This window comes from Bombina bombina, chromosome 2, assembly GCF_027579735.1.
Source record: "Bombina bombina isolate aBomBom1 chromosome 2, aBomBom1.pri, whole genome shotgun sequence".
Lineage (NCBI taxonomy): Eukaryota > Metazoa > Chordata > Amphibia > Anura > Bombinatoridae > Bombina > Bombina bombina.
The window spans coordinates 826479452-826606252 of record NC_069500.1 but is presented as its reverse complement, the minus strand read 5'-3'; the positions used below and the strand labels follow the sequence as shown (position 1 = coordinate 826606252).

Genomic DNA, 126801 nt, shown 5'->3' with positions numbered 1-126801 from the left:
TCTTAGCCAAAAAGATAGAGACGTTGCCGAAGCCTTTTGGCCTCTCCTCTGTCCAGAGTAGACAACAAACAAAGCAGATGTTTGACGAAAATCCTTCGTAGCTTGTAAATAAAACTTTAAAGCACGAACCACATCAAGATTGTGTAAAAGACGTTCCTTCTTTGAGGAAGGATTAGGACATAATGAAGGAACAACAATCTCCTGATTGATGTTCTTATTAGATACTACCTTAGGAAGAAACCCAGGTTTGGTACGCAAAAATACCTTATCTGCATGGAAAACCAGATAAGGGGAATCACACTGTAAAGCAGATAACTCCGAAACTCTTCGAGCCGATTAGATAGCTACTAGAAACAGAACTTTCCAAGATAAAAGTTTAATATCTATGGAATGCAGAGGTTCAAACGGAACCCCTTGAAGAACCTTAAGAACTAAATTTAAACTCCATGGCAGAGCAACAGGTTTAAACACAGGCTTAATTCTAACTAAAGCCTGACAAAACGTCTGAACGTCTGGAACCTTAGCCAGACGTTTGTGTAAAAGGACAGAGCAGAGATCTGTCCCTTTAAGGAACTAGCAGACAATCCTTTCTCCAATCCCTCCTGGAGAAAGGATAATATTCTAGGAATCCTGACTTTACTCCATGAGTAACCCTTGTATTCACAGCAATGTAGATATTTACACCATATCTCATGATAGATTTTCCTGGTGACAGGCTTTCGAGCCTGAATTAAGGTATCAATGACCGACTCGGAAAAACCACGCTTTGATAGAATCAAGCGTTCAATCTCCAAGCAGTCAGACGCAGAGAAATTAGATTTGGATGTTTGAAAGGACCTTGAAGTAGAAGGTCCTGCCTCAGTGGCAGAGTCCATGGTGGAAAGGATGACATGTCCACCAGATCTGCATACCAAGTCCTGCGTGGCCACGCAGGAGCTATCGAAATCACAGAAGCTCTCTCCTGCTTGATCTTGGCAATCAGACGAGGGAGCAGAGGAAACGGTGGAAACACATAAGCCAGGCTGAAGGACCAGGGCGCTGCTAGAGCATCTATCAGCGCTGCCTTGGGAACCCTGGACCCGTAACAAGGAAGCTTGGCGTTCTGACGAGACGCCATGAGATCCAGTTCTGGTTTGCCCCATAGTTGAATCAACTGGGCAAATACCTCCGGATGGAGTTCCCACTCCCCCGGATGAAAAGTCTGCCGACTTAGAAAATCCGCCTCCCAGTTCTCTACTCCTGGGATATGGATAGCTGAGAGATGGCAAGAGTGAACCTCTGCCCATAGAATTATCTTTGAAACCTCCAACATCGCCAGGGGGCTCTTTGTACCTCCCTGATGGTTGATATAGGCTACAGTCGTGATGTTGTCCGACTGAAATCTGATGAACCTGACCGCAGCTAGCTGAGGCCAAGCCTGAAGAGCATTGAATATTGCTCTTAGTTCCAGAATGTTTATCGGAAGGAGGGCTTCCTCCTGAGACCACGAAACCTGAGCCTTCAGGGAGTTCCAGACTGCGCCCCAGCCCAGAAGGCTGGCATCTGTCGTCACTATAGTCCATTCTGGCCTGCGGAAGCTTATTCCCCTGGACAGATGGACCCGAGATAGCCACCAGAGAAGAGAATCTCTGGTCTCTTGATCCAGATTTAGCAGAGGGGACAAATCTGTGTAATCCCCATTCCACTGATTGAGCATGCAAAGTTGCAGTGGTCTGAGATGTAGGCGGGCAAACGGAACTATGTCCATTGCCGCTAGCATTAAGCCAATTACTTCCATACACTGAGCCACTGACGGGTGAGAAATGGAATAAAGAGCACGGCAGGAAGTTAGAAGCTTTGACAACCTGACCTCTATAAGAAAAATCTACATTTCTACTGAATCTATCAGAGTTCCTAGGAAGGAAACTCTTGTGAGAGGGGAGAGAGAGAACTCTTTCCTTCGTTCACCTTCCACCCGTGAGACCTCAGAAAGGCCAGAACAATGTCCGTATGGGACTTGGCGAATTGAAAAGTCGACGCCTGTATCAGAATGTCGTCTAGGTAAGGGGCCACCGCTATGCCTTGTGGCCTTAGAACTGCCAGTAGGGACCCTAGAACCTTCGTAAAGATTCTTGGTGCCGTGGCTAACCCGAAGGGAAGAGCCACAAACTGGTAATGCCTGTCTAGGAAGGCAAACCTGAGAAACCGATGATCTCTGTGTATCGGAATGTGGATAAGCATCCTTTAGATCCACGGTAGTCATATATTGACCCTCCTGGATCAAAGGTAGGATGGTTCGGATAGTCTCCATCTTGAAGGATGGGACCCTGAGAAATTTGTTTAGGATCTTGAGATCCAAGATTGGTCTGAAAGTTCCCTCTTTTTTGGGAACTATAAACAGATTTAGAATAGAATCCTTGCCCCTGTTCCTCCCTTGGAACTGGGTGGATCACTCCCATGACCAGAAGGTCTTTAACACAACGTAAGAATGCCTCTCTCTTTATCTGGTTTGCAGATAATAGTGAGAGATGAAATCTCCCTTTTGGAGATGAGGCTTTGAAATCCAGAAGATATCCCTGGGAAACAATCTCCAGAGCCCAGGGATCCTGGACGTCTCTTGCCCAAGCCTGGGCGAAGAGAGAAAGTCTGCCCCCAACTAGAACCGGTCCCGGATCGGGGGCTACTCCTTCATGCTGTCTTAGAGGCAGCAGCAGGCTTTTTGGCCTGCTTTCCCTTGCTCCAAGCCAGGTTAGGTCTCCAGACTGGCTTGGACTGGGCAGAATTTCCTTCTTGTTCTGTAGTAGAGGAAGTTGAAGCTGCACCACTCTTGAAGTTCCGAAAAGGAACGAAAATTAAACTGTTTGGTCCTTAATTTGTTGGACCTATCCTGGGGAAGGGCGTGGCCATTCCCTCCAGTAATATCAGAAATGATCTCCTTCAGTCCAGGCCCGAATAGGGTCTGCCCCTTGAAGAGAATGTTGAGAAGCTTAGACTTTGAAGTAACGTCAGCTGACCAGGATTTAAGCCATAGCGCCCTACGCGCCTGAATGGCAAAACCTGAATTCTTAGCCGTTAGGTTAGTTAAATGAAACACGGCGTCAGAAATAAATGAATTGGCTAACCTAAGAGCTTTAAGCCTGTCTAGGATATCATCCAACTCTAACCAGAAAGCCGCTGCAGCAGTGACTGGGGCAATGCATGCAAGAGGCTGGAGAATAAAACCTTGTTGTATAAAGGCTGGAGAATAAAACCTTGTTCTTAAGGAAACCCTCTAATTTTTTATCCATTGGATCTAGGAAAGCACAACTGTCCTCGACGGGGATAGTTGTACGCTTAGCTAGGGTAGAGACTGCTCCCTCCACCTTAGGGACCGTCTGCCACGAGTCCCGTGTAGCGGCATCTATGGGAAACATCTTTTTAAAAGCAGGAGGGGGAGAGAACGGTACACCTTGTCTATCCCATTCCTTTGTAACAATTTCTGAAAACCTCTTAGGGATTGGAAAAACATCAGTATAAACAGGCACTGCAAAGTATTTGTCCATTTTACACAATTTCTCTGAGACTACAATGGTGTCACAGTCGTCCAGAGTTGCTAAAACCTCCTTCAGCAACAAGCGGAGGTGTTCAAGCTTAAATTTAAATGCTGTCATTTCAGAGTCAGACTGGAGTAACGCCTTCCCTGAATCAGAAATGTCACCCACAGATAGAAGCTCTCCTGCTTCGGCTTCTGTACATTGTGAGGGTATATCAGACATAGCTACTAAAGCGTCAGAAAGCTCTGTATTTGTTCGAGCCCCAGAGTTGTCTCGCTTTCCTTGTAACCCTGGCAGTTTGGACAATACCTCTGTGAGGGTATGATTCATAACTGTCGCATCACTTGCGCGGGAGATATAGGTTCTGACACGTGGGGAGAGCTAGATGGCATAACCTTCCCCTTTGTCAGTCTGAGAAACCTCTGGTGATAAATCCTTAAAACCCATAATATGGTCTTTATAACTTATAGAAAGGTCAGTGCATTTGGCACACATTCTAAGAGGGGGTTCCACAATGGCTTCTAAACATAATGAACAAGGAGTTTCCTCTATGTCAGACATGTTTAACAGACTAGTAATGAGACCAGCAAGCTTGGAAAACACTTTAATAAATGTGAAAAAGCAATTAAATAAAAACGGTACTGTGCCTTTAAGAGAAAAAAACTACCTCATAAACTGCAAAACAATGATAAAAAGTAGTAAACTCTACGATATTTTTACAGTGTGTATAAGAGACTAAAGCAGCATTGCACCCACTTGCAAATGGATGATTAACCCCTTAGGCTCCAAAACTGATTAGAAAAACGGAAAAAACGTTAAAAAACAGTCAAACAAACTGCCACAGCTCTGCTGTGGCCCTACCTGCCCTTAAACACGATTTTTTTTGCAGGAAAAACACCCTCTATAGTGGTCCTAGATGCCAGAGGACTCCTTCAGGGAAGCTGGATGTCTCAGACTGAAAACGAAAATAGGCCCCTCCCACCATGCACTGAAAGTCAGGGGGCCTTTTTTAGGAGTGATCTAACAAGCCATGTGGAAAATTAGGCCCCAAAATAAAGATTTATCACCCTCAGAGAAAAAACGTTTTTTACTTCTAAAACATGCAAACATTTTTACACTAAGTAATAAGAGTATTAACATGTATATTACCCTTTTTTGCAAGCATGATCCCAGTTGCTGTTAAATCACTTTATCAGGCTTACTTCAAATATACCAGGCACTGTCAGCATTTTCTAGACCTTATCTCTCTAGAAAAAAATATACTGAACATACCTCAAAGCAGGCAATCTGCAGGCCGTCCCCCCAACTGAAGTTTTCTTTCCATACTCTTCAGTTGTGTGAGAACAGCAATGGACCTTAGTTACAAACTGCTAAGATCATCAAACCTCCAGGCAGAATTCTTCTTCCAATTTCTGCCTGAGAGTAAAAACAGTACAACGCCGGTACCGTTTAAAAATAACAAACTTTTGATTGAAGGTAAAAAACTACACTAATTCACCACATCTCTCTTGATACTTCCTTTCTTGTCGAGAGCTGCAAGAGAATGACTGGGGGTGGCAGTTAGGGGAGGAGCTATATAGACAGCTCTGCTGTGGGTGTCCTCTTGCAGCTTCCTGTTGGGAAGGAGAATATCCCACAAGTAATGGAAGAACCCGTGGACTGGATACACCTTTACAAGAGAAATATGTCACGCTGTTGTCAGTCTGCCGTGGCACACCTGAGGATCTCTCACGGCACACTGGTTGAAAAACACTGATCTAAGGAATGCATAGGCTCAAACAGAGCCCCTTGAACAACTTTGAGAACTAAATTAAGACTCCATGGAGGAGTAACTGGTTTGAACACAGGCCTGACAGAACGATTGAACATCTGGAACATCCGTCAGACGTTTGTGTAACAAAACAGATGAAGCCGAGATCTGACCCTTAGGGAACTCGTTGATAAACCCTTCTCCAAACCCTCTTGGAGAAAAGACAAAATTCTAGGAATCCTAACCCTACTCCGTGAGTAACCCTTGGATTCACACCAATAAAAAGGTATTTGCGCCAAATTTTATGGTAAATTTTTCTAGTCACAGGCTTACGAGCCTGAATCATGGTCTCTATGACCGATTCAGAAAACCCCCCGCTTGGATAAAATTAAGCGTTCAATCTCAAAGCAGTCAGCTTCAGAGAAACTAGATTTGGGTGAAGGAATGGTCCTTGAATCAAAAAGGTCCTTCCTCAACGGAAGTCTCCAAGGTGGCAGAGATGACATTTCCACCAGATCTGCATATCAAATCCTGCAAGGCCAAGCCGGAGCAATAAGAATCATCGACGCCCTCTCCTGTTTGATTCGAGCAATGACCCGAGGAAGAAGTACAAACGGAGGAAATAGGTATGCAAGGCTGAAGGACCAAGGAACCCCCAGAGCATCTATCAGTTCCGCCTGGGGGTCCCTGGACCTCGACCCGTATTTCGGGAGCTTGGCATTCTGACGAGATGCCATGAGATCTAACTCCGGCCGACCCCATTTGAGAAACAGGTTGGAGAACGCTTCCGGATGGAGTTCCCACTCTCCCGGGTGAAAAGTCTGCCTGCTCAGAAAGTCCGGCTCCCAGTTGTCCACCCCTGGGATGTAGATCGCCGACAGATAGCAAGAATGGGCCTCCACCCACCGGATTATCTTGGTTACCTCGGTCATCGCTAAGGAACTCCTCGTTCCTCCCTGATTGATGTAAGCCACTGAAGTTATGTTGTCCGACTGGAATCTGATAAACTGGGCTGAGGCTAACTGAGGCCAGGCCAGAAGAGCATTGAAGATCGCTCTTAGTTCCAGGATGTTTAAAGGAAGAACAGACTCCCCCCTGAGTCCACACTCCCTAAACCTTTAGGGAACCCCAGACAGCTCTCCACCCTAGAAGGCTGGCGTCTGTTGTCACAATAACCCAGGACGGTCTGCGAAAGCATGTTCCCTGGGATAGATGATTCAGAGACAACCACCATTGAAGCGAGCCCCTCGTCTCCTGTTCCAAGGTTATTCGAGGAGACAAGTCTGCATAATCTCCATTCCACTGCCTGAGCATGTTTAACTGCAGAGGTATGAGGTGAAAACGAGCAAACGGGATGATGTCCATTGCCACTACCATCAGTCCTATTACTTCCATGCACTGGGCCACTGACGGCCGAGGAGTGGACTGAAGGACTCGACAGGTATCGAGAATCTTTGATTTCCTGACTTCTGTCAGAAAAATCCTCAGATATAGAATCAATTAGAGTTCCCAAGAAAGTCACCTTTGTATTCGAGAATAAAGGGACACTGAAACCAAATTTTTTTCCTTTTGTGATTCAGATAGAACATGCAATTTTAAGCAACTTTCTAACTTACTCCTATTAGACATTTTTCTTCGCTCTCTTGCTATCTTTATTTGAAAAATAAGTCACCTAAGCTTTTTTTTTGGTTCAATACTCTGGACAGCACTTTTTTATTGGTGGATTAATTTATCCACCAATCAGCAACAACCCAGGTTGTTCACCAAAAATGGGCCAGCATCTAAACTTACATTCTTGTATTTCAAATAAAGATATCAAGAGAATGAAGACAATTTGATGATAGGAGTAAATTAGAAAGTTGCTTAAAATTTCATATCTGAATCACAAGAAAAAATTTGGGTTCAGTCCCTTTAAGGAACTCTTTCCCAGATTTACCTTCCACCCGTGGGCTCTCAGGAAGGATAGAACAACCTCGGTATGAGATTTTGCTAGTTGAAAAGATAGTGCCTGCATTAGAATATCGTCCAGATAAGGCGCCACCGCAATGCCTCATGGTTTTAGAACCGCCAGAAGAGACCGCAGAGCCTTTGTGAAAATTCTGGGGGCCGTGGCCAGTCCGAAAGGAAGAGCCACAAACTGGAAGTGTTTGTCTAGAAAAGCAAACCTCAGGAACCTTTGACGATCTCTGTGGATAGGAACATGCACATAAGCATCCTTTAATCCCACTGTCGACATAACTTGACCCTCCTGGATCAATGGTACGAATAGTTTCCATCTTGAATGACGGAACTTTGAGAAACTTGTTTAGACTCTTGAGGTCTAAGATAGGTCTGAAGGTTCTCTCCTTTTTGGGAACCACAGATTTGAATGAAAACCCTGCCCATGTTCCTGTACTGGAACGGGAACAATCACTCCCAGGGAGGTCTCTTACACAATGTAAGAACGCCTCTTTTTTTTTTTTTCATCTGGTCTGCAGATAATCTTGAAAGAAGAAACCTTCCTCTGGGAGAAAAATTTTTGAACTCCAGTTTGTATCCCTGGGACACTATTTCTACTGCCCATGAATCCTGAACGTCCCGAACCCAAGCCTGAACAAAGAAGAAAAGTCTGCTCCCTACCAGATCCGGTCCCGGATCAGGGGCATGTCCTTCATGCTGTCTTGGATTCAAAAGCAGGCTTCTTGGATTGTTTACCCTTGTTCCAAGACTGGTTGGGTCTCCAAGTAGGTTTAGATTGTTCCGGTTTGGAGGAGGAAGAGAAAGAATTTCCCTTGAAATTTCAAAAGGAACGAAAATTACTTTGTCGTCCTTTTTGTTTGTTTCTCTTATCCTGAGGAAGGAGATGACCCTTACCTCCCGTGATATCAGAGATAATTTCCGTCAGGCCAGGTCCAAACAAGGTCTTCCCCTTGTAAGGAATCGCTAGAAGCTTAGACTTGGATGACACATCCGCAGACCAAGGTTTTAACCATAAAGCTCTGCGGGCTAGGATAGAGAACCCCGAACTTTTAGCTGCCAATTTATTAATTTGCAGAGAAGCGTCTGTAATAAAAGCATTAGCTAACTTCAGAGCTTTAATCCTATCTTAGATTTCCTCCAAGGAAGTCTCAGTCCTGAGAGACTCAGACAGAGCATCAAACCAATAAGCTGCCGCACTAGTGACAGTAGCAATGCACGCAGCTGGCTGCAATAGCAGACCCTAGTGAACATAATTTTTTTTTTTAAGTAGACCCTCTAACTTCTTGTCCATGGGATCCTTAAAAGCACAACTATCCTCAATGGGAATAGTAGTTTGCTTGGCTAAAGTGGAAATAGCCCCTTACACCTTAGGAACCGTTTGGCAAGACTCCCTGACAGAGTCAGTTATAGGAAACATCTTTTTGAAAATAGGAGAGGGAGAGAAGGGAATACCTGGTCTCCCCCATTCCTTAGAAACAATCTCCGAAGCTCACTTCGGCACTGGAAAAATATCTGAGTAAGAAGGAACTTCGAAATATCTGTCCAATTTACTCTACTTCACAGGAGCGACCACTACTTTGGAATCACAGTCTAAAGTAACCAAAACCTCCCTGAGTAACAGGCGGAGGTGTTCTAGTTTAGACCTGAAAGATACAACCTCTGAATCAGTCAAAGGCAATGAACTTTCTGAGTCTGAAATTTCGCCTTCCGATGGAACCTCAATACCCTCCATCTCAGTTCCCTCTTACGTTTCCTCTTACGTTTGCTTTGTAGCATAGGAAAAGCAGACAACGCATCAGAAATTGTAAGAAGCGCAACTATGTCTTTTAAGGCAACTCCAGCAGGCGCTAGAGCAGAAGTACAGGGCACTGCTTGTGCGGTCGTTTAAGTTTGGGACGCTTGGGAAAAAAACTGCGGCATACTCTGAATCTCGTCATTAGACTCCTGAGAAGCATCCGCTTTTGAAAAATTATGTTCATGCAAAATCTTTTCCGTATAACATAAAGCCCTCTCAATACATGAGGGACAAAAAGGGATTGGTGGTTACACATTTGCATCCAAACACATGGAGCAAGTAACATTCTGCACGGCTCCTAAGTCCACACTGAAACACAATAAGGTGACAATGTAATAAAAAAATAAAAAAAATTTAATACTAAATTGTTACTGTCCCTTTAAAATATAAAATGAAACTTTACTACATGAAGAAAAAAGTGTTCCAAAAAATTAGAAGATAATCAAATTACTTTATATCTCCAAAAAAATGTAATCACTTAAACCGTTACGGTGTCTTTAAATTTTAAAAAGACAACTATTTTTCTGCAGCAAGAAAAAAAAAACGTACCCAGTTAGTTAAAGAAAAATCAGACACCCAAACACCTCAGCAACTCTGCTGAGGTGCCTATCTGCCAACCGGGGTCACTGCAATGTTCTTAACTATCCGGATAAGGGCTCCAATGACACTAAAACCGCTTGCTCTATATAGTTAAAAACCATGCGGCTATAGTGCGACACTGTTCCGCCGTCCCTCACACCAGACACGGCTGAATATTGCGCAGCTCACAGGAAGCGTGCAAAAATGATAGCCCCGCCCATCGTGGGCGTTACTAAAACACACAGCCCAACCGGCTTCACAGAAAAAATAAAACCGTTAGGGAAATTAACCGTAATGAAAAACAAGCTTAACTCCCAGCCCCAGTGCCTGTACATATGCTGTCCCAAGACTCTCCATACACAGAGAGCATGATGTCCCAACATAAGAGACCCATGACCGAGCCTTATGTTTAAGTATATAATTAAAGTGCCCACTTTCCTCTGAGTTTTGTGTTCCTCCCAGAATAAAAAAAGTCAGCACTTACCTTAATGCTGTCTGACAGCAAGACAGCCCAGCAGGTTTAAGAGGTCCTCTCCCTCCCATAGCCCAGTGAAAAATGATAAAGCCCGAGTAAGATTTCTTAGGCCATCAGGATAAGGGCAGCATAAATGTATGGGAGGCGCAATGAGAATTATGTCCCACAAGTTCCCATTGCTTTAAAGTAACCAAAAGCTCTACTGAAGAGACTGATATAGACTACAGCTACACCCTAGAACAAAGCATCACAATCTTGTACAACTTAGAAAATATTCTTCAATCAAGAGTTTATTATTTTTAAACACCTAACTTTACCTCTTCCTAGCAGTAATGTAGGCAAAGAGAATGACTGGAGTGGGAGGGAAGACAGGAGCAATTTAACAGCTCTGCTGCTCTTTGCCTCCTCCTGCGGACCAGGAGGTGAATATCCCATAAGTAATGAAGATTATCTGTGGACTCATTGTGTCTTTAAAAAGAAATTAGCATATGGACCTCCTAGGTTTAGTTTTCAACCAAGAGTACAAAGCAAAATTGGTGATAAAAGTAAAATTAGAAAGTTGTTTAAAATTAAATGCCCTATTTGAATCATAAAAGTTTTTTTGGACTTGACTGTCCCTTTAAAGACTTATACAAAAGAATTGCATAATCAAATGTATAATAAGACAACACAATACCATTTACTCTGAATTTCAAATGAGCAGATCATCTTCTGACAATTTGAAGTTACTTCCCTCAAAGCAGAATATGCTATGATCTGAAATGTCATCACAAAAAATGCAGCATGGCTGCAGAAAGAACAAGACATGCTGGAACTGTTAGCGCTTTTGCTTTGTAGTGCAGCTCTGACTGTTCTCTTCAAAAAGCACTGTGCAAGGGCAGCCAGAGTGAAGCGCTGTTGGAAGAAAACTGTCAAATACAGAGCAGCGCTGCAAAGCAGCTGCATATTCATTGAGGACTGGCTCTCATGGATATTTTCAACCGCGACACCTAACCTTTGCCAGTCTGCAAAGCTGTGACTTCTGAATGTAAAGCGTTCTTGTGAGCAACGCACCTATAATTATTATGTGATGATAGACCAAGAGCAAAGGAAACAAAATTTATTCAAGATAAACAAAAAAAAAAGTGCAATGCAATGTTCAACTGCTGCAATATATTATAAAATGTTAAACAATGCTTTATCCTCCAGTCAAACACATTGCAACTGTGCTTTAGTGTAATTGCCTAATTTAAAACTGGATTTGTGAAACTGTTTCTGTAGGTCATTTTGAAATAAAATTAAAACAAATATTTGCAGAAAGTGAAATAATGTTCTGCCTCTAGGGTTACTTCTATTTCCCCATAAACTATCATGCAACAGCCATCAGCAAATCAGGCTCATTCACTGAACTTTTGCACATGCTCAGTATAAATAGGTGCCTTAGAAAGTATGCATATAAAAAGAATATGTACAATTGATAATGGAAGTTAGATTTTTTTTTTTTAATTGCATGTTCTATATGCATCATGAAAAATTTGACTTTAGCATCCCTTTAAGTATGGTTTAAATTAAAGCAATGTAAACATGAACATGCTCCCATTGGAGAAGGGGGTGGTGAGGTACTAAAATGTTAATTTTCCACTGTTGTAAGCATTGGTCTTTCAGTAAGTATTGGTTTGAGTATACAGTGAGAAGATAAAGAGGACTGTGTATATATAGATAAGATGGCTGCACTACCTGCAAGCTCAGCCCATTTAAAAGGGTCATTAAACCCCAAACTTTTCTTTCATGATTCAGATAGCGGATATGTTAAAAAGTTTCCAATTTACTGCTATTATCAATTTATTTTCATTCTCATGTTATTCTTTGTTGAAGATACCTAGGTAGCGTGAACATGCCTGAAGCACTACACAACAGGAAATAGTGCTGCCATCTAGTGCCCCTGCTAATGTAAAACATTGTTGCAAAACTGCTGCAGACACGTGCACACTCTTGAGCTTACATTTTTGCTTTTCCACAAAGGATAACAAGAAAACTAAGAATATTTGCTAATAGAAGTAAAATTAGAAAGTTGTTTAAAATGTTATGTTCTATATAAATCATGAAAGAAAAAAAAATTGGGTTTTAGGTCGCTTTAATTGGTTGTTGATTCAGTTAGCAGAAATGTTATTTCATATACAAAAGAAACCGAAATGCATCATTTCAACAACATTTTAAACTCTGCAGCTGGTATAACAAACCACTAAAACACATAAGTGAAAATATTTTTTTACCAGTATACTGTTCCTTTAAAATTTAACCAGTAAGGTGTATTTATACTGGAACTAAGAAACATCACTCTAGATAAGGCCTATTAAAATAAATTAAATAAGCAGTACATAAAGCATCAGACCAGGAACAGTAAATTACTAAATAAATGGAGCAGAGTTTAATATAGGATCAGCACAGCCTTGCACATTGCTGGTATCTGCAGACAAAGGACACAGAGTGGATAGCCAGTTTCTCTAAACTTGTTTACAAAAGCACGTATACATAGAGTTAGAGAAAAAGTTATTCTATGGGGTCTTAATATAGTGTAGCAATGTTGTTAACCTGCTTGTTATGCAGTAAATCATTTCTGCATTTAGGTGTTAAATAACAGCTGTAAGATACAATAGTGTCATACAGATGTCCAAGACTTTACAAAAAAAAAAAAAAAAGTCAGATTAAAAAAAGATTCTAAAAATTCTATCTACTCTTATACTGCCTCACACTATTAACTGAAAATGATTAACCAGGGCATTTATTTTATATATTTTTTGGGGTGTTTTAGAAAAATGGCCTTATGACCCCAAAGGAAATGTTTGGTTTTGTACAAAAGTAAAAAATAATTTAGGGCACAGTCCTAATTCTGTCTTTGGAGCAAGTAACGCCAAGGATCAAGTCAAAGTTGTTTTGTATTTGTTTGGTTTTTTTACTTAAACTAAATCTTTACTTGCAAATTTCAGGTTCCTTAACTATTAAGGGTATCATTTGTCTGCCAAAACCTGAAGTACAGTTAACAGCAATAAATTATATAACATGAGTGTCAACTTTTTAGTCTTGTATCTTGAGAGCTTAACAAAAATACTAATTTTGAGTTTACCTCTAAATTCTGCAGCAGCCCTCTATGCAGAATTTCTATGTACTGTACATTTAATAATATCTGGGGAAGGGTAAGTTGAATATCTCAATTTATAGATGATCAGAATTTGCTACTCGTGCACCCAAAATTGATTTAATACTTTGACTTATGGATAATGTCCAAGCATGCTTTGTCCAGGACAAAGTGGGATAAGTTCATTAGTCATGCATCTCCCCATCCTCCTTTCCAAAGTCCCAAAGTCTCTACAAATCAATGACCTGTATGCAGAACTTGTTATGCTGCTTATAACATTTGGGTGGTCTCTGTTTCAAAAAGATAGAGTCCTGCTGCATTATGTCTTCAGCATATATCCTGCATCAAATGTCTTCTGTAGTTTGATACCTGGTAAAAAAATAAAAAAATAAGTCAGCATGAATATTTGGGAATGTGCCCCAAAAAAAAAAAAAAAAAAAAAAAAAAAGGACATGAAACCAAATCCCCCCCCCTCCCATGATTTAGATATAAGTAAATTGGAAAAAGGAGTCTATCTAATTTGTTTTATTCTCTTGGTATCCTTTTTTGAAGGAGCAACAATACACTACTGGGAGCTAGCTAAAAGGCAATGACAAAAAGGCATATATGTACAGCCACCAGTCAGCAGCTTCCGAGCCTACCTAGGTGTCAGGGTACCTGTGAATAGTATTAAATAAACTACATATGTATCAAATAAATTTTGATATTTTATGTCCGGTAAGATCTCCTCTGACATGAATTGAGTGGGCTATGGCCACAACATACCAAACCCCTTTTCCCGATTACAGAAAATCAGAGAACAAAGGAATTGGTTTCAGATCACCACTGACCCCCTCACTGCTCAAGACATCTAAGAGAGCAAAAGGGAGACATTTGTTTCAATTAGTGAAATTGACGAACCCCTGCAATGAGAGTCTGTCTACAATATTAAAAGGGACATGAAACCCAAATTTTTTCTTTCATGATTTAGAAAGAGCATACAATTATTAACAACTTTCTAATTTACTTCTATTATCTAATTTGCTTCATTCTCTTGATATTCTTTGCTGAAAAGCATATCTAGATATGCTTAGTAGCTGCTGATTGGTAGCTGCACATAGATGCCTCCTGTGATTGGTTCACCGTGTGCATTGCTATTTCTTCATTAAAGTATATCTAAAGAATGAAGCAAATTAGGTAATAGAAGTAAATTGGAATGTTGTTTAAAATTGTATTCTCTACCTTAATCATGAAAGAAAATGTTTGGGTATAGTGTCCCTTTAAACTCTTTTGAAGCTTAAGTGTATGCAGAGAAAAAACAGTTTGACAGGGAAAGTGACCATTCACACTTCAACGCAAATTGGTATATGCTGAGTTTTCAATAAACATCCTCCCCAGACTTGGTGACAACTTAGATTTTAAAATAGCAGAATTTATCGCATAAGATACCTTTAAATCTAAAGTGAATATATAACTGTCTATTTTAAGTGTTTGATCAACTTACTTCAGAACATTGTTTCTTTCATTTCAGACCGAGGAGCAAACAGTAAAATGTCCCATAAATTATATATAAATTGTGTTTAAATGCACTCAAAATAACACTATCAAGAGATGTGGTCTATATTTATATTGAAAAAGGAATGAGACTCCAATAAGCATATTTTAATATAGAATTGATAATATACTCATTTATTTATCTCAAATTGTACATTTTTAATGATATTAGATGTTACCATATGTACTAAACATATAAATATATTAATATCAGAAAATAGTGAGTATATTAAATATACATTTGAAAAGATATAGTAAGCTGTTAACAGTGTCGAAAATGAAACTATTAGTCTGTCTACTGCCCCCAATGGCCTAAATCCAGTATTAAAACCAAAAGCTATTTGGCTGCTCAGGGAGACGTTTCTCAAATAGCCAATGATATGTTCAGCTCCGAGGGCCTATCAAACTCTTGTGGGAATGATTAAAGAAAAGAAGGGAGGGGTTAATCTTGAATAAGAACACACACTAGACAAAAGGGACAGACTCAAAAAAGCATAACCTTTGAAGAGAGAAACACACAGGTTTTGTGCCAAGTATATTCTCTGCCATTTTGGGACACTGAGAATAGAAAGAAAAGTTTTGAGGCCTGTACCCTTGCAATAGTGGACTAAATTCTTCTTAGATGACCCACAAGAAATTCTGAAAGCTGAACACTAATTTGGTTATGTGGTAATGCATATGGTGCTAATTTAATATTGTAAAGCAAATACATTCATTGTGGCTACAGTTTAAAATACCAGCTTCAATTAAAGAGCATATATGGTATTTTAAATTTATTTTCATAGTCCTGTGTAGTTTAGAACTAGTCACATTAATGCTAAATAATTTTGTTTGCTAGTCTTTTGTATTTTATATCTCTAAGTCAGGCTTATTATTGTCAAATTTCATATAAATTGGTTATTGTGGTTAAATCTCTGATTGTTGTAAATTAAGCAGAGTATGCTTGTAATCCATATTGGGCATTAAATTAGCGTTATTGGCTAATTATAGAAGATTCTGGTATTTTAATGTGATTCATTGTAAGTAAGATAAATTTTAAAGATACAGTATATATTTTGTTTATGATCTGTTCTATAGAATATTGTAACGGAATAAGTGTGCATAATTGATTCATAATCTAGTTTCTACATAAATATAATTCAGTGTGTATATAATTTTAACTAATATAAGAATTTAGGAATTCTAATTTTTAATTGTTTTGTATATAAATTTTAATTGGAGGTTATTTTAAAGAATAAATAAATTATATTTATAACCTGGTATATACCTACATAGGTATACTTTCAAAGGATACAAAGAGAACAAAAACAATTAGATCATGTAAATACTTTCGAAAGTATTTGAAAATTGTGTGCTTTATCTGAATCATAAAAAATATATGGGTTTCATGTCCCTTTAACACTCCACGCTCAGTCCAATTATTTCACAATAAAAAGGATCTCAAAATCTCTAGCAAGGGTTGTTTGGTATTTAGGGGGCTATATAAATTAATATATTAACCATTTATTTTTAAAGCATGGAAACGTATCCCTAGAGTAAATTACAGTTGTAAAGCTTTCTCCCTCACTCATGTAGGTCTGCACAGTGGATCCAATAAACTGCCTAGCCAAAATTACTGTGCAATAAGCAGAAACTAGAGACATGAAAACTCATTTTCTATACTTCATGTGTCAACCACAGTAGTGGATATTGTACCTTAGACTTGAGAACAGTAACAGGACATTAAGTGGATGGGGAATGCAACATCAGAATTGATCCTACTCAGATACTATGTGAGCTTTACCTTTCTAATGAAATGTCAATTTGTTTTGTTTATTTAGCTATTAAATCAAACCAATACACATCTTACAAGGAACATGAAACCCAAAATGTTTCTTGCATGATTCAGATAGAAGATACAATTTTAAACAACTTTCTAATGTACTTGTATTATTTAATCCGTTTCATTCTCTTGGTATCATTTGTTGAAGGAGCAGCAATGCCCTAATGGTTTCTAACTGAACACATGGGTGAGCCAATCACAATCGATATATATATGTAATCACCAGCTAGAACCTAGGTTCTCTGTTGCTCCTGAGTTTGCTTAAACCTTTCATCAAAGGATAACAAGAGAAGGAAGCACATTAAATAATAGAAGTAAATTGGAAAGTTGTTAACAATTCTATTCTCTATCTGAATCAAGAAAGAAATTTTTTGGTTTCATGTCCCTTTAACCCCTTAACGACCAAGGATGTGCAGGGTACATGCTAAAAAAAAAAAAAAAAAAGACAGTTAATGCCCGAGGACGTACTCTGCACGTCCTCGGTCTGGAAAGCAGCTGGAAGCGATCCTGCTCGCTTCCAGCTGCTTTCCGGTTATTGCAGTGATGCCTCGATATCGAGGCATTTTGCAGTAACCATTTTTAGCCATCCGATGCAGAGAGGGCCACTCTGTGGCCCTCTCTGCATCGGACATCGATGGCTATGCTCGTTGGTGGGTGGGAGGCGGCCATCGATGGCCCTTGTGATGCGGAGGGGGGCGGGCGCGTGCACTTTGGGTTGTCTACTACACTACATTAAAGCTAAAATTAACCCTACAAGCTCCCTAATTAACCCCTTCACTGCTGGGCATAATACACGTGTGGTGCGCAGCAGTATTTAACGGCCTTCTAATTACCAAAAAGCAACACCAAAGCCATACATGTCTGCTATTTCTGAAGAAAGGGGATCCCAGAGAAGCATTTACAACCATTTGTGCCATAATTGCACAAGCTGTTTGTAAATAATTTCAGTGAGAAACCTAAAATTGTGAAAAATGTAACTTTTTTAATTTGATCGCATTTGGCAGTGAAATGGTGGCATGAAATATGCCAAAATGGGTCTAGATCAATACTTGGGGTTGTCTACTACACTAAAGCTAAAATTAACCCTAGAAGCTCCCTAATTAACCCATTCACTGCTGGGCATAATACACGTGTGGTGCGCAGTGGCATTTAGCAGCCTTCTAATTACCAAAAAGCAAAGCCAAAGCCATATATGTCTGCTATTTATGAACAAAGGGGATCCCAGAGATGCATTTACAACCATTTATGCCATAATTCCAAAAGTTGTTTGTAAATAATTTCGGTGACAAACCTAAAGTTTGTAAAAAAAATTGCGAAAAAAGTGAACAATTTTTTTTTATTTGATCGTATTTGGCGGTGAAATGGTGGCATGAAATATGCCAAAATGGGTCTAGATCAATACTTTGGGATGTCTTCTAAAAAAAAATATATACATGTCAAGGGATATTCAGGGATTCCTGACAAATATCAGTGTTCCAATGTAACTAGCCCTAATTTTGAAAAAAAGTGGTTTGGAAATAGCAAAGTGCTACTTGTATTTATGGCCCTATAACTTGCAAAAAAATCAAAGAACATGTAAACATTGGGTATTTCTAAACTCAGGACAAAATTTAGAAACTATTTAGCATATGTGTTTTTTGGTGGTTGTAGATGTGCAACATATTTTGGCGGTCAAAGATAGAAAAAGTGTGTTTTTTCCATTTTTTCATCATATTTTGTATTTTTTTTTTTTAATAGCAAAATATAAAAGATATGATGAAAATAATGGTAGATTTTGAAAGTCCATTTAATGGCGAGAAAAACGGTATATAATATGTGTGGGTACAGTAAATGAGTAAGAGGGAAATTACAGCTAAACACAAACACTGCAAAAATGTAAAAATAGCCTTGGTCCCAAACGGACAGAAAATGGAAAAGTGCTGTGGTCATTAACCCCTTAACGACCGACGACGTATGCCATACGTCCTCAAAAAAAAAGCACTTAACGACCGAGGACGTATGGCATACGTCGTCGGTTTAACAGAGCACTGGAAGCGATCGAAATCGCTTCCAGCTGCTCTAACAGTATTGCAGGCTTGCCTTGAGGTCTAGGCATCCTGCAATACTGTTCCCGAGTGCCGGGACCGGATTGATCACTCCCCCACGAGTGATCACTTCCGGTTTCGCTCCACGTGGAGCCCGGCAGTGTTTCAGAGCATCGGAAGCGATCGGACACGTTTCCGATGCTCTGCTTGTTTGCTAAGTGCCTCGGTGGGTCGAGGCACTTAGTTAGTTGTAAATTAAAATAAAAAAATAAATAAAAATAAAAACGATTAAAATAAAAAAAACACTAAATAGCCCCCTTCACTAGGCATCCAAGATGGCGATGCCCAGTGCATCATGGGGCCTCTGGGGGTGTCCCTAGCCTGCATCATCATAGGGGCAAGCTAGGGTCACCCAATCTGAGCCTCCCACCCTAAAAAAAATAATAATAATAAAATACCCCATTTGTCTGATCATGTCAATATTTGTAAATATTGACTATGATCAGTGTGGATCTCCCTCCCTCTCCTCACTTGCCATTTTGTTGGAGAGAGAGAGAGACCTGTATTTAGCAGAGAGAGAGATTTATTTCTTTTATTTGTTAAAAAATATAGAACCAAAGGCTCTTTTCAGAGCCATTAACCCCTAGCTTGCCAGTGATCACTATATATCACTGGCAGTAACATAGGTGCACTTTTTTTTGCTGCATTTTGCTGTCTGTGCGTTTTTTGAGGGGTTAATTTTGTTGTTGTAATTTTTTAAAAACCCAAAGGCTCTTTTCAGAAACATTTAGTTAATTTAATTTAATTTTCAGAGCCATTAACCCCTAGCTTGCCAGTGATCGCTATATATCACTGGCAGTAGCAAAGGTGCACTTTTTTTTTTGCTGCATTTTGCTGTCTGTGCATTTTTTTAGGGGTTAATTTTGTTGTTGTAATTTTTTAAAAACCCAAAGGCTCTTTTCAGAAACATTTAGTTAATTTAATTTAATTTTCAGAGCCATTAACCCCTAGCTTGCCAGTGATCGCTATATATCACTGGCAGTAGCAAAGGTGCACTTTTTTTTTTGCTGCATTTTGCTGTCTGTGCATTTGTTTAGGGGTTAATTTTGTTGTTGTAATTTTTTAAAAACCCAAAGGCTCTTTTCAGAAACATTTAGTTAATTTAATTTAATTTTCAGAGCCATTAACCCCTAGCTTGCCAGTGATCGCTATAAATCACTGGCAGTTGCATAGCTGTACTTTTTTGCTGTCTGTGCATTTTTTTTAGGGGTTAATTTTGTTGTTGTAATTTTTTAAAAACCCAAAGGCTCTTTTCAGAAACATTTAGTTAATTTAATTTAATTTTCAGAGCCATTAACCTCTAGCTTGCCAGTGATCGCTATAAATCACTGGCAGTAGCATAGCTGTACTTTTTTGCTAGTTAATTTAGTTAATTAATTTAGTTAATTTAATTTTTTTTAGTAATTGTTTTCTGCGATACAAAAATGTCACAGAAAAGATATAGTGCTGAGGAGGCGTATGCCATCCTTGCGTCAGAGTCAGATGCCTCTATTTCTGACTCAGACCCCAATTTTGACCCTGCCATGTGCTCAGATACATCACTAGATGCAGTCTCAACTGATAGTGATGTATCTGTGGCTGCTAGCCCCCCTGCTAGCCCCCCTGCCAGAAGGAGGCGTGTTGCTGCCATTGCTGCTGAAGAGTGGGTAACGCCTCATCTCCAGAGGCCAGATATCCCACCCTTCACAGCAAATGCTGGCATAAATATAGATGTGGCAGGTTTTAGCCCCCAGCAGTTTCTGGAAGTGTTTCTGGGCGATGATATATTGGGGAACATTGTCGCCCAAACTAATTTATATGCCCATCAGTTCCGTGCTGCAAAGCCTGGAACATATTTGGCAAAGCAGCAATGGGCCCCCATCAATGTGCCAGAATTCAAAAAATTCTGGGCATTGACTATGCTGATGGGCATCATAAAGAAACCCTCCATTCGCTCCTACTGGAGTACTAGCCCCATCTGCTCTACCCCCATTTTCTCCCAGACTATGTCGAGGAAGAGGTATGAAATGATTCTGCATTTCATGCACTTCAGCGACAACAGCCTGTGCCCCCCTAGGGAGCATCCCCAATTTGACAGGCTGTATAAAATCCGCCCCCTGATAACCCACTTTTCTGCCAGGTTTGCAGAGGCTTATACACCTGGAAGGAATATATGCGTTGATGAATCCCTAATGAAGTATAAGGGAAGGCTGGGATTCAAGCAGTATATTCCTTCCAAACGCTCCAGATATGGGGTAAAGGTGTATAAGCTCTGTGACAGCGAGACTGGGTATACTCAGGCCTTCCGGGTGTATGAGGGAAAGGATAGCCACCTTGACCCTCCAGGTTGCCCAGAACATATGGGAACCACTGGCAAGATTGTCTGGGACCTGATATTACCCCTAATGAACAAAGGGTATCACTTGTACTTAGACAATTTTTATACAAGTGTCCTTTTGTTCAAGCTACTGTATTGCAATTAAAAAGAACCGCGCAGGTTTCCCAGGACAGCTTGTACGCACCCGGCTACGAAGGGGGGAGACCTCAGCTCTGCGCCAAGAGGAGCTGTTGGCACTGAAGTACAGAGACAAGAAGGATGTATACCTTCTTACCACCATCCACACAGAGAGGACGGTGGCGGTTTCTGTACGTGGCAGAGCTGAGATCATAAGGAAGCCAGTGTGCATCAAGTCTTATAACCGGCATATGGGTGGGGTTGATCTGGCTGATCAGCTGCTGCAGCCCTACCTAATTATGCGGAAGACAAGGGCCTGGTACAAAAAGGTTGCAATTTACCTAATGCAGATTGCAACCCACAACGCTTTTTTGTTGTTCAAAAAAGCAAACCCCAGAGTTAAAAAGACTTTTTTACAGTTTCAGCTCCAGATTATTACGGGGATTTTGTACCATGATGCACCTGCTCCCCGGGCGGTGATGGGAGAGAGCAGAGTTGGGGCTACCCATTTTATTTTTAAAATCCCCCCTACTGCCACAAAGCAGAAACCACAAAAAAAATGCAGAGTCTGTACCAAGAGGGGGAAGAGAAGGGACACCATATATTACTGTCCTGATTGCCCTGGACAGCCTGCACTCTGCATTGGGGACTGCTTCAAGCGGTACCATACAATGGTCAATTTTTAAAAAACAGAATTTATGTTTACCTGATAAATTACTTTCTCCAACGGTGTGTCCGGTCCACGGCGTCATCCTTACTTGTGGGATATTCTCTTCCCCAACAGGAAATGGCAAAGAGCCCAGCAAAGCTGGTCACATGATCCCTCCTAGGCTCCGCCTACCCCAGTCATTCGACCGACGTTAAGGAGGAATATTTGCATAGGAGAAACCATATGGTACCGTGGTGACTGTAGTTAAAGAAAATAAATTATCAGACCTGATTAAAAAAACCAGGGCGGGCCGTGGACCGGACACACCGTTGGAGAAAGTAATTTATCAGGTAAACATAAATTCTGTTTTCTCCAACATAGGTGTGTCCGGTCCACGGCGTCATCCTTACTTGTGGGAACCAATACCAAAGCTTTAGGACACGGATGAAGGGAGGGAGCAAATCAGGTCACCTAAATGGAAGGCACCAAGGCTTGCAAAACCTTTCTCCCAAAAATAGCCTCAGAAGAAGCAAAAGTATCAAACTTGTAAAATTTGGTAAAAGTGTGCAGTGAAGACCAAGTCGCTGCCCTACATATCTGATCAACAGAAGCCTCGTTCTTGAAGGCCCATGTGGAAGCCACAGCCCTAGTGGAATGAGCTGTGATTCTTTCGGGAGGCTGCCGTCCGGCAGTCTCGTAAGCCAATCTGATGATGCTTTTAATCCAAAAAGAGAGAGAGGTAGAAGTTGCTTTTTGACCTCTCCTTTTACCGGAATAAACAACAAACAAGGAAGATGTTTGTCTAAAATCCTTTGTAGCATCTAAATAGAATTTTAGAGCGCGAACAACATCCAAATTGTGCAACAAACGTTCCTTCTTTGAAACTGGTTTCGGACACAGAGAAGGTACGATAATCTCCTGGTTAATGTTTTTGTTAGAAACAACTTTTGGAAGAAAACCAGGTTTAGTACGTAAAACCACCTTATCTGCATGGAACACCAGATAAGGAGGAGAACACTGCAGAGCAGATAATTCTGAAACTCTTCTAGCAGAAGAAATTGCAACTAAAAACAAAACTTTCCAAGATAATAACTTAATATCAACGGAATGTAAGGGTTCAAACGGAACCCCCTGAAGAACTGAAAGAACTAAATTGAGACTCCAAGGAGGAGTCAAAGGTTTGTAAACAGGCTTAATTCTAACCAGAGCCTGAACAAAGGCTTGAACATCTGGCACAGCGGCCAGCTTTTTGTGAAGTAACACAGACAAGGCAGAAATCTGTCCCTTCAGGGAACTTGCAGATAATCCTTTTTCCAATCCTTCTTGAAGGAAGGATAGAATCCTAGGAATCTTAACCTTGTCCCAAGGGAATCCTTTAGATTCACACCAACAGATATATTTTTTCAAAATTTTGTGGTAAATCTTTCTAGTTACAGGCTTTCTGGCCTGAACAAGAGTATCGATAACAGAATCTGAGAATCCTCGCTTCGATAAGATCAAGCGTTCAATCTCCAAGCAGTCAGCTGGAGTGAAACCAGATTCGGATGTTCGAACGGACCCTGAACAAGAAGGTCTCGTCTCAAAGGTAGCTTCCAAGGAGGAGCCGATGACATATTCACCAGATCTGCGTACCAAGTCCTGCGTGGCCACGCAGGAGCTATCAAGATCACCGACGCCCTCTCCTGATTGATCCTGGCTACCAGCCTGGGGATGAGAGGAAACGGCGGGAACACATAAGCTAGTTTGAAGGTCCAAGGTGCTACTAGTGCATCCACTAGAGCCGCCTTGGGATCCCTGGATCTGGACCCGTAGCAAGGAACTTTGAAGTTCTGACGAGAGGCCATCAGATCCATGTCTGGAATGCCCCACAGCTGAGTGACTTGGGCAAAGATTTCCGGATGGAGTTCCCACTCCCCCGGATGCAATGTCTGACGACTCAGAAAATCCGCTTCCCAATTTTCCACTCCTGGGATGTGGATAGCAGACAGGTGGCAGGAGTGAGACTCCGCCCATAGAATGATTTTGGTCACTTCTTCCATCGCCAGGGAACTCCTTGTTCCCCCCTGATGGTTGATGTACGCAACAGTTGTCATGTTGTCTGATTGAAACCGTATGAACTTGGCCCTCGCTAGCTGAGGCCAAGCCTTGAGAGCATTGAATATCGCTCTCAGTTCCAGAATATTTATCGGTAGAAGAGATTCTTCCCGAGACCAAAGACCCTGAGCTTTCAGGGATCCCCAGACCGCGCCCCAGCCCATCAGACTGGCGTCGGTCGTGACAATGACCCACTCTGGTCTGCGGAATGTCATCCCTCGTGACAGGTTGTCCAGGGACAGCCACCAACGGAGTGAGTCTCTGGTCCTCTGATTTACTTGTATCTTCGGAGACAAGTCTGTATAGTCCCCATTCCACTGACTGAGCATGCACAGTTGTAATGGTCCTAGATGAATGCGTGCAAAAGGAACTATGTCCATTGCCGCTACCATCAACCCGATCACTTCCATGCACTGAGCTATGGAAGGAAGAGGAACGGAATGAAGTATCCGACAAGAGTCTAGAAGTTTTGTTTTTCTGGCCTCTGTCAGAAAAATCCTCATTTCTAAGGAGTCTATTATTGTTCCCAAGAAGGGAACCCTTGTTGACGGAGATAGAGAACTCTTTTCCACGTTCACTTTCCATCCGTGAGATCTGAGAAAGGCCAGGACAATGTCCGTGTGAGCCTTTGCTTGAGGAAGGGACGACGCTTGAATCAGAATGTCGTCCAAGTAAGGTACTACAGCAATGCCCCTTGGTCTTAGCACAGCTAGAAGGGACCCTAGTACCTTTGTGAAAATCCTTGGAGCAGTGGCTAATCCGAAAGGAAGCGCCACGAACTGGTAATGTTTGTCCAGGAATGCGAACCTCAGGAACCGATGATGTTCCTTGTGGATAGGAATATGTAGATACGCATCCTTTAAATCCACCGTGGTCATGAATTGACCTTCCTGGATGGAAGGAAGAATAGTTCGAATGGTTTCCATCTTGAACGATGGAACCTTGAGAAACTTGTTTAAGATCTTGAGATCTAAGATTGGTCTGAACGTTCCCTCTTTTTTGGGAACTATAAACAGATTGGAGTAGAACCCCATCCCTTGTTCTCTTAATGGAACGGGATGAATCACTCCCATTTTTAACAGGTCTTCTACACAATGTAAGAATGCCTGTCTTTTTATGTGGTCTGAAGACAACTGAGACCTGTGGAACCTCCCCCTTGGGGGAAGTCCCTTGAATTCCAGAAGATAACCTTGGGAGACTATTTCTAGCGCCCAAGGATCCAGAACATCTCTTGCCCAAGCCTGAGCGAAGAGAGAGAGTCTGCCCCCCACCAGATCCGGTCCCGGATCGGGGGCCAACATTTCATGCTGTCTTGGTAGCAGTGGCAGGTTTCTTGGCCTGCTTTCCCTTGTTCCAGCCTTGCATTGGTCTCCAAGCTGGCTTGGCTTGAGAAGTATTACCCTCTTGCTTAGAGGACGTAGCACTTTGGGCTGGTCCGTTTCTACGAAAGGGACGAAAATTAGGTTTATTTTTTGCCTTGAAAGGCCGATCCTGAGGAAGGGCGTGGCCCTTACCCCCAGTGATATCCGAGATAATCTCTTTCAAGTCAGGGCCAAACAGCGTTTTCCCCTTGAAAGGAATGTTAAGTAGCTTGTTCTTGGAAGACGCATCAGCCGACCAAGATTTCAACCAAAGCGCTCTGCGCGCCACAATAGCAAACCCAGAATTCTTAGCCGCTAACCTAGCCAATTGCAAAGTGGCGTCTAGGGTGAAAGAATTAGCCAATTTGAGAGCATTGATTCTGTCCATAATCTCCTCATAAGGAGGAGAATCACTGTCGACCGCCTTTATCAGCTCATCGAACCAGAAACATGCGGCTGTAGCGACAGGGACAATGCATGAAATTGGTTGTAGAAGGTAACCCTGCTGAACAAACATCTTTTTAAGCAAACCTTCTAATTTTTTATCCATAGGATCTTTGAAAGCACAACTATCCTCTATGGGTATAGTGGTGCGTTTGTTTAAAGTGGAAACCGCTCCCTCGACCTTGGGGACTGTCTGCCATAAGTCCTTTCTGGGGTCGACCATAGGAAACAATTTTTTAAATATGGGGGGAGGGACGAAAGGAATACCGGGCCTTTCCCATTCTTTATTAACAATGTCCGCCACCCGCTTGGGTATAGGAAAAGCTTCTGGGAGCCCCGGCACCTCTAGGAACTTGTCCATTTTACATAGTTTCTCTGGGATGACCAACTTGTCACAATCATCCAGAGTGGATAATACCTCCTTAAGCAGAATGCGGAGATGTTCCAACTTAAATTTAAATGCAATCACATCAGGTTCAGCTTGTTGAGAAATGTTCCCTGAATCAGTAATTTCTCCCTCAGACAAAACCTCCCTGGCCCCATCAGACTGAGTTAGGGGCCCTTCAGAAATATTAATATCAGCGTCGTCATGCTCTTCAGTATCTAAAACAGAGCAGTCGCGCTTACGCTGATAAGTGTTCATTTTGGCTAAAATGTTTTTGACAGAATTATCCATTACAGCCGTTAATTGTTGCATAGTAAGGAGTATTGGCGCGCTAGATGTACTAGGGGCCTCCTGAGTGGGCAAGACTCGTGTAGACGAAGGAGGGAATGATGCAGTACCATGCTTACTCCCCTCACTTGAGGAATCATCTTGGGCATCATTGTCATTGTCACATAAATCACATTTATTTAAATGAATAGGAATTCTGGCTTCCCCACATTCAGAACACAGTCTATCTGGTAGTTCAGACATGTTAAACAGGCATAAACTTGATAACAAGTACAAAAAACGTTTTAAAATAAAACCGTTACTGTCACTTTAAATTTTAAACTGAACACACTTTATTACTACAAATGCGAAAAAACATGAAGGAATTGTTCAAAATTCACCAAATTTTCACCACAGTGTCTTAAAGCCTTAAAAGTATTGCACACCAAATTTGGAAGCTTTAACCCTTAAAATAACGGAACCGGAGCCGTTTTGAACTTTAACCCCTTTACAGTCCCTGGTATCTGCTTTGCTGAGACCCAACCAAGCCCCAAGGGGAATACGATACCAAATGACGCCTTCAGAAAGTCTTTTCTAAGTATCAGAGCTCCTCTCACATGCGACTGCATGCCATGCCTCTCAAAAACAAGTGCGCAACACCGGCGCGAAAATGAGGCTCTGCCTATGCTTTGGGAAAGCCCCTAAAGAATAAGGTGTCTAAAACAGTGCCTGCCGATATTATTATATCAAAATACCCAGATAAAATGATTCCTCAAGGCTAAATATGTGTTAATAATCAATCGATTTAGCCCAAAAAAAAGTCTACAGTCTTAATAAGCCCTTTTTGAAGCCCTTATTTACAATCGTAATAAACATGGCTTACCGGATCCCAGAGGGAAAATGACAGCTTCCAGCATTACATCGTCTTGTTAGAATGTGTCATACCTCAAGCAGCAAGAGACTGCTCACTGTTCCCCCAACTGAAGTTAATAGCTCTCAACAGTCCTGTGTGGAACAGCCATGGATTTTAGTAACGGTTGCTAAAATCATTTTCCTCATACAAACAGAAATCTTCATCTCTTTTCTGTTTCTGAGTAAATAGTACATACCAGCACTATTTTAAAATAACAAACTCTTGATTGAATAATAAAAACTACAGTTAAACACTAAAAAACTCTAAGCCATCTCCGTGGAGATGTTGCCTGTACAACGGCAAAGAGAATGACTGGGGTAGGCGGAGCCTAGGAGGGATCATGTGACCAGCTTTGCTGGGCTCTTTGCCATTTCCTGTTGGGGAAGAGAATATCCCACAAGTAAGGATGACGCCGTGGACCGGACACACCTATGTTGGAGAAAAATAAATACATTTGCTGTTACATATATCTATATTTTTTTTGGTTATGTTTACAGTTAGATGTTTTTTTGTTTTTTTTACTTTTACTGTGCCAGATTTTTACATTTCACTACTCTATTTTTTTCTAAAATTGGGCCTGTTTTTTTTTAAACAAAACCCCTGTCAAACCTATGCATGGGGGACATAGGTGTTCTCAGGGTGCCTTGCAGAAAACAACCTGAAGTATGTTTTTGTAATAACTTACAACAGTCTCTCCTAAATTATAGTCAAAAAGCAATGTGTCTGTAAAAATGAAAATTGAAAAATTACCACCATACACTTTCTCCAATTTTTTGGGCTAAAACGGTTGCTTCAAAGGCATCAAAGCACACCATATACAATACCTTGGGGTGTCAACATTTAAAAAATATACACTTTGAATGCAATAAATAAAAGTGGGGTATGTGATAGGCCCCAAACTAAAGATAGGCCTATCAGAAGAAATACTCTCATTTTTAATAACTAAAATCACAAGTCATAAAATTGTAACATAACCTTCCCAAAATCCTGGCAAACCTATGCATGGGGGGCATAGGTGTACTCAGGGTGCCTTGCAGAAAACAACCTGAAGTATTCTTTTGCAATAACTTACAACAATCTCTCCTAAATCATAGTCAAAAAGCAATGTGTCTGTAAAAATGAAAATTGAAAAATTACCACCATATACTTTCTCCAATTTTTTGGGCTAAAACGGTTGCTTCAAAGGCATCAAAGCACACCATATACAATACCTTGGGGTGTCAACATTTAAAAAATATACACTTTGAATGCAATAAATAAAAGTGGGGTATGTGATAGGCCCCAAACTAAAGATAGGCCTATCAGAAGAAATACTCTCATTTTTAATAACTAAAATCATGTAACATAACCTTCCCAAAATCCTGGCAAACCTATGCATGGGGGGCATAGGTGTACTCAGGGTGCCTTGCAGAAAACAACCTGAAGTATTCTTTTGCAATAACTTACAACAGTCTCTCCTAAATCATAGTAAAAAAGCAATGTGTCTGTAACAATGAAAATTGAAAAATTACCACCATATACTTTCTCCAATTTTTTGGGCTAAAACGGTTGCATCAAAGTCATCAAACCACTCCATGTATAATACCTTGGGGGGTCAACTTTTTAAATATAATCACATTTATGGAAAACAAATAAATTGGGGTATGTTAAAAGACCCCCAAAAAAAGACGATAGGCAAAGAAAATATGTTAAATGTGAAAAAAAATCACAAACACATGTCAGACATTTGGCATTGCACCGCCCAAACAAGCCACCAAACCTATGCATAGGTGGTATCACTGAATTCAGGAGATGTTGGTGACCACATATTGGTGTCTTCTTTGGTAGTAACACATAACAGGAGCTGTGAATCCATGTCTAAAGTACAATGTATGTGAAAAATAACACAAAGAAATGAATGCCCAATAGTTTGACAAAGACTAGTGGTTGAATTAGTGTATGGAAAGTGTTAAAACACCTGCATTTGAAATACCCTAGGATGTCTACTTTTCAAAAATATATGGTTTTATGGGGGTAAATTACATTGGCCGGCTTCAGAAATGTCTTAAATAGAACATGGGTGCATGGGATGTGAAAATGGGAAGTGTAAAAAATGGAATGCGCTTCCTAAAAATAAGGCCTTCTAGCCCCCAGAGAACCCAACACACCTATACATGGGTGGTATCACTGTACTCAGGAGATGTTGTTGAACACATATTGAGGTGTTTTTTGGCAGTAAACACATAACAGGAACTGAGAATCCATGCCTAAAGTACAATGTGTGTGAAAAATAACACAAAAAAATGACTACCCAAAAGTTTGACAAAGACTGGTGGTTAAATAAGTTCATGGAAAGTGTGAAAATACCAGCATTTCAAATACCCTAGGGGGTCTACTTCTCAAAAATATATGGTTTTATGGGGGTAAATTTCATTGACCGGCTTCAGAAATGTCCCAAATAGGACATGTGTGCATGATGACCGATGTGAAAATTCCAAGTTGAAAAACTGGAATGCGCTTCCTAAAAATAAGGCCTTCTAGCCCCCAGAGAACCCAACACACCTATACATGGGTGGTATCACTGTACTCGGGAGATGTTGTTGAACACATATTGAGGTGTTTTTTGGCAGTAACATATAACAGGAACTGAGAATCCATGCCTAAAGTACAATGTGTGTGAAAAATAACACAAAAAAATGACTACCCAAAAGTTTGACAAAGACTGGTGGTTGAATTAGTGCATGGAAAGTGTTAAAATACAAGCATTTGAAATACCCTAGGGTGTCTACTTTTCAAAAATATATGGTTTGATGGGGGTAAATTCCATTGACCAGCTTCAGAAATGTCCCAAATAGGACATGGGTGCATGATGACCGATGTGAAAATTCCAAGTTGAAAAACTGGAATGCGCTTCCTAAAATTAAGGCCTTTTAGCCCCCAGAGAACCCGACACACCTATACATGGGTGGTATCACTGTACTCAGGAGATGTTGTTGAACACATATTGAGGGTTTTTTTGGTAGTAACACATAACAGGAACTGAGAATCCATGCCTAAAGTACAATGTGTGTGAAAAATAACACAAAATAATGACTACCCAAAAGTTTGACAAAGACTGGTGGTTGAATTAGTGCATGGAAAGTGTTAAAATACAAGCATTTGAAATACCCTAGGGTGTCTACTTTTCAAAAATATATGGTTTGATGGGGGTAAATTCCATTGACCAGCTTCAGAAATGTCCCAAATAGGACATGGGTGCATGATGACCGATGTGAAAATTCCAAGTTGAAAAACTGGAATGCGCTCCCTAAAAATAAGAGCTTTTAGCCCCCCGAGAACCCGACACACCTATACATGGGTGGTATCACTGTACCCAGGAGATGCTGCTGAAGACATATGAGGGTGTTATTTGGCAGTAACCCTTAATATTATCAGTAAATGTATTCTTAAATTGCTATTTTGTAAAAAAATCTAATTATTTTTTTTTCCCCCCCAAACTTTGGCATAGATTGGTAGTAAAATGGTTGCATGAAAAAAGTCAAAATACCCCAAGTTTAATACCTTAGGTTGTCTTCTTTTAAAAAATATATACATTTGAAGGGTTATTCAGGGATTCATGACAGATATTGGTGTTACAATGTAACTATCGCCAATTTTGAAAAAACATGGTTTTGAAATAGCAAAGTGCTACTTGTACTTCTTGCCCTATAACTTGCAAAAAAAGCAAAGAACATGTAAACATTGGGTATTTATAAACTCAGGACAAAATTTAGAAACTGTTTAGCATTGGTATTTTATGGTGGTTGTAGATGTGTAAGAGATTTTGGGGCTCAAAGTTAGAAAAAGTGCATTTTTTTTCATTTTTTCCTCATATTTTATATATTTTTTTATAGTAAATTATAAGATATGATGAAAATAATCATATCTTTAGAAAGTCCATTTAATGGCGAGAAAAACAGTATATAATATGTGTGGGTACAGTAAATGAGTAAGAGGAAAATTACAGTTAAATACAAACATCGCAGAAATGCAAAAATAGCCTTGGTCCCAGATGGTCAACAAATTGAAAAGTGGTCTGGTCACTAAGGGGTTAAAGGGTTAATATACTTATAAAAAAACATTCAGGAGTGGTAGTAGTAAGATTAAAGTAGCCAATCCTAACATAATATTGACACACTGCTTCATTCACAAAGAGCTCCCGGCTTAAAAGAAATTGTCCCATGAACACAACAATGTTCTTTCACAAACCAAAAAAAACTTAACTACTTGCCTTATGAAGCCAAAGAAACGCTTCTGGAACTCTCATGTGACAAACAACTGGAAAAAAGATTAAGACCACAAGTCTGACCAAGTTTTGGATGAAGATGGAGTACAAACAACATTCGCACAAAAAGGCAATCAAGTTTCTTCTCTGTTTTGCAAGAACTTATTTATGTGAAACTGGTTTCTCAGCCAAGACAATTTTAAAAGATAAAACAAAGAAACCGGCTTCATCTTAAGAACGGTTTGAGGCTTGCTGTTACAAACTAGAAACCACAGTTAGACAAATTAGTAAAGAAAAAGTGTCAGCAAAAGGTCATGTTAACGTAATATTAAAAGATTAAACAGGGAACTTTCAGGCGGCGGCCATGATAGGTCGCCAGACTGTCTGCTGCTCCAAATATTTCTTTAATCTGCACACAATCTCCTTGTTAACACTCTGCTGAAAAATAATCAATAACAAATCACTCTCAACTGATATAGCTCTTTTATAGGATATTTTTATTATTTTTGGATTTGGAACCAGATTTAGACTACCGGAGTATAACGAGGGTTGCGGCCCTCTATCTGACCCCCCGGCAGGGTACCCGGGTAGCCCTGTCGTTAGTAAACAGTGACAAACCGCAAAACACTGCTAGCACTCTATACCTTATATGTGCCCGCTTAAGCCATCCTATAGATGACCAACATGGATAGCGAGACTAGTTTCTTGGAAGAGCTACACAGATTACTAGCAGAACATCATGCTGCTTTTGAAGACATGCTATGGACTGCACTTGAGCCCAGAAACACATAACCCCCAACTACCTTCTACATTTGATCCTGTTTTGGCAGAGGACAGTGATGGTGGAGCTTTGGGGCCCCAGTACTCAAAGGCTGGCCCTGTCGGCAACAAAAAAGTTCAGCAATTTCCTCAGGAGGAACACGCAATCAATGCTATTGAAAGCGGTGCTGATTTGGCGTTGATTGGTATGGGCGACATCCCTGTGTACAGACCAGCTATTACATCAGTGCTTGAAGTCAAGCAAAGTCCTCCAAGAAGAATACAAGCAGAAATTTCTCCCAAAAACCAAGGAGGGTCACGATCACAAAAGAATCGCCCCTTACTTACCTGCAAGATTTCAAAGGCTCCTCATGGCGTAGAAGCACCACACTTATGCGGGAGGGTCCTAGCAGCACGTTTGCTTGGAGATCGAGGAGAGATGCAGCCGTGGGCAGGGCACTCTTCACTGGCCTCGGACTGCTCAGCGTGGTCTGCTATACACAGCATTTGTTGCAGCTGAATATTTCACATTTGCCATCTGGCAGACCGACAATGGTAACTGACTGTGTGGACTTGCTCTGGGTAAACAGCGTGTGTGACCAGGTAACAGTGCTTCATGGCATTCTATACTATTGTGATCCGGAGAGACTTACCCTATCTGGGGGGCTATGTCATAAAATAGGAGTAGGCTAACTGCTTAGTATGTGTGAGCCTGCTAAGGAGAACTTGATCATGATATCACCAAAGCTAAAAGCTGTCTAAAGAACTGTAAATATATACCCTTCGACAGCCTTTACAGACTTGTTGTCTCTACCCATACTTAATGTACACATGCAAGCTGTATACCACTGTTAGTCTGTTAGCACTCATTGAGGTTATTTCCTTTCTCTTACTATATAGTACTGCATTGTCTCTATGCAATATCTCCTATGATAACTTATTAGTTTGTACTGCTGTGGCGGTGTTAGAAGACAGGCAGAGCACTTACCTAGAGAGATATCCTATATTATCTACTTTGAGAAGAATATCTAGCTGTACTTTAGGTTAGTAGGATATTGTGGGTCACTTTTGTTCCTTAAAGGGCCATAATAACCAAATGTTGAAACACTTGAAAGTGATGCAGCATAGCTGTAAAAAGCTGACTAGAAAATATCACCTGAGCATCTCTATGTAAAAAAGAAAGATATTTTACCTCAAAAGTTCCTCAGTAGCCACCTCCCATTGTAAAGGATTTCTAAGCAGCATTTTAGTGTGTCTGTCCTGGGACATCTGAAAGGATGAGCCTCGTGAACTCTCATATTATTTCACAAATCAGGTAAAGGAAGCTTACTATGAAATCTCATGAGAGTTAAGTCAAATCTCATGAGATCACAGTAAGAGTTCATGACCTCAGCACTGCTGATGCTGATTGGCTGCTGTTCATTTCTTCATATTTTTTTTTATTTTTACCTGCAGCTGGGAGCAGGTGAAGTATAACTTTTTACACAGAACTTACTCTGCTGAGCTGAGGAGATTGTGAGGTAAAATATCTTCCTTTTTTACATAGAGATGCTCAGGTGATATTTTCCTGTCAGCTTTTTACAGTTATACTGCATCAGTTTCAAGTGATTTAGCATATGAGTATTATGTCCCTTTAATGCACATTATAATCAGTGCCCTTTATATATTTTATAAAATATTGGTTGCCTACAAATGAGCCCAATAGATTCCCACATTCTATTTTAATGAGGGCATCTCTCTAGTTTCCAGTTTCTATCAAACTAACATACTTCATATATTCACTGTTCTGTGTTGCTGGGTTATTTTTGTGCTGTCTTCCCACTTTGCCCTACTTATGGTGGTATTTGGGTTGTTTATCTGAGTTTTATGACAAACACAAAAGTCTGGTATAGTGTTTTGATCCTTATCCCCAAAAGAGTAATCCGGGGCAGCATGACGTTCCCAGTAACTTCTTGTTTAAAAAGTCCCCCTCTATTCTCCAACTGATGGAGTATGTTTGGACTACTATTTCTTACCCAAAGAGTAGCAGTATAATCAACAGTGATCTTTAGGGTTTCATAGCCCACCGCACTAGAGCCCTGGAACAGTTCATATAGCTTTATGAAACTGTGCTCATTACACCATATAAGCATTATATGTTACCAACCTTGGCATATATTTATGTAATTGCTTTAGACTATAGTTATTCCATGTTTGGCCAGTTTAATTTAAATGTGGTTACTTTTGAGTGTGGTACCTTTTGTGATATTATATAAAAATAAAAAAAAACTGAGGTTCACTATTGGGATCTACGAGTGGTCCCCCTTATGAGCATGGCAGTCTTCTGTAACTCTGTCCCTTTTCTAATATTAAGAGACCCAAAATTGGACTCATATTTCATTTAGGAGGCTTATAGTTCCCATGGCAAGCACTATATTCACCATTTAACCCTATTCAATGCTATATGTCCACGTAGTGTGGAACTTTTTGATGTATGTTTGAAAAAGAAAATGTATGCTTACATGATAAATTTGTTTCTTTTTAGACACGATGAGTCCACGGATCATCATCATTACTTAAGGGATATTCACCTCCTGGTCAGCAGAGGAGGCAAAGAGCATTACAGCAGAGCTGTTAAATAGCTCCTCCCTTCCCTCCAACTCCAGTCATTCGACCAAAGTTAGGAAGAGAAAGGAAAATCCAAGGTGCAGAGGTGTCTGAAGTTTACAATAATTAACAACCTGTCTAAAAGAACAGGGCGGGCCATGGACTCGTGTCTAAAAAGAAACAAAATTTATCAGGTAAGAATAAATTTTCTTTTCTTTTTTAAGACACAATGAGTCTTCATAACTTATGGGATACAATACCCAAGCTCACGGGTGTCAAACGCAAGGCCCGCGGGTCGAATCCGGCCCGCCAGACCTCGTCATGTGGCCCGTGTAGCCGCCGGCCTTCACCTTATTCTCGCTTTTTTTTTTTTGACACAAGAAAGCCGCCTCTTCAGCGCATGTGCGGCAGCCTACAAGCCAGAGAACGTCTGCCCTCTAGCGGCGCCGGCCGTTCTACACAGGAAACCTTCACTTTACATGCATTCAGGAAACCTTCACTTGTTTTTATATTGAGCGCATGCCATCCTGTGATGTGACAGATCCAACGGCTGCCTGAACCCTTCTCTCCTGTACTGTAAGTACATATGATGTATGTGGGGGGGGGGGGAGGGGGGGTCTGCTTATTATTCTGCTTAAAAGTCTGAGCGGTAAACTTTGGATATACTGACCACTTCCGTGTCACTTTACAGTGGTATAGGGACCATAAACTACAATCAAATAACCCAAAAATGTCCAAGAAAAGAAAAGTTGATGCAGAGGGAAGGCAATTTCAGGAGAGATGGGAAAGTGAATACATGTTTGTGATTAATGGAGACAAGCCGGTATGTCTTATTTGCTATGAGGCAGTGGCAGTGATGAAGGAATACAATTTACGCCGGCACTTTGAGACCAAACATGGAGCCAAATTTGCTAACCTTAGCCACCAGGAAAAGCAACAAAAGGTCCAAGAATTAAAAGGTAGCCTGCATTCTCAACGGAATATTTTTGCAAAAATGACAGCAAAAAATGATGCAGCAGTGAAAGCCAGCTATCTTGTGTGCTTTTTAGAAGGTGCATTTGTAAAGCGGTGTATGCTGAAGGTATGTGAACAGGTGTGCCCTGAGCAGAGACAGGCTTTAAAAAAAAAAAAAAAAAAAAAAAAATTACTGTCTGTTACCAAAAATCATTTTTCAATAAATTGTACAATTATTGTACATTTGAATATCTACTTGCCATTATTCCGACTATGTTTCTGCTTTCAGAGCTAGTTATTACTTACATTATTACAAAAAACAGTAATAATTTAATGCAGTGACAATAATTTATGATCATAAAGAGTGGACACATAGTCCTACAGATACAACCGGCCCTTTGAGGGTGACCAAACTGCTGAAGCAGCCCCCGATGAATTTGAGTTTGACACCCCTGCCCAAGCTAAAATACACAGATAAGGGAGGGACAAGACAGGGAACGTAAACGGAAGGCACCACTGCTTGAAGAACTTCTCCCAAAAGCAGCCTCAGCCGAGGAAAAAGTATCAAATTTATAGAATTTTGAAAAAGTGTGAAGAGAGGACCAAGTTGCAGCCTTGCAAATCTGTTCCACAGAAGCTTTATTTTTGAATGCCCATGAGGAAGCAACAGCCCTAGTGGAATGAGCCGTAACACTCTCATATGCAAAACGGATGATACTCTTCAGCCAAAAAGAAAGAGGTGTATCCGTAGCTTTCTGACCCTTACGTTTTCCAGAAAAAAATTACAATCAAAGAAGAGGACTGACGAAAGTCCTTAGTCGCTTGTAAGTGAAATTTTAAAGCACGGACCACGTCCAAATTGTGCAGAAGACGTTCTTTCTGAGAAGAAGGATTAGGACACAAAGAAGGAACAACAATCTCCTGATTAATGTTCCTATCTGAAACAACCTTAGGAAGAAAACGTAGTTTAGTACATAAAACTACCTTATCCGAATGGAAAAGAAGGTAAGGAGAAGTGTATTGCAACGCCGAGAGCTCAGACACTCTACGAGCTGAAGAAATGGCAACAAGAAATAAAACTTTCCAAGATAACAAATTAATATCTAAGGAATGCATAGGCTCAAACGGAGCCCCTTGAAGAACTTTGAGAACTAAATTAAGACCCCATGGAGGAGTAACTGGTTTAAACACAGGCCTGATGCTGACCAAGGCCTGACAGAATGATTGAACATCTGGAACATCCCCCAGACGTTTGTGTAAAAAAACAGATAAAAGTCGAGATCTGACATTTTAGGGAACTCGTTGATAAGCCCTTCTCCAAACCCTCTTAGAGAAAAGACAAAAAATTCTAGGAATCCTAACCCTACTCCATGAGTAGCCCTTGGATTTACACCAATAAAAAAAGGTATTTACGCCAAATTTTATGGTAAATTTTTCTAGTCACAGGCTTACGAGCCTGAATCATGGTCTCTATGACCGATTTAGAAAACCCCCGCTTAGATAAAATTAAGCGTTCAAGACTAGATTTGGGTGAAGGAATGGCCCTTGAATCAGAAGGTCCTTCCTCAACGGAAGTCTCCAAGGTGGTAGAGATGACATTTCCACCAGATCTGCATACCAAATATTGCGAGGCCAAGCCGGAGCAATAAGAATCACTGACGCCCTCTCCTGCTTGATTCGAGCAATGACCCGAGGAAGAAGCGCAAACTGAGGAAATAGGTATGCAAGGCTGAAGGACCAAGGAACCGCCAGACCATCTATCAGTTCCGCCTAGGGATCCCTGGACCTCGACCCGTATCTCGGGAGCTCGACATTCTGTCGAGATGCCATGAGATCTAACTCCGGCCGACCCCATTTGAGAATCAGGCTGGAGAACACTTCCAGATGGAGTTCCCACTCTCCCGGATGAAAAGTCTGCCTGCTCAGAAAGCCCGCCTCCCAGATGTCCACCCCTGGGATGTGGATCGCCGACAGATAGCAAAGAATGGGCCTCCACCCACGAAATTATCTTTGTTACCTCGGTCATCGCAAAGGAACTCCTCGTTCCTCCCTGATGATTGATGTAAGCCACTGAAGTTATGTTGTCCGACTGGAATCTGATAAACTGGGCCGAGGCTAACTGAGGCCAGGCCAGGAAAGCATTGAAGATTGCTCTTAGTTCCAGGATGTTTATAGGAAGAACAGTCTCCGCCCGAGTCCACACTCCCTGAGCCTTTAGGGAACCCCAGACAGCTCCCCACCCTAGAAGGCTGGCGTCTGTTGTCACAATCACCCGGGACGGTCTGCAAAAGCAGGTTCCCTGGGATAGATGATCCAGAGACAACCACTATTGAAGTGAGTCCCTCGTCTCCTGTTCCAGGGTTATTTGAAGAGACAAGTCTGCATATTCTCCATTCCACTGCCTGAGCATGTTTAACTGCAGAAGTCTGAGGTGGAACCGAGCAAACGGGATGATGTTCATTGCCGCCACCATCAGTCCGATTACTTCCATGCACTGGACCACTGATGGCCGAGGAGTGCACTGAAGGGCTTGATATAGAATCGATTAGAGTTCTCAAGAAAGTCACCCTTGTATTCGGGATTAAGGAACTCTTTTTCCAGATTAACCTTCCACCCGTGAGCTCTCAGGAAGGATAGAACCACGTCGGTATGAGATCTTGCTTGTTGAAAAGATGGCACCTGGATTAGAATATCGTCCAGATAAGGCGCCACCGCAATGCCCCATGGCCTTAGAACCACCAGTAGAGACCCCAGAACTTTTGTGAATATTCTGGGGGCCGTGGCAAGACCGAAAGGAAGAGCCACAAACTGGAAGTGTTTGTCTAGAAAAGCAAACGTCAGGAACCTGTGATGATCTCTGTGGATAGGAACATGTAGATATGCATCCTTTAAATCCACTGTCATAACTTGACCATCCTGGATCAATGGAAGAATGGTACGAATAGTTTCCATCTTGAATGACGGAACTTTGAGAAACTTGTTTAGACTCTTGAGGTCTAAGATAGGTCTGAAGTTTCCCTCCTTTTTGGGAACCACAAACAGATTTGAATAAAAACCCTGCCCCTGTACTGGAACGGGAACAATCACTCCCAGGGGAGGAGAGGTCTCTTACACAATGTAAAAATGCCTCTTTTTTTATCTGGTCTGCAGATAATCTTGAAAGAAGAAACCTGCCTCTGGGAGGAAAATTTTTGAACTTTAGTTTGTATCCCAGGGACACTATTTCTACTGCCCAGGGATCCTGAACGAAGGAAAGTCTGCCCCCTACAAGATCCGGTCCCAGATCGGGGGCATGCCCTTCATGCTGTTTTAGATTCAACAGCAAGCTTCTTTGATTGTTTACCCTTGTTCCAAGACTGGTTGTGTCGCAATGTGGGTTTAGATTGTTCCTGCTTAGTGGAGGAAAAGGAAGAATTTCCCTTGAAATTCCGAAAGGAACGAAAATTACTCTGTCCTTTTTGTTTGTTTCTCTTATCCTGAGAAAGGAGATGACCCTTACCTCCCGTGATAGAGATAATTTCGGTCAGGCCAGGTCCAAACAAGGTCTTTCCCTTGTAAGAAATCGCTAGAAGCTTAGACTTGGATGACACGTCCGCAGACCAAAGTTTTAACCATAAAGCTCTGCGGGCTAGGATAGAGAACCCCGAACTCTTAGCTGCAAATTTAGTAATTTGCAGAGAAGCGTCCGTAATAAAAGCATTAGCGAACTTCAGAGCTTTAATCCTATCTTGGATCTCCTCTAAGGAAGTCTCAGTCCTGAGAGACTCAGACAGAGCATCAAACCAATATGCTGCCGCACTAGTGACAGTAGCAATGCACGCAGCTGGCTGCAATAGCAGACCCTGGTGAACATAAATCTTTTTAAATAGACCCTCCAAATTCTTGTCCATGGGATCTTTAAAAGCACAACTATTCTCAATGGAAATAGTAGTTCGCTTGTTTAAGGTGGAAATAGCCCCTTCCAGCTTAGGAACCGTTTGCCAAGCCTCCCTGACAGAGTCAGTTATAGGAAACATCTTTTTGAAAATAGGAGAGGGAGAGAAGGGAATACCTGGTCTCCCCCATTCCTTAGAAACGATCTCCGAAGCTCGCTTTGGCACTGGAAAAACATCTGAGTAAGAAGGAACTTAGAAATATCTGTTCAATTTACTTGACTTCGCAGGAGTGACCACTACTGTAGAACCACAGTCGTCTAAAGTAACCAAAACCTCCCTGAGTAACAGACGGAGGTGTTCTAGATTAAACCTGAAAGATACAACCTCTGAATCAGTCAAAGACAATGAACTTTCTGAGTCTGAAATTTTGCCTTCCGATGGAACCTCAATATCCTCCATCTCAGTTCCCTGGGAGGGTACATCCAAGACTGCCACCATTGCATCAGAAACCTCACTGACTGCATGCTTGTCTTTCCTCTTACGTTTGCCTTGTAGCATTGGAAAAGCAGACAACGCATCAGAAATTGTGGAAGACATAAGCGCAGCTGTGTCTTAAGGTAACTAGAGCAGGCGCTAGAGCAGAAGTACAGGGCACTGCTTGCACGGGCGTTAAAGTTTGGGACACTTGGGGAGAAAGCTGCGGCATAGTCTGAATCTTGTCAGACTCCTGAGAAGCATCTGCTTTTGAAAAATTTTGCTCATGAAACATCTTTTCCCTATAACATAAAGCCCTCAATACAGGAGGGACAGAAAGGGATTGGTGGTTCCACATTTGCATCCAAACACATGGAGCAAGTAACATTTTGTACGGCTCCTATGTCCATACTGAAGCACAATAAAATGACAACGTAAGAAAAACTTACTTTAACACAAAAAAGTTTGGTTACAATAAAAAACGTTATGGCCTTTAAAATTTAATAAGAAACTTTACTACATGAGGAAAAATGTGCCCTAAGAAAAAAAATCATAAGTTAATCAAATTACTTTAAATCTCAAAAAAATTTTTTTTATTAACTTAAACCTTTTTTACCGCTTAGGAAAAAAAAAAAAAAAAAAAAAAAAAAAAAAAAAAAAAAAAAACTTACCCCATCAGTTAAACAAATTAAATTTCAGACACCCTTACACCTCAGCAACTCTGCCGAGGTGCCTACCTGCCAACCGGACTCACTCCCTGTTAGATTTTTGGAACAATCCGGATCTTCAGGACCCCAATAGCGCTAATACCACTTGCTCAATTGTGTAAAGAACCATGCGGTTTTAGTGCCACGGTGTGTAGACGTCTATGAGCTGCTAGAATGGCTGAACACTGTGCAGTTTACTTAGGAAGAGCGCGAACCGATAGCCCCGCCCATCATGGGCGTTACAGAAAAACTCATTACCCGATTGGCTTAAATGTTTTACACAAACCGTTACGGAAAATAACCACCATGATAAAAAAAATTAAGCTCAACTCCCAGCCCCAGTGCCTGTACTTATGGCTGTCCAATACCCTCAAATAAGAGAGCTTGATGTCCCAACATAAAGAGCCCCTTGTTTGAGCCTTATATGTTAAACATTGATGAAATGAAAGTGCCCACTTTCCTCTGAGTCTTTCTTCCCCAGAATAAAAAAAAAGTCAGCACTTACCTTTAACTCTGTCCGACAGCAGGACAGTCCAGCAGGTTTAAGAGGTCCTCTCCCTCCCATAGCCCTGTGGAAAATGATAAAGCCTGAGTTAAGTTTGCTTAGGCCATCAGAATAAGGGCAGCATAAATGTATGGGAGGCGTAGTGAGAATTATGTCCCACAAGTTCCCATTGCTCTAAAGCCACCAAAAGCTCTACTGAAGATACTGATATGGACTACGGCTACACCCTAGAACAAAGCAGCACAATCTTGTACTACTTTAAAAATAATAAACTCTTGATTGAAGAATCTTTTCTAACACCTAACTTTACCTCTTCCTAGCACTAACGTAGGCAAAGAGAATGACTGGAGTGGGAGGGAAGGGAGGAGCTATTTAACAGCTCTGCTGTGGTGCTCGTTGCCTCCTCCTGCTGACCAGGAGGTGAATATTCCAAGTAATGAAGATGATCCATGGACTCATTGTGTCTTAAAAAAGAAATAATAATTTTTCCTTTTCAGTTTTGCATAAGCTATACTGAAATGCATTGTTTATATGCCATTAACTGAACCTTAATAAAAATTAAAATTTAGGGGGGAAAAAAATTAAAACAAAAACTGACCAAAAACATCTTACAGAAAACTGTAGGGAAACAGGACATTGTGAATGGATCAACAATCTACCATAACAAAAATTCCCACCATGAATATGCAGCATCACGCTACATAATTAAAAACTATTACTTATTTCTGGATAAATAATCTTTGGCTTAAAATTAATCTTAAAAACAGAAATCTTTAGGGGGGGGGGACCCTAATGTCAGATGTTATCTACTGTCAGCAAAATATTAAAATTACATATAACAAAGTATTAATTTTAAAACTAACTTTTATCCTTCTCAAAAAAAAGTGTTTGCAATAAACTATTTGTTCTATTGCCATGTGTGTTCCCCGAGTTTCAATCTGATGGCATGAGCATTCTCAAAACACAAGTAGGGGGAGAAATAAAAAAATAAAACCACACACACACACACCAAATTTACTAACCTTATACATCTTCTGCCTCTTGCTCTCTTGGATCATCATCTTCCTCCTCATCTTCAATATCTTTATCAACCGGGGCTCCCCCATCCTTGGAAATCTCATCTACATGGGCGAGCATGTCAGCCATGAGAGCCTCTTCCAGTTTCTTCCTGACTTGTTGTACCAACTCTTCTTGCTTCCTGGGAAGAAAAAAAAATCCATGGAGGTCTCAGCTTTTTATCCACCTCACAATTTATTGATAGACATTTTAAACATGGGATTCAGGTTTATAGTAAAAAAAAAAAAAAGGTCCTTCCTATATTTTGGTAAGAATTTATACATAGACATAGATAATAGACACAAAATTAATAAAGTTGGGAGCTAAATATACAGAGTTTTATATGTGGGTTTACCTAATATCCTCATCAGTCACCATAAAGGCCTTGCATAGGGGCTGAGAAGTGTTGAGCCACACTCCTGGATTCTTTTCCACTGCTGCAGACAGCTGGCCAGTGATCGGCATTGTACTGGTGTGCAATGCACTTGCTATGGCAGAGAGGAGAGTCTCATCTGTGCAGCCAGGACCCACTCCTAGGGAGAAAAAAAAAAAAAAAAAAAAGTGAATTAAAGGGATAGTTCACGCATACATTTTCTCCCATTTAAATTGTTCCCAATGATCCATTTTACTTGCTGGAGTCTATTAAAATATTTTTTATTAGTTATTTGTAGAGCGCCAACAGATTCCACAGCGTTAAATTTTTACAAGTAGCGCCTTTATCCCTATTTTGACCTTTAAAATAGCTGATTTAGCTTGTGGTTTTCCAACCTATACTGAAAGTTTTGATACTGGAGTCCCAGCTATTAAATAGTCTAAGTAAACATAGCCAACAGAAGAAATTACTCACAATGGGGTGCAGGAGTTAAAGGGATACTTTCACGATTCAGATAGAGCATTTACTTCTATTATCAATTTTTCTTCGTTCTGTTGCTATCTTTATTTGAAAAAGGAATCTAAACTAAGGAGCCAGCAATTTTTTGATTTAGAACCAAGGACAGCACATTTTTATTGGTGCTGTCCAATTAGCAAAGACAACCCAGGTTGTTTACCAAAATGGGCCGGCATCTAAACTTACATTCTTGCTTTTTAAATAAAGATACCAAGAGAATGAAGAAAATTTGATAATAGGAGTAAATTGGAAAGTTGCATGCTCTATCTGAATCACAAAATAAAAAAATTTGGGTTCAGTGTCCCTTTAAGTAATAAAATTATAATTTTCCATTGTTCTCTATGTATTGAGCTTCAGTTTTCCAAACAAATATAAGATAAGGAAGCAAGTGTGTGTACACAAAGTGATACAGTCCAAAAAGGAGACAGCAGCACTCACCAATTATGCAAAAACTTCCATCTTTATTGGGATATTCAAAGAGAAAGACAACGTTTCGGACCTCTAGTCCTTAGTCATGTCAATACATAAATGCAGGTAACACACCTTAATATAGGGATGGGGGTTAAAAAAACCACACCTACCAATTAACTTAACTGTGAAATCACAAATATTATTTCAGTGTAACCTGGCTGAAAGAGGATGCGCCATCTAGTGACAAGCATACAAAAGTGCATATACATAAAATCAATTATACATTGTTGCAAAATAGCAACAGTACAGAATATCAAATACAGAAAGTCATAGTTCCAAATGCTATACAATTCAAAGAAAAACAGAAAGGTCATATTCTTTATTCATTCTAATGGGAAACAAAATTTCCTGTTTATTAATCCAAAACACCTCCTTCTGTTTTTAAAAAAAGTTCTCTATCTCCTCCCCTTCTTGGTATACTAATGTGATCAATAATTTGAAACCTAAATTGGCATATGCTGTGACCTGCTTGAATAAAATGTTCTGCTACTGGATTTTTTTTTATCTTACTATTCCTAATATCAGACCTATGTTCACATATTCTCTCCCGGACCATCCTAGTGGTCTCTCCGATATAGCTCCGCCCACACGGGCATTTGATCATATATACAGCAAAGGTAGTATTACATGTGAATAAACCACCAAATGTTGTATTTTTTGCCAGTGCGTGGATGGTAAAAATATTTGCCTTTTACCATACTGTTACAACTCGCACAGCCTAAACATGGCTAGCACCCCATAATTTTTTTCTGAAATATAACTCTGTACCTTAGTTTTTAAAGGGCCTATATCAGCCTTAATCAATCTATCCCTGAGGTTCTTACTTCTCTTGTAGGCCGGCATAAAACCTGACTGAAATTCAGTCACAAGGGGATTACATTTACTCACAATGTGCCAGTGTTTCCTGAGAATAGAATTAATATCGTTACTTAATTCATTAAATTTTGTAACAAAAACAACACGGTCCTGCTTGGACTTCAACTTAACTTTAGGTTTTCGATGTCTCAAGCAAACTATTGCGTGGCAATGTTGCTACTTCAATCTCTTTGTCAACTAGCCCTATGGGGTAACCCCTCACTTTAAACTTATCACCCATCTGGTTCAGTCTCTGTCTAACCAGAGCATCATCTTATACAATTCTCCTTACTCTAAGGAGTTGATTACGAGGCAATGACCTCTTAAGTGATTCTGAGTGAAAGCTATCAAAATGAAGCAGGCTATTTTTATCTGTAGATTTTGTATAAAGATATGGTATTACCAGCTACTTCATGTACACAAACCTGAAAATGCAATTTCTCATAAATTTTATACTCTGCAGCTGTTATAACAAGTCATTGAAAATACAATTGTACAGTGTACTGTCCCTTTAAGAACACATTCAGCAAAACAGGACAAATTTAAAAATGGTAAAATTACCTCCCTTAATAAAAAAAGGTCAGTAAAACAAAAATGTATGCTTACCTGATAAATTTCTCTTTCTTGACACAGTGAGTTCACGGGATCATCAATTACGGTTTGGAATATCACTCCTGGCCAGCAGGAGTAGGCAAAGAGCACCACAGCAAAGTTGTTAAAGGGCCAGTAAACCTAAAAAACAAAAAATGTATGCTTACCTGATAAATTACTCTCTCTTACGGTGTATCCAGTCCACAGATTCATCCTTACTTGTGGGATATTCTCATTCCCTACAGGAAGTGGCAAAGAGAGCACACAGCAGATCTGTCCATATAGCTCCCCCTCAGGCTCCGCCCCTCCAGTCATTGGACCGACGGTTAGGAGAAACCATAGGGTGCAGTGGTGACTGTAGTTTAAACGAAAAAAAATTATCCTGACTTAAATGCCAGGGCGGGCTGTGGACTGGATACACCGTAAGAGAAAGTAATTTATCAGGTAAGCATAAATTCTGTTTTCTCTTACAAGGTGTATCCAGTCCACGGATTCATCCTTACTTTTGGGATACCAATACCAAAGCTTTAGGACACGGATGAAGGGAGGGAACAAGTCAGGTAACCACTGCTTGCAAAACCTCTCCCCCAAAAATAGCCTCCGAAGAAGCAAAAGTATCGAATTTGTAAAATTTGGCAAAAGTATGCAGTGAAGACCAAGTCGCTGCCTTACAAATCTGTTCAACAGAAGCCTCATTCTTGAAAGCCCATGTGGAAGCCACAGCTCTGGTGGAATGAGCTGTAATTCGTTCAGGAGGCTGCTGTCCAGCAGTCTTATAAGCCAATCGGATGATGCTTTTCAGCCAGAAGGAAAGAGAGGTAGCAGTCACTTTCTGACCTCTCCTCTTACCAGAATAGACAAACAAGGATGATGTTTGTCTGAAATCTTTAGTTGCTTTTAAATAGAATTTTAAAGCACGAACCACATCAAGATTGTGTAACAGTCGTTCCTTCTTAGAAACTGGATTAGGACACAGAGAAGGAACAATGATTTCCTGGTTAATATTCTTATTAGAAACCACTTTCGGAAGAAAACCAGGTTTGGTACGCAAAACAACCTTATCTGCATGGAACACCAGATAGGGTGAATTACACTGCAAAGCAGACAATTCTGAAACTCTTCGAGCAGAAGAAATAGCTACCAAAAACAAAACTTTCCAAGATAATAACTTAATATCTATGGAATGTAAAGGTTCAAACGGAACCCCTTGAAGAACTGAAAGAACTAAATTAAGACTCCATGGAGGAGCCACCGGTTTATATACAGGCTTAATTCTGACTAAAGCCTGTGCAAAGGCTTGAACGTCTGGTACTTCTGCCAGACGCTTGTGTAACAGGATAGACAGAGCAGATATCTGTCCCTTTAAGGAACTAGCTGACAAACCTTTCTCCAATCCTTCTTGGAGAAAAGACAATATCCTGGGAATCCTAATCTTACTCCACGAGTAACCCTTGGATTCACACCAACAAAGATATTTCCGCCATATCTTATGGTAAATCTTCCTGGTGACAGGCTTTCTAGCCTGGATCAGAGTATCTATAACCGAATCAGAGAACCCACGCTTAGCTAGAATTAAGTGTTCAATCTCCAAGCAGTCAGTTGCAGAGAAACTAGATTTGGATGATTGAATGGACCCTGTATTAGAAGATCCTGCCTCGATGGCAGTGTCCAAGGTGGAACAGATGACATGTCCACTAGGTCTGCATACCAAGTCCTGCGTGGCCACGCAGGCGCTACCAGAATTACCGAAGCCTTCTCCTGTTTGATTCTGGCTACCAGCCGAGGGAGAAGGGGAAACGGTGGAAAGACATAAGCCAGATTGAAGGACCAAGGCGCTACTAGAGCATCTATCAGTGCAGCCTTGGGGTCCCTGGACCTGGATCCGTAAAGAGGAAGTTTGGTGTTCTGACGGGACGCCATCACATCCAATTCTGGAATGCCCCATAGCTGGGTCAGCTGAGCAAAAACCTCCGGGTGGAGTTCCCACTCCCCCGGGTGAAAAGTCTGACGACTTAGAAAATCCGCCTCCCAGTTGTCTACTCCTGGGATGTGAATTGCAGATAGGTGGCAGGAGTGATCCTCCGCCCATTTGATGATCTTGGTTACTTCCTTCATCGCTAGGGAGCTCTTTGTTCCTCCCTGATGATTGATGTACGCTACAGTCGTGATGTTGTCCGACTGAAATCTGATGAATTTGGCCGCCGCTAGTTGAGGCCATGCCTGGAGCGTGTTAAATATCGCTCTCAGTTCCAAAATGTTTATCGGGAGAAGAGACTCTTCCCGAGACCATAGGCCCTGAGCTTTCAGGGAGTCCCAGACCGCATCCCAGCCTAACAAACTGGCATCGGTCGTGACAATGATCCACTCCGGTCTGCGGAAGCACATTCCCTGAGACAGGTGATCCTGAGACAACCACCAGAGAAGAGAATCCCTGGTTTTCTGGTCCAGTTGTATTTGAGGAGACAAATCTGCATAATCCCCATTCCACTGTTTGAGCATGCACAGTTGCAGTGGTCTGAGATGAATTCGGGCAAAAGGGACCACGTCCATTGCCGCAACCATTAATCCGATTACCTCCATGCACTGAGCTACAGAAGGCCGAGGAATGGAATGAAGAACTCTGCAAGTAGTTAAAAGCTTTAACTTCCTGACCTCCGTCAGAAATATTTTCAATTCTACCGAGTCTATTAGTGTTCCCAGGAAGGGAACCCTTGTGAGCGGGGACAGAGAACTTTTTTTTGACGTTCACCTTCCACCCGTGAGACCTTAGAAAGGCCAGAACAATGCCCGTATGAGCCTTGGCTATGTGAAAAGACGACGCCTGTATTAAGATGTCGTCTAGGTAAGGTGCTACTGCAATGCCCCGCGGTCTTAGTACCGCTAGGAGGGACCCTAGCACCTTTGTAAAAATTCTGGGAGCAGTGGCCAACCCGAAAGGAAGGGCCACGAACTGGCAATGCTTGTACAGAAAGGCGAACCTTAGGAACGGATGGTGATCTTTGTGGATAGGAATATGTAGGTACGCATCCTTTAGATCCACGGTAGTCATATATTGATCTTCCTGGATCATCGGCAAAATTGTCCGAATGGTTTCCATTTTGAATGATGGAACTCTGAGGAATTTGTTTAGAATTTTTAGATCCAGGATTGGCCTGAAAGTTCCTTCCTTTTTGGGAACTACAAACAGGTTTGAGTAAAAACCCAGTCCTTGTTCTGCAATTAGAACTGGATATATCACTCCCATCTTTAGTAGATCTTCTACACAGCGTAAGAACGCCTGTTTCTTTGTCTGGTCTGAAGACAAACGAGAAATGTGGAACCTTCCCCTTGGAGGAGAGTCCTTGAATTCTAGAAGATATCCCTGAGCAACAATTTATAATGTCCAGGGATCTGGAACATCTCTTGCCCAAGCCTGAGCAAAGAGAGAGAGTCTGCCCCCTACCAGATCCGGTCCCGGATCGGGGGCCACCGCTTCATGCTGTCTTAGTAGCAGCCACAGGCTTCTTGGCCCGTTTACCTTTGTTCCAGCCCTGCAAGGGTTTCCAGGTTGCTTTGGGCTGTGAAGCGTTACCCTCTTGGTTTGCGTTTGCAGAGGTTGAAGCAGGGCCGCTCCTGAAGTTGCGAAAGGAGCGAAAATTAGCCTTGTTTTTGGCCTTAAACGGTCTATCTTGCGGGAGGGCATGGCCCTTTACCCCAGTGATATCCGAAATAATTTCTTTCAACTCGGGGCCGAAAAGGGTCTTTCCCTTGAAAGGAATATTTAGTAATTTTGTTTTGGACGACACGTCAGCCGACCATGATTTGAGCCAAAGCGCTCTCCGCGCCATAATGGCAAAACCAGAATTTTTCGCCGCTAACTTAGCTAATTGTAAAGCGGCATCTGTGATAAAAGAATTAGCCAACTTTAGGGCATGAATTCTATCCATGACTTCGTCATATGAAGTCTCCCTCTGGAGCGACTCCTCCAGCGCCTCAAACCAAAAAGCCGCCGCAGTAGTTACAGGAATAATGCAGGCAATCGGTTGAAGAAGGAAACCTTGTTGAACAAATATTTTCTTTAGTAAACCTAATTTTTTATCCATAGGATCTTTGAAAGCACAACTGTCTTCTATTGGTTTGGTTGTGCGCTTGGCTAGTGTTGAAACTGCTCCCTCTACCTTAGGGACCGTCTGCCACGCGTCCCGCCTGGGGTCAGTTATGGGGAACATTTTCTTAAAGATAGGGGGGGGGGAAACAAAAGGTACACCTGGTCTCTCCCACTCCCTAGTTACAATATCCGCCATCCTCTTCGGGATCGGAAACGCATCAGTGTATACAGGGACTTCTAGAAACTTGTCCATTTTACACAATTTTTCTGGTACCACCATGGGGTCGCAATCATCCAGCGTAGCTAAAACCTCCTTAAGCAGTATGCGGAGGTGTTCCAGCTTAAATTTAAACGCTAAGGAATCTGATTCTGCTCGCTGAGAAACCTTTCCTGTGTCAGAAATTTCTCCCTCGGACAGCACATCCCTCACGGCCACTTCAGAGTGTTGTGAGGGTACAACAGATAAATCATCCAAAGCTTCCGATTGCTCATCCTCTGTTCTTAAAACTGAGCGATCACGCTTTTTAGGAAAAACTGGCAGTTTGGATAGAAAAGCTGCAAGGGAATTATCCATGACTGCTGCTAATTGTTGTAATGTAATAGGGGCCAATGCGCTAGAGGTACTAGGCATCGCTTGCGCGGGCGTAACTGGTGTCGACACATGGGGAGAGGAAGGTGGACTATCCTCATTACCTTCCGTTAAAGAATCATCTTGTGCAACATTTTTAAGTGTCACTGCATGGTCTTTAAAATGCTTAGATACCTTAGCACACTTTAAACACAAATGTAAAGGGGGTTCCCCCATGGCTATTAAACACATAGAACAACGTCTATCTGTAGGCTCTGACATGTTAAACACACTTAGACAGCACTCAAATACAGAAAAATACAATTTTAGAAAAAACAGTACTGTGCCTTTAAATAATAAAAAGCGCACACTTTTTTACTAAATCTTAAAAAATAACCCAATCTTTATGAAATTTTCACCATATGATCCTAATGCTTTGAAATGATCGCACAGTGAATTTCAAGTTAATTAACCCCTTAATGGCCAAACCGGAGCAAAGTAAAGCTGGCAACCGGTTAGCAAACTACAGCACCATGCCACAGCAATCTGCTGTGGCCCTACCTTCCTTGGGGATTAGTTTTGATTGAAAATAAGCCTCTATGAAGTCCTCAAGTAATCTTTGGACCCTCCACGTGACGCTGCATGAAGCTGTCTGCAATATCAACTGCGCAATTGAGGCGCGAAATTTAGGCCCCCTCCCTCTCCACTCTGGAGTTGTGGGGCCTTCACAAGCCTAAATAGGTGTCTAAATATATGCCATGTGGAATAAACCCCATAAAACGTTCCAAATGTAATAAAAACATCAGATTTTTGTAATAAAATAATCGATTGCCCCTTAACAGTGTCCACCAGTGTTTTGAGCTCTTTTAAATAAGCCTTCCTTCTATACCAAGTCTCAGAATATGGCTTACCTTCCCCACATGGGGATTCTTGTCAGTCTTCTAGCATTACTAAGTCTTGACTAGAAAAAAATGACTGAACATACCTTATAGCAGCTAAGCCTGCAAACTGTTCCCCCCAACTGAAGTTTTCTGGTACTCCCCAGTCCTGTGTGGGAACAGCAATGGATTTTAGTTACAACATGTTAAAATCGTTTTCCTCTCAGCAGAAATCTTCATCACTTTCTGCCACAGAGTAAATAGTACAAACCGGCACTATTTTAAAAATAAACTTTTGATTGAAGAAATAAAAACTACAAATCTAACACCACATTCACTTTACCCTCCCGTGGAGATGCTACTTGTTAGAGCGGCAAAGAGAATGACTGGGGGGGGCGGAGCTATATGGACAGCTCTGCTGTGTGCTCTCTTTGCCACTTCCTGTAGGGAATGAGAATATCCCACAAGTAAGGATGAATCCGTCGCAGATTCACAGGGAAGAATCTCATAACTAGTATTTATATAGTGCCTATTTACCAGTGGGACTCAAAGCGCTTTTTCAGCGCTCGCTCATGGAATTAACCAAGTCGGCAGCTGAATCGATTTGTTAATATTATCGAATTTAATGGCACATTTAACAACCTCGGAAAGATGAAGGGCTGAGTCGGCCCTGCCAGGAGTAGAACCTGTGATCTTGGATCCTTTAACAGGCTTTTATAGTCAGGGCATTTAACAACTGAGCTAACCCACCAGCCTCTCCAGTTCTATCCTCCGAGACAGAGCCATACCCCAGCCCACTATCTGAACATGCATAACCGCAGACTCTCAAATGGAATTAATCAAAGGAATGGTGTCCAAAGACCATTGCCTCCAAACCTTGAGCCACTGGAGGACCAAATAGTAGAGAGCCGAAAGGGGGCAAGAGGAAGAAATCCTCTAATTTCTGACAAAAATATATAGGTAGGGCAACTAATATGGATTCTAAGAACTACCCCTGAAGCTAAGACCAGGGAACTCATTTTCAGATTCACTTCCATCTGTGGAATGAAGGAAACAAGGACTCTGTATTAGAGTTTGCTTGTTGGAAAAATGACGCCTGAATCATTATGCCATCCGGAAAAGGCCAGCAATATAGCCCCTCTTTGCTAGCCATGGCAAGGCCAAAGGGTAGATGGTTTCCATTCGAGAAACTAATTGTTGAGATACTTTAGGTCTATCATATGATGAAATCCTAGACCCTGTTCCTGAACAGGAACAATCCCTCACAAGGAAGAGAAGTCCCAAATACTACAAAAATGTCTCACAGGTATCTGGCCTGCCGATAAACTGATAGATGGAAAACTGCCTCAGGGAGGAAAGACTACCATGTAGTACCCCTGAGCTACTATGTCCACAACCTATCTGGGACATCTTGTATTTATGTTTGAAGACAAACATAACAATACAGCCCCCCACCTGAATTGATCCCGGACTGGGGCAAACTTCATCTCGTCTAAAACAGAAATATTCCTGTCAGATCCGAACCAAACAAGGTTCTATTCTTACAAGGAAACGCCAGAGGTTTGAATGCAGAGGAAAACCCACTGACATGATTATAGCCACAAAGCCCCAAGGGCTAGCACAACGAGATAGATATATTGGCTATCTGCTTGAAGACTAGCATGGTAGCATCAGAAATAAAAGAATTGGCTAGTTTAAAAGCCTTAATTCTGTAGCTTTTGAACAGACAAGGTGTTGCACCAACAAGATGCCTCACTTGACACAGTGGCAAAACCACATGTCCCAGTAAAAAGCCTAGACCAGTAAACCTGAAGAACAACATTCTCTGTACAAATCATAATTCTCTTAGCCAGAGTAGAATTGTCCTACTACTATAGGCACTGTGCATATGATATTTAATGGAGACAAGAACAGGTAACGATCCTATTAAAGCTAGGGAACAGGGAAATTCCAAGAGTAGTCCTGCCATTCCTGTCCAGCACGGTTAGTTATAGGAAAAATTGCCAAAAGGGAATCCTATTATCTATGAAGTTCACTAGATTCCCTAAGGATTGACGACAGGCGTATCGGAGTCGCTCAAATGCAGCCAGACCCTCTTATAAACACACACAAAGGTGTTCAGGCTGAAATCTGAAGATACTACTTCAACATTAGATAAAGGAATTATACTGTCCAATTCTGAGATTTTACCCTCAGAGGCTACTGACATATCCTGCTCATCAGACCTACGAGGAAGGCAATCAGGAGTAGCATCAGACGGAACAGAATCCTTACTATCTGAATCACTAATGTTCCTCCTGCAATATTCCACTAAAATTAGGAAAAGCAGATAACGCCAGAGATATCCAAAAGAAACCTGAGCAGCATTTTGCAGGCAAATAACCCCTACAGGAGATTATGAGGAACCGCAGGGCACCTCCGGTGGCGCCATCGAGGATTGGGACGTGAAAGGAGGAACTGTTGAAATGCCAACACAGCATCATCCTGGAAGACATTGGGTTCAGAGGCAACGAGATATCTCTATCTCAAGAGAACCAGCGAAAACATGAATACACAAAATTGCATATAATATATAGTGTCAAATGTTTAATGTAAAAACGCTTTAGCGTCTGAACACACAAATTGTATATTTGAAAGAAAAAAAAAACCAAGAGTGTACAACATGATGTTTAATGCAAGAAAACGTTTGTGTCTTGAGTTGATCCAGGGACCTCTGAGCCACTGCAGAACTCTTGAAAAGAAAAAAAAAAAACTGACAAGGCAAAATTCAAATTATATTTTAAACACAGGACGGTCACTTTAAATAGTTAATTTAATTAACAGTGTAACAGGCACAGTATAATTAGTGATGTTCGACGCATAACAGAAAAAAATATTCTTGGCTCCCCCAAATAACGTTCTACATATTCAGTATAGGGAACGTTTGACATCTACAAAATAGTTTGCATTGCATAGATTTTAAATATTAACATTGCACTGTTCTATTCTCAGCCGGAGGAGACAGAGGCGGGGTCATGTGACCGGACCCGGCAGAAGACCAAAATGACGCCTTAACTCCTTCACAGTGAAGGAGGCGGAAGCACATTACAGCATGGGAATAAAGCGCACAACATTGTTCTTTAACATCGCGCTTCATTCTACCATGCGACCAAGCCATCAAAAAAGTCAGCTTAACCCTGTGCTAAGCAAGTACAGTATTGGTGAACTATAAGACCGCTCTTATTCACAAGGCAGTGTGCCGATAACTTACGCTAGGAAACCGCCATCAAGCTACGCAGCAGAACAACAGTTTAGTGCACTACACAAAAAAGGCTGACACTGATTACATAAAGCCATGTAGTTAAAATGCAAGACACATAAGATAAAATAATTTAGAGGTATCCTTAACCCCTTAGGTACCTCTAAACTACGCATGAACCCAGAATAATCAGGGGATCTATTTATAAACCCTAGTCTGTCACCATTGCCCGCATCCTGTCTAAAATATCCTCTAAAGGATATATCTGTCCCACATAAAATTGCAGAGAAGGCTCCTTAACCCTCTTAGTGCCAGTCTCCCACCCAGAAGATGAAAAGGCACTTACCTGCAGTCTAGCCGTATGGCAGGAGGACACCCTACCTGATATGAGAGGATGCCACTCCTCACAGAGATCTGTAGAGAAAAAGAGAGTAAACCTACTCAGGCTTTCTATACCATGGGCAGCAACAATGTTAGGAAAATGCAGCAAAGCACACTTTACAAGTTCCTAACTGCTTAAAAGCTACCACAGTCCTACTGAAGAGACTAACGTGGAGTACATCTAAACCCAGCTTGTGATGGAAGATCAGAGCAAGCTTGCTCTGGCTTTAAAATAGAACACAAAAAAAAAAATCTTGATATAAGAATCTCATATAGACACTTATTAATTTCACCTTCTCCTTGCACTGAAAGCAAAGAGAATGACTGGGGTTTGTGGGAAGGGAAGTAACACTTAATAGCTTTGCTGTGGTGCTCTTTGCCTCCTCCTGATGGCCAGGAGTGATTTTCTCAACAGTAATTGATGATCCTGTGGACTCACTGTCATAAGAAAGAAATAACTACAACTATGGAGTATCAATTTACATAGACCAGGTTTATGAAAAATACTGTAAGCAACATAGAAAGGAAGTCGCAACATATTAGCACATTTTGCTTAATCCCCCCCTAAAATATTGATAATTATAAAATTACTGGAATGGGATAATGTTAAAATTGTGCTCTACGGAAAATATTGCTAGTTGGGAGGCATCATGAAGTACCCGGTGGAGGCAGTGTTAAAAACTTTGCAATGTTATAACATTATAAAAGTGTTACTGAAGCTATCCAAATCCATAATTAAACATAAATTGGATGTAATATTTTGCGCCGCAACCACTGAAAATATTTAATATAGGCTCATTTTAGATTCAAATTGGCTTAAATTTTAGCTGGGTACTTCGTAAAGTCATCCAGGTGGTGTGACCATTAAAAAGATCTGGGGAGAGCACTGATTAATACTAAGTTCTAAACACAACTTGTTATTGCTACACACACTGTCACTTGAGGGAGTGAATATTAATAAGGAGATTAAAGGATCAATAATATTATTTACACCACAGCTCCTCAAATTATGTATTTCCCCCCACTGTGGGATTTAAAGCCTCAGGGAATTTCTAGTTGCCAGCAGGACACAGTCAGTGAGCCAATCAACAGTGGCAGTCATACGACCCTGCCAAACAGCAGCTGTGTTTGCTTCGGGAGTTGCAATCCCTGATCAGGGACTTTACCTATGTGTTTAACCCTTTGAAGGGTTAAAATATGAGAGTGAGTAATGCAAAAATGACATTTACTAATAAATTACTATCTGCCGTTTATCAGGAATGTGCCTTAAAGTCAGCAACCCACTATTGATCCTAAACTGAACATGACCTGCGTGTGTGCGTATCAAACAATACCCAGCTGTCTGCAAAAGATGATTAAATTGAATTTCCAGTTCATAGACTAAACTACAAATTGAAAAAATCATCATCATCATCATGCTACACCATTCGTTCAACATTAGATTTCAGGGCTTGCAACACAAAAGTTCTACCAAAGGAGCCCAACTTTGACATCTTATTTGAATCCCTAAAAGGAGTTTACCTAAACCAAAGTTCTACTGGAAGGAGACTATTCAATGTCCAATATCTATTTGTTTCAACATAAAACGTGAGTGGTTCTGATGTGTTTGCCTTTTTGAAATACCATTTTTCATATGCAAAGATTCCCATGGTGTACACACGAGAAAGAAATGGAAGACAATAGTTGTATTTGATAATACAGCAACATAACTAGGAAGAAAGAAAAAAAATGTACACATAAAAGCAATAACTGTCAAATAAATATCAGAACAAAATTAAATGCAAACCTCAAAACACATCTTACCTTGCAGTCCTTTTGGCAGTTCCATTGTTTTCACCAACTCTTCTGCTATGTCAAAAGCATTTAACCCACTAAGCTTCTTCTCCCAAAAAAGCTGCAAGGGGAAAGAAAGAAAAAAAAAAAAAAGTCATTCAATATCAAAAGTAAACTATATACATCAAAATGTTCAGGGGATCAATTTCTTTGACTACCAAACTGTACAAAAAGAGCACTGACTTTAACGAGTTAGTTTCTAACATCCAGTATAAACCCCTGCAATACCATAGCTTCTCACCTGCCGTGGCTGGTCCACTGCCTTCTGTGGATCACTTTTCACCTTGTTGGTGGGGTGGTTTGTCACTTTAGTGACAGGCTGCTTAAAGATGGAAGCTGTCTGTCTGACAGGAAGAGCTGTGTTCAGGTCAGGCTTACCCTGCAAAGAAAGTGGCAGATCATTGTAACCTGCATTTATTCCAACTACTTGGACTTTGTTTTAGCTGCTACACTCAACATTACCTTGGCCTGATTCAATCCATCATATCGCATACGTTGCCGATTCTTGTTGATTTTACTCATTAGCATTTTCCCAGTGCGGAAGTCAAAAGTGCTGAGATCCATCGAGTTCCCCAAATAGCGGGCCAACTGTGGCTTGCTGCGAAACTTCTTTCCACTGGGACTAAAATGAAGGAGGCTGAGCTTAGAGGCAGGACACAGCCCTCCCTTCCCACTCGTAGTGGTTCATGGCTGTCAGAAGTACCTGCTGCACAATGCATTGCAGGAGGTACTAGCAGCCCACGAGTTCAAATGGCAAACAACCAATGATGCACAAGGAATGACTGGGGCAAAGTTAAATACTAAGTGCAATAAAATTGGCAACGGTGGACAAATTCCAAGTAGCCTGCTTACAAACATTTTCTGGCTCCAAAAATACCAATTCTCAAGCTACTATATTTCTAAGAAAACAGCCACCATGTGTTTTAATATCTGTGACTGGCACCTTAGTTACATATCATTTAGTCCACCCTTGCACATAGCTATGCGTAGGCACATAAGCATGCAACCTTTTTTTAGCTATACATGTATATAATTTATTGTCAGAGCAGCACTGACTAAAAGACTACACATTAAAACACGTGAGAAAAGTTACTTTATGTCTCACATTTTTAAATGGGATGGCTGTAAATGCAGACAAAATATGAAGTGCAGCCTATAGGGTTACCACACAGCAAAATTGGCTTGTTTGCCTGCATTGAAGTCAAAAAGGTTTAACCCATACAAATAATGCCAGCATGACCAGGAAATAATGGGAAGGTATAACAGAAGCGTATCAACATTTTGTACAGTTTAAAATGAAAAGGTGAAAATGGATGAGAAAAAAAAAATGGGAGTTTACGTAAACATCTATTACACCCACAAAATATGCATGCAAGTAGATATACATATGTACAAACATCTACATTTGCCTACCCACATATATTGTAAGTTCGAAAGTTCATGTCTGTTTGTGTGCGTTTGGATAGTATGCATACACACAGACAATCTTTAAAAGGGCCATGATACCCTAATGTTGAAACACAAGTGATGCAGCATAGCTGTAAAAAGTTGACTAGAGAATATCACCTGAACATCTCTATGTAAAAAAGGAAGACATTTTACCTCAAAATGTCATAAGTATTCACTCCCCATTGTAAAGGACTTTAAGCAGCAAAACAGTTTGTCTGTCCCAGGACCTGCAAGGGGGTGTGCCTCATGCACACTCATGTTATTTCCCTATTAAGAAATTTTACAATGAAATCTCATGAGATTACAGCAAGAGTTAATGACCTCAGCACTGCTGATGCCGATTGGCTGCTGTTCGTTTTTTCTTTTTTACCTGCAGCTGGGCAGTAACTGAAAGAAAACTTTTTACACAGCACTTACTTTGGTGAGCTAAGGAAGTTGTGAGGTAACATGTCTTCTTTGTTTACAGAGATTTTCAGGTGAGCTTTTTACAGTTATGCTAAATCACTTGAAAGTGATGTAGCATATGAGTATTATGTCCCTTTAATTCCCTTAAAAGAAAGCTTTTAAGGAAGAAAAAAATTAAAAAATAAATAGAAACTCTTTAATTCTCTATAACTTTTCAATACCACCCACCATTAGAAATTTTTGTGTACAGAGTGAACTAATGGCAGGGAGAGGGTTAATAAATGACTAATTGGTGAAAAAGACTAGTAAAATGTACAACTAGTTAAGATTAGATATCTATAAGTGAAAGGATTCCCTTATTCTAATGTTCAACCTTTTTTATGAGGAAATAGGAATCAAGAAAGACATGAATGTTAATGTTCTTATAGTCCTAGTTGTTTACCTGCTCTGCCCTGCCTCTCTGTACAGCCACAAACACAATCGGGAGAAGAACACACAGAAAAAAAAAAAAAAAAAAAAAAAAAAAACACAACAGAAGAGAGAATTGTAGGTTGGAAAAATACATGCAAAAATATACCACATTAATGCCCCATATACCACTACAACTGAATAGTTTAAAAATATGCTCTTAGCGCTAAACACAATCTAAGTTTCTCTGCATTTCTACCCTCTTACTTTTCAATGCACCCCTAAATTATGCAGTTTTTAATTAACCCATTTGCCTCTCTCCTCCTAATTACCATTTGATCACCCATCTTTGTTTGCACATTGCTTGCCGTATGCTTTCTTTACTCCATCTAGCTCCCCTCAAAACCCACCACTCTCTCTCTACATCCAGTCCTCTGCAAACCCATTTCGCCATTGTTTTAAGTTGCTACAGTCTCATGCTCTTGTTTTGACACTATTGGGAGGGGCGGCAGGTTTTTCAACAGCCACATAAGGCTCCTTGTCTTCAGAAGGGTCATACTCCATAACTCATACACTAAGCACTGTAAATGTGTTTAACTCCACTATGTGCAAAGGTGAAAACCGAATTACTAGGAAAAGGAAATGGAACAAAGTTTATGGAATTAAATGAACATGAAAATCAAAATTAAACTTCTATAAATCAGAGACGACAATGTTAAGAGACTTTTCATTTTATTTCTATTTTCAAAATTGCTTTGTTCTATTGTTATCCTTTGTTGAAAAGCATACCTAGAAAGGCTTAGAAAAATCCACACACTACTGGGAGCTAGCTGTTGATTGGTGGCTATACATATATGTCCCTAGTCATAGCTCTAGGTCACAGTGCTGCCTTGAACTGGCTGTAAACATGTGCTTAAACAGGTGTTGCAGGTGTTTAATACAGTTATATACATGCAAAAACACAGCATCATTCTTTTGCACCTCTATGCCTATTTTTATTGAAGAAACATTTTATATACTTCTACGGGAAAGGCTGCAAAAAGTGCCCTAAAGATAACACAGCTCTAGAAACTTAGGGGTCATTTATCAAGCAGCTTTTGCAGGTTTGGGGAATACATAATCAAGGGATTATCTATCTTTTTTTTAAAATAACAAATTACAAGTAGACTGTCCCTTTAAGAAGCAGCATTCTTAAAAGGGACATAAAACCCATAATTTTTATTTAATCAAAAAGAGAATACAATTTTAAACAAATTTCCAAGTTACTTATATTAGCTAATTTGCTTCCTTCTCTTGCTATCCTTTGCTGAAAGGTTTATCAATTAAGCCCAGGAGCAGCAAAGAACTTAGGTTCTACACATACATATATATATATATATATATATATATATATATATCCCGATTGTCATTGGCTCACCCATGTGTTCAGCTAGAAACCCGTAGTGCATTGCTGCTCCATCAACAAATGATACCAAGAGAATGAAAAATTAGAAAGTTGTTTAAATGTGTATTCTCTGTCTGGATCATGAAAGAAGATTTTTGGGTTTCATGTCCCTTTAAGGATGCTGTTTCTTGGACATAATACTCATATGCTAAATCCCTTGAAAGTGATGCAGAATAACTGTAAAAAGCAGACAAGAAAACATCACCTGAGCATTTCTATGTAAAAAAGGAAGATATTATACTTTAAAAAGTGCTTCAGCTCACCAGAGTAAGTTCTTGGTTAACAGTCATACTTTAGCTGCAAGTTGGGAAAAAAAGCACAATAGCCAATCAGCAGTGCTGAGGTAATGCTTTGCCTTTGCTGTGATCTCATAGAACTTGCTTAAACGGAATAGGAAAATAACATGACTGCGCCTGCACATGACAGATGCACACTCCCTAGCAAGTCCTGGGACAGAGTGAAAACAGGAAATTTGAGGTAAAATATCTTCCTTTTTTACATAGTCAAGTGATATTTTCTTGTCAGCTTTTTACAGCTATGCTGCATCACTTTCATGTGCTTCAACATTTGGGTGTCATGTCTCTGCCACTTCAGAGGTGGTGCATTGATAACCCTGTACTAATCTGAACAGGGTGTTTGACAGCACCTCCTCCTACATGGTTGGTTAGGTGTATTTTCTCACAAAATTGTAAATTTTAGACTACTAGTGGTGATCCAATTCCCAGGTGGACAGGTTAACTGGTTGGAAATCGTGTTTGCCCAGAATGTGATAAATGGACACCCCAGGCTTTCAAAACTCATCTGACTTGTTTACTTTTTTCTGTGCTATTCCAGTTTTCCTCTGCATTTTTGCACGTATCATTACACATAAACTGCTATTCTCTCACTACACAAAGTCCATTAAATGTCCCTAACTATTCTTCATTACACATAACCATTCTATCTTCTCTATCTTTACCTACAGTCTTTAGACGCACTCCACATGCATCATATCTCTTAACTAGCTTTAAATTAACTTAAAACATTGTTATATCTTTCTATCTCTACATCCACCTCTTACATTCCCCTACTAGCACAGTTCAAATAGTCCCGCTTTTTCTCTCTCATCTTTTCCTTGTCTTTCTAAAGAACGCCATACCAAGTTACACTGCTGCTCTATTCCACATGTCCCCGCCACATTTGCTATAACTTTTCAAACCCCCTTCTCTATATTATCAGGCACTCCACATTTCCCATTAATGCACCACCCCTTGCCTGCTATTCATTGTCTCCGCTGCTGCCAATCTGCTCCTAATACCCCACTACCTGAGTTTCCCTCGCACTCGCTGTACCCCCATTCACCTATAATAATAGACATCGCTCTTGCCAGCGGACAACCCGGATCTTCGGGTCACCTCCTCTTTCTTCCAGCCCTGCGGCAAAGCCGAGCATTCCCACCGCTTCCTCTCCATTCCTACGCCGGGTACCGAAAATACCTCAAATGTTAAAAAACATATCCCTCCGCTGATTATCAGACACGGTGTTAATTGAATCACTCCGCCGAGCAGAAACTACCCGATAGGATCCCTTCTCCAAGCTGTGATTATTATCATTGGTTGTTAGATTAAGCGTCGATACCTCTGATTGGACCGGGCAAACGTTAAGGCTTTTGTTGTGTTTAGAAAACGTCATGGGTCATTCACGAACAGTGAGTACTAGTAGCCATTTTTACTTTGGGAAACACAAATCTACTTCCATTGTTATTCCTGAATAACTCCAGAAACAAAATCGCAGTTCGAATAGCTGGAGTTTCAGACTATTCCATGTATAAAACTAATTTTGATAGCTTTTCACGAATAATGTCTAGTTAACTGGAAGTCTCCCCTATGTTGGAGTGAGGTATATACAAGATCCCATGAGGTGGCAGTAAACTGCTGGAAAGCCAGAGTAGCTGCAGCTCAATTGCATTGGTGTCATCAGGGATGGATGTAATAAGCTAATATATATATATTATTAGCTTATTACATCCATCCCTGATGACACCAATGCAATTGGTACATACACACAGAATCTCACAAAATTGAGTACACTTAGGGTTGCCACCTCAGCCATGTTTTCCTGGACACTTATAAGTTATACATGCTGCAGGGTGTGCAGACAGGAACATGTATTGTGTTTCTGGACATCACTATCTATATTCACATTCCTCCCTGCACACCCTGCAGCATGTATAACTTATAAGTGTCCAGGAAAACATGGCTGAGGTGGCAACTCTAAGTACACCCCTCACATTTTTGTAAATATTTTATTATATCTTTTCATGTGACAACACTGAAGAAATGGCACTTTGCTACAATGTAAAGTAGTGATTGTACACAGCCTTTATAACAGTGTAAATTTGCTGTCCCCTCAAAATAACTCAACACACAGCCATTAATGTCTAAACCATTGGCAACAAAAGTGAGTACACCCCGAATTGGAAATGTCCAAATTGGGCCCAAAGTGTCAATATTTTGTGTGGCCACCATTATTTTCCAGCACTGCCTTAACCCTTTTGGGCATGGAGTTCACCAGAACTTCACAGGTTGCCACTGGAGTCCTCTTCCACTCCTCCATGACGATATCACGGAGCTGGTGGATGTTAGAGACCTTGCGCTCCCCTACCTTCCATTTGAGGATGCCCCACAGATGCTCAATAGGGTTTAGGTCTAGAGACATGCTTGGCCAGTCCATCACCTTTACCCTCAGCTTCTTTAGCAAGGCAGTGGTCGTCTTGGAGGTGTGTTTGGGGTCGTTATCATGTTGGAGTACTGCCCTGAGGCTCAGTCTCCGAAGGGAGGGGATCATGCTCTGCTTCAGTATGTCACAGTACATGTTGGCATTCATGGTTCGCTCAATGAACTGTAGCTCTGAAGTACCGGCAGCACTCATGCAGGCCCAGACCATGACACTTCCACCACCATGCTTGATTGTAGGTAAGACACACTTTTCTTTTTATTCCTCACCTGGTTGCCGCCACACACGCTTAACACCATCTGAACCAAATAAGTTTATCTTGGTCTCATCGGACCACAGGACATGGTTCCAGTAATCCATGTCCTTAATCTGCTTGTCTTCAGCAAACTGTATACGGACTTTCTTGTGCATCATCTTTAGAAGAAGCTTACTTCTGGGATGACAGCCATGTAGACCAATTTGATGCAGTGTGCAGCGTATGGTCTTAGCACTGACAGGCTGACTCCCCACCCATTAAACCTCTGCAGCAATGCTGGCAGCACTCATACGTCTATTTCCCAAAGACAACCTCTGAATATGACGCTGAGCACATGAACTCAACTTCTTTGGTCGACCATGGCGAGGCCTGTTCTGAGTGGAACCTGTCCTGTGAAAACCGCTATATAGTCTTGCCCACCGTGCTGCAGCTCAGTTTCAGGGTCTTGGCAATTTTCTTATAGCCTAGGCCATCTTTATGTAGAGCAATAATTATTTTTTCAGATCCTCAGAGAGTTCTTTGCCAATTTGGACATTTACACTTAGGGGTGTACTCAATTTTGTTGCCAATGGTTTAGACATTAATGTCTGTGTGTTGAGTTATTTTGAGGGGACAGCAAATTTACACTGTTATACAGGCTGTACACTCACTACTTTACATTGTAGCAAAGTGTCATCTCTTCAGTGTTGTCACATGAAAATATATAATAAAATATTTACAAAAATGTGAGGGGTGTACTCACTTTTGTGAGATACTGTTTACTATATAATATTGCTTCAGACTTGAGGAATAGAGAACACTCAAAAACTTGTCTTTTTTAAATGTATAGTTAGTCCAATAAAAAAGTATACTTGCTTACTGCAATACTCTATTATGTTTATGCTATTTAAGATTTACTGGATCTAAAGTTAAAGAGGTGTAACCTTTCCTAATCCTCTCTAAATTATATTATGGAGCGTAGCTATTCCCATTCACACACTGTGGTCCTAATCTGCCCAGTGCCCCCTATGCATATATTGCTATACTTCGGTTTGATAATTCTGGCAAGATTAATAGGAAGTTACTCATACAATTTTAAAGATTTATATCGCCAACACTAACTAAACCTATTAATCCCTAAACCATTGCCCCCCCCCCCCCCCACATCGCAACAACCTAAATTAAAATATATTAACCCCTGCTAGGGGGCAGAAGCCCAGGACCTGACGGCTTCAGCGTTAAATATTACAAACAATATCTCCATATTATAGCTCCCCAACTAGCCAAATTGTTCAACTCTCTGGAAAATAACGATGGCTTCCCTCCTTCTATGCTTACAGCTTACATCACAGTTTTGCCCAAACCTGGAAAAAAGCCAAACAAACCAGAAAATTTTAGGCCAATATCGCTTTTAAATATTGATGTAAAAATCTTTGCAAAAATTTTGGCCAAACGCTTAAATAACATTCTCCCTAAATTAATCTCACCTGATCAAGTAGGTTTTTTCCCAGTCCGCAAGGCCCGGGATAATACGATAAAAGTCGTTCAACTCATCTCGCACGCAAATGCTAACCAAATACCAATGCTCCTAATTTCAACAGATGCGGAAAAAGCATTTGATAGAGTGGGCTGGGATTATCTCAGGGCCACTCTATCACACATGCAATTTGGCAGCAAATTTGTACACAACATTTTCTCTTTATACACACGGCCATCAGCCCAAGTTAAGGTTAATGGGATACTCTCAGAAACATTCCAAATTAGCAACGGGACTAGGCAGGGGTGCCCCTTATCACCCTTGTTATTTGCTCTATCTGTAGAGGTACTGGCCCAGAAAATCAGGCGCAACCCCCTTATCTCGGGCATAACTATAGCCGAAAAGGAACATAAATTTGCAATGTACGCGGATGATATTCTTTTAACTCTTTCCTCCCCTGCAGTATCAGTACCACACACTCTCAAAGAATTTGAAGATTATAAAAAGGTCTCCAATTTTCAACTAAATCTGACTAAGTCAGAATTATTAAATATTTCAGTACCACATTCTGAGTTATCTCTTATTCTAAAAGATTGCCCCTTAAAAGTACAGCAACATAAATTAAAATACCTAGGCATATTTCTAACACCATCCCCACATAGCTTATTCAAGGTAAATTTTTTGCCTTTACTAGACACTATTGTTATGGATCGGTCTTCATGGAAAACGAAAAATATCTCCTGGTTGGGTCGTATAGGAGTGATAAAAATGAACATACTCCCTAGGATACTGTACTACTTACAAACGTTATTGTGACGGACTTCCCCGCTACCCCGACTGGGTAGCGACATCGACCGGGTCCTTCCTCTGCCTGGAACAAGTGGCTATGTAGCCCAGGAAAGTGATTTCTATGTAGCCCAGGAAAGTGATTTTAGCTGGAGCTCACCCAAATAACTAGACAGACTAGCCTTCAGGTGAACAAGAACTGATTTTATTGAAAACATGCACTCCTTTTATACAGACAGCTCATCTTGATAAGACCCTGGACAATCCCACTATTTTCCCGCCCCTCCAGACAGCCCGGCACCTCCATAGGAGCCACAGTCCCACATGATCCCAATACATATGGGTGGCGGTTTCAGGGTGATCCCGGTGGAGCGGCGGCACTTCCAGGGTGTCATTTTAAAGCTCTCGGTCCCCAGATTTCACAGTTCAAAAATCAGCAGGATTCATTACTGGGGACCGGAGTTACAGTCCGTTGAAGTTATGGGGTTAAGGGTGTCCAAAACACATGGTTGCTGGAGCGACCTGGGTTAAAGTTAACAGGTGCTCTGCTGTCCTGTGGCTGACCGGGAGTTCCAGGAGCCTGGCCAGCCTGAGAGGGATTAGGCGGGTGTCCGTTGTGAGGCGGCCGACCGGGAGTTCCAGGAGCCCGGCCAGCCTAGGAGGGTTTTCCTGGTCATACACCAACTTTTCTCTGAACACAAAAACAAGCCACCACAAAGCAAACAAACAGCTTCCAGAGATGGTGGTTGCTCTGAGGAGCCCAAAACCACTGAGAAACAACAGGGGTGAGGTTTATAGGGGGGGCAAGGGTTCAGCCCCTGCAGCCCAGTATCCGTGACAACTCCCCCCCTCCAGTTTGGCATACCCAGCTAGATCCACACACAGGTCGGCCTGGAGTTGTCCGAGGAGTTTATGCCACTTCAGTCCACCGGGAAAGTCCGTCAGCATTCCCATTGCTCTTTTCCGGTCGGTACTGGATGTCAAAGTTAAATAGCTGCAGGACCACATGGTCCTCCCAGGTCTCGCTATAGATGGCGATGTCATCCAGGTATGCACAGGCATAGTCCTGGAGGCCATCCAACAGGCGGTCTACCATTCTTTGGAAAGTGGCTGGGGCGTTCTTCATTCCAAACGGCATGACCTTAAACTGGTATAAGCCGAAGGGAGTGATGAAGGCAGACTTGGGGACAGACTCAGGGCCGAGGGGGATTTGCCAATAACCCTTGCATAGGTCGAGGGTGGTCAGGAAGTGGCCCCGGGCGATTTGATCTAACAGGTCATCTACTCGGGTCATGGGATAGGCGTCAGTGGTGGTTCTGTCGTTGAGTCTATGGTAGTCAATGCAGAAACGGGTAGTTCCGTCCTTCTTGGGTACTAACACTACCGGGGAGGCCCAGGGACTGTTGGACGGTTCAATGATACCGAGATCCAACATTCCCCGGAGCTCCCAGTGCATACTGTCCCTGACGGCCTCTGGGACCCTGTAGGCAGCCTGTCGCAGGGGTGTCTGTCCTGGGGTCTCCACCCGGTGGATGGCTGTGATGGTAAACCCAGGGACAGTAGAGAAAATGCCACTTCTTTATTCCAAGAGTCACCGGACCTGCCTTTTCTGTCCGGGCTCTAACCTATCATCTAGGGATATGTCATCCACCCCCTGGGGGGTGTCAGTAGGGCCGGGACCTTCTGGCAAACCTCACAGGATTTACAGTATTCCTTAATATCGGCTGTAATGCCTGGCCAGAAGAAGGTTTGAGTCAAGCGGTGGTGGGTCCTTTGCTTTCCCAAGTGGCCGGCTAAGGGGATGTCATGCCCTATGTTCAGTAGGTTGGAGCGAAACTTCTTCGGTACGACCAGCTGGTGTTTGGGCACCGGTCCTTTTCTCCTCTTGGAGATCCGGTACAGGAGCTCTCCCTCCCACTGGAATCGTTAGTCTCCGGGCCCTGGGGGTCAGCACCTACTGGTCTCGGTAAGGGGCTAGGGTCGGGTTGCTCAAGGTTTCTTTGGCAAAGTCAGAGGGGGTTGCCCAGGAGGGTGTATCAGTAAGTTCGGGGTTAGTGGGGGAAAGATAGGTGTTGGGGTGGTAGGTCTTACCTGGGTCCCCGGAGTTGGTGAGGTGGCAGGGAATCTGGCCTGCTGGCGGGTAGTCACTGGGCAGGTATCTGTACAGGCATCCCCCACATAGGCGGACACAAGGTGGCCGAGGTTGTTTCCCAACAGGACCTCGGCAGGGATGTGGTGCATAACCCCCACTTCTACATTGTGGGAGTCGGTTTTCCAGTTCAAATGGACCCAGGCTGTAGGAATCCTGAGGACCTCACCTCCGGCTACCCCCACAGCAAGGGTGCGCCCAGTGCAGCCGGAGGGGGGAACAAGGTGAGGTTGGATCAAAGAAACGGTGGCCCCCGTATCTCTCATTCCTTGAGCCGCCTGCCCGTTGACCCAGACAACTTGCCGGTGTTGTCGGTTGTCTTGGTCCATTGAGCCGACATGGTGCAAGACACCCACTTCTCCTGTCCACTCAGCATAGGGGTCGGAGCTCGCTGTATGGGCACAATGGGCAGCGGCCTGATAGGTGCGGGCTTGAGGAGACCCCCACGAGGCTGAGGCAGGGTTCCTTGGAGGCTGGGCTGGGGGGTTTCGTTGTCTGGCGGGGCAGTCCCATATAATATGTCCGAGGTGTCCACACCCATAACACCCCCGGGGATGGCTGCTCCTGGCCGGGTAAACAGGGGGCGGCCGGGTCTGTGGCTGCCAAAAAAAACGTTGGGGTTCGAGCTGGGGCTGGAGTGGAGCGGGTTGCTGGCCGGGGGTCTGTGGCCGCCTGGCGCCGGGCATCCACATACCCATCAGCCAGGGCGGCGGCTTGGTCAGCTGTTCTGGGTCCCTTGTCTTTTACCTAGTCCCTTATCTCTGCTGGGGTGCGGTTGTAGAACTGCTCCAGGAGTTGAACAGCTTCGTCTAGGGTGGTGATGTGGCACCCAGTAACCCAGGAGTTCAAGGATCTAGCTAAGCGGTGGGCAAACTCGGTATATGGCTGCTCCTGTTGTCTTTGTAGTCCCCTGAAGTTTAGCTGGTGAGCCTCCGGGGTAAGTCCATACCGAGCAAGGATGCGCTCCTTCACCTGGTCATAGTTGACTTGATCTTCGGAGGGGACAATGTGGAAAGCCTCCAAGGCCCTACCGGATAGTTTCCCAATTAAGATAGTAACCCGATCGGCATTAGTGACCCCATGCATCCGGCACTGGGTCTTGAACAGCTGTAGGTAGCGGTCGATATCCTCACTCCCATCATCCTGGAAGGTTCGGAAAGCCCCATGAGGTAGTTTCTTGGACCGGGAAGGGGGGTTCAAGGGTTCCGGCATGACCCCCCCCTATAGACTTCTGAAGCTCCAACATGTGTATAGTGTTGGCGTCAGTCACTATCTGAGTAATGATCTCATCGGGGGGTTAGGTCCATAGAGAGCTAGTTGCCACTGTACCTGCCGCTGTTTGTCGGATGTTGTAGTCCCTGGAGTGGAGGCTGTACTGGGCTGTCCTCCGCTTTGGTCGCTGTCCGACCCACCAGCCTGTTCGCTAGCCCGATCATCCTCCATCAGTTCGGCTACGAGCACTGCCTTTGTTTTGTTGCTGGCGACTTTCCCTCTAGTCTGCAGCAATATTCTCAATTCTTCCTTCCGGAGCCCCTGGTACTGTTCCATCCAGCAAGATCTTCAGTTGGTGGTTTGGACGTTCCAGGTAGACGGAAGCATCCCACCGATGCCAACCAATGTGACGGACTTCCCTGCTACCCCGACTGGGTAGCGCCGTTGACCAGGTCCTTCCTCTGCCTGGAACAAGTGGCTATGTAGCCCAGGAAAGTGATTTCTATGTAGCCCAGGAAAGTGATTTTAGCTGGAGCTCACCCAAATAACTAGACAGACTAGCCTTCAGGTGAACAAGAACTGATTTTATTGAAAACATGCACTCCTTTTATACAGACAGCTCATCTTGATAAGACCCTGGACAATCCCACTATTTTCCCGCCATTCCCGCCGATCCAGACAGCCCGGCACCTCCATAGGAGCCACAGTCCCACATAATCCCAATACATATGGGTGGTGGTTTCAGGGTGATCCCGGTGGAGCAGCGGCACTTCCAGGGTGTCATTTTAAAGCACTCGGTCCCCAGATTTCACAGTTCAAAAATCAGCAGGATTCATTACTGGGGACCGGAGTTACAGTCCGTTGAAGTTATGGGGTTAGGGGTGTCCAAAACCCACGGTTCCCAAAGGAGCTCCCCTCCGGCAATTCCACCACCCCTTGTACTCCCCAGGGGCTACTAATCCCCAAAAGAGCGGAGCTCTGGGGCACATGGTTGCTGGAGCGACCTGGGTTAAAGTTAACGGGTGCTCTGCTGTCCTGTGGCCGACCGGGAGTTCCAGGAGCCTGGCCAGCCTGAGAGGGATTAGGCGGGTGTCCATTGTGAGGCGGCCGACCCCGGCCAGCCTAGGAGGGTTCTCCTGGTCATACACCAACTTTTCTCTGAACAAAAAAACAAGCCACCACAAAGCAAACAAACGGCTTCCAGAGATGGTGGTTGCTCTGAGGAGCCCCAAACCACTGAGAAACAACAGGGGTGAGGTTTATAGGGGGGCCAAGGGTTCAGCCCCTGCAGCCCAGTATCCGTGACAACATCCGTGACAGTTACCAATCACCCTGCACCCCACATTTATTAAAAAGATCCAAACAGCAATAGACAAATATATATGGGGAGATATCAGACCCAGAGTAAGTAGAAATACCGGGTCTGTGGCTGCCGAAAAAACGTTGGGGTTCGAGCTGGGGCTGGAGTGGAGCGGGTTGTTGGCCGGGGGTCTGTTGCCGCCTGGCGATCCACATACCGATCAGCCAGGGCGGCGGCTTGGTCAGCTGTTCTGGGTCCCTTGTCTTTTACCCAGTCCCTTATCTCTGCTGGGGTGCGGTTGTAGAACTGCTCCAGGAGGATGAGTTGAACAGCTTCATCTAGGGTGGTGATGTGGCACCCAGTAACCCAGGAGTTCAAGGATCTAGCTAAGCGGTGGGCAAACTCAGTATACGGCTGCTCCTGTTGTCTTTGTAGTCCCCTGAAGTTTAGCCGGTGAGCCTCCGGTGTAAGTCCATACCGAGCAAGGATGCGCTCCTTCACCCGGTCATAGTTGACTTGATCTTCGGAGGGGACAATGTGGAAAGCCTCCAAGGCCCTACCGGATAGTTTCCCAATTAAGATAGTAACCCGATCGGCATTAGTGACACCATGCATCCGGCACTGGGTCTTGAACAGCTGTAGGTAGCAGTCGATATCCTCACTCCCATCATCCTGGAAGGTTCGGAAAGCCCCATGAGGTAGTTTCTTGGACCGGGAAGGGGGGTTCAAGGGTTCCGGCATGACACCCCCCTATAGACTTCTGAAGCTCCAACATGTGTATAGTGTTGGCATCAGTAACTATCTGAGTAATGATCTCATCGGGGGGTTAGGTCCATAGAGAGCTAGTTGCTACTGTACCTGCCGCTGTTTGTCGGATGATGTAGTCCCTGGAGTGGAGGCTGTACTGGGCTGTCCTCCGCTTTGGTCGCTGTCCGACCCACCAGCCTGTTCGCTAGCCCGATCGTCCTCCATCAGTTCGGCTACGAGCACTGCCTTTGTTTTGTTGCCGGCGACTTTCCCTCTAGTCTGCAGCAATATTCTCAATTCTTCCTTCCGGAGCCCCTGGTACTGCTCCATCCAGCAAGATCTTCAGTTGGTGGTTTGGACATTCCAGGTAGACGGAAGCATCCCACCGATGCCAACCAATGTGACGGACTTCCCCGCTACCCCGACTGGGTAGCGCCGTCGACCAGGTCCTTCCTCTGCCTGGAACAAGTGGCTATGTAGCCCAGGAAAGTGATTTCTATGTAGCCCAGGAAAGTGATTTTAGCTGGAGCTCACTCAAATAACTAGACAGACTAGCCTTCAGGTGAACAAGAACTGATTTTATTGAAAACATGCACTCCTTTTATACAGACAGCTCATCTTGATAAGACCCTGGACAATCCCACTATTTTCCCGCCATTCCCGCCGATCCAGACAGCCCGGCACCTCCATAGGAGCCACAGTCCCACATAATCCCAATACATATGGGTGGCGGTTTCAGGGTGATCCCGGTGGAGCGGCGGCACTTCCAGGGTGTCATTTTAAAGCTCTCGGTCCCCAGATTTCACAGTTCAAAAATCAGCAGGATTCATTACTGGGGACCGGAGTTACAGTCCGTTGAAGTTATGGGGTTAAGGGTGTCCAAAACACATGGTTGCTGGAGCGACCTGGGTTAAAGTTAACAGGTGCTCTGCTGTCCTGTGGCTGACCGGGAGTTCCAGGAGCCTGGCCAGCCTGAGAGGGATTAGGCGGGTGTCCGTTGTGAGGCGGCCGACCGGGAGTTCCAGGAGCCCGGCCAGCCTAGGAGGGTTTTCCTGGTCATACACCAACTTTTCTCTGAACACAAAAACAAGCCACCACAAAGCAAACAAACAGCTTCCAGAGATGGTGGTTGCTCTGAGGAGCCCAAAACCACTGAGAAACAACAGGGGTGAGGTTTATAGGGGGGGCAAGGGTTCAGCCCCTGCAGCCCAGTATCCGTGACAACTCCCCCCCTCCAGTTTGGCATACCCAGCTAGATCCACACACAGGTCGGCCTGGAGTTGTCCGAGGAGTTTATGCCACTTCAGTCCACCGGGAAAGTCCGTCAGCATTCCCATTGCTCTTTTCCGGTCGGTACTGGATGTCAAAGTTAAATAGCTGCAGGACCACATGGTCCTCCCAGGTCTCGCTATAGATGGCGATGTCATCCAGGTATGCACAGGCATAGTCCTGGAGGCCATCCAACAGGCGGTCTACAAATCAGCAGGATTTGTTACTGGGGACCGGAGTTACAGTCCGTTGAAGTTATGGGGTTAGGGTCCAAAACCCACGGTTCCCAAAGGAGCTCCCCTCCGGCAGTTCCACCACCCCTTGTACTCCCCAGGGGCTAGTAATCCACAAAAGAGCGGAGCTCTGGGGCACATGGTTGCTGGAGCGACCTAGGTTAAAGATAACGGGTGCTCTGCTGTCCTGTGGCCGACCGGGAGTTCCAGGAGCCTGGCCAGCCTGAGAGGGATTAGGCGGGTGTCCGTTGTGAGGCGGCCGACTGGGAGTTCCAGGAGCCCGGCCAGCCTAGGAGGGTTCTCCTGGTCATACACCAACTTTTCTCTGAACAAAAAAACAATCCACCACAAAGCAAACAAACGGCTTCCAGAGATGGTGGTTGCTCCGAGGAGCCCAAAACCACTGAGAAACAACAGGGGTGAGGTTTATAGGGGGGGCAAGGGTTCAGCCCCTGCAGCCCAGTATCCGTGACAACATCTGTGACAGTTACCAATCACCCTGCACCCCACATTTATTAAAAAGATCCAAACAGCAATAGACAAATATATATGGGGAGATATCAGACCCAGAGTAAGTAGAAATACTCTACATCTACCCAGGGAAAGGGGGGGCCTAGGCCTCCCAAACATAGACCTATACAAAAAAGCCATCACTTTGCAGCAACAGGCCGAATGGTGTGTGAATTCACCAAATAAATTATGGATACAGATAACCAGAGATATACTACAAGTAGATAATATAGGTACATTGAGTTGGCTACCTCCAAAAGCCAGACCCACTATAATAAAAAAAACTACCCAATTTTAACAGAATTTTATCATCAATGGCATAATATTTTAGCCACTTACCCACATATTTCATCAGAATACTCACCGCTAACACCCTTCATAGGTAATACAGAATTACCAGCACTAATAACTAGCCTACAACGTCAACCCCCTGCACCCGCGAAACCACTAACTATATACCATATATCCACAGGTAACAAAATAAAATCCCTCTCAGCTCTGAATAAAACAGATATACATATAACTTGGTTCACATATGCCCAATTAAAACATCTGGACACCCATACTCAAAAAACTAACTTTTACAGAGAAATTACAACATTTGAAAAGCTTTGCCTATTAAATCAGTTGCCTAAACACATGATCTCACTGACCTACAAGTTATTGTTAAACAAAGGCGACAACTCCTCCCCACCATATGCCATGAAGTGGAACATGGAATTAGATCCTCAAATATCTAATAAAGAGTGGAATACAATTTTTATAATTAATGCAAAATCTTCTGTTTCAGTGAAAGTTCAGGAAATGAACTATAAATACTTATCTAGATGGTATCTTACTCCCCAGAAACTTAAAACGATATATAAAAATTCTGATGGCAAGTGCTGGAGAGGATGTGGGGAGGTTGGCTCCCTATCACACATCTGGTGGGGATGCAGTAGGATACAGGAATTCTGGAAGGGTGTCATAGGCACTATGAGTACCAAGCTAGGTATAATCATTCCTGGGCAGCATCAACTATTACTGCTCCATGGATTACCCAAATTAACTGACAAAAGTAAACAAGACTTGCTCCTACTGATGCTAAATAGTGCAAAATTGTTGATTCCCAAAAACTGGAAATCCACCAAAGTGTCTACTGTGGAAGAATGGAAGAAACAGGTAGATTGGCTTATACAGTTAGAGAGATACAGATATGTTCGTGATGGGAAAGCAGAGATTCACGAATATATACAACAAATGTGGAGAAGTGATTAGGCGCACAATTCTTTCCAATACACAAGGTGCCCTTCCCTTTCCCCCCCCCTTTAACTGCTTCACCCCCCCCCCCGTTATACCCCTCCTTCCGATAATTATCTGAGTAAAATGTATCAGTCGACATAATTTAATACATTTTTTTGCACTGTTATTATCATTTCAAAAATAACTGGACTCTTCTATTACATTTATTATTTGTCTAACTTTGTAAAGAGAGGATAGGAAAAAGAAGAGAAGAAATAAAAAGAGAAAATCTTGAGCTCACTTGATTTTGAGACGTGGAACTTATCAGATCTCAGGGACAAGAGAGAAAAAGAGATCTAAAGCAGTGAACATTATTAAGCTTTCCCTTTAGGATTTATAATAATAGACCACGCAATACGGTTTTCAGAAAAAGTATTTCTTTATTGTCTTTGGTTTCATAAGATATGTATTGTACATTTTCTCAAAGCTCTTTTGGAAAAAAAAAAATATATAAATATATATATATATATATATATATTAACCTCTAAACCTAACACCCCCTAACTTTAACATAATTAAAATAGACCTAAATTAAAGTTACAATTAATAACTACCTATTTAAAAATAAACACAAACTTACCTGTGAAATAAAAATAAAACCTAAGCTTAAACTAATAAAACCTAGCATTACTAAAAATAAAAAAAATAAGATTACTAAAAAAATTAAAACTACAATTACATAAAATACACTAAAATTACAAAAAAATAAATTTTAAAAAAATGAGAGCTGCTTAAATCTTATTGGCTGTTCAAATCAGCCAATAGGATTTAAGCAGCTCTAATTCCTATTGGCTGATTTAAATTTTTCAGCCAATAGGAATGCAACAGTACCCCAATATAAAAGGGGTATCTTGCATTGAATCCTCAGTATGCAGCAGACGATCGCATGAAGAGGACTTCCACTTCGGACTGATGGACCTCTGCCTCTGCGCATCGACAGCTCCGCCTCTGCAGGGATAAAGAAGATGCCGGTCCCGCAATGGATAAAGATGTAGCCGCCTGGATGAAGATCTTTCGCTGGACTTCAGCAAATGTGAGTACCGATTTTGGGGTTAATGTTAGGGTTTTGGTTTTTTTTTTTAGATTAGTGGGCCGTACAAGAGCTGAATGCACTTTTAAGGGCAATGCCCATACAAATGTCCTTTTCAGGGCAATGGGTAGATTAGGGTTTTTTTTTTAGTTTTTTTATTTTGTAGCAAAACTTTAGGGCAATGCCCTACAAAAGGCCCTTTTAAGGGCTATTGGTAGTTTATTATAGATTGGGGAGGTTATTTTGGGGGGTTAAACGGGGTATTAGAATAGGAATAATTTTTTTTATTTTGGATAATTTCGTTTGTTATTTTTTGTAATGGATTTTTTTTTTTTTTTAGATTAGGCATTTTTTATTTTTAATGGGGCAAAAAGAGCTGAATGCCCTTTTAATGGCAATTCCCATACAAATGCCCTTTTCGGGCAAAGGGTAGATTAGGTTTATTTTTATTTTGTGGGTTTGGGGGGTGGGGGTGGGGGGTTGTAATGTTAGGGGGTGTTTGTTTTTATATTTTTTCCAAAAGAGCTGTTAACTTTAGGATAAGGGCCTTTGGTAGTTTATTATAGATTAGGTTTTTTTACTTTGGGGTGTTTGTTTTTGTTTGTTTTTTAAACGGGGTATTAGAATAGGAATAATTTTTATTTTTTTTGATAATTTCGATTATTTTTTGTAATGGTAGTTTTTTATTTTTTTGTAATTTTAGTGTTTATTATTTTTTGTAATTGAAGTTTTAATTTTTTAGTAATCTTATTTTTTTATTTTTTTTTAAGTAATGTTAGGTTTTAGTTTTAGTAATGTTAGGTTTTATTAGTGTAAGCTTAGGTTTTATTTTTATTTCACAGGTAACTTTGTATTTATTTTTACCTAGGTAGTTAGTTAATAATTGTAACTTTAATTTAAGTCTATTCTAATTATGTTAAAGTTAGGGGGTGTAAGGTTTAGGGGTTAATAGTTTAATTTAGATTGTTGCGATGTGGGGGCCGGCGGTTTATGGATTAATAGGTTTATTTAGTGTTGGTGATGTTTGGGAACGGCGGTTTAGGGGTTAATAGGTTTAGTTAGTGTTGGCGATGTTTGGGAACGATGGTTTAGGGGTTAATAGGTTTATTTAGTGTTTCAGTTAGTGTCGGCGATGTCAGGGCACTGCGGTTTAGGGGTTAATAGGTTTAGTTAGTGTTGGCGATGTTTGGGAATGGAGGTTTAGGGGTTAATAGGTTTAGTTAGTGTCGGGGAACTGCGGTTTAGGGGTTAATAGGTTTGGTTAGTGTCGGCAATGTCGAGAAACTGCGGTTTAGGAGTTAATAGGTTTAGTTAGTGTTGGCGATGTTTGGGAACGGCGGTTTAGGAGTTAATAGGTTTATTTAGTGTTTTAGTTAGTGTTGGCAATGTTTGGGAACGACGGTTTAGGGGTAAATAGGTTTAGTTAGTGTTGGCGATGTGGGGGGACGGCGGTTTAGGGGTTAGTAGCTTTTAGTGTCGGCGATGTGGGTGGCGGCGGTTTTAGATAATTTTGTTTCGGCAATCGCCAGCATATTAGTTATGTTAAATTGTTTTTTCAGATCCATTCTTTATTCATATCCATTATTCTATTCTAAACTTTAGAATAGAATAATGCATATGAATAAAGAAAGGATCTGAAAAAACATAAATTATGCTTACCTGATCATTTTATTTCCATCAAGAGAAGGAGAGTCCACGGCTTCATTCATTACTAGTGGGAATTTAGAACCTGGCCACCAGGAGGAGGCAAAGACATCCCAGCCAAAGGCTTAAATACCTCCCCCACTCCCCTCATCCCCCAGTCATTCTGCCGAAGGAACAAGGAACAGTAGGAGAAACATTAGGGTATAAAATGGTGCCAGAAGAGAATATAAAATTTAGGTCCGCCCATCGGAGATACGGGCAGAGGCCGTGGACTCTCCTCCCCTCGATGGAAATAAAATTATTAGATAAGCATAATTTATGTTTTCTATCTAAAGGGGAGGACAGTCCACGGCTTCATTCATTACTAGTGGAAACATATTCCCAAGCTCTAGAGGACACTGATTTCTCCCAAAAACCGCTTCCACAGAAGCAAAAATGTCAAATTTGTAAAACTTAGTGAAGGTATGCAAGGAGGACCAGGTAAGCCGCCTTGCAAATCTGCTCCATAGAAGCCTCATTCTTGAAGGCCCAAGATGAAGCTACCGCTCTAGTGGAATGAGCCGTAATCCTCTAAGGAGGCTTATGACACGCTGTCTCATAGGCCAAACGGATTAGGCTCCTCAGCCAAAAAGACAAGATAAAGATAAAAATTTCAAAGCATGAACCACGTCCAGATTATGAAGTAACATCTCCTTAGGAGAAGAGGTATTAGGACATAAAGAAGGAACAACTATCTCCTGATTGATGTTGCGGTTAGACACCACCTTGGGGAGAAACCCCACACCAGTGCGAAGAACAGCCTTATCCACATGAAACACCAGATAAGGGGGCTCATATTGCAAGGCCGCCAGCTCAGAAACTCTGCATGCTGATGCAATGACCAACAGAAAGTGAACCTTCCATGATAGAATCTTTATGTCAAGAGAATTCATAGGTTCAAACGGAACCTTCTGTAAGACCTTAAGTACCAAGTTTAAGCTCCAAGGGGGAGCAGACTGCTTAAAGACAGGCCTGATTCTAGATAGAGCCTGAACAAAGAATTGTATGTCAGGGAGATCAGTGAGTCTCTGGTGTAACAGAACACATAAAGCCGAAATTTGCCCCTTTATGGAACTAGCGGTGAGACCCTTCTCCAATCCTTCTTGAAGAAAGGACAAAATCCTGAATACCCTCACCCTGTGCCAAGGGTAGCCATGAGTCTCACACCAGGACAAGTAAGTCCTCCACACCTTATGATAGATGCGACGAGTGACCGGCTTTCTTGCCTGAACCAGAGTGTCAATCACATTTTCCACAAAAACCCTCTTTGCTAAGACTAAGCTTTCAATCGCCATTCAGTCAGCCTCAGAGAATAGAGATTTTGATGTTGAAAAGGACCCTGTTTCAGCAGATCCCTGCAACAGGGTAACCTCCACGGCGGAGAGGATGACATCCCCACCAGATCCGCGAATCACGTCCTCCTTGGCCATGAAGGAGCAATCAGAATGGAAGACGCTCTCTCCTGCTTTATATGCACCATGAGGAAGAAGCCGCAATGGAGGGAATATGTATACTAGACTGAACCCCCAAGGCATCGCCAATGCGTCTATTAGCTCCGTCTGGGGGTCCCTCGACCTTGATCCATATCAGAGAAGCTTGCAATTCAATCTGGATGCCATGAGATCGATCTCCGGTGTCCCCCATCTGAGACAGATCTCCGCAAACACCTCAGGGTGAAGAGACCATTCCCCCGGGTGAAAAGTCTGTCTGCTGAGAAAATCTGCCTTCCAGATGTCCACAACCGGGTTGTGGAATGCAGAGAGCGAACAGTTGTGGGTCTCCGCCCACTCCAGTATCCGAGACACCTCCCTCATTGCCAGAGAGCTCCTCGTGCCTCCCTGGTGGTTGATGTAAGCCACCCAGGTGATATTGTCCGTCTGGAACCTGATAAATCTGAAGTCTCTCAGACAAGGCCACGCCTCCAGAGCATTGAAGATCGCTCGAAGCTCCAGAATATTTATTGGAAGAAGGGACTCTAAGTGAGACCACTTCACCTGTGCCATCCTGGCACCCCAGACAGCTCCCCATCCCACCAGAATCGCATCCATGGTCACAATCTCCCAGGACGGTCTCTGGAAGGATGTCCCCATGGACAGGTGATCCGGGCGGATCCACCAGGAGAGGGAAAGCCGAGTCCGCGTGCATTCATGTATATCGGCTGCGACAGATCAGAATGATAGCCGTTACACTGTCTCAACATGCACAATTGAAGAGGTCTGAGATGAAACCTGGCAAATGGAATGATGTCCATGCTGGAGACCATGAGCCCAATCATTTCCATGCACTGAGCTACAGATGGTTTCACTGTAGACTGAAGGGCAAGACAGGTAGACGCCATCTTTGTGTGTCGCTTGTCCAGGAGAAAGATCTTCATGGACACAGAGTCTATGATCATGCCCAAGAACTCCACCCTGGTACTGGGAACCAGAGAACTCTTCTTTAGATTGATCTTCCAACCGTGAGATTGAAGTAACTGCAGCAGGACCCTGGTGTGGGCCTCTGCCAGATGGGATGACGGCGCCTGAACCAGAATGTTGTCCAGGTACAGGACCTTCAAGAAGACTCTCGGGGCCATTACCAGACCGAAGGAAAGAGCTACAAACTGGAAATGTTAATCCAGAAAGGCAAATCTGAGGAACTTGAAATGGTCCCTGTGAATCGGAACATCAAGGTAGGCATCCTTCATGTCTATAGAGGTCATTAGCTGCCCCTCTGGAACTAGGGGCAGAATGGATCTGATCGTTTCCATTTTGAAAGATGGAACGGACAGGAACTTGTTTAAACATTTGAGGTCCAGAATTGGGCGGAACGTGCCCTCCTTCTTTGGGACCACGAACAAATTGGAGTAATACCCTAGACCCCTTTCTGCCTGGAGTACTTGTACCATAACCCCTAGAGCGGAGAGATCCCGCACGCAACCCAGAAAGGTCTCTCTTTTTTCTGGCCTTGAAGACAGGTTTGACAGCAGGAATCTGCCCCTGGGCGGAGAGAACTTGAACCCTATCCTGTAACCCTGGGTGACTATCTCCAGAATCCAGGGGTCTTGAACTTCCTTGCAACCAGGAGTCTAAGAACAGAGACAATTTGCCCCCCACTCGGTACGCAGGCCAGTCAGGGGCTGCCCCTTCATGCGGACTTAGTCTTGGTGGGCTTCTTGTGCTGCTTAGACTTGTTCCAAGCTTGAGCAGGCTTCCAGGCACCCTTGGATTAGTCCGCTTTTGCGGTGGGCTGAGGGCGTTGCGCCTTATCCCCACGAAAGGGACGAAAATTAGCACTCTTAGGCTTTGCCTTCTTATCCTGGGAAAGGAAAGCATCCTTGCCTCCCGTAACCGTGGAAATGACAGAGTCCAGACCCGGACCAAACAGGATCTTGCCCTTGAAAGGCAAAGACAACAGCCTCGTCTTAGAGGTTATGTCCGCCGACCAAGATTTTAGCCACAGAGCTCTGGGTGCTAGAACCGAAAAACCAGACACCTTGGCATTCAGGTGGATAATCTGCATATTAGAGTCACAAATTAAAGAATTGGCCACCTTTAGGGCCTTAATCTTTTCCTGCACCTCTTTGTAAGATGGTTCACCCTCAATCATATCAAATAATGCATCGCACCAATATGACGCAGCTCCAGCAACCGCGGCTACGACCACTGCCGGTTGAAAAACAAACCCTGTGTGTTGAAACATCTTTCGCAACATGTTTTCCAACTTCTTATTCAAAGGCAATTGAACGAAAAACTATCCTCTAAAGGAATCGCTGTGTGCTTAGCGAGCGTGGAGATAGCCCCATCCACCTTGGGAATGGTCCCCCACAACTGTAGCTGGGCCTCCGGGACAGGGAAAAGCTTTTTAAATTGAGGAGCAAAGGAAGAACCTAATCGCTCTCACTCATTCTTAATAATGTTCTCCATCTTTACCGGGAAGGTCTGGGGAACCACCCTGTCCTTGTAAACCTTATCCAACTTAGGAATGGAGGGCTCCTCTGGTAGTTTGGGTTCCGGAACCTCTAAGGTAGCAAGCACTTGTTTTAACAAAAAAAGCAAGTTCTCCATTTTAAACCAAAAACCGGGTTCCTCCGCTGCCGGAGGTTTAGATGACGCGGACTCTGACCCTGAAAGGGCCTCTTCCGACGCATTGGATTGGGGCTCGTCATCGTACCACCCCACTGGGGCGTCCGGCAGACACAACTCATGGGTCGGGCCGCTATGAAAAGCTCTACGCTTGCGCTTAGCAGAATGTGGCAAAGCATGGATCACCTTACCGACTGCCGTTTCAAGCTGATCCGCAAAATCCGGCAGCCAAGCAATTTCCCCCGAAGGGGTAACAGTCGGACCCTGGGGCGCTGTATGTGGTATAAGGGACGCCAATGGGGAATGCACCTTATGGGACGGAGACCCCTCAGAGGTGGACGGCTTAGTAGTGCTAGACATTCTCTTATGTTTGGAAGTCGTTGCCTTCTCAAGGCATGTAGAGCACAGTTGCACAGGCTGGTCTACCAAAACCTCACAATAAACACAGGTATAAGACTTAGCTAAAGAGGGAGTACCCTCTAACGCGTCAGAATCCTCCATAGTTTTTTAGAAAAAAGACTAGAACAGGCACCTTTATAACCACCAATGGCCGGGGCACTCACCACCTGCCGATGAGAAAACGCACCAAAAAAGACTGCGCAAAACTCCCGGAAGAGAACTTGTCAGTTCCACCAAATGCCAGAGCCGCGTCCTAGCACATAACACAGCAATCACATAATAAACTTATCATGTATATATCCCCCCTGCTCAATAATCCCCTCAAGGAATATTAGCCCTTGATTCTATAAAGATAAAGACGCCCTGCTTCTGTGTTATCATTATGTAAAAATGAAACAATCTTACCAGAATCTACGCCGTGGAACAGGAACACGGTCTTTTAAGTGTAACAAGTAGTAGCTGCGCTCTTGACATGGACTTGAGAGAAGAAGAAATCTGTGAAACTCGTCAACGCTGATTGCTAAAGGAGCTGTTAATATGAGTCGGGATGGTGTCGCAAAGGGAAGCTCCCCCTGCATCTCCGGACTCTAACATTCACCCAGGCCCTCAAGTTGAGAAGCTTAAAGGGCTACTTAAACTCCTGTCCCATAGCGAAGGGTAGAACCCCTCATAAGAGACCTCCGATATTCCGGCACCTCTCTGCTACCTCCTGTGATGAAAGGCAAAGAATGATTGGGGGATGAGGGGAGTGGGGGAGGTATTTAAGCCTTTGGCTGGGGTGTCTTTGCCTCCTCCTTGTGGCCAGGTTCTAAATTCCCACTAGTAAAGAATGAAGCCGTGGACTCTCCTCCTCTTTAGATGGAAAACTATTTAACTTAACATAACTAATTTGCCAAAACAATTTTTTTTTAAACTTAACTAAACTAATTTGCCGAAAAAAATTTATTTAAGTAATGAAAACGAAACTATCTTTTTTGTATTGCACATGTCTAGTAACTAACCACAACTGTATACGGCAATAATTAATTCTATAGCACCATACTATTGAACTAGTAACAGTCTATCTTTAGTGATTACTCACTGCAGAGATGTGTTCGGTAACGACTGTAGACAGGGTTTACTGGAATGCGTGAGAGAAAGAAACTTCTTACAGGCGGTCTTATCTTGAAACTTATTCTGTACCCTTGAGAAACAATGTTCTGAATCCAATGATGTTGGATTGAATTGATCCAAACATCTTTGAAAAATCGTAGTCTGCCCCCTACCAGCTGCGCTGGAATGAGGGCCGCACCTTCATGCGGACTTGGGGGCTGATTTTGGTTTTCTAAAAGGCTTGGATTTATTCCAGACTGGAGAAGGCTTCCAATTGGAAACCGTTCCTTTAGGGGAAGGGTCAGGTTTGGGTTCCTTATTCTGACGAAAGGAACGAAAACAGTTAGCAGCCCTAAATTTACCCTTAGATTTTTTATCCTGAGGCAAAAAGGCTCCCTTCCCCCCAGTGACAGTTGAAATTATAGATTCCAACTGAGAACCTAATAATTTATTACCTTGGAAAGAAAGAGATAGCAACGTTGACTTAGAAGTAATATCCGCATTCCAGGATTTAAGCCATAAAGCTCTTCTAAGAAATGACAAGAAGAAAACAGCGCATCCACGAATCACAGCAGCGTTTATTCAGGTAAATGACACACACAGAAAATTGCACACTTACAAGATGACAATAATGTATGAGCAGTAATGCCCTCTGGCTAGTTGTCTTTCGCCTGTAGCAAATCTCAGCGGGAACACCTCAGACGCCGACCAGCAGCACCAAGAGACCCACTTCCTGTCACATACGGCAGGTGCCAAAGAGAAACTCAAAAGAGCAGCAGTCCTAAACACTTTGATGGTAGGAGTTAGTTACCCTACGCGTTTCCTCTGCACACGGGCAGACTTCTTCAGGGGTATATAAAAATACAAGCTAAAGCTCTTCTAGCTAAAATAGCTAAAGCCATATATCTGACATCAATTCTAATGATATCAAAAATGGCATCACAAATGAAATTATTAGCATGTTGAATTAGCTTAACAATGCTATACACATTAGGATCTGGTACTTGTTGCGCTAAAGTTTCCAGCCAAAAAGTTGAAGCCGCAGCAACATCAGCCAAAGAAATAGCAGGCCTAAGAAGATGACCTGAACATAAATAAGCATTCCTTAGATAAGATTCAAGCTTCCTATCTAAAAGATCTTTAAAAGAAGTACTATCTGCCGTAGGAATAGTAGTACTCTTAGCAAGAGTAGAGATAGCCCCATCAACTTTGGGGATCTTTTCCCAAAACTCTTTTTTTTTTTTTTTTATATTCTTTATTTATATATCCAACAGCAAGCATAATTGCATACATATTCACCTTTGTGCACCACGCAGGGTCAGGTGTAAAGAAAACGAGAGGAGATAACATAGGATTTAAACAAAAGATCTCTCCTTAAATACAGCATTTTGTGGAACACAAAAAAAAGAGAGATAACAATATATTCTCATATAATTCATTTGCATATGCTGTTGGAAATTTTTCGCATACGATAAACGGTGGACCCATTCAAACTACCATTCAAACAGAAAACAAAACCAAAAACAAGAACAGAAAAACAAGAACAAGAAAGAAAAGAAAAAAAAAAAAAAAAAAGAAAAGGAAAAAAAAAAAAAAATTCAGCTTTTTTTTTTTTTTAATATTTTTATTGAGGAATTATACAAAATACAAGTCATACATAGTCAAATGTGAAATAAATCTTGCTCATAAAACAGACAATGCATATGAAACATTAATAAAATGCTTAGACATAAAACCTCTTTTTAGTCCCTTTACATAAAAGTTCAGACCACTCTTGGATCTTTTGATGTTAGTGAAGAAAAAAAAAGGGATATAGGGAATGAGAGACCAAAGCCAGATTTGATAATGTAGCGTTAGGTATAAAAGATATTTTTTCTCTGCTCATATACAAATCAAGAGGTAAAGAGAGGGACCTATTTCCCTTGGTAGAAGGAATATTAAGACGCAGAGGCAGCAGGGCAAACCATCTATCCTGGTGGTGTTGGGGTATAGGAGATATAAACCTTATATAGGAGTTTAATTAATTCCCAGCGCTAAATACATTGCTAAACATATAAATTCTAATCAATATAAACAGGGCGTAACAATTAACCCTCATAGGCATCAGAGCTATTGTCGCTTAGATTAGAGCAATCTCATAATCCCAATATAGCAATTTATGTGCGGTTAATCTCTTTTATATAAAACAGTATGATCTAATTACACATTTAGAGACAAACATATCCCTTCCCTCCCGCGGTCCCGGCCGCCGACCACAGGAGAGGAGATTAGTACAGTATTGGGCGGACATTTAAAACTAATAGCTGTTTGTAGAAAACGTTGCATTAACTTAAGGATCATTATCCAACTTACTACTTTGCTTAGAAGTATTTAGCCAGTACATAAAATAAACTATAAACTAAATAACATTTAACAGAACCAGAACTTAACAGCTAACAATATTCTTCCCACATTATTATAACCATGGTCGCAAAAATAGTGGTGAGGAGGGCATATTATGAGAGCGTTGTTAGCCCCAGGACAGCCTGCAGGAAATGTTGAATCTTACTCGTGCTGCAACCGTCTCTCTGGAAAAAGTTTGTATGGCAAGTCCTAGGCAAAAGAGGAATTGTCTCAAAGTCTGTTATAGTCCCTTCTGGCAGACTTGTAAACCGAGTGTAATTATTTCCCAAATAAAGAGCCTCAGTGCGATAGATTTTGTTAATGGAGAAGTCGTCAAAATCATTATTGTAAAGCAGGGAACCTTCTTGTGGTTTGATCGCGGCAATCTGGGAGTCCCCCACTGCCTCCCGTCCAGCCGTGTGTGCGGTCAAGTATTTTCCCATCTGCAAGAGATCTCTCTGTATATCGGCATATTTCTTACTGGCTGTTTTAGTTATATGGCTCCCATTGTCTAATATAAATGTAGAATTGCTGTGTGAGACCTCTAAAGGTGTACCGCCTTCCATTAACATGGGTAATATCACAGGTCTGCTCTCTGAGTAAGAAGATTGTTTCTGCTGAGTATCCAGGTTTATATTCCTCTCCTCCTCTGCAGGTCCTGTCTCTGCAACTGCGGTGCCAATCCGGTTTATCAGATAGTCATAAGGAGCGTTATCTATGAGCCGCTGACATATTTTTTCAAACCTGGTCATGATATGGTTCAGGCTGTCTGCCAGGTCTGGATGCGTTGCGGTAGCCATTTTAGGGTGTAGGAATCTCGTGGTTTTTAGAGTTGACTCTCCTTTCCAAAACTTAGCTCTGCCGCCAATGCCCCCTCTTGTTATAAGGTTATGTGCTCTTGTTATGAGGTTGTGTGCAGAGGATCTGAGCAGGTCTGGCAATCAGCTTTTCTTTCTTTTTATCTCTTCTCTCCCTCCCTCACCTTCTTACTCGGGCGGAAGAGGACTCGTCTTTTTTTTTTTTTCTCCTTTTCCCCTCCTTCCTTCCTTTCTTTTTTCCTTGTCTTTTCCCATTTTATACAATATTCTTTCTATGACTAATTCTTTCCTTATTCTTTTGGTATCTCCTGACTAGTTTTGCCCTTTCTTCCTTATTTTTTTTCCTTCTTCTTTCTTTTCTAACATTTTACTTATCCTACCACCCTTTTTTAACCCAAATTAACTTTCTCCTTCTATAAACTATTCTGTGTCCAATTATCCATGAATGTGGAAAGAGATCCAAGGCTACTAAATCCATGAAAGAGTCTCAGGAGAGAAATGGAGCAAGAATGGCTTTTTGTATAACTGCGGGATATGACTGAATAATTGGTAACCAGCCAACTAAAAAGGATTTTATTCTTCTTTCAGAAGCAGTTTTTAAATGAAATGATTCATAGATAATTTGATTTTGAATCTGTTGTAACATCTGGGTTAATCCCAGAGTTACATTAGATTGCCAATGTTTAACAATCTGCTGCCTAACAGCTAAAATGATGGTTTTTAAGACATTTATTTGAAAACCCTTATTACTAGGAACTTCTAACCATATTATCTCGTTGGGAGACAGAGTAATGGCTGTCTTATATAATACTTTAAACCAGTATTCTAGCTTCCGCCATAGTTGAATAATCTTTGGACAGTACCAGAACATATGTAAAGTATCTGCTTTAGGTTTCTTGCAGCGGGGGCAGACCCCTTCGTTAGTTGGATATAATTTTACCATTCTCAAAAGGGATAAGTAGTAATTATTAATAAGCTTTAAATGGGATTCCCTCCAACTCCGTGGAATTTCACATTTCTTTAAGTTAATCATACTCTGTTTAATTTTCCCAGTATCTAATGCCGGAAAAAAGGGAGTCCAATTTGCGACCAGTTTATCACGAAGGATTAATGTTTGTTTAGAGAGCATAATGTCATACATAAGAGATATAGAGGAATTGCCTAATGTAAATTTTTGTAAACATATATTGAGATCCGACCAAGCGCCAAATCCACTCCTGTCCCATTTTCGAGTATTGATTAGGTGGCGCAACTGAAGATATGCAAAGAAGTTAGATCTGGCTAGATGAAAATGTTGGGAAAGCATTTCAAAGGGAATTATTTGCCCCCCTTGTGAGAGAATCTGACAAACATATTTAAGGTCTTTCTCAGCCCATTCTCTAAATACTGATTGCTTAATAGCCGGTATAAAATGTGGATTTCCAATAATTGGCAAAAATGCAGAAAATGTAAAATCCACTTCAAGTAACGTGCAGCACTTTTGCCAAGCCGCCGCTACGTTACTAATAGATATAAGCGGAGTTATATAATTTGGTAAAGATTGTAGTGGGCAATGCAAAATTGCTTTTAAAGAAAGAGGAGAGACCATATAATTCTCAATCTCTAAAGAAGAAACCAGCTCCTTTTCTACAATCCAATCCACAGCTGTTTTACTTAAACAGACCCAATTATATAACTTGAGATTAGGAAGAGCAAGACCTCCTGCTTCAAATTTCTGCGTAAATTTCTCCAAGGATATACGCGGTCTCCTGCCGCTCCAGATAAATTTGGAGAAGGCGGAATTTAATTTACGCAGATCCTTACTCAGGATAAACAGTGGAAGATTCTGAAGAGGATAAAGTAATCGTGGGAAAATAATTGTCTTAATTAAATTAATACGGGCTGTAATAGAGAGATGAAATACCTTCCATAGTTCCAGTTCAGCTTTAACCTTCTGAAACAAAGGTAAAAAATTAAGTTGATACCAATTCCTCGGGTTTTTGTGTAATATTATGCCGAGATATGTAATTGCTTCAACCTCTTTAAAGGGATGTTCTTTCAGGCTATTTCTTAATTTAATGATCCACATGAGTTCACTTTTATTAAAATTAATTTTATATCCCGCAAAGGAGCTGAACTCATCTAGACATTGTAGTACAGTTGGTATCGAGACCGAGGATTTCTTTAAAAATAATACTAGATCGTCAGCATATAAAAGTGTCCTAAAAGAATAGGAACCCATATTAATTCCTTCTAATATACTTCGTAGACGGATAGCTAAAGGTTCTAGGGCCAGGTTGAACAAGAGGGGCGATAACGGGCACCCTTGTCTTGTTCCCCTCCCCAGGATGATCTTCTGCGAGAGAATACCATTCACGATGAGATATGAGATTGGGTTTCTGTATATTTTTTGAATAAATTGTAGGAATTGGTTCCTAAAACCAAATTCCTCTAGTACTTTAAAAAGATGGTCCCATGCAATGGCATCGAATGCCTTTTCGGCATCCAGTGATAAGATAGCGAAATCCTCAGAGAAATTACTTTTTTTCCCCTCTTTTAGGTAGAAAAAATAATCAATACATGTCACTATCCTGCGAATATTTTTCATAGAGGTCCTAGATTTCATAAAGCCCACTTGATCTGTGTGGATGATATTACCCAAAAATGAAGAAAGTCTGTCTGCTAAGATCGTCATCAATATTTTATAATCTGTGTTCAACACAGATATAGGCCTATAAGAGGCTAGGTCCTCCGGTTTTTTGCCTTTTTTAAGAATTAGCGTAATATTTGCGGCAGAGAAAAAAGAAGAGATGGAATTATCGGCACGGTAATAACTATTGAATAGCTTTTCTAAGATGGGAATAATTTCCGGTGCAAGTAATCTATAAAATTCTGCCGGGAGACAATCTGGGCCGGGGGCCTTGTTCAACCGCATCTTGTCTATCATATCCCCGATTTCCTCTACTCTAATTGGAGCATTGAGAAACAATAGATCATCTTCTTTAATTTGCGGTAGCTTTATTTTAGACCAAAATCCTTCTTGTATATGGATATTACTAACCTGCCTAGAGTATAGCTTTTGATAGAATGAAAACAGCACTCTACTAATCTCCTTTGAGTCTGTATATAAGGTGTCGATTTCTTTAATAACCGGGATATAATTCTTCCTCTTTCTATTTTTTAATTCATTTTGCCAAATGTTTCGTGGAGTCCCCATAAAGACCCTTAAATTGAGCATTAATTTTGATCTCTTCCTTTTGGGCTCTCTGTTTTAAGAAGACATCTCTCTCTCTTCTAGCCTCTTGGTACTTTTTCCAATTATTCAAAGAACGCTCCTCGACATATCTTGAATAGGCATTTCTAACTCTATTAGATAGTTGTATTTCTAGAGCCCGCGATTTCTTTTTACTGGTTATTAAATAACTCTTTATATCTCCTCTTAGGACAGCCTTAGCTGCCTCCCAAAAAATCTCAATTCTGTTAAAATAAGAAATATTATTTGTACAATAATCTCTCCATCTTTGCCTAAGCCAGATAGCAAATCTAGGGTTGTTCAACAAATATTGCGGGAAAAAAAGTGATTGACTTTTATCTGTGTGACTAATTGAGGGGGGCAGAGTGAGATATATTAGCGCATGATCGGATATCAAGATGTAATAGATTCCAGTTTCCATCTGTAGAATTGACAAGGATTCAGATAATAAGAATAGATCAATCCTAGAGAAGGTCCTATGTGCTTTAGACTCACACGTAAAAATCAGCGAATCAGGGTTTTTGATTCTCCAGATATCTACCAATTTGAGCTGAGAACAAAAAGTTCTGAAGAATTTGGAAGTTTTTTTATATTCTTTTGCATTTGTGTTATTAAATCTGTCTAGTTCTGGAGCTAATGTCATATTGAAATCCCCCGCTAAGATGAGATTCTCACCTATAAAGGGAAAAATCTTACCTTTGATACTTTCCCAGAAGTCTCTGCTGTTACTATTTGGACCATGCACGTTACAAAGCACATAAGTAGCTTGGTTAATCTGAATTTGGAGTATGATATATCTGGCCTGTGGATCTTTATCAGTATATAAAATTTTATAATCTAACTCCTTATGGAGTAGAATCGCCACTCCACATTTTCTATTTGTACTTGAAGAGGCTACCACTTCACCCACCCATTTGATTTTAAGTTTGGCTACTTCTGAATCACTAAGATGGGTTTCTTGAATATATGCAATATCTGGCCTTTTTTTTTTGCAAGAGTTTTAATTATAAGTTTTCTCTTCATGGGGGAGGTTTTTCCTCCAACATTCCATGATAGAATCTTTACTCCAGCCATTTAACGGGGAGACATACCTTCAGATTAAAATTTCGCTCAATTAAACCACTCTCTCTTCCTTGTCCTAAATATAAAAAAAAAAAAAAAAAAAACAATTGTAGCATTTAAAATAAAAACTCTAATCTATCAGACGGCAAAGGGTACAGCTTCTTAAACTTTGGTGAAGGAGTAAATGAAGTACCCAGACTATTCCATTCCCTAGAAATTACATCTGAAATAGCATCAGGAACTGGAAAAACCTCTGGAATAACTACATGAGGTTTAAAAAATGAATTTAAACGTTTACTGGTTTTAATATCAAGAAGACTAGTCTCCTCCATATCTAATGCAATCAACACCTCTTTTAATAAAGAACGAATATACTCCATTTCAAATAAATATGAAGTTTTGTCAGTGTCAATATCTGAGGCAGAATCTTCTGAACCAGATAGATCCTCATCAGAGATAGATAAATCAGAATGCTGTCGGTCATTTAAAAATTCATCAAATTTCTTCGAATTTATGAGAAGTTTTAAAAGACCTTTTACGTTTATTAGAAGGTGGTATAACAGACAGAGCCTTCTGAATAGAATTAGAAACAAATTCTCTCACATTAACAGAAATATCCTGAACATTAGATGTTGAAGGAACAACAACAGGCAATGGATTACTACTAATGGAAATATTGTCTGCTTTTGAAAGTTTATCATGACAACTAACACAAACAGCCTACAGCCGGAGGAACAGTTACCACAAGTTTGCAACAAATGCACTTAGCTTTAGTAGAACCGACATCAGGCAGCAGCATTCCAGAAGTAGATTCTGAGACAGGGTCAGTTTGAGACATCTTGCAATATGTAAATAGAAAAAAACAACATATAAAGCAAAAGTATCAATTTCCTTATATGACAGATTCAGGAATGGGAAAAAATGCAAACAGAATAAGCCTCTGGAAACCAGAAGCAAAAAGAAATAATGACTTAAATAATGTCAAAAAATCTGGCGCCAAGTATTACGCCCACATTGACAAAATATTTTTTGGCGCCAAAAACGTCTGCAACAAACACGAGCATCATAGATGACGCAACTATGTGAAAACTCTCAGCGCCAACTAAGACGCCGGAAATGACGTCATAACATAAAATGTGGATTTCCAATAATTGGCAAAAATGCAGAAAATGTAAAATCCACTTCAAGTAACGTGCAGCACTTTTGCCAAGCCGCCGCTACGTTACTAATAGATATAAGCGGAGTTATATAATTTGGTAAAGATTGTAGTGGGCAATGCAAAATTGCTTTTAAAGAAAGAGGAGAGACCATATAATTCTCAATCTCTAAAGAAGAAACCAGCTCCTTTTCTACAATCCAATCCACAGCTGTTTTACTTAAACAGACCCAATTATATAACTTGAGATTAGGAAGAGCAAGACCTCCTGCTTCAAATTTCTGCGTAAATTTCTCCAAGGATATACGCGGTCTCCTGCCGCTCCAGATAAATTTGGAGAAGGCGGAATTTAATTTACGCAGATCCTTACTCAGGATAAACAGTGGAAGATTCTGAAGAGGATAAAGTAATCGTGGGAAAATAATTGTCTTAATTAAATTAATACGGGCTGTAATAGAGAGATGAAATACCTTCCATAGTTCCAGGTCAGCTTTAACCTTCTGAAACAAAGGTAAAAAATTAAGTTGATACCAATTCCTCGGGTTTTTGTGTAATATTATGCCGAGATATGTAATTGCTTCAACCTCTTTAAAGGGATGTTCTTTCAGGCTATTTCTTAATTTAATGATCCACATGAGTTCACTTTTATTAAAATAAATTTTATATCCCGCAAAGGAGCTGAACTCATCTAGACATTGTAGTACAGTTGGTATCGAGACCGAGGATTTCTTTAAAAATAATACTAGAAAAAAATAATACTAGATCGTCAGCATATAAAAGTGTCCTAAAAGAATAGGAACCCATATTAATTCCTTCTAATATACTTCGTAGACGGATAGCTAAAGGTTCTAGGGCCAGGTTGAACAAGAGGGGCGATAACGGGCACCCTTGTCTTGTTCCCCTCCCCAGGATGATCTTCTGCGAGAGAATACCATTCACGATGAGATATGAGATTGGGTTTCTGTATATTTTTTGAATAAATTGTAGGAATTGGTTCCTAAAACCAAATTCCTCTAGTACTTTAAAAAGATGGTCCCATGCAATGGCATCGAATGCCTTTTCGGCATCCAGTGATAAGATAGCGAAATCCTCAGAGAAATTACTTTTTTTCCCCTCTTTTAGGTAGAAAAAATAATCAATACATGTCACTATCCTGCGAATATTTTTCATAGAGGTCCTAGATTTCATAAAGCCCACTTGATCTGTGTGGATGATATTACCCAAAAATGAAGAAAGTCTGTCTGCTAAGATCGTCATCAATATTTTATAATCTGTGTTCAACACAGATATAGGCCTATAAGAGGCTGGGTCCTCCAGTTTTTTGCCTTTTTTAAGAATTAGCGTAATATTTGCGGCAGAGAAAAAAGAAGAGATGGAATTATCGGCACAGTAATAACTATTGAATAGCTTTTCTAAGATGGGAATAATTTCCGGTGCAAGTAATCTATAAAATTCTGCCGGGAGACAATCTGGGCCGGGGGCCTTGTTCAACCGCATCTTGTCTATCATATCCCCGATTTCCTCTACTCTAATTGGAGCATTGAGAAACAATAGATCATCTTCTTTAATTTGCGGTAGCTTTATTTTAGACCAAAATCCTTCTTGTATATGGATATTACTAACCTGCCTAGAGTATAGCTTTTGATAGAATGAAAACAGCACTCTACTAATCTCCTTTGAGTCTGTATATAAGGTGTCGATTTCTTTAATAACCGGGATATAATTCTTCCTCTTTCTATTTTTTAATTCATTTTGCCAAATGTTTTGTGGAGTCCCCATAAAGACCCTTAAATTGAGCATTAATTTTGATCTCTTCCTTTTGGGCTCTCTGTTTTAAGAAGACATCTCTCTCTCTTCTAGCCTCTTGGTACTTTTTCCAATTATTCAAAGAACGCTCCTCGACATATCTTGAATAGGCATTTCTAACTCTATTAGATAGTTGTATTTCTAGAGCCCGCGATTTCTTTTTACTGGTTATTAAATAACTCTTTATATCTCCTCTTAGGACAGCCTTAGCTGCCTCCCAAAAAATCTCAATTCTGTTAAAATAAGAAATATTATTTGTACAATAATCTCTCCATCTTTGCCTAAGCCAGATAGCAAATCTAGGGTTGTTCAACAAATATTGCGGGAAAAAAAGTGATTGACTTTTATCTGTGTGACTAATTGAGGGGGGCAGAGTGAGATATATTAGCGCATGATCGGATATCAAGATGTAATAGATTCCAGTTTCCATCTGTAGAATTGACAAGGATTCAGATAATAAGAATAGATCAATCCTAGAGAAGGTCCTATGTGCTTTAGACTCACACGTAAAAATCAGCGAATCAGGGTTTTTGATTCTCCAGATATCTACCAATTTGAGCTGAGAACAAAAAGTTCTGAAGAATTTGGAAGTTTTTTTATATTCTTTTGCATTTGTGTTATTAAATCTGTCTAGTTCTGGAGCTAATGTCATATTGAAATCCCCCGCTAAGATGAGATTCTCACCTATAAAGGGAAAAATCTTACCTTTGATACTTTCCCAGAAGTCTCTGCTGTTACTATTTGGACCATGCACGTTACAAAGCACATAAGTAACTTGGTTAATCTGAATTTGGAGTATGATATATCTGGCCTGTGGATCTTTATCAGTATATAAAATTTTATAATCTAACTCCTTATGGAGTAGAATCGCCACTCCACATTTTCTATTTGTACTTGAAGAGGCTACCACTTCACCCACCCATTTGATTTTAAGTTTGGCTACTTCTGAATCACTAAGATGGGTTTCTTGAATATATGCAATATCTGGCCTTTTTTTTTGCAAGAGTTTTAATTATAAGTTTTCTCTTCATGGGGGAGGTTTTTCCTCCAACATTCCATGATAGAATCTTTACTCCAGCCATTTAACGGGGAGACATACCTTCAGATTAAAATTTCGCTCAATTAAACCACTCTCTCTTCCTTGTCCTAAATATAAAAAAAAAAAAAAAAAACAATTGTAGCATTTAAAATAAAAACTCTAATCTATCAGACGGCAAAGGGTACAGCTTCTTAAACTTTGGTGAAGGAGTAAATGAAGTACTCAGACTATTCCATTCCCTAGAAATTACATCTGAAATAGCATCAGGAACTGGAAAAACCTCTGGAATAACTACATGAGGTTTAAAAAATGAATTTAAACGTTTACTGGTTTTAATATCAAGAAGACTAGTCTCCTCCATATCTAATGCAATCAACACCTCTTTTAATAAAGAACGAATATACTCCATTTTAAATAAATATGAAGTTTTGTCAGTGTCAATATCTGAGGCAGAATCTTCTGAACCAGATAGATCCTCATCAGAGATAGATAAATCAGAATGCTGTCGGTCATTTAAAAATTCATCAAATTTCTTCGAATTTATGAGAAGTTTTAAAAGACCTTTTACGTTTATTAGAAGGTGGTATAACAGACAGAGCCTTCTGAATAGAATTAGAAACAAATTCTCTCACATTAACAGAAATATCCTGAACATTAGATGTTGAAGGAACAACAACAGGCAATGGATTACTACTAATGGAAATATTGTCTGCTTTTGAAAGTTTATCATGACAACTAACACAAACAGCCTACAGCCGGAGGAACAGTTACCACAAGTTTACAACAAATGCACTTAGCTTTAGTAGAACCGACATCAGGCAGCAGCATTCCAGAAGTAGATTCTGAGACAGGGTCAGTTTGAGACATCTTGCAATATGTAAATAGAAAAAAACAACATATAAAGCAAAAGTATCAATTTCCTTATATGACAGATTCAGGAATGGGAAAAAATGCAAACAGAATAAGCCTCTGGAAACCAGAAGCAAAAAGAAATAATGACTTAAATAATGTCAAAAAATCTGGCGCCAAGTATTACGCCCACATTGACAAAATATTTTTTGGCGCCAAAAACGTCTGCAACAAACACGAGCATCATAGATGACGCAACTATGTGAAAACTCTCAGCGCCAACTAAGACGCCGGAAATGACGTCATAACATAAAATGTGGATTTCCAATAATTGGCAAAAATGCAGAAAATGTAAAATCCACTTCAAGTAACGTGCAGCACTTTTGCCAAGCCGCCGCTACGTTACTAATAGATATAAGCGGAGTTATATAATTTGGTAAAGATTGTAGTGGGCAATGCAAAATTGCTTTTAAAGAAAGAGGAGAGACCATATAATTCTCAATCTCTAAAGAAGAAACCAGCTCCTTTTCTACAATCCAATCCACAGCTGTTTTACTTAAACAGACCCAATTATATAACTTGAGATTAGGAAGAGCAAGACCTCCTGCTTCAAATTTCTGCGTAAATTTCTCCAAGGATATACGCGGTCTCCTGCCGCTCCAGATAAATTTGGAGAAGGCGGAATTTAATTTACGCAGATCCTTACTCAGGATAAACAGTGGAAGATTCTGAAGAGGATAAAGTAATCGTGGGAAAATAATTGTCTTAATTAAATTAATACGGGCTGTAATAGAGAGATGAAATACCTTCCATAGTTCCAGGTCAGCTTTAACCTTCTGAAACAAAGGTAAAAAATTAAGTTGATACCAATTCCTCGGGTTTTTGTGTAATATTATGCCGAGATATGTAATTGCTTCAACCTCTTTAAAGGGATGTTCTTTCAGGCTATTTCTTAATTTAATGATCCACATGAGTTCACTTTTATTAAAATAAATTTTATATCCCGCAAAGGAGCTGAACTCATCTAGACATTGTAGTACAGTTGGTATCGAGACCGAGGATTTCTTTAAAAATAATACTAGAAAAAAACATAATTTATGCTTACCTGATAAATTCCTTTCTTCTGTTGTGTGATCAGTCCACAGGTCATCATTACTTCTGGGATATAACTCCTCCCCAACAGGAAATGCAAGAGGATTCACCCAGCAGAGCTGCATATAGCTCCTCCCCTCTACGTCACTCCCAGTCATTCGACCAAGAATCAACGAGAAAGGAGAAACCAAGGGTGAAGTGGTGACTGGAGTATAATTTAAAAGATATTTACCTGCCTTAAAAAACAGGGCGGGCCGTGGACTGATCACACAACAGAAGAAAGGAATTTATCAGGTAAGCATAAATTATGTTTTCTTCTGTTATGTGTGATCAGTCCACGGGTCATCATTACTTCTGGGATACCAATACCAAAGCAAAAGTACACGGATGACGGGAGGGATAGGCAGGCTCATTATACAGAAGGAACCACTGCCTGAAGAACCTTTCTCCCAAAAATAGCCTCCGAAGAAGCAAAAGTGTCAAATTTGTAAAATTTGGAAAAAGTATGAAGCGAAGACCAAGTTGCAGCCTTGCAAATCTGTTCAACAGAGGCCTCATTCTTAAAGGCCCAAGTGGAAGCCACAGCTCTAGTAGAATGAGCTGTAATTCTTTCAGGAGGCTGCTGTCCAGCAGTCTCATAGGCTAAACGAATTATGCTACGAAGCCAGAAGGAGAGAGATGTAGCCGAAGCCTTATGACCTCTCCTCTGACCAGAGTACACGACAAACAGGGAAGACGTTTGTCGAAAATCCTTAGTTGCCTGCAAGTAGAACTTGAGGGCACGAACTACATCCAGATTGTGTAGAAGACGTTCCTTCTTTGAAGAAGGATTCGGGCACAGGGAAGGCACCACGATCTCTTGATTGATGTTCCTGTTAGTGACTACCTTAGGTAAGAACCCAGGTTTTGTACGCAGAACTACCTTATCTGAATGAAAAATCAAATAAGGAGAATCACAATGTAAAGCTGATAACTCAGAGACTCTCCGAGCCGAAGAAATAGCCATTAAAAATAACACTTTCCAAGATAACAACTTTATATCAATGGAATGAAGGGGTTCAAACGGAACTCCTTGTAGAACGTTAAGAACAAGGTTTAAACTCCATGGCGGAGCAACAGTTTTAAACACAGGCTTGATCCTAGCTAAAGCCTGACAAAAGGCCTGGACGTCTGGATTTTCTGACAGACGCCTGTGTAACAAGATGGACAGAGCTGAGATCTGTCCCTTTAATGAACTAGCCGATAAACCCTTTTCTAAACCTTCTTGTAGAAAGGACAATATCCTAGGAATCCTAAACTTACTCCAGGAGTAACCTTTGGATTCGCACCAGTATAGGTATTTACGCCATATCTTATGGTAAATCCTTCTGGTAACAGGCTTCCTAGCCTGTATCAGGGTATCAATAACCGACTCAGAAAAACCACGTTTTGATAAAATCAAGCGTTCAATTTCCAAGCAGTCAGCTTCAGAGAAGTTAGATTTTGATGTTTGAATGGACCCTGTATCAGAAGGTCCTGTCTTAGAGGTAGAGACCAAGGCGGACAGGATGACATGTCCACTAGATCTGCATACCAAGTCCTGCGTGGCCATGCAGGCGCTATTAGAATCACTGATGCTCTCTCCTGTTTGATTTTGGCAATCAATCGAGGAAGCAGCGGGAAGGGTGGAAACACATAAGCCAAGGTGCTGTCAAAGCATCTATCAGAACCGCTCCCGGATCCCTGGATCTGGACCCGTAGCGAGGAAGTTTGGCGTTCTGGCGAGACGCCATGAGATCTATCTCTGGTTTGCCCCAACTTCGAAGTATTTGGGCAAAGACCTCCGGATGAAGTTCCCACTCCCCCGGATGAAAAGTCTGGCGACTCAAGAAATCCGCCTCCCAGTTCTCCACTCCCGGGATGTGGATTGCTGACAGGTGGCAAGAGTGAGACTCTGCCCAGCGAATTATCTTTGATACTTCCATCATTGCTAGGGAGCTTCTTGTCCCTCCTTGATGGTTGATGTAAGCTACAGTCGTGATGTTGTCCGACTGAAACCTGATGAACCCCCGAGTTTTTAACTGGGGCCAAGCCAGAAGGGCATTGAGAACTGCTCTCAATTCCAGAATGTTTATTGGCAGGAGAATTTCCTCCTGATTCCATTGTCCCTGAGCCTTCAGAGAATTCCAGACAGCGCCCCAACCTAGTAGGCTGGCGTCTGTTGTTACAATTGTCCAGTCCGGCCTGCTGAATGGCATCCCCCTGGACAGATGTGGCCGAGAAAGCCACCATAGAAGAGAGTTTCTGGTCTCTTGATCCAGATTCAGAGTAGGGGACAAGTCTGAGTAATCCCCATTCCACTGACTCAGCATGCACAATTGCAGCGGTCTGAGATGTAGACGTGCAAAGGGTACTATGTCCATTGCTGCTACCATTAAGCCGATCACCTCCATGCATTGAGCTACTGACGGGAGTTGAATGGAATGAAGGACACGGCATGCATTTAGAAGCTTTGTTAATCTGTCTTCTGTCAGATAAATCTTCATTTCTACAGAATCTATAAGAGTCCCCAAGAATGGAACTCTTGTGAGAGGAAAGAGAGAACTCTTCTTTTCGTTCACTTTCCATCCATGCGACCTTAGAAATGCCAGAACTAACTCTGTATGAGACTTGGCAGTTTGAAAGCTTGAAGCTTGTATCAGAATGTCGTCTAGGTACGGAGCTACCGAAATTCCTCGCGGTCTTAGTACCGCCAGAAGGGCACCCAGAACCTTTGTGAAGATTCTTGGAGCCGTAGCCAATCCGAATGGAAGAGCTACAAACTGGTAATGCCTGTCTAAGAAGGCAAACCTTAGATACCGGTAATGATCTTTGTGAATCGGTATGTGAAGGTAAGCATCCTTTAAATCCACTGTGGTCATGTACTGACCCTTTTGGATCATGGGTAAGATTGTCCGAATAGTTTCCATTTTGAACGATGGAACTCTTAGGAATCTGTTTAGGATCTTTAAATCCAAGATTGGCCTGAAAGTTCCCTCTTTTTTGGGAACCACAAACAGGTTTGAGTAAAACCCTTGTCCTTGTTCCGACCGCGGAACCGGATGGATCACTCCCATTAATAACAGATCTTGTACACAGCGTAGAAACGCTTCTTTCTTTATCTGGTTTGTTGACAACCTTGACAGATGAAATCTCCCTCTTGGGGGAGAGAATTTGAAGTCTAGAAGGTATCCCTGAGATATGATCTCTAGCGCCCAGGGATCCTGAACATCTCTTGCCCAAGCCTGGGCGAAGAGAGAGAGTCTGCCCCCCACTAGATCCGGTCCCGGATCGGGGGCCCTCGATTCATGCTGTCTTTGGGGCAGCAGCAGGTTTCCTGGCCTGCTTGCCCTTGTTCCAGGACTGGTTAGGTTTCCAGCCTTGTCTGTAACGAGCAACAGCTCCTTCCTGTTTTGGTGCAGTGGAAGTTGGTGCTGCTCCTGCTTTGAAATTCCGAAAGGGACGAAAATTAGACTGTCTAGCCTTAGCTTTGGCTTTGTCTTGAGGCAGGGCGTGGCCCTTACCTCCTGTAATGTCAGCGATAATTTCTTTCAAACCGGGCCCAAATAAAGTTTGCCCCTTGAAAGGTATATTAAGTAATTTGGACTTAGAAGTTACATCAGCTGACCAGGATTTTAGCCACAGCGCCCTACGTGCCTGAATGGCGAATCCTGAGTTCTTAGCCGTAAGTTTGGTTAAATGTACTACGGCCTCCGAAATGAATGAATTAGCTAGTTTAAGGACTCTAAGCCTGTCCGTAATGTCGTCCAGCGTAGCTGAACTAAGGTTCTCTTCCAGAGACTCAATCCAAAATGCTGCCGCAGCCGTAATCGGCGCGATGCATGCAAGGGGTTGCAATATAAAACCTTGTTGAACAAACATTTTCTTAAGGTAACCCTCTAATTTTTTATCCATTGGATCTGAAAAAGCACAGCTATCCTCCACCGGGATAGTGGTACGCTTAGCTAAAGTAGAAACTGCTCCCTCCACCTTAGGGACCGTTTGCCATAAGTCCCGTGTGGTGGCGTCTATTGGAAACATCTTTCTAAATATTGGAGGGGGTGAGAACGGCACACCGGGTCTATCCCACTCCTTAGTAACAATTTCAGTTAGTCTCTTAGGTATAGGAAAAACGTCAGTACTCGCCGGTACCGCAAAGTATTTATCCAACCTACACAATTTCTCAGGTATTGCAACAGTGTTACAATCATTAAGAGCCGCTAAAACCTCCCCTAGTAATACACGGAGGTTCTCCAATTTAAATTTAAAATTTGAAATATCTGAATCCAATCTGTTTGGATCAGAACCGTCACCCACAGAATGAAGCTCTCCGTCCTCATGCTCTGCAAGCTGTGACGCAGTATCAGACATGGCCCTAGTATTATCAGCGCACTCTGTTCTCACCCCAAAGTGATCACGCTTGCCTCTTAGTTCTGGTAATTTAGCCAAAACTTCAGTCATAACAGTAGCCATATCTTGTAATGTTATCTGTAATGGCCGCCCAGATGTACTAGGCGCCACAATATCACGCACCTCCCGGGCAGGAGATGCAGGTACTGACACGTGAGGCGAGTTAGTCGGCATAACTCTCCCCTCGCTGTTTGGTGAAATTTGTTCAATTTGTACAGATTGGCTTTTATTTAAAGTAGCATCAATACAGTTAGTACATAAATTTCTATTGGGCTCCACCTTGGCATTGGAACAAATGACACAGGTATCTTCCTCTGAATCAGACATGTTTAACACACTAGCAATAAACTTGCAACTTGGTTACAATCTTATTTAACAAAAACGTACTGTGCCTCAAAGAAGCACTAAACGATTAAATGACAGTTGAAATAATGAACTGAAAAACAGTTATCGCATCAATCCTTGAAAAACAACACAACTTTTAGCAAAGGTTTGTTCCCATTAGTAAAGTAACAATAATTAAATTTGAAACATAAAAATTACAGAGCAACGTCTTTTAATCACAGTCAATATATAAGTCTCACAGCTCTGCTGAGAGAATCTACCTCCCTCCAAGGAAGTTTGAAGACCCCTGATTTCTGTTAGAGATGAACCGGATCATGCAGGAAATACAAGAGTAACTGACTGGAAATTTTTGATGCGTAGCAAAGAGCGCCAAAAACGGCCCCTCCCCCTCACACACAGCAGTGAGAGAGAAACGAAACTGTCACAATTAAAACAAGCAAACTGCCAAGTGGAAAAATAATGCCCAAACATTTATTCACTCAGTACCTCAGAACATGCAAACGATTCTACATTCCAGCAAAAACGTTTAACATAATAAATACCTATTAAAAGGTTTAATGTACTTTTAACAGAGTAATTCCAGTGAAATACCATCCCCAGAATACTGAAGTGTAGAGTATACATACATGTCATTATAACGGTATGGCAGGATTTTCTCATCAATTCCATTCAGAAAATAAAAACTGCTACATACCTCAATGCAGATTCATCTGCCCGCTGTCCCCTGATCTGAAGCTTTTACCTCCCTCAGATGGCCGAGAAACAGCAATATGATCTTAACTACTCCGGTTAAAATCATAGTAAAAAACTCTGGTAGATTCTTCTTCAAACTCTGCCAGAGAGGTAATAACACGCTCCGGTGCTATTGTAAAATAACAAACTTTTGATTGAAGTTATAAAAACTAAGTATAATCACCATAGTCCTCTCACACATCCTATCTAGTCGTTGGGTGCAAGAGAATGACTGGGAGTGACGTAGAGGGGAGGAGCTATATGCAGCTCTGCTGGGTGAATCCTCTTGCATTTCCTGTTGGGGAGGAGTTATATCCCAGAAGTAATGATGACCCGTGGACTGATCACACATAACAGAAGAAAATAATACTAGATCGTCAGCATATAAAAGTGTCCTAAAAGAATAGGAACCCATATTAATTCCTTCTAATATACTTCGTAGACGGATAGCTAAAGGTTCTAGGGCCAGGTTGAACAAGAGGGGCGATAACGGGCACCCTTGTCTTGTTCCCCTCCCCAGGATGATCTTCTGCGAGAGAATACCATTCACGATGAGATATGAGATTGGGTTTCTGTATATTTTTTGAATAAATTGTAGGAATTGGTTCCTAAAACCAAATTCCTCTAGTACTTTAAAAAGATGGTCCCATGCAATGGCATCGAATGCCTTTTCGGCATCCAGTGATAAGATAGCGAAATCCTCAGAGAAATTACTTTTTTTCCCCTCTTTTAGGTAGAAAAAATAATCAATACATGTCACTATCCTGCGAATATTTTTCATAGAGGTCCTAGATTTCATAAAGCCCACTTGATCTGTGTGGATGATATTACCCAAAAATGAAGAAAGTCTGTCTGCTAAGATCGTCATCAATATTTTATAATCTGTGTTCAACACAGATATAGGCCTATAAGAGGCTGGGTCCTCCAGTTTTTTGCCTTTTTTAAGAATTAGCGTAATATTTGCGGCAGAGAAAAAAGAAGAGATGGAATTATCGGCATGGTAATAACTATTGAATAGCTTTTCTAAGATGGGAATAATTTCCGGTGCAAGTAATCTATAAAATTCTGCCGGGAGACAATCTGGGCCGGGGGCCTTGTTCAACCGCATCTTGTCTATCATATCCCCGATTTCCTCTACTCTAATTGGAGCATTGAGAAACAATAGATCATCTTCTTTAATTTGCGGTAGCTTTATTTTAGACCAAAATCCTTCTTGTATATGGATATTACTAACCTGCCTAGAGTATAGCTTTTGATAGAATGAAAACAGCACTCTACTAATCTCCTTTGAGTCTGTATATAAGGTGTCGATTTCTTTAATAACCGGGATATAATTCTTCCTCTTTCTATTTTTTAATTCATTTTGCCAAATGTTTTGTGGAGTCCCCATAAAGACCCTTAAATTGAGCATTAATTTTGATCTCTTCCTTTTGGGCTCTCTGTTTTAAGAAGACATCTCTCTCTCTTCTAGCCTCTTGGTACTTTTTCCAATTATTCAAAGAACGCTCCTCGACATATCTTGAATAGGCATTTCTAACTCTATTAGATAGTTGTATTTCTAGAGCCCGCGATTTCTTTTTACTGGTTATTAAATAACTCTTTATATCTCCTCTTAGGACAGCCTTAGCTGCCTCCCAAAAAATCTCAATTCTGTTAAAATAAGAAATATTATTTGTACAATAATCTCTCCATCTTTGCCTAAGCCAGATAGCAAATCTAGGGTTGTTCAACAAATATTGCGGGAAAAAAAGTGATTGACTTTTATCTGTGTGACTAATTGAGGGGGGCAGAGTGAGATATATTAGCGCATGATCGGATATCAAGATGTAATAGATTCCAGTTTCCATCTGTAGAATTGACAAGGATTCAGATAATAAGAATAGATCAATCCTAGAGAAGGTCCTATGTGCTTTAGACTCACACGTAAAAATCAGCGAATCAGGGTTTTTGATTCTCCAGATATCTACCAATTTGAGCTGAGAACAAAAAGTTCTGAAGAATTTGGAAGTTTTTTTATATTCTTTTGCATTTGTGTTATTAAATCTGTCTAGTTCTGGAGCTAATGTCATATTGAAATCCCCCGCTAAGATGAGATTCTCACCTATAAAGGGAAAAATCTTACCTTTGATACTTTCCCAGAAGTCTCTGCTGTTACTATTTGGACCATGCACGTTACAAAGCACATAAGTAGCTTGGTTAATCTGAATTTGGAGTATGATATATCTGGCCTGTGGATCTTTATCAGTATATAAAATTTTATAATCTAACTCCTTATGGAGTAGAATCGCCACTCCACATTTTCTATTTGTACTTGAAGAGGCTACCACTTCACCCACCCATTTGATTTTAAGTTTGGCTACTTCTGAATCACTAAGATGGGTTTCTTGAATATATGCAATATCTGGCCTTTTTTTTTGCAAGAGTTTTAATTATAAGTTTTCTCTTCATGGGGGAGGTTTTTCCTCCAACATTCCATGATAGAATCTTTACTCCAGCCATTTAACGGGGAGACATACCTTCAGATTAAAATTTCGCTCAATTAAACCACTCTCTCTTCCTTGTCCTAAATATAAAAAAAAAAAAAAAAAAACAATTGTAGCATTTAAAATAAAAACTCTAATCTATCAGACGGCAAAGGGTACAGCTTCTTAAACTTTGGTGAAGGAGTAAATGAAGTACCCAGACTATTCCATTCCCTAGAAATTATATCTGAAATAGCATCAGGAACTGGAAAAACCTCTGGAATAACTACATGAGGTTTAAAAAATGAATTTAAACGTTTACTGGTTTTAATATCAAGAAGACTAGTCTCCTCCATATCTAATGCAATCAACACCTCTTTTAATAAAGAACGAATATACTCCATTTCAAATAAATATGAAGTTTTGTCAGTGTCAATATCTGAGGCAGAATCTTCTGAACCAGATAGATCCTCATCAGAGATAGATAAATCAGAATGCTGTCGGTCATTTAAAAATTCATCAAATTTCTTCGAATTTATGAGAAGTTTTAAAAGACCTTTTACGTTTATTAGAAGGTGGTATAACAGACAGAGCCTTCTGAATAGAATTAGAAGCAAATTCTCTCACATTAACAGAAATATCCTGAACATTAGATGTTGAAGGAACAACAACAGGCAATGGATTACTACTAATGGAAATATTGTCTGCTTTTGAAAGTTTATCATGACAACTAACACAAACAGCCTACAGCCGGAGGAACAGTTACCACAAGTTTGCAACAAATGCACTTAGCTTTAGTAGAACCGACATCAGGCAGCAGCATTCCAGAAGTAGATTCTGAGACAGGGTCAGTTTGAGACATCTTGCAATATGTAAATAGAAAAAAACAACATATAAAGCAAAAGTATCAATTTCCTTATATGACAGATTCAGGAATGGGAAAAAATGCAAACAGAATAAGCCTCTGGAAACCAGAAGCAAAAAGAAATAATGACTTAAATAATGTCAAAAAATCTGGCGCCAAGTATTACGCCCACATTGACAAAATATTTTTTGGCGCCAAAAACGTCTGCAACAAACACGAGCATCATAGATGACGCAACTATGTGAAAACTCTCAGCGCCAACTAAGACGCCGGAAATGACGTCATAACATAAAATGTGGATTTCCAATAATTGGCAAAAATGCAGAAAATGTAAAATCCACTTCAAGTAACGTGCAGCACTTTTGCCAAGCCGCCGCTACGTTACTAATAGATATAAGCGGAGTTATATAATTTGGTAAAGATTGTAGTGGGCAATGCAAAATTGCTTTTAAAGAAAGAGGAGAGACCATATAATTCTCAATCTCTAAAGAAGAAACCAGCTCCTTTTCTACAATCCAATCCACAGCTGTTTTACTTAAACAGACCCAATTATATAACTTGAGATTAGGAAGAGCAAGACCTCCTGCTTCAAATTTCTGCGTAAATTTCTCCAAGGATATACGCGGTCTCCTGCCGCTCCAGATAAATTTGGAGAAGGCGGAATTTAATTTACGCAGATCCTTACTCAGGATAAACAGTGGAAGATTCTGAAGAGGATAAAGTAATCGTGGGAAAATAATTGTCTTAATTAAATTAATACGGGCTGTAATAGAGAGATGAAATACCTTCCATAGTTCCAGGTCAGCTTTAACCTTCTGAAACAAAGGTAAAAAATTAAGTTGATACCAATTCCTCGGGTTTTTGTGTAATATTATGCCGAGATATGTAATTGCTTCAACCTCTTTAAAGGGATGTTCTTTCAGGCTATTTCTTAATTTAATGATCCACATGAGTTCACTTTTATTAAAATAAATTTTATATCCCGCAAAGGAGCTGAACTCATCTAGACATTGTAGTACAGTTGGTATCGAGACCGAGGATTTCTTTAAAAATAATACTAGAAAAAAATAATACTAGATCATCAGCATATAAAAGTGTCCTAAAAGAATAGGAACCCATATTAATTCCTTCTAATATACTTCGTAGACGGATAGCTGAAGGTTCTAGGGCCAGGTTGAACAAGAGGGGCGATAACGGGCACCCTTGTCTTGTTCCCCTCCCCAGGATGATCTTCTGCGAGAGAATACCATTCACGATGAGATATGAGATTGGGTTTCTGTATATTTTTTGAATAAATTGTAGGAATTGGTTCCTAAAACCAAATTCCTCTAGTACTTTAAAAAGATGGTCCCATGCAATGGCATCGAATGCCTTTTCGGCATTCAGTGATAAGATAGCGAAATCCTCAGAGAAATTACTTTTTTTCCCCTCTTTTAGGTAGAAAAAATAATCAATACATGTCACTATCCTGCGAATATTTTTCATAGAGGTCCTAGATTTCATAAAGCCCACTTGATCTGTGTGGATGATATTACCCAAAAATGAAGAAAGTCTGTCTGCTAAGATCGTCATCAATATTTTATAATCTGTGTTCAACACAGATATAGGCCTATAAGAGGCTGGGTCCTCCGGTTTTTTGCCTTTTTTAAGAATTAGCGTAATATTTGCGGCAGAGAAAAAAGAAGAGATGGAATTATCGGCACGGTAATAACTATTGAATAGCTTTTCTAAGATGGGAATAATTTCCGGTGCAAGTAATCTATAAAATTCTGCCGGGAGACAATCTGGGCCGGGGGCCTTGTTCAACCGCATCTTGTCTATCATATCCCCGATTTCCTCTACTCTAATTGGAGCATTGAGAAACAATAGATCATCTTCTTTAATTTGCGGTAGCTTTATTTTAGACCAAAATCCTTCTTGTATATGGATATTACTAACCTGCCTAGAGTATAGCTTTTGATAGAATGAAAACAGCACTCTACTAATCTCCTTTGAGTCTGTATATAAGGTGTCGATTTCTTTAATAACCGGGATATAATTCTTCCTCTTTCTATTTTTTAATTCATTTTGCCAAAGGTTTTGTGGAGTCCCCATAAAGACCCTTAAATTGAGCATTAATTTTGATCTCTTCCTTTTGGGCTCTCTGTTTTAAGAAGACATCTCTCTCTCTTCTAGCCTCTTGGTACTTTTTCCAATTATTCAAAGAACGCTCCTCGACATATCTTGAATAGGCATTTCTAACTCTATTAGATAGTTGTATTTCTAGAGCCCGCGATTTCTTTTTACTGGTTATTAAATAACTCTTTATATCTCCTCTTAGGACAGCCTTAGCTGCCTCCCAAAAAATCTCAATTCTGTTAAAATAAGAAATATTATTTGTACAATAATCTCTCCATCTTTGCCTAAGCCAGATAGCAAATCTAGGGTTGTTCAACAAATATTGCGGGAAAAAAAGTGATTGACTTTTATCTGTGTGACTAATTGAGGGGGGCAGAGTGAGATATATTAGCGCATGATCGGATATCAAGATGTAATAGATTCCAGTTTCCATCTGTAGAATTGACAAGGATTCAGATAATAAGAATAGATCAATCCTAGAGAAGGTCCTATGTGCTTTAGACTCACACGTAAAAATCAGCGAATCAGGGTTTTTGATTCTCCAGATATCTACCAATTTGAGCTGAGAACAAAAAGTTCTGAAGAATTTGGAAGTTTTTTTATATTCTTTTGCATTTGTGTTATTAAATCTGTCTAGTTCTGGAGCTAATGTCATATTGAAATCCCCCGCTAAGATGAGATTCTCACCTATAAAGGGAAAAATCTTACCTTTGATACTTTCCCAGAAGTCTCTGCTGTTACTATTTGGACCATGCACGTTACAAAGCACATAAGTAACTTGGTTAATCTGAATTTGGAGTATGATATATCTGGCCTGTGGATCTTTATCAGTATATAAAATTTTATAATCTAACTCCTTATGGAGTAGAATCGCCACTCCACATTTTCTATTTGTACTTGAAGAGGCTACCACTTCACCCACCCATTTGATTTTAAGTTTGGCTACTTCTGAATCACTAAGATGGGTTTCTTGAATATATGCAATATCTGGCCTTTTTTTTTGCAAGAGTTTTAATTATAAGTTTTCTCTTCATGGGGGAGGTTTTTCCTCCAACATTCCATGATAGAATCTTTACTCCAGCCATTTAACGGGGAGACATACCTTCAGATTAAAATTTCGCTCAATTAAACCACTCTCTCTTCCTTGTCCTAAATATAAAAAAAAAAAAAAAAAACAATTGTAGCATTTAAAATAAAAACTCTAATCTATCAGACGGCAAAGGGTACAGCTTCTTAAACTTTGGTGAAGGAGTAAATGAAGTACTCAGACTATTCCATTCCCTAGAAATTACATCTGAAATAGCATCAGGAACTGGAAAAACCTCTGGAATAACTACATGAGGTTTAAAAAATGAATTTAAACGTTTACTGGTTTTAATATCAAGAAGACTAGTCTCCTCCATATCTAATGCAATCAACACCTCTTTTAATAAAGAACGAATATACTCCATTTTAAATAAATATGAAGTTTTGTCAGTGTCAATATCTGAGGCAGAATCTTCTGAACCAGATAGATCCTCATCAGAGATAGATAAATCAGAATGCTGTCGGTCATTTAAAAATTCATCAAATTTCTTCGAATTTATGAGAAGTTTTAAAAGACCTTTTACGTTTATTAGAAGGTGGTATAACAGACAGAGCCTTCTGAATAGAATTAGAAACAAATTCTCTCACATTAACAGAAATATCCTGAACATTAGATGTTGAAGGAACAACAACAGGCAATGGATTACTACTAATGGAAATATTGTCTGCTTTTGAAAGTTTATCATGACAACTAACACAAACAGCCTACAGCCGGAGGAACAGTTACCACAAGTTTACAACAAATGCACTTAGTTTTAGTAGAACCGACATCAGGCAGCAGCATTCCAGAAGTAGATTCTGAGACAGGGTCAGTTTGAGACATCTTGCAATATGTAAATAGAAAAAAACAACATATAAAGCAAAAGTATCAATTTCCTTATATGACAGATTCAGGAATGGGAAAAAATGCAAACAGAATAAGCCTCTGGAAACCAGAAGCAAAAAGAAATAATGACTTAAATAATGTCAAAAAATCTGGCGCCAAGTATTACGCCCACATTGACAAAATATTTTTTGGCGCCAAAAACGTCTGCAACAAACACGAGCATCATAGATGACGCAACTATGTGAAAACTCTCAGCGCCAACTAAGACGCCGGAAATGACGTCATAACATAAAATGTGGATTTCCAATAATTGGCAAAAATGCAGAAAATGTAAAATCCACTTCAAGTAACGTGCAGCACTTTTGCCAAGCCGCCGCTACGTTACTAATAGATATAAGCGGAGTTATATAATTTGGTAAAGATTGTAGTGGGCAATGCAAAATTGCTTTTAAAGAAAGAGGAGAGACCATATAATTCTCAATCTCTAAAGAAGAAACCAGCTCCTTTTCTACAATCCAATCTACAGCTGTTTTACTTAAACAGACCCAATTATATAACTTGAGATTAGGAAGAGCAAGACCTCCTGCTTCAAATTTCTGCGTAAATTTCTCCAAGGATATACGCGGTCTCCTGCCGCTCCAGATAAATTTGGAGAAGGCGGAATTTAATTTACGCAGATCCTTACTCAGGATAAACAGTGGAAGATTCTGAAGAGGATAAAGTAATCGTGGGAAAATAATTGTCTTAATTAAATTAATACGGGCTGTAATAGAGAGATGAAATACCTTCCATAGTTCCAGGTCAGCTTTAACCTTCTGAAACAAAGGTAAAAAATTAAGTTGATACCAATTCCTCGGGTTTTTGTGTAATATTATGCCGAGATATGTAATTGCTTCAACCTCTTTAAAGGGATGTTCTTTCAGGCTATTTCTTAATTTAATGATCCACATGAGTTCACTTTTATTAAAATAAATTTTATATCCCGCAAAGGAGCTGAACTCATCTAGACATTGTAGTACAGTTGGTATCGAGACCGAGGATTTCTTTAAAAATAATACTAGAAAAAAATAATACTAGATCGTCAGCATATAAAAGTGTCCTAAAAGATTAGGAACCCATATTAATTCCTTCTAATATACTTCGTAGACGGATAGCTAAAGGTTCTAGGGCCAGGTTGAACAAGAGGGGCGATAACGGGCACCCTTGTCTTGTTCCCCTCCCCAGGATGATCTTCTGCGAGAGAATACCATTCACGATGAGATATGAGATTGGGTTTCTGTATATTTTTTGAATAAATTGTAGGAATTGGTTCCTAAAACCAAATTCCTCTAGTACTTTAAAAAGATGGTCCCATGCAATGGCATCGAATGCCTTTTCGGCATTCAGTGATAAGATAGCGAAATCCTCAGAGAAATTACTTTTTTCCCCTCTTTTAGGTAGAAAAAATAATCAATACATGTCACTATCCTGCGAATATTTTTCATAGAGGTCCTAGATTTCATAAAGCCCACTTGATCTGTGTGGATGATATTACCCAAAAATGAAGAAAGTCTGTCTGCTAAGATCGTCATCAATATTTTATAATCTGTGTTCAACACAGATATAGGCCTATAAGAGGCTGGGTCCTCCGTTTTTTTGCCTTTTTTAAGAATTAGCGTAATATTTGCGGCAGAGAAAAAAGAAGAGATGGAATTATCGGCACGGTAATAACTATTGAATAGCTTTTCTAAGATGGGAATAATTTCCGGTGCAAGTAATCTATAAAATTCTGCCGGGAGACAATCTGGGCCGGGGGCCTTGTTCAACCGCATCTTGTCTATCATATCCCCGATTTCCTCTACTCTAATTGGAGCATTGAGAAACAATAGATCATCTTCTTTAATTTGCGTTAGCTTTATTTTAGACCAAAATCCTTCTTGTATATGGATATTACTAACCTGCCTAGAGTATAGCTTTTGATAGAATGAAAACAGCACTCTACTAATCTCCTTTGAGTCTGTATATAAGGTGTCGATTTCTTTAATAACCGGGATATAATTCTTCCTCTTTCTATTTTTTAATTCATTTTGCCAAATGTTTCGTGGAGTCCCCATAAAGACCCTTAAATTGAGCATTAATTTTGATCTCTTCCTTTTGGGCTCTCTGTTTTAAGAAGACATCTCTCTCTCTTCTAGCCTCTTGGTACTTTTTCCAATTATTCAAAGAACGCTCCTCGACATATCTTGAATAGGCATTTCTAACTCTATTAGATAGTTGTATTTCTAGAGCCCGCGATTTCTTTTTACTGGTTATTAAATAACTCTTTATATCTCCTCTTAGGACAGCCTTAGCTGCCTCCCAAAAAATCTCAATTCTGTTAAAATAAGAAATATTATTTGTACAATAATCTCTCCATCTTTGCCTAAGCCAGATAGCAAATCTAGGGTTGTTCAACAAATATTGCGGGAAAAAAAGTGATTGACTTTTATCTGTGTGACTAATTGAGGGGGGCAGAGTGAGATATATTAGCGCATGATCGGATATCAAGATGTAATAGATTCCAGTTTCCATCTGTAGAATTGACAAGGATTCAGATAATAAGAATAGATCAATCCTAGAGAAGGTCCTATGTGCTTTAGACTCACACGTAAAAATCAGCGAATCAGGGTTTTTGATTCTCCAGATATCTACCAATTTGAGCTGAGAACAAAAAGTTCTGAAGAATTTGGAAGTTTTTTTATATTCTTTTGCATTTGTGTTATTAAATCTGTCTAGTTCTGGAGCTAATGTCATATTGAAATCCCCCGCTAAGATGAGATTCTCACCTATAAAGGGAAAAATCTTACCTTTGATACTTTCCCAGAAGTCTCTGCTGTTACTATTTGGACCATGCACGTTACAAAGCACATAAGTAACTTGGTTAATCTGAATTTGGAGTATGATATATCTGGCCTGTGGATCTTTATCAGTATATAAAATTTTATAATCTAACTCCTTATGGAGTAGAATCGCCACTCCACATTTTCTATTTGTACTTGAAGAGGCTACCACTTCACCCACCCATTTGATTTTAAGTTTGGCTACTTCTGAATCCCTAAGATGGGTTTCTTGAATATATGCAATATCTGGCCTTTTTTTTTGCAAGAGTTTTAATTATAAGTTTTCTCTTCATGGGGGAGGTTTTTCCTCCAACATTCCATGATAGAATCTTTACTCCAGCCATTTAACGGGGAGACATACCTTCAGATTAAAATTTCGCTCAATTAAACCACTCTCTCTTCCTTGTCCTAAATATAAAAAAAAAAAAAAAAACAATTGTAGCATTTAAAATAAAAACTCTAATCTATCAGACGGCAAAGGGTACAGCTTCTTAAACTTTGGTGAAGGAGTAAATTAAGTACCCAGACTATTCCATTCCCTAGAAATTACATCTGAAATAGCATCAGGAACTGGAAAAACCTCTGGAATAACTACATGAGGTTTAAAAAATGAATTTAAACGTTTACTGGTTTTAATATCAAGAAGACTAGTCTCCTCCATATCTAATGCAATCAACACCTCTTTTAATAAAGAACGAATATACTCCATTTTAAATAAATATGAAGTTTTGTCAGTGTCAATATCTGAGGCAGAATCTTCTGAACCAGATAGATCCTCATCAGAGATAGATAAATCAGAATGCTGTCGGTCATTTAAAAATTCATCAAATTTCTTCGAATTTATGAGAAGTTTTAAAAGACCTTTTACGTTTATTAGAAGGTGGTATAACAGACAGAGCCTTCTGAATAGAATTAGAAACAAATTCTCTCACATTAACAGAAATATCCTGAACATTAGATGTTGAAGGAACAACAACAGGCAATGGATTACTACTAATGGAAATATTGTCTGCTTTTGAAAGTTTATCATGACAACTAACACAAACAGCCTACAGCCGGAGGAACAGTTACCACAAGTTTACAACAAATGCACTTAGCTTTAGTAGAACCGACATCAGGCAGCAACATTCCAGAAGTAGATTCTGAGACAGGGTCAGTTTGAGACATCTTGCAATATGTAAATAGAAAAAAACAACATATAAAGCAAAAGTATCAATTTCCTTATATGACAGATTCAGGAATGGGAAAAAATGCAAACAGAATAAGCCTCTGGAAACCAGAAGCAAAAAGAAATAATGACTTAAATAATGTCAAAAAATCTGGCGCCAAGTATTACGCCCACATTGACAAAATATTTTTTGGCGCCAAAAACGTCTGCAACAAACACGAGCATCATAGATGACGCAACTATGTGAAAACTCTCAGCGCCAACTAAGACGCCGGAAATGACGTCATAACATCACAAATGTAATTCTCGCGCCAAACAAGTCTCACACCAAAAATGACGCAATAAATTATAGCATTTTGTGCTCCCGCGAGCCTAACAGCCTGCAATTTAGAAAGAAAGACAATTTGAAAAATATTCAGGTAAGAAAAAATGTATTCATATGCATTTCCCAAAAATGAAACTGACAGTCTGCAAAAAGGAAATATACTGATTAACCTGAATCATGGCAAATATAAGTATAAAAACATATATTTAGAACTTTACATAAAGTGCCAAACCATAGCTGAGAGTGTCTTAAATAAAAGAAAACATACTTACCAAAAGACACTCATCTACATATAGCAGATAGCCAAACCAGTACTGAAACGAGAATCAGTAGAGGTAATGGTATATAAGAGTATATCGTCGATCTGAAAAGGGAGGTAGGAGAAGAATCTCTACGACCGATAACAGAGAACCTATGAAATAGATCCCCGTTAGGATGACCATTGCATTCAATAGGTAATACTCCCTTCACATCCCTCTGTCATTCACTGCACTCAGAGAGGAAACTGGGCTTCAGCATGCTGAGAAGCGCATATCAACGTAGAAATCTAGCACAAACTTACTTTACCACCTCCAAAGGCGGCAAAGTTTGTAAAACTGAATTGTGGGTGTGGTGGGGGGGTGCATTTATAGGCATTTTGAGGTTTGGGAAACTTTGCCCCTCCTGGTAGGAATGTATATCCCATACGTCACTAGCTCATGGACTCTTGCCAATTACATGAAAGAAATATATATATATATATATATATATATATATATATATATATGTGAGAACATTGGAGTAGCCGTGTTAGTCCAGTAGATAGATGCTCAAAAAACAAAGTATTGCAGTATGCAGTGATACCTTTTTTATTGGACTAACATAATATTTAAAAGACAAGCTTTCGAGAGTTTTCCTCTCTTAATGCAACACGATGCAACAAATCACTCTGCAAACTGTGTCAACATATATGTGACAACAACACAGCCAGACACAACAACGCGTCATACAATATTAAAGGATCCTATTCATGCTCATCTGCTAATGTGGTGTACATGATACAGTGTACAGCGTGTGACAGAGGTTGCTACATTGGAGAAACTGGGCTGAAGCTGCATCTCAGAATGAATCTACACAGACACTCGATCAAAAACCACAAGGAAAATGAATATTGTACCCCTGTTGGTCATTGCTTCACCCAGACTGGTCACTCCATCCTTAACCTCAGGATTAAAATTCTTAAAGGGAATTTCAAAGACTCTCATGAACGAAAGACGTTTGAGATGAAAATGATCACACATTTCAATACCAGAAATGAAGGACTTAATGTAGACTCTGGCTTTCTCACACACTACCATAACTTTCTATAATCTCTCATCTTATTGTCCTATATTGGTTTCTTTTTCCTTTTTTTTCCCCCTCTCATCTGGCCTATTTACTCTCTTCTGTTTATTTACTCTTTCTGGCTATTCTCAGCTATTTTCTCCTTCAGACACATTCTCTGCTTTTATGACCCCCCTCTCACCCCCTCCCTTCCATTTGTTGTATGTAATGTGTATCTATATCAGAATGATCAGTATTGCTTTAGACCTGAGGAAGAGAGGAAAACTCTCAAAAGCTTGTCTTTTAAATATTATGTTAGTCCAATAAAAAAGGTATCACTGCATACTGCAATACTTTGTTTTTTGAGCATATATATATATAAGTGAGTGTGTGTAGTTGAAAATTATTTGTGCTGACTAAAAAAAAATAATAAAAAAAAGTGTAGTTATAAAATAAAAATCTAGACAAAATCAACAAAGCAAGGTGTGACTTCCCTTCTGGTGATTATAGTGTGATCATTTTTTTTTTGTTTTGTTATTTTTTGTTTTAATAAGTGAAAAGCTAAGAAGCTAAATTAAGCTTCAGTGCGCAAGATATAACGCCTGACAAAATTAGTTCATATTTCCCCAAAACAACTTTTGTAAAAATATATCAAATCAAGCCAACAAATAAAGCTCAAGTTACTATCTTGCAATAGAAAAGGAGAAAAAATTAGCTTATATGTATCACCTATTTAACAACTTACAGTGAATCACGAGCTAGTTTGTAGCACAATGAGAAGAGGTGGGTATATGGTGCGCAAATCTGCCCCTTGCAATACACACTAATCTGCTCCCATAAAGCAGATAATAAAGGGAGTTTGTAGCACAATATATCATATACAGAACAGGATAACACCTGTTAAACTACTACTTTACCACTATTTTTCCCTTTGGCCTTTCTAGAGGTTAAACCTTTTTTTTTTTTTTTTTTTTAAACTCCCTGCAAACCATGGATTGTGGACTCCTCTATCTTGCTATATACCTGAAAAGTAGTTCAGGATTACCATCAAATATTATAGTACAACCAGAATCAACACTCTGTCGGTTTACTAGGTATTACATTAGGATGAAAAGCCTCTTCCTATCTTCATGTTTAAAGCATATTTTTTGTTGATTAATGCTTGTACAACAACAACCAATGTTCATGTATCAACAATCTGTTAGCCCTTTAGAGAAAATTATTCCAACTTGAATGGGCTATAAAGCACCTAGAGTTCTTCGACAACGGATTGTCCCCGGGCTGTGTTTAGCTCCACTGCATTCAGATCTATTTTAAGGATTTACAGCCTGCTTGTAGATAGAACCATTTTTGTGTTTAGGCAAAAAACAGACTTGCGACCCTTAGGAACGATCACTATTTCCCATTAAGAGGTTATAAAAGTTCCAAGCATATGGGACAAAATAGAGAGTACCTTTAAACTTGTCAGGTCCCTTCTTTTCCTGGGAGCCGCGGAATGTAACCGTCTCCCAACATGAAGCTGTAGGTTTGTCTCCTCTTTGATCTAGGGATGATGACTGCTACTGCTCTTTCACATGTTTAGCAATCGGGGCACATATGCTCACCGCACTTGGGTTGGTTCCGTCTCATCAATTCCACGTCACTCCAATTAGGACCACCGTTGGTAGTGCCAAGGAAGTCACGGAAGCCTGGAGCCTAGAGGAGTGGTCCGCCTCCACAGCATCTTCGCTCGGTGCTCTGTGCACGATCACCAGCTTGACCACCACATCGGAGATCCACCTGCCGCTCCCAGTCGCCAGCCACAGACAAGGTAATGCTCGAAGGCTACGGGATTTACCCATCTTCCGCCTGTCAGGTTGATGTAGTGTGGTCTAGCGTCCTCAATCTGATTTCTTGGGCCCTCCGTAGTCGGCTGGTGACTTTATGTTTTCAATGCAGCGGGGCCGGTGCCTGTACTTTGGGATCTGCTTGAGCCGATAGGCAAAAGAGATGCTTCTGCCACAAAGCTTTGTTTGGCAAAATATGAATTCTACATCAGGGACCCATGGGTCCATTGTCCAGGCCGGTGGTAGCCGGCAATGGAGTCCTGTGATGTGAGGGGATGGTAGTTAACTCGATAAACCGAGACAGAGAACATTCAGCAACTTGCTCGCTCTCCTTCCCCCAACCGGAAGTCCCTACCCATAATGATTTTCAACAAAGAATGACCAACTGGATCGGCATCAAGGTAAGTTTACCTTCACTTTAATTTTTATCAGGGAATAACAGAGTGCATACATTGTCATAAGAGACCATATAAAAAGCAAAATAGTCTTATAAATGATACACATAAGTCTTCATAACGTTATTTAGTTTACATCAGTATATACAATCATATTTTTAGTAGTTAATTCACATTTTACCTTTATACCATACAACATGTAAAAAGGGTAGACAAAGCAGTATATCATGGCTTATTGTGTACCAAACATATGGCTTAATATGCCTTTAGAGAGGTGTAGTTAAGCTATATCAAATATATAGAAAAGAAGAGGGAAAACACAAACAGAAAAGAAAAGCACACAACATATTTAACTGTGTACTGAGTTTGAGCTCTGTCATTCTCTATTTGGATCATAGTCTGATAAACCCTTAATCAAAACTTAACAGAAAAAGAGAGTAGAGAATATCCCTCTACTTCCAGAAAGTCCTCACACTTTACTTAAAGTGAAAAATAAGCAGTGACGTCAACAACAACATGGGGAAGGGGGGAATCTCTCTTAACCCTCTTCCTCCTCAGAGCCCCCCACCTCCTTCCTGACACCTATTCCAGGGGTCTAGTTTAGATATCTGATATCTAAGCAGGTCTGATAGTACTAGAACCTCTGGAGTAATCTGTCCAAATAATTGCATGAGGTAAAGGGGGCAAGTAATTGCGCTTGCGTAGTATTCTCATATGTTTTGAAAAACATAATTTATGTAAGAACTTACCTGATAAATTCATTTCTTTCATATTAGCAAGAGTCCATGAGCTAGTGACGTATGGGATATACATTCCTACCAGGAGGGGCAAAGTTTCCCAAACCTCAAAATGCCTACAAATACACCCCTCACCACACCCACAAATCAGTTTAACGAATAGCCAAGAAGTGGGGTGATAAGAAAAAAGTGCGAAAGCATAAAAAATAAGGAATTGGAATAATTGTGCTTTATACAAAAAAATCATAACCACCACAAAAAGGGTGGGCCTCATGGACTCTTGCTAATATGAAAAAATTAATTTATCAGGTAAGTTCTTACATAAATTATGTTTTCTTTCATGTAATTAGCAAGAGTCCATGAGCTAGTGACGTATGGGATAATGACTACCCAAGATGTGGATCTTTCCACGCAAGAGTCACTAGAGAGGGAGGGATAAAATAAAGACAGCCAATTCCGCTGAAAAATAATCCACCCCCAAAATAAAGTTTAAATTTTATAATGAAAAAAACTGAAAACATAAGCAGAAGATTCAAACTGAAACAGCTGCCTGAAGTACTTTTCTACCAAAAACAGCTTCAGAAGAAGAAAACACATCAAAATGGTAGAATTTAGTAAAAGTATGCAAAGAAGACCAAGTTGCTGCTTTGCAAATCTGATCAACCGAAGCTTCATTCCTAAACGCCCAGGAAGTAGAAACTGACCTAGTAGAATGAGCTGTAATCCTTTGAGGCGGAGTTTTACCCGACTCGACATAAGCATGATGAATTAAAGATTTCAACCAAGATGCCAAAGAAATGGCAGAGGCCTTCTGACCTTTCCTAGAACCGGAAAAGATAACAAATAGACTAGAAGTCTTTCGGAAATTCTTAGTAGCTTCAACATAATATTTCAAAGCTCTAACTACATCCAAAGAATGCAATGATTTCTCCTTAGAATTCTTAGGATTAGGACATAATGAAGGAACCACAATTTCTCTAATAATGTTGTTGGAATTCACAACCTTAGGTAAAAATTCAAAAGAAGTTCGCAACACCGCCTTATCCTGATGAAAAATCAGAAAAGGAGACTCACAAGAAAGAGCAGATAATTCAGAAACTCTTCTGGCAGAAGAGATGGCCAAAAGGAACAAAACTTTCCAAGAAAGTAATTTAATGTCCAATGAATGCATAGGTTCAAACGGAGGAGCTTGAAGAGCCCCCAGAACCAAATTCAAACTCCAAGGAGGAGAAATTGACTTAATGACAGGTTTTATACGAACCAAAGCTTGTACAAAACAAAGAATATCAGGAAGATTAGCAATCTTTCTGTGAAAAAGAACAGAAAGAGCAGAGATTTGTCCTTTCAAAGAACTTGCAGACAAACCTTTCTCCAAACCATCATGAAGAAACTGTAAAATTCTCGGAATTCTAAAAGAATGCCAGGAAAAATGATGAGAAAGACACCAAGAAATATAAGTCTTCCAGACTCTATAATATATCTCCCTAGATACAGATTTACGAGCCTGTAACATAGTATTAATCACAGAGTCAGAGAAACCTCTTTGACTAAGAATCAAGCGTTCAATCTCCATACCTTTAAATTTAAGGATTTGAGATCCTGATGGAAAAAAGGACCTTGCGACAGAAGGTCTGGTCTTAACGGAAGAGTCCACGGTTGGCAAGAGGCCATCCGGACAAGATCCGCATACCAAAACCTGTGAGGCCATGCTGGAGCTACCAGCAGAACAAACGAGCATTCCTTCAGAATCTTGGAGATCACTCTTGGAAGAAGAACTAGAGGCGGAAAGATATAAGCAGGATGATACTTCCAAGGAAGTGACAATGCATCCACTGCTTCCTCTTGAGGATCCCTGGATCTGGACAGATACCTGGGAAGTTTCTTGTTTAGATGAGAGGCCATCAGATCTATTTCTGGAAGTCCCCACATTTGGACAATCTGAAGAAATACCTCTGGGTGAAGAGACCATTCGCCCGGATGCAACGTTTGGCGACTGAGATAATCCCTCCTGAGATTCCCAAACCCCTTGTGCCGTCAGAGACCCCCACACAGCTCCCCAACCTGTAAGACTTGCATCTGTTGAGATTACAGTCCAGGTCGGAAGAACAAAAGAAGCCCCCTGAACTAAACGATGGTGATCTGTCCACCACGTCAGAGAGTGTCGTACAATCGGTTTTAAAGATATTAATTGAGATATCTTTGTGTAATCCCTGCACCACTGGTTCAGCATACAGAGCTGAAGAGGTCGCATGTGAAAACGAGCAAAGGGGATCGCGTCTGATGCAGCAGTCATAAGACCTAGAATTTCCATGCATAAGGCTACCGAAGGGAATGATTGTGACTGAAGGTTTCGACAAGCTGATATCAAATTTAGACGTCTCTTGTCTGTCAAAGATAGAGTCATGGACACTGAATCTATCTGGAAACCCAAAAAGGTTACCCTTGTCTGAGGAATCAATGAACTTTTTAGTAAATTGATCCTCCAACCATGATCTTGAAGAAACAACACAAGTCGATTTGTATGAGATTCTGCTAAATGTGAAGACTGAGCAAGTACCAAGATATCGTCCAAATAAGGAAATACCACAATACCCTGTTCTCTGATTTCAGACAGAAGGGCACCGAGAACCTTTGTAAAAATTCTTGGAGCTGTTGCTAGGCCAAACGGCAGAGCCACAAACTGCTAATGCTTGTCTAGGAACGAGAATCTCAGAAACTAATAGTGATCTGGATGAATCGGAATATGCAGATATGCATCCTGTAAATCTATTGTAGACATATAATGCCCTTGCTGAACAAAAGGCAGGATAGTCCTTACAGTTACCATTTTGAATGTTGGTATCCTTACATAACGATTCAATATTTTTAGATCCAGAACTGGTCTGAAGGAATTCTCCTTCTTTGGTACAATGAAGAGATTTGAATAAAACCCCAGCCCCTGTTCCTGAACTGGAACTGGCATAATTACTCCAGCCAACTCTAGATCTGAAACACATTTCAGAAATGCTTGAGCCTTCGCTGGATTTACTGGGACACGGGAAAGAAAAAATCTCTTTGCAGGAGGCCTTATCTTGAAGCCAATTCTGTACCCTTCTGAAACAATATTCTGAATCCAAAGATTGTGAACGGAATTGATCCAAATTCCTTTGAAAAAACGTAATCTGCCCCCTACCAGCTGAGCTGGAATGAGGGCCGCACCTTCATGTGGACTTAGGAGCTGGCTTTGATTTTCTAAAAGGCTTGGATTTATTCCAGACTGGAGATGGTTTCCAAACTGATACCGCTCCTGAGGATGAAGGATCAGGCTTTTGTTCCTTGTTGTGACGAAAGGAACGAAAACGATTATTAGACCTAAATTTACCTTTAGATTTTTTATCCTGTGGTAAAAAAGTTCCTTTCCCTCCAGTAACAGTTGAGATAATAGAATCCAACTGAGAACCAAATAATTTATTACCCTGGAAAGAAAGGGAAAGCAGAGTAGACTTAGAAGACATATCAGCATTCCAAGTTTTAAGCCATAAAGCTCTTCTAGCTAAAATAGCTAGAGACATATACCTGACATCAACTCTAATGATATCAAAGATGGCATCACAAATAAAATTATTAGCATGTTGAAGAAGAATAATAATGCTATGAGAATTATGATCTGTTACTTGTTGCGCTAAAGCTTCCAACCAAAAAGTTGAAGCTGCAGCAACATCCGCCAAAGATATAGCAGGTCTAAGAAGATTACCTGAACACAAGTAAGCTTTTCTTAGAAAGGATTCAATTTTCCTATCTAAAGGATCCTTAAAGGAAGTACCATCTGCCGTAGGAATGGTAGTACGCTTAGCAAAAGTAGAGACAGCCCCATCAACCTTAGGGATTTTGTCCCAAAATTCTAATCTGTCAGATGGCACAGGATATAATTGCTTAAAACGTTTAGAAGGAGTAAACGAATTACCCAAATTATTCCATTCTCTGGAAATTACTTCAGAAATAGCACCAGGAACAGGAAAAACTTCTGGAATAACTACAGGAGATTTAAAAACCTTATCTAAACGTTTAGATTTAGTATCAAGAGGACCAGAATCCTCAATTTCTAATGCAATTAGGACTTCTTTAAGTAAAGAACGAATAAATTCCATTTTAAATAAATATGAAGATTTATCAGCATCAACCTCTGAGACAGAATCCTCTGAACCAGAAGAGCCATTATCAGAATCAGAATGATGATGTTCATTTAAAAATTCATCTGAAAAATGAGAAGTTTTAAAAGACTTTTTACGTTTACTAGAAGGAGGAATAACAGACATAGCCTTCTTAATGGATTTAGAAACAAAATCAGGAACACTCTGAGTATTAGATGTTGATGGAACAGCAACAGGTAATGTAACTTTACTAAAGGAAATATTATCTGCATTAACAAGTTTGTCATGACATTCAATACAAACAACAGCTGGAGGAACAGCTACCAAAAGTTTACAGCAGATACACTTAGCTTTGGTAGCTCCAGCACCAGGCAGCGATTTTCCAGAAGTATCTTCTGACTCAGCTACAACATGGGACATCTTGCAATATGTAATAGAAAAAACAACATATAAAGCAAAATTGATCAAATTCCTTAAATGACAGTTTCAGGAATGGGAAAAAATGCCAGTGAACAAGCTTCTAGCAACCAGAAGCAATAAAAAATGAGACTTAAATAATGTGAAGACAAAAGTGACGCCCATATTTTTTTAGCGCCAAATAATACGCCCACATTATTTGGCGCCTAAATGCTTTTGGTGCCAAAAATGACACCACATCCGGAACGCCGACATTTTTGGCGCAAAAGAACGTCAAAAATGACGCAACTTCCGGCGACACGTATGACGCCGGAAACAGAAAAAAAAATTTGCGCCAAAAAAGTCAGCGCCAAGAATGACGCAATAAAATTAAGCATTTTCAGCCCCCGCGAGCCTAACAGCCCACAGGGAAAAGTCAAATTTTAAGGTAAGAAAAAAATTGTTTTATTCAAATGCATTATCCCAAATATGAAACTGACTGTCTGAAAATAAGGAATGTTGAACATCCTGAGTCAAGGCAAATAAATGTTTGAATACATATATTTAGAACTTTATAAAAAAGTGCCCAACCATAGCTTAGAGTGTCACAGAAAATAAGACTTACTTACCCCAGGACACTCATCTACATGTTGTAGAAAGCCAAACCAGTACTGAAACGAAAATCAGCAGAGGTAATGGTATATATATGAGTATATCGTCGATCTGAAAAGGGAGGTAAGAGATGAATCTCTACGACCGATAACAGAGAACCTATGAAATAGACCCCGTAGAAGGAGATCATTGAATTCAAATAGGCAATACTCTCCTCACATCCCTCTGACATTCACTGCACGCTGAGAGGAAAACCGGGCTCCAACCTGCTGCGGAGCGCATATCAACGTAGAATCTAGCACAAACTTACTTCACCACCTCCATAGGAGGCAAAGTTTGTAAAACTGATTTGTGGGTGTGGTGAGGGGTGTATTTGTAGGCATTTTGTGGTTTGGGAAACTTTGCCCCTCCTGGTAGGAATGTATATCCCATACGTCACTAGCTCATGGACTCTTGCTAATTACATGAAAGAAAAGTTAGGCCATTTGTTACAGTATTTTTTATAATGTTCTGGTCAGAACCCACAAAACTATCAAATTGTTTTATTACAGTCTGTGTCAACAGTATATTAGTTAAATTATGTATGGAAGGTTCTTCTCTATTCTTCCAAATTTTAAGTATCAAGTATCTCCCACCAAAATCGTAAATTTAATAAATCGAATATTAACAAATCTAGAAGCTTCGAAATTTAGAAGTAAGAAAATATGTTGTTTCTCTAGCTTAATCGAGACATGCAGCGTTTTACTTAACCAAAAGCTTATATGTGACCAAAATTGGTGGATTTTAGGATAGCTCCAGAACATGTGCATTAAATTGGCATTTGAAATTGAGCATCGAGGGCAGTTATTCGTTATATTGGGATACCATTTATAAAGAGTAGCAGGCGTAGTATAAACTCTATTGATTAACTTAAGATGACTTTCTCACCAAGTTACTACTAATGTAGCATTTTCCACTTTGCGAATACTTCTGATAATAGACTTTTTATTTATCTCTGGTATATCCAATTGCCAGTTTGCCACTAATTTGTTTAGGTTTAAATCTCTGGAATAATTCAAAATCGATTTATACCAGTAGTTAATATAGTGAATTCCTGCAGTATATAAAGCGAGACCTGACTGTATCCCTGGATGCGCAATTTGGATTCTTAATAATTTCATTAAACCAGTGACGTGTTTGTAGGTACGCATAAAAATCTGAATTTGCCAAATTATTTTGTTGTCTTAGATCAGAAAATGTTAGGATACTAGAAGATTCTGCACCCTTTAATCGTTAAATGTATTTTAACCCTTTATTCACCCAATTAAAAAAAATATATATATTATGCAATTCTTCAATAAAATATGGGTTTCCAACAATTGGAAATCATAGGGTCAGCTTCTATTAGTTTATAAAGGGCGTGCCAAGCTTTGATGATTGAATATATAGAGATAAGCTCCTTCACCTTTGTTGGCAGTTTTCCCATATGACAATGTAATGCTGCTTGTAGAGAGAATGAAGATACCATATTTTCCTCAGCTGCTCGAAATGCAATATAATTGCCTTCCGTGAGCCAATCCAATGCCACTTTCCCAAAGCAAATATTGTAGATGTACAGAGAAGGAAAGCCCTCCCATATGTTTTGACTAGATTAGCTTATATAATGCTATCCTTCTTAGTTCTTTCCTCAATAGAAAATTTCTGAAAATTGTATGTACCGCCGCAAAAACATAATTTATGTAAGAATTTACCTGATAAATTAATTTCTTTCATATTGGCAAGAGTCCATGAGCTAGTGACGTGAGGGGCAAAGTTTCCCAAACCTCAAAATTCCTATAAATACACCCCTCACCACACCCACAATTCAGTTTAACGAATAGCCAAGAAGTGGGGTGATAAAGAAAGGAGCAAAAAGCATAAACAAAGGAATTGGAATAATTGTGCTTTATACAAAAAAATCATAACCACCATAAAAAGGGTGGGCCTCATGGACTCTTGCCAATATGAAAGAAATGAATTTATCAGGAAAATTCTTACATAAATTATGTTTTCTTTCATGTAATTGGCAAGAGTCCATGAGCTAGTGACGTATGGGATAGCAATACCCAAGATGTGGAACTCCACGCAAGAGTCACTAGAGAGGGAGGGATAAAAAATAAAGACAGCCAATTCCGCTGAAAAAATTAATCCACAACCCAAATCATAAATTTTAATCTTATAATGGAAAAGAAAAAAACTGAAATTATAAGCAGAAGTATCAAACAGAAACAGCTGCCTGGAGAACTTTTCTACCAAAAACTGCTTCTAAAGAAGAAAAAACATCAAAATGGTAGAATTTAGTAATTGTATGCAAAGAAGACCAAGTTGCTGCTTTGCAAATCTGATCAACTGAAGCTTCATTCTTAAAAGCCCAGGAAGTGGAAACTGACCTAGTAGAATGAGCTGTAATCCTCTGAGACGGGGATTTACCCGGCTCCAAATAAGCGTGATGAATCAAAAGATTTAACCAAGATGCCAAAGAAATGGCAGAAGCCTTCTGACCTTTCCTAGAACCAGAAAATATAACAAATAGGGGAACTTCCGGGCGGCGGCCATGACAGGCTGCTTAATTGTTAGCTGATACAGGCTCCTCTAACAATCCTACCAAAATCGGCTTTTATAATTATCATCTCCTAATAATATGCAATCTGAGAGCTTCAGCTAAAGGAGTCCTTATGCCAGAACTAATTATTTTTCTGATCAGAGCCAGCTACAGTTTACCAGAGACTTTTTGAGGTTGAGGCCTCCCAATTAAACCCCCGGCGGAGTGCTTTGTAGGCCTCTGTCGTTAAGAAGTACCTTGTGAGTACTGATTCTACCTAACTACAGTGGGGACTAATCTGCCAAGTGCACCGGATGGAGCCTGAGGAAGCTATATTGTTGGAACAAATCGTCCATATTCTTGATGCCCACTTTGCACGCCTTACAAGGGCAGTGGTGGCAGCGTGGGGCAATGGCGGAGACGCAGTTTCGCAGCAAAGGGTAACTACAGAGGATGCGGTAGGCCCTAGTCTGAAATCTATTCCAGATGAGAGCCTCATAGTGGCAGTACAAATCGAGTTGCCACAAACAGCTCAGCACCATCGGGAGAGAAAACTTACAGAGAACAACAATGTGGTTTTGGAACTTGCGGAGACGCACTCCACTACTGCAACCCAACTCCTTACCAGTTCACATTCAACCCTCATGAGCTTGGCAAGTCGGCATATTCAGAAATTTCAGGATGACCAGTATTACACCTTCCCTACAACTACCCCGGTCCTCCTGCTTACCATGCTCACGTTGAAGACAAACTGGCGATTGACGGTTGAAGTGAGCAAAATACCGGTGGCCCCGCACTACTCTGAGCACGATCTGCCTGATGAGAGGAGACTCCTTCAGAGGGGCAGCCCAGCTTGCCTGGATTTCTGTTGCGGTCTCAAGACGGGGGTAGGTTAAATGCCAATGTATCCACGGACTATGGAGGTGAGCGATAAATTTTTCACAGCCTCAAATGTGTTTAGACACTCTTATTTCTGCGGACTTTTGGACACTGGTCTGAGACCCTGGCTAGACCTGGACTTACATTTAACAATCGTTTAAATTCATATGTCAAACAACTACATTCTAAGTTCCACTGCTCCCTTTTTGTTCTCTACCTTTCTGTTTGGTATTTACTTATATGCGGGGAAGTGAAGTGTTATGGCAGTTATGGCAGCAATATATAGATCTCCTTAAACTGTATAACTCCTGTTATAGCCTCCTTTGCACATTTCTAATGGGATTTCTGTTTATTATAAGAGCTGGGTACTTGAACCTCATGTATTCTCACTATCACCGAAGGAGGCCTTATTTATTTAGACGCAGAAATTTTATTCTTCTAATGTGTTTAAAAGCCTATATTAACACATACTCTGACCTCCCACCTGAGAGCTTGGCCTGGACTGGTATCTAATAACCGTTTAAAGCCATATGTTAAACAGCAGTGTTTTTATTAGGTATTGTAGATATATAAACTTGTTTGTTTAAGCACAGTAGTTCCATCCCAAAGTTGCCTTATCTTGATATTTCTAATTGTTTCCATAGGGTGGTGTCTTGGGGTCCCGCTGTCTACGGCCGGGGCAGGGGGATCCTGACAACAGAGATTAGTATGAAGGTATCTTATAACTAAATGCAGGCTTTAGATGGCTTACAATATTATGTAACTAGTAATATAAACCTTGTCTGCTGTGTGTCTGCATCAGTAAAGACAACCTCCCCATAAACCTACAGCTTATATTATAATATGCTTACACCATAAGTGAAATGCTGCTCATTAGCTGGATCTATACAACTACTGAATATAAATTTGCGTTAGCCTAGCCTTGTCTCACCCCAGACATATGTGAATGTTTATGACCCCTTCTAATACTGACTATAGGGATGATGACCCTTTTTCTATAATATACTCTTAAATATATCCATATATGCTAACCCCCCCCCCCCCCGGTGTACTCATACTAGTAGCAAGAATGTCTCTTTTTCCCCTTCATAACAATTACACAGCAAAAGCGATAAAAAACAAACAAAAAACTAAAACCTGAGGTTCAGTCAGTGAGTCCCAAAAACAGAATTTATGCTTACCTGATAAATTACTTTCTCCAACGGTGTGTCCGGTCCACGGCGTCATCCTTACTTGTGGGATATTCTCTTCCCCAACAGGAAATGGCAAAGAGTCCCAGCAAAGCTGGTCACATGACCCCTCCTAG

General features: G+C 40.7%; 1 protein-coding gene across 1 annotated transcript; it reads right to left on the bottom strand.

Annotated features, from left to right (window-relative positions):
* Positions 1-11153: 11153 nt before the first annotated feature.
* MBD3 (methyl-CpG binding domain protein 3) lies at positions 11154-61391 on the bottom strand. Its single transcript, XM_053703101.1, has 7 exons — positions 61169-61391; positions 56584-56743; positions 56363-56500; positions 56092-56182; positions 42686-42863; positions 42297-42472; positions 11154-13554 (listed from the first exon to the last, which is right to left on the bottom strand). The coding sequence occupies exons 1-6, from the start codon at positions 61276-61278 to the stop codon at positions 42298-42300; spliced, it is 852 nt and encodes a 283-aa protein (XP_053559076.1). The 5' UTR covers positions 61279-61391; the 3' UTR covers positions 11154-13554; position 42297.
* Between the last annotated feature and the right edge of the window lie 65410 nt (positions 61392-126801).

What these genes read in the sequence shown, in the direction of transcription:
- MBD3 (XM_053703101.1), bottom strand. Translation starts at nt 61,278, where the DNA reads ATGGAGAGGAAGCGGTGGGAATGCTCGGCTTTGCCGCAGGGCTGGAAG. An exon ending in ATGGATTGAATCAGGCCAAG is followed by an intron (nt 56,501 to 56,583) that starts GTAATGTTGAGT and finishes CTTTCTTTGCAG; the next exon opens with GGTAAGCCTGACCTGAACAC. An exon ending in ACTGCCAAAAGGACTGCAAG is followed by an intron (nt 42,864 to 56,091) that starts GTAAGATGTGTT and finishes TTTTCTCCCTAG; the next exon opens with GAGTGGGTCCTGGCTGCACA.